The sequence below is a fragment of the Malania oleifera genome, chromosome 13, assembly GCF_029873635.1.
Source record: "Malania oleifera isolate guangnan ecotype guangnan chromosome 13, ASM2987363v1, whole genome shotgun sequence".
NCBI lineage: Eukaryota > Viridiplantae > Streptophyta > Magnoliopsida > Santalales > Ximeniaceae > Malania > Malania oleifera.
In genome coordinates, this window is record NC_080429.1 from 73,945,674 (window position 1) to 74,089,852 (window position 144,179).

Consider the following 144,179-nt stretch of genomic DNA (forward strand, 5'->3'; position numbering starts at 1 on the left):
TAGGTGCACATTAAGATGTGCATAATAGAATCTCAGTAGTTAGTTTAAGCTGAGTTTGAGAAATAAATAATCAAATTATGTGCAATAGTAATGTTTGGTCTTGTAGCAGGAAGATAATTTTGGTTCCCAACTAACCTCCCATAAGGTGGTAATATAATAAGGTATAAACTCAAATAACGTAGCATTAGCATGAGAAAAAAAAAATTCAACTTAATATAGGACTACAGATAACCTTTTTTAGTTTAAAAATATCCTAATAAAATTACATTTGACTACAGGAGGATCCAATATATCTACCATTGAAACAAGTCTATTTGTGGACGAAATGAAAGAGGTGTTCGTGAGAAAAAAGAATAATGTTAAGTAAATTGAATGTAGTTTTTAAGGTTGACTATTTAAATTTTTTTAATTAGTTAGAGAATGTTATTAATAATATTTTACAGATTATATTAGTAAAATAGTATTTTAGTAACTATTATTTTTATTTATTATTAGATAAATATATTATTTTCAATAGTTACAAAATTTACTGGTATAATTATTATTATTGATTACTACCAAACTTTTAGAAAGTTTTCAATACTAATCAATTTATTTATGCAACGTTTTAAAAATATTAATTACTATGCTTATTAATATTTTTAGTATATTTTTCATAAATTAGTTCATTTATTAATAGTGATTATGTAAATTATCATGTCGGTTATTGTTGATTGATTAAAATATAAATATAAACTATAGAAAGTATAATTTAACTATAAGTGGTTATTAGACTTGGTAAAACAGATAAAAATATGTTAATTCGAACCAAATCCAACCCACTTAAACTGACTCATAACCAATCGATATATAAAATGAGTTGAATATGATTTTAAATTTTTTTATCCACCCCTAAACGAGTCTGTTGGTAGATTTTGAGTTTTATTTGATGGATATTCGCCTATCCTATCCGTTAACAACTAATGTTCAAATACATAGATAATTTCATATGTTCATTCTCATTAGGAATCAATTCGACCAGCATGGGCCCAGTTGACCAAGGCTTGATTGCACACTCCCAATTTTTGTGTTATTATATGTGCTTTTGAGTTTGTCCCATGCCCACATTCAAACTCAAGCCTAGCTCTAAATTTATTATCAAAAAATTAAAGAAAAATATAATTTTGTGACAGGTTATTTAATGTTTAACAATTTACCAAATTACAATTTTGAAAATAACTTCAGTTATTATGTAATGAGATAAATTGTTCGTCATAAAAAAAATTATATAAGTGATGGAAATGATAGATTATCCGTCATCCATCACAAATTATATAATCCAAATTTTCTTAAATCCACCACTTAATTGAGTCAGATACGGATTGTAATTTCCTCATGCGATAATCCACCTAATTTGCCACAGATCATTCAACTTGATCTGCTTTACGAAGTCTAGTAGTTACTAAATTATTAATTCATTATTAATAGTAATTCAATTGCTACTAATGATTAGAAAAAATTATTAATTCCATTAATAAAAGTGGTTACAAAGATATCAATCCATTATTATTAACAACTGCGAAAATATTCAATTATTATCAATAACTACATATATTATTAATTCAGTTATTGTTATTGTTATAAAGATACTGGAAAATGTTCATTTATTATCAATAACTACATATATTATTAATTCAGTTATTGTTATTGTTATAAAGATACTGATTCAATTAATATTAGTAAATACAAAAATATTAATTCAATTATAATTTAAAAATATAAAAATTAGATTATAAATTAATTTGAAGGTTTCAAAATACTACTCATTTTAGTTTTTGAGATGTTCTAAAATATTAATTTTTTCAAATATTATTCCATAAATTAGTTTTTTCATTAACAATGATTGTAGAAATTGTCAACTTAATTATTATTACTTAATTCAATTATTATAAATTTAAATAAAAAATACAAAAAGTTAATTTCAACTATTAATGGTTTCTAAAATTATCAGTCCAGCTATTAATTGTAATTTAATTGTTATTAATGAATATGAAAATTGTTAATTTAATTATTCTTAGTACGGAGACATTAATCAATTATTATTAGTAGTTAAAAAATTAATTATAAATAAATGGAAATTTTTCAAAATATTAATAATTTTATTTATGAGAGTTTCAAAATATTAATTATTTTATTAATTTTTTGTAAATTAATTACTTTATTAACAAAAATTATAGATTATTAATTTAATTATTTAATTCAATAGTATATAACAATTTGTTGATCCTATGGGTCATACCTTGTTTTGATTATGATAAATACTTCGGTATTTAATGTCTATCAAGTTTGTGTGCAGGATAATACTAGTAAGATCATATTGATGGCATGCAGCAACTTGAAGAAGAACGAAGACCCCATCATATTTACTTGTTGTATTTTCATATTCGGGTCTACAATATTTAAATTAAAAAAGTCTGTAATAATCTGCATATCATGCATGTAAGACTATAAGCTCAAAACCTTAGAAAGACCTTAGGGAGGTCAACCGATGCCGAATTTTTTTGGTTGACTTTCAAAAGGCCTTAGATTGGGCTTAGGACACACAACTCCACATGAAAAAGTTCCCTATTGACTTAGAACTGATTATCATGTGATTAGGGACTTTGCATAAGAGGAATAAGATTGAAATGCCCAAAGTTGGCATGTTCAGTCGACTGAACTCTAATACATAGAGGACTTCGATCGACCGACCACAGAATGTGCTGCACCGCCCCAGTCAACCGAACCGACACATGGGAAGTCCCAATGCCATGGTCGACTGAACCTCCAAGTTCAAAATGACTTGGTTGACCGAAGTATATGAAGTTCGGTCAACCGAACTAAGTCCAGTCGACCGAACCTCGAAGGGTTCAAAATCGCCCTTGGACGGTTGACCAAACATGTAGTTCAAAAATCCCTCGGTCGACCGAACATAGTAATCTGGTTGACTTGAAAACAAAGGTATAGTTCTAAGAGGGGGGTTGAATTGGGTTATTAAAATTCCTTTTAAAACTTTTTATGAATTCTTTAACTTAATTTAATCCTTTCAATGAATTCTTGATTTCTTGTTGATTTATCAATCACACAATAAAAGTTTAATTCTTTTTATACAATCCACAACCACACAAAACAAAAACTCAATCAATCAAATCCACAAAATATTTAATCAAGATATAATATGCAATTTTTTAATCTTTTCCAAGAACTCAAGATGGTTAGTTTGTTTGCAGCCCTGCGTATATGAATTTGTAAGCCCTGTAGAGAATGTAATTTGTTTCTTAATTTGATATTCAACAAAACGTCCACGCTCTTCCTAAAATTCCGAATTCAAATAAACTCTTAGTTAATTTATCTTTGAGTAACACCAATCAACATACTCCCTTTGAGGTTTCCGCAAAGTATTAATCAACTAACGTACTCCCTTTCGGTTTTCGCAATCCCAGATCAAAATTTAATTTTAAGTTTACCTAATTTCCAAATTTACGTAGTATATATGATTTAAGAATTTAAAACATCTACGCAGTTAATGTATGTGCTGAAAATAAAAAGTAAGGGAAAAAGAGAGTGAGACCACGATTTTTACGAGGTTCTGCTTATCCATAGCCTACGTCCTCGCCTTTGGCAAACCACCAAAGGATTCCACTAAATCAGTTCCTTTGTTGGGCGAAACAACACCGTTACACACTCCTTTAGTAGGCTAGAGCCCGCTCTCCATGTTGTTAGAATTGGTGTGATCCCTAGAGTGGGGATGAATTGAGTTTTAAAATATTTTTCACTAATTTGAAAAATTATGTCGATTCCCCACATATCATATCCCTTTCAATGTGCACGTGCGTATGTAAAATAATTTTAACAGTGAAAGCAAACATACACGTGTGCAGTATATTATTTAAATCAAATGTGTGTATGAAAATAACTTTAACATTAAATAAACATTCATACACATGATGAAATTAAAGTGCAGAAATTTAAATAAGATAGAGAGAGCGACACCAGATTTGTTATCGAGGTTCGGCCAAACCAGCCTACATCCCCGCCTTGGGCATACCCCCCAAGGATTCCACTAAACCTGCTCACTTAACCAGGTGGAACAAAAGCCTTTTACATCCTCTCCTTACGGAACGAGAAAAACCCCAGCTTAATTACTAGGTCGAGCCGAACTAGTTTCACTTATGGGGCTGAGACTCCCCAGTTCAATTCCAGGTTAAACTGAATCGGTCTCACTTGCGAGGCTGAGACTCCCTAGTTCAATTTACGGGCTAAACCCAACCGTTACAATAAAATCATTTTTGTACATTAAAATGCTTCTGAAAAATACAAGCATAAATGTACACATTAAAGCTCTAATATGTACGCACTCTCTTATGATATGATTTGAACTCAGTAGAGTAAAGGGTGCTTATCTAAATAATATTTGTACAAATGAAATATATATGAAAAATGAGTATTATTGTTCTCCTATAAATATTTTTGCAAGTAAATAATATTTGGAGAAACTAGGGATTTTAAGCTCAAAAGCATTTGTGCAATAAATAATTTTTCTCCCAAAAATATTTATCAAAGAAATAACCGGGAGGAATGCAAGCTATACTCTTAAATATTGATTTTCAAAAAGTAAATAACAAGTAAGAGTATATGCATGAAAATGCAAATAAAGTGCCCAAAATAAAATATTCTCTTTAAAAATGATTTTTAGATAAAACTAGTGAAAGAGAGTTGGAGAGATTTGTTAAAAATATTTTTCCCCAAAAGAATGATTTAAACAACAAAAACCTTTATGGGGGAACTTTGATTAACAATAAATTAGAGAAAAGATTTAGGTTAATCAAAGTTGCTAATTTGGAGTAATGAGAGGGTATTTATAGTGTTGGTGAAAAATATAACCGTTGGGGACATGGAGGTCATTTTAGAAAAAGATTAATGATGTTTAATTTAAATTAATCTCATTTTAAAAAGTCAATGGGGGTAAAAAATTTGGACCAACCCGAGAGCACTGGTTGACTAGGACAAGTTCGATCGACCCAAGTTCTAGGGGTTCGGTTGACCGGGCTTAAAATGAACTCGGTCGACCGGACATGTATGTATGAGGGCAATTTTTCATATTTGCGAGCTTCAGTTGACCAGGGTCAATATGAACTGAACTGGTCGGTCGACCAGACCGTTGAGTTCCCACACGTGGGAACTTGGTTGACCAGGTTGGTGGTGTACAAAATGTTCTCGGTCGACTGGGAGGTCAAATAGTTGACTTGGATGGAGTTCGGTCGATCGGGAGATATATACTTAGCTAGGCTCAGTTGACTGGGGCATTTTGTACATAGGAGTTCGGTCGACCGAATGTGCACATTTTGTGCATTTCGGTCCTATTAAAGCCACCAGTCACCCTATTTCAAATAACCAAACATGTATATGCATGAGTGAGTGTCCTGGGGTCATTTCTAAGTCTTTTTGAAGACACCGAAAAAATTCGGTGTTGGTCGACAAAACTTTGTTTAGCCTTGATTTTAACCCTAAAGCTATTTCAAAAACTTTGTATGATTTTAGTCTATTTAGAAATAGGTTTTTGGTGAAATATCCTAGTCCCTAGGGTCTATCTACGGTCGTTCTGAGCATTTAAACACATGATGCAGATGTATGCATTATTACAGACCAAAGATATAAAAAACTAAATGCAATTACATAAAATAAACATCTTCTTCGTATTTTGCTCTTTTGACTTCATGGAATGCACTTGATCGTATAATCTTTAAGTCCCGCAAGCTTCCATCGCCGTTTCATTATGTGTGTGTTAAATAAATGGACTTGTTCACATGCTAAATACACACATAAGAAACATGTGCTTTGTCAGCATAAAAAACAGGGATCGGACTCAAAAAGTCAACACAAGTGATATTCCCTTACTCGGTCACTCCTTTAATTAGGCTAGAGCAGCACCTCTTTAAGAGATCCCCCACGCTTAGCCAACGATCCAATAATCCTGGAATCGTTAAAAACACTACAAGAATACAAAGTGATAGTTGTGTACAAGAACACTCTCTTAAAGAGCAGATTAGTACAAATTTATAGCTATACACTTCAAAGCAAATCAAATATGAAATTCATACTAAAGCTCAAAAAGTACATCACCGAATGGTTCTTTCATTGGATGAAAGAATTTAAAATTGTAGCACAAATTGGTGATTTAGAATCAGCAAAACCTCAGTAAATTTTGTGCAAGATGAGAGTGAGAGAGCTTTTGAGAGTTTGAGAACAATTGAAAGAGAGTTTGAATGCTAAATTTGATTCTTGGTTGTTAAATTATTTGATCTTGAGGGGTATTTATAGATTTAAAAAAGTTTCTAACTTGTTCCCTAAGTTTACTGGAGTAGTGTTCAAGTTTTGAACAAGTTTGAGCCCCAAGCAATCTATTTTTCAAAAATATGTCTGTTATAAAATCTAAAATTTGCCACATGGTAGTAGCATGAGAGCTTCTAGTTAGTCTCCTGTTAATGAATTACACGACTTATTTTCACAGGTAGTCGCCAGTCACCTTGTGGTCAGGCGCCTGTCACTGAATTTATCAGTTTTAATAAACAGGCAAAAGGGTGACAGTAGCCTGATGAAACCTGAATATGCTTCTCAAAAAATCTCGTCAGGCGCCTGTCAAGGTCTAGGCAATAGCCTAACAACCTTCTGTCTGTGTATTTTAAAAACACTTAATTGGTCAGCCTACTGACTATTTTCAGTTAGGCTCCTATCAAGACAAAATTTTGGTTTTAAAAATATTTTTGTACTAACTCTCTTTGCTTTTTAATTCTTGGAATATCAATTTTTTCTCTTTGAAAAATGTGTTCCAAGTTTTAAAATTAAGGTCTCTAAGTCTCTTTTCCCTAATGAGTTTCAAAATGAAATTTCTTACATGAGATACACTTGAAGTACTTACAAAGTGTGTCCTATTAGACTCTCTTCATTTCTTTTGAACTCTTTGAAAAAACTTCATCAAGTTGTTGCTTTGAGTTCTTGTATTCAATATTGGTCACTTGAGTTAATATGAGCTTTCAATGTTCTTATGATCTTTGAGTCTTTCATGTTGGTCTCTTGAGCTTTCAGAATTGAAGTTGTTGTCTTCATGAAGTATGCTTTTGTTTCATTATTTGAAATATCACAACTTTGAAAAACATTAGATGACCTTACTTTGTTATCACCAAAATCAAGAGTCGTAAGCCTTGTTTAGGCCAACACGACCGATCCTCTCGGGTTGTCAAAATTTTTACCGAGTTAAATGGGGTTAATTTTCTTAAATGGTTTTAAAACATTTTTAATAATGACCCCTATGTCCTCAACGGTCATAATTTAGCCCTTTCTATATATAGGGGCTCATTTGCAAGGATTAGCATAAAAATAATATAGATTAAGAAAAATCCTCTAAAAAATCTTAAGCCTTATTTTGCTATACAAACCTCATACACTTATACTATACTACTTCCTTTGATAAATCTAGCATTGCGAGTGCTCTATTCATTGATTATTATTGCTAGAAACCCTTATATATTTCGTGTATACTTGATTTTTGATTAAGGGTTAAGCAAAGGTTTTTCCCCCGATTTTCTTTGATAAATCTTTGTGTGGGAAAAATCTTGGAGCTAGTGAGTCTTTGCATCTTCATTGCAAGACTCATTGAACTTGTGTTTTTTGAGTGTGTAAAATCTTTTTCACAAACTTAGTTTTCAAATATCTCTTGTACTTGAATCTTGAGAAAATATTTTTAGAGACATTTTAATTACCTTGGTGAAAATCTTTGAAACCTTTAATCGTTATTGAGATTTGCATCTATATATTGGTTCAAAGATTATCTTGTTGATACACTCTTTGTGTTTGATTGAATATAGACATTACTTTGAGTGTTAGCACACAAACTACACTGAGCTTATAGTTCCTCTCTGTTTGAGGTGCATTGATTAGTGTTTGTGCGTAGTGGTACATATCTGCTTGTGTAAGAAACATTGTGTACGTAAATTTTTATATTTGTTGTATTTTAGGTGTGGGTTTGAAGAGAGAGACTAGCCCTATTGAATTGTTCCTGATTGGCTTAGACCCGGTTAGGAAAGTTAGGTGTACCATTCTAGTAAGGTGTAGTTATAGGTTAAGGTCAACTCTGTTAATTGACTTGATTGTAAACGGTGCCGCTCCACCCATTAAGTGAGTATTAGTGGAATCCTTGGGCTTACAAGCTAGAGGCAGGGACATAGGCACAGTTGGTTGAACCCCGATAACATATCGTGTGTACACTTTACATTTCCGCAATTTACATTCTTACACATGTATGTTATTCTGTGAATGCTGCATATGATTTAATTTCTGCACATTTTATTTATATGCGCATTTGGGATTCTATAAACAGACCCTAGGTTGAGTGTTACTGCTTGTGAAATAGAAATCAACTTAGGAAGTTTTAAATACCCAATTCACCCCCCTCTTGGGAATACACCAATTCCAATAATTGGTATCAGAGTCTCGTAGCATAGACTTAAACGTTTTTTTTCAAAAGATCACAATGGCTCATGTTGGTGCATCCCCTTCGTGTGAGGGAAGGTTAGTCACGAATCCTCCAGTATTTTGTGGTGAAAATTTCATTGTATGAAAATTTAGGATGACCGTATTTGTTAAAGAGTTAAATTGGAGGTTCTAGAAGGTTATTGCTCAAGGAGATAGTATTCTAGTAAAAGTCATTAAGTGTGTTGATGTTCCTAATTCTGAATTTGAGCTAAATGATAATGATAGGAACTTAATGCAAATAAATTTTGATGCCATGAACACCTTGCTGCATGCTTTAGATTCTAATATTCTTTGTGAGGTTATGGCATGTAACATTGCTAAAGAGATATGGGAGGAACTTGAAAAGAGATATGAAGAAACTATGCAAGAAAATACAATTATTCCTTGTGACTCAAGCTCTATGAATCTTGAAGGAGGTAAACGGTGCTTTATAGCTCTAACCGACAATGAGGTAAATTTGTCTCCCACTACTTTGTTAGATAAACTTGGTAATGATTCATGTGATGATTTGAATGATGCATTTGATACTGAATCATGTGATAGTTTTGATAGTGAAAGCATGCCTACTTATGAAAAATTGCAAATTGAATATGTTATAATTCATAAGTCTCTTGTTAAAGTTAACAAAAGATATACTGATTTGAAAAACAAGCATGAGGCATCTGTGAAAGAATGTGAGTTAAAAGTTCTCGTTGAAAGGGAAAATGAGTTAAAGATCAAATAGTTAGTAAACAAGAGTGAAAAATTGGAAAAAGAATTGAATGCAGTAAGATCTCAAACTTCGAGTGATAATAATAAAGATCATCTTATTGTAGAACTTGAATGTAAAGCAAACAAAATGACTAAAGAGTTTGTTAAATTATAAGATGTTTGCAAAGGTCCTAAGAACTTAAAACGCAAGATTTAGAAAAGAAAGTAAAAGACCAAGCTAAGATCATCTATACGTTCATTGGAGGTAAGGACAACTTAATAAGTTGTTAGGATCATAAAATATGACCTTAGATAAAGAAGGTATATGTTATAATGGAATTGAAAACAAGAAAAGAAAGAACCTATACATGAGGTACTTTGTAAAAGAATAGAAACATTATGCTAGTACCTCCTCTGGTCGATATACTCACACCACATGTGTCTTGTGTAAAAAGAAGGGGCACACAAAATTTGATTGCCCGTTTAAAAGAAAAGGTGTGAAACCCAAACGAGTATGGAAAGTAAAAGAATCATCGACTCCTAACCCATTGAGAATCAAAGATCGAAAAATGGTATGGGTTGTTAAGAAAGCAAACACCTTGAAATTCACGGAAGAATTTACTCAAACAGGAATTACATGAACACATAATTCTTCCTTAGCATTTAGAATTAACAATAGGGGTTAGTGATGACAATAAGCTTGGGAAGTGGTTTGGGCTTCAAATATCAAATCTTAGTATATGCACTCACTACTATTATTATACTAAGATTCATAGGGAAGCAAGCCAATACAAAAATTTAAGTGTCTTATCCAATCGGAATTTATCATATTGATGGGGGTAAAACATAAAAATATTGGCTACAGCATGTTAGAGTAAAATCCACTTCCAAATGGACAAAGCATTATTTGCTTGATAAATAAGTCAAATTGCTTAACTCACACTTAAATATGATCATATAAAGTATTGTAATGCCTCGAACCCTTAAATCCGGTCTGGTGCGTTATACCTAATAAAATTCATAAATAAATACCATGTACGCAGCGTAAAACATAACTATGTTCATCAATTATAATAATAAATACTAGAGTTTACTACTTTTATCCATAATCCATAATAACCATTCATCACTTGAATTCTCATATATACATATCTCCAAAACATTTCAGTATTCACAAACATCAGTATGTTCCACAACCATCCATATCACAGAAGACTTAAAACATAAAAACATAAAACAAAACTTATATACATCCCAAAATATCATAAAAAATATTTATACCCCTTTCTCTATCTAGAACCCAAAAATGCTATATCCAACTCGAGTTCTCTAAGCTCGATCACGTGGAGGTGTTGAAAAAGATAAATTCATATTCGGGTGAGACACATTTTAGTATGGGAAGAAAAAATATATATTAAAATAGCGCGTGGTCAACATGAGATTATAATCAACATTTTATTATCATTTGCAAATCATTAACATAAGTTCTTGAAAACATTTTTTGATCCTATTCAATCACATGCAAAGTATTTACCATGAGATACCAAGGATAGGAGTGATTACTCACTCATACAAGTAGCATCCCTCTGCTCTGATACATTAGGCAACCCAAAGGTCACAACTGAAGCATACCAGGGCACTTACCTTACTTAGTAAGCCCTTAAGTGTTAGATTAATCTCGCACTCACATAATTCATACAAAAGTTCACCAGCGAAGGCCCCCGAGAATAAGAAAATCTACCCGCCCATACAAATAGTTTCCCTCTACCCTAGTGCATTATGCAGCCTATTGCTACATCTGATACTATTAGTGCACTCACCTTTCTCAACAAGCCCTCAGGCGAAGATTTTGCCCCGTCCTAACGTAACATGTTCTACAAATATAAATACTTTATAATACCATAATACATTATTCTATCTGTCGTTATTCAATCATCCATAACTATTCATGTCCATAACTTAAGCATTTCATAATATTTCACTTTACATAACCTTTCACCTTTTACATCGTTCACATTTCATTTACATTTCCATTACATTTCATTTACATTTCATTCATTCGTACTACAACTCTTTTTAGCTGTATATTAGTTAGTCCACATAGATATACGCTAGAATCTACTAACAGAGCTCTTTTTAGCTGTCATCAATTAGTCTATAACTCCTTTTACATGTCATTGTATACATGATTGCATTATCAAACACAAGCAACATGGTCCTTATAACATTTCATTATCAATGCGTTTCTTACATAGCCTGCATCTCATACATATAACATACGTTTACACTACATTATCATCTATTCATGCCACACAATTTTGCAGTAAAATTCATACATTACCTGTAAAATAAGTCAACTAACATTTAATGTTTATATACTGAAAATATACCTTCATTTCTTACATAATTATCCTGAAAATGTTATTCACTTTCGTCAATTCATTTTCACATATCATAGCTAAATAAGCAACTCTAAACTCAGAAAAACATTATTTACACGGTTGGCATTTTATACCCACATGAAAATATATATACATACACACACACACACACACACACACACACACACATATATCATAATCCATTTCCATTTAATACATGAAAACCTAATTTAATATATAAATTTCCCCTTTACTTGAATCTTTAAACTACACCAATTGGTACCCCAAACTGATGTCTGTGATGCTCACCTTGACCCTAGTTCAAAATCCTTAATTTAATTAAATAAACCCCAAATAAACCATTATTTTTGCATTTTATAAATTTATAAAATTCAAATAAACTTTTAAAAACCCAAAACTGAGAATCCCAACCCTTACCTCAACTTAGGAGTGTTTCCCAAAAAAGCCCAGTTTTGAAAACTAATCCACTAGATGTGTAGAGAATCTTCCCTAGAACACCGTAGCGACTTCCGATCGTTGATTCAGGCTGAATCTGGGCCGGATTCTTAAAGAGAACGGAGAGAGACGAGTTTAGAGAGAGAAAAATGGAGAAGAACTGAATTTCCTCACCAAGAAGCTTCCTTATTCCCTTATATACCCATCTTTGCCACGTGGACTCGTCGACGAGAAGATAGGACTCATCAACGAACCACTGAAGAACACTCGTCGACAAGACCGTAAGCTCGTTGACAAGTTTCAGAACAACCCAAACCCCCTTGGTTAATCCTCATCGACAAGACATTCATACTCGGCGACGAGGCTCACAAGATCTCTCATTGACGAGAAAATCCTGCTCGTCGATGAGCACCTATTTATTACCCTTTTTAAAATTTCGTTTTCCTTTCTTCTTTTTCCCTTTTTCCTTTTATTTTCTTTCTTATTATTTTAAATAGTTAAAATTATCTAGGTCATTACAAGCATACTTTGTCCATTGCACAAGCTTGATTTTTAGGAAATGAATCCTTCTAGTTAAACATCTTTATCCTAAACTCATCTTGAAAGCCTAAAATGCCTAATAAAATGCTTAGCCATCACTCTAGGCTTGAAGCACTATTGATCATAATTGACTAATATATATTGAGTGCTAATAATAAGATATCCCTTCTACGCACCAGTTGTATCCTTGCTTCATAATTATAATTATATCTAAAGGATACATACCACTGTCCAAAGAGTTGTATTCAAAAATTCATACTCTCCTAGACACTCTTTGCTCATAGCTGGACATGATTACTATCACGAAAATATTTTGAAAAATGTCCTGTCTATCCTAAATAGTCTTTTGTATCCATCAGTGATCTAAATTTTTAAAGAGTATTTATTTATCTTCCCTTCACAAGCTCTCAAATCATTAAGTCATATCTTTTAGAGCTTTAAATACTTAGAGATGAGTTGAATGACTAATATGATCGCCTAGGTCTCAATCTAGAAGAAGAAACATATTTTTAAGGAAACCTATGCACAGTCACTAAAAGTTCAAAGCCATTCAAATTTGTATCTCTCACATGTATTGAGATTCATAAGAAAAGAGGCAAGATAGGCTTAGCACACAGAAAAGAAATTCATTGCTACTTTTTGGTCCATTAAGCCTATAATCAAAATGCTAAGTTTATATCATTAAATACCCTTAAGTCACTTGGCCAAAAAACTTAAAGCATATGATGACATAAAATGAGTAGAGTACATAATTGAGGGGGAGCATGTATTTTTCATGGTCATATAAATTAAAATGCTTTCATATTCTTATATCGTTTATGCCTTTATGCTTATATGTGTATAGCATTGCAACCCTATCCATGATTCAATAAATGGTTAAAATTTCTTTGATGGATAGTTTATGTCTTTTCCTAGCACGAACTACTATTAAGCTATGTTGAATATCTTGAGTTGATTATACTACTGGATTGCATGCCTGTATTGAAAGCCTCATGCATGACAGATGTAGTTGATGTGAATTGCATGCTGATAATGGAATTTAGGTTGTTACATGCTTTATATGAATATTTTGTTGAAAATAACCATCTATCAGGTACATGTTTTATGGGAAAAAGTCCGATTTACAGACGACATGCTGCCAAAATTTCGACAAGAATTTTTCGAAAGTAAAACCTTGTACAAAGATGATTATAATAAAATGAAAGTTAAAATATTTTTGAAAGGATGAGTGAAAATCAATTAAATAATTAAATTTCATCCTAACATAATCATCAAATAGTTGGAGAAGCTCAGCTCCATCCCTAGAGAAATAACATAAAGAACTCATATGCATCATACTTTACTTTTTAAATATTGAGGCTCTTCTAAGAACCCTGAACATCATATCCAGTGCTTAAAGCCTATGAGTATTAATTCATGACTTAATATATTTTTTAAGATGCATATGTGGCCTATAGGGATGACCATACTAATCATAATATAGTTGATAAATCATTAGTATGGTTAGGTTAAAGGATTTAAGATGAATGACTTATACTATAGGCATAATGAAATAATCCTCTATCTAGTATAAGTAGTTTATTGCATCTACACTAGGACTCCAAACGATAGGGGGAGCATCTAAAATTAAAATATTCATCTCATTATGCTCTCAAATACTTTTAGCTTAGATCTATTTTGAATCAGGTGTGGCATGTGCTTAAATGAAACGATCTTTGTGAAAATCTTACGTTGATATATATTGCCTTGCCACATGTTGTTTGTCTTTGCCATATGATTTTGCATTTGACTGTTAAGATTTTCTTTAGATTAATATGGTTATGATTCTGATTATATTATGAGTATGCTTAAAATGCGAAACAAAAAAAATTGTGCTTGCTTTATTTATTAAAGCTTCTTTTTCAGCAAAACACACCCTCAGTACTTTTTGCAAATATCATAGAGGGATATATATATATATACACACACACACACACACACATATTTATTTACATGTACTTTTGGCAAGAAATTATTTCAAATAAAAAACTCTTTATCTCTTACCTTATTAATATTGTATACTATATGGTTTTAACTTGCATAGCTGGTTCGATAATTTCTCATATGAATGCATGCGAACTTGTTAGATTGTGTTTGTGCTCAAACCAACTATTTGCTATCATATGTCATGTACTTTAAACTCCAATCTTCCACGAGTCTTATGATATGTTTCAATTGCAATGGTTAGTTATATTGTTTGTGTGCTTAATTGCTATATCTCATACTTTATGAGGTTATCTTTGTCATTAATTTTGCACTATATGACTATTCTATCTTTTGGATGATTGAAAGTTATACTCATATTTATTGTTTTTGAACATATTGGACTGTTTGAGTTGATTGTTGTGAATAATTGCTATTTAAAACTCAAACAGGTCATTTCTATACATATACTTATGGGAAATGCTCTATTTTCAAATGGCATGCTGCCGAATTTTCTAAAAATCTTCTCAAACCATATCTTGTATATGAATAATAATTATCTTTTATTTGCCTATATACTTAAATATTTATTTAGACCCTTTTTACTGTTTCCAAAAGGGGGAGAAGTAGGCAAGTATTTGTCATCATCAAAAAGGGGGAGATTGATGACCCTATGGGTCATACCCTGTTTTGATTATGACAAAATACTTCGGTATTTAATGTCTATCAAGTTTGTGTGCAGGATAATACTAGCAAGATCATATTGATGGCATGTGGCAACTTGAAAAAGAATGAAGACCCCGACATATTTACTTGTTGTATTTTCATATTTGGGTCTGTAATAATTAAATTCTAAAAGGTCTGTAATAATCTACATATCATGCATATAGGACTATAAGCTCAAGACCTTAGAAAGACCTTAGGGAGGTCGACCGACGCCAAATTTTTTTGGTCGGCTCTTAAAAGGCCTTAGACCGACCTTAGGACACACAACTTTACATGAAAAAAGTTCGCTAATAACTTAGAACTGATTATTATGTGATTAGGGACTTTGCATAAGAGGAATAGGACTGAAATGCCCAAAGTTGGTGTGTTCGGTCGACCGAACTCTAATACATAGAGGACTTTGGTCGACCAAACTTCCCTAGGATCAATAGTTTGACCCTTCAGTCGACCGACCACAGAATGTGCTGCAATGCCCTAGTCGACAAAACCGACACGTGGGAAGTTCCAACGCCCTAGTCGACCAAACCTCCAAGTTCAAAATGACTTGGTTGAATGAAGTATATGAAGTTCGGTCAACCGAACTAAGTCTGGACGACCAAACCTCGGAGGGTTCAAAATCGCCTTTGGATGGTCGACCAAACCTTTAGTTCAAAAATCCCCCAATTAACTGAACTTGGCAATCTAGTCAACTGAACCTTAGATCTGATTAACCAATTCTCTCGGGCTGTCAAAATTTTCACCGAGTTAAATGGGGTTATTTTTCTTAAATGGTTTTAAAACATTTTAATAATGACCCCTATGTCCTCAACGATCATAATTTAGCCCTCTTCTATATATAGGCGTTCATTTGCAAGGATTAGCATAAGATTAGCAAAAATCGTCTAAAAATCCTAAGCCTTATTGTGCTATACAAACCTCATACACTCATACTACTTCCTTTGATAAATCTAGCATTGTGAGTGTTCTATTCATTGATTATTATTGCTAGAAACCCTCATATATTTCTTGTATACTTGATTTTTGATTGAGGGTTAAGCAAAGGTTTTTCCCCTGATTTTATTTGATAAATCTTTGTGTGGGAAAAATCTTGGAGCTAGTGAGTCTTTGCATTTTCATTACAAGACTCATTGAGTTTGTGATTTTTGAGTGTGTAAAATTTTTTTCACAGACTCAGTTTTCAAATATCTCTTATGCTTGAATCTTGAGAAAATATTTTTAGAGACATTTTAATTACCTTGGTGAAAATCTTTGAAACCCTAAATTGTTATTGAGATTTGCATCTATATATTGGTTTAAAGATTATCTTGTTGATACACTCTTTGTGCATGATTGAATATAAACATTACTTTGAGTGTTAGTACACAAACTGCACTGAGCTTATAGTTCCTATTTGTTTGAGGTGCATTGATTAGTGTTTGTGCATAGTGGTACATATCTGCTTTTGCGTGTACGTAAATTTTTATATCTGTCTTATTCTAGGCATGGGTTTGAAGAAGGAGACTAGCCCTATTGAATAGTCCCGGATTGGCATAAACCTGGTTAGGAAAGCTAAGTGCACTATCTTGGTAAGGTGCGGTTGTAGGTTAAGGCCAGCCCCGTTAATTGACCTAGTTGTAAACGCTGCTGCTTCGCCCGTTAAATGAGCATTTGTGGAATCCTCAGGCTTGCGAGCTAAAGGCGGGGACGTAGGCAGAGTTGGCCGAACCTCGATAACATATCGTGTGTGCACTTTACATTTTCGCAATTTACATTCTTGCACATGTATGTTATTTTGTGAATGCTGCGTATGATTTAATTTCCACATATTTATTTATCTGCGAATTTGGGATTCTATAGACAAACCCTAGGTTGAGTATTACTACTTGTGAAATAGAAATCAACTTAGGAAGTTTTAAATACTCAATTCACCCCCCTCTTAGGAATACACCAATTCCAACACAATTAAAAAAATTAAATTACAAAAAAAATTAGTTCATAATGAAATTATTGTGTTGTCCCTAAGGAATGTCACCATGAACAAATATTTCCTTACAACTGGATTCTTTCACATAAATTTTAGTCGACAAATCACTTATAATGCAACAAATATATTAATAATTTCAAAGATCATGCATTAATTTCAAAAACAAATCCACAATGAAATTAATCACAAATTAACACAAACTGCATCAATATACTTATATATGTAAACTAGTAGACCCCAATCATAATATATATATATATACATTTAAAAAAATGAAATTACTCATATTCAGACTTTATAACACAACATGTTTTCAAGGAAACCAAAATTAGTCTTTTGCCATTGTTATCTGTTGAAATTGGTGTATTCCCAAGAGGGGGTGAATTGGGGATTTAAAAATTTATCCTTCTAAGTTTATCCAAATCAGTAGTATTATGCAACCTAGGGTCCGTCTATACAATTATAAACCCAATCATTCACAATACTAAATCACAAACATTCAAGTGTTGAAATTTAAATTGTGGAAATTAAAAGCAGACACAAGAAATGTTATCGGGATTTGGCCAATACTGCTTACGTCCCCCTCTCAGCTTGCAAGCCTGAGAATTACCACTATTGCTCACTTAACGGGTAGAGCGGCACCGTTTACAACTAGGTCGAATTCTCAAGGCTGACCTCAACCTTTACAAACTCTCCTTACGGGGCAGGCGGAGAAGGCCCTACCGATCCTTACGGGCTATATCAACACCCCCTTAGGCCACGTCTGGAATACGATCAGATAATATAAAATTTATGTACAATCAAGATGCTTCTTACACTAAGCAGATATGTATCAATACACACATGCAATAATCAATGCAACAATGTGTGCAACAACACTCAATCTAATGTCAATAATCAATCAATAACAAGATTGTATATCCAAGCAATCTTTGAAACAATATGTCAATATCTAACAACCACAATAAGGGTTTCAATGATTTTCAACAAGAGTAATCAAAATATCTCTAAAAATATTTTCACAAAATTCTAGCACAAGAGATATTTGAAAAATAAGCTTGTGAAAATAATTTTTGCACAATCATAATGCAAGCTTTACAAGTCTTGCAACCCAAGTGCCAAGACTCACAAGTTACAAAGTTCTCCCCACACAAATATTATTAATTAAACCTGGGCGGAAACTTTAGGGCTAAACTCTCAATCAAAAATCAATCACACAATCGCAACAATGAGAGTTATAGCAAAGCGGGAAGTGTAGAGTGCCTCACAATACTCTCACCCAATAAGATTTTTCAAATGAATGAGCAAAGGATGAGTATTTGGCTTTGAGTGTGAAAAAAGGCTCTCAAAAAATTCAGAGGAATTTTTCCTAATCAAAATCACTAATCCCCTATTAATCTTACAAATGAGCCTATATTTATAGACATGACACAAATTATGACCGTTGGGGACACCAAGGAAATTATTAAAATTATTTTAATTGAGTTTTAAAAAATTAGCCCTATTTAACCTTTATTAATCTCAGTAAAACTTAGGCCAACCCGAGAGTTTCGGTCAACCAAGCCATAGGTTCGGTTGCCCAAATAGACACATAAGCAAAAAGGCATTTTTGAAGTTCGGGTGCCCATGGACAGGTTCGTGTAGCTGAACTAGGTGATTTTCCAAAATGCTCGAGGTTTGGTCGCCTGATTAGAAGTTCGGTCTGCCAAACTTTAACATTCGATTGCCTGAGGTGAATTTGAACGTGAAGTTTGGGCACCCGAGGAAGGTGGCAAAAGTCAAGATAACAGTTCGATCGATTGTGGACACTCAAGTCTTTTGAGTTCGGTCAGCTGAAGTCAGGTCAACTATTTGACCAGTCAATAGTTCGGTCGACTGAGACAATTTGACTTGCCTGGTTCGGTCGCCCAAAGTCCTTATCATTTTAAGCCTAAGGTCCATACTTTAATTTAAATTTACCCTTGATGACATGTGAACTTACTAGGGTCTTGTGCACTACGTGTGTAGGAACTTAAAGGTCATTCTAAGGTCTTTTCAAGTCTTTTCTAAAGTCATTTGAGTTTTATAGATCCTACTATGCATAACATGCATAAGATATTACAGACCGATATAAATTATTACAGACCAAATGAATTGAATATGAATTACAAAGAAATTGGACACTTTGGGTCTTCTTTTTCTTTAAGCCACTGTGTGCCACCATATGATTTTGCCAATTTGATCTTACACACAAACTCGACAAACATTATATACCTTATATTTGTCATTATAAAAAACGAGATAGGACTCAAAAAGTCAACAATCTCCCACTTTTTGATGATGACAAATACCAATGCAAAAATGGGTAAAGCCAAATAAAGCTCCCCCTAATAATATGCATACCAATTTTTGCAAGTGTATTTCTCCTCCTTTTGGCATCAACAAAAAGGGTATAAAAAATAAATATAATTATTTATGAAAAATATGGCAATTAAGCACACAAACAGTGTAACTGGTCATTTAAAGATTTAAATGATATGAAAACATAATCAAACCAGAAATATCCTCAAACCATTGCAATTTAAGCATTTCATAAGACCCACAGAAATTTGGAATTTGAAGACATGTGGCATATAAAAAAATAAGTTTGAGTATAAACATGAACTAGTTTGCATGCATTTTCTTGAGTAGTTACCGAACCACTTATGCAATTTAAAAAAAAAACATATATATGACTAATAATAAGGCAAGATATAAAGGATTTTTGATTTGAAAGAATTTCTTGCCAAATAATAAAAGTATATGTAAATAGATATATATATATGTATATATATATATATACATATATATATATATATATATCTATTTACATATACTTTTATTATTTGGCAAGAAATTCTTTCATCTATTTATATATATCACTCTTAGGATGATGTCAAGAGATACTAGGGGTGTGTTTGTTGAAAAAAAAAACTTTAAAGATCAAGCAAGCACAAATTTTTTGGTTTGTCAATTAAGCATATACTAGAATATAACTAGAAAACCACAACCATAATAATGCTAAAGATTTAACAATCATATGCAAGATCATATGGAAAATCAAATGACTGTGACAAAGCAATATATATCATTTAAACATATTCAATAAGACATTACAATTAAGCACATGCCTCAGTGAGTTCAAAACAAATCTAAGCTAAACAAATTGGTGAGCATAATAAGATAGAAAGTTAGTTTTGTATGCTTCCCCTATCGATTTGAATTATAGCTTAGATGAAATGAACCACTTATACTCATCAAGATTGATTTCACAGAGTATGTCAAGAGTATAATCTATTCATTTTAAATCCTTTTAAAATAAATATACTGGTAAAGATTTATTCATTTTACCATTCAACCAGTATAATCATCCTTATAGGTCACACATGCATAAGAAAATATATATTAAGGCATGAAATAAAGCACATAACCGAGAACAATCTACAAAAAAAACATAGAGGTTTAAAAGCGGGATATGATATTTAGGGTTCTTAGAAGAGCCTCAATATTCAAAAAGTGAAGCATGATGCATATGAGTTCTTTATGCTCTTTCTCTAGGAATGGAGCTTAGCTCCTTTAACTATTCGAAGATTATGTTAGGATGAAATTTAATATTCAATTAGTTTTCACTCATCATTTCAAAAATATTTTATCATTTATTTTAACATAATCATCTTTGTACAAGGTTTTACTTTAGGAAAAATCTATTAATGTAAATTGGACATTTTCCCATAAAACTTATACCAGATAGCTGGCATGTCTCAATAGAATATTCATATAAATCATGCAACAACCTAAAATCCATTACCAGCATGCAATTCACATCAACTGCATCTGCCATACAGAAGGCATTCTAAACTAAGCATGCAATCGGGTAGTGTTGGCCTAATAAGGCTTACAATTCTTATTTTGATGATAACAAATCAATGATGTGTTTAATATGGCTCAAGTGAAAGTTTTTCAGGAAAAGCTTAAAGGAAGTGACAAAGCTCAAGAGCATAAGGAAGCCTATGGATTAAAAAGAAAATTTGAAGAGCATAATAAAGATTATGGATTACAAAAAGATCTTAAAGAGCATGAGGATTAAAGATATATTGGTGAAAGCTCAAAGAAAAGATTGAAGACTCAAAGATGATGGAAGAACAAGATTGAAGAACAAATGATCATTTTTGTAGATATTCTAAATGTAAGTACTTCAAGTCAATTTCAAATATAAATTGGATTAAAGCTCTCAAGAATATTTTAAGAAATTTTTTTTTTTTAAAGAAGGGCCAAGCGACTGCCAAATTAAGAAAAGGGTTTTTCAAAAAGTTAGTAGCAAGACAAGTGACTGCCTAAACATGTCAGGCGCCTGCGTGAACAAGACAGGCGACTGCCTTGGTTCTAGTAGGCGACTGCCAGTATTCTGAGTTGAGAGTTTGTTCTGTGATAGGCGACTGCCACTCGAACGTTGGGTTAAAAAAACTCAATAGGAAGATTTTTTAAATAAATATTTTTAGACACTATTATTTTAAAAAATATGGAAACTATTTCAAGGAAACTTTGGGGGTATGGAATTACTTCTAAACATCTACAAATAGCCCCAATCTTCAAAGGTTTGATACACCAAGCAATTTTCAAGAAATCAAAAGTTCTCAAAGGCACTCAAACTCTCTTGTGTTCAAATACTGAATTGCTACTGATTCAACCTTCGAAGCAAAGCTTTCAAAGTCAGAATCTTTCATATTTTGAAAGATATTTGGTGATTCATACTAAGTATTGAGCTTCAAATTCTTTTATATTTGAATTACTTTGAAGTATTATTGTGCTGAATTGTTGTACTAACCTATTCTGCTATGAGAGTGTTTTCTTGTACACAAAATCTCTTCATCTTGATTCTTATTCATAGACGATTCAGGGCTCTAGAATCGTTGGACCAAACGAGGGAATATCGTTTGGAGAGGCAAGCTCTAGCCTAACAGAAGGAGTGTTTTGTAATCGGTATTGTTCCACTCGTCAACAGAACTAAACTAGTAAATCCTTTGGTGGTTTGCCAATGGCGAGGACGTAGGCTGGGTATAAGCCGAACCTTGTAAAATCTTGTGTCTCTTTTTTTTTTATTCTTTACTTTTTCAGCAAAGACTTATAATCTACGTGTATGCTTTTAATTGATTAATTCTAAGTGTTTAGTTGTTAAATAGACCGGAGGATAATTTGTTTTTGGTTTGATCAACATTGATTGCGGAAACCGAAAGGGACTACGTTGGTTGATCAACCTAAACTTATTAATCTAAAAGTTTGTTTAAAAGCTAAACATAAGGAAAACTTGTGAGTTTGGAATAAATACAGGGCTTATACAAATTCAGCAATTCATTACAAGGCTATTGTGATAAAGATTGAGTTTTTGATTATCTTGATTGGTTGTGGTTGAATTGTTTATATATTTAATTGTTGTGATTGATTGATAATTAAGAAGTAAAATTAAAATAATTTTAAAAATACCAATTCACCCCCCCCCTTCTTGGAAGCTATTCTAATTTCATGTAGCAATCAACAAATGATACAAAATATAAACTATCCATGAGAAGATATACTCATTTAACACAAAATGAATAGTAGGAATTCGGTGCTTTTCATATAAGGGCATATGGGCATAAAAGATAAAATCATGAGAGCATATGATATAAATAATCATGAAAGATAAATGCTCCCCCTGAGTTAAGCAATTAGCCGAATTTTACCTTTTCTAATTTTCAAATTCTTTAGTCAAGTGTTCTAAAATTTTTAATGATTTAATCTTGGCATGAATGCTTTAGGCTTACCAGACCAAAAAGTCACAATGAATATTTCTTTGAGTGTTCTAAGCCTATAATGTCTCTTCTCTTTTGAATCTCTATTAGTGTGAGAGGCATAGGATTAAATACTCTTAAGGATTAAAATTTCTATTAAGTTCGAAGAGTATTCATTATGAGTAGACATGATTTAGGATATTTGCGTGGAATTGAATATATCCAACCGCTTAGGCAAAGAGCATTTATGAGTATATGAATTTTCTTGAACAATGCTCTTCGAAAAATGGAAAGTATCCTATAGATATGATCATGATTTGTAACAAGGATACAAATCGATGGATAGGTATAATCTCTACCAGATATGATTGCGATTTGGTAAAAAGTCCTATAGATGGGATGGTGAACCAAAATAGAGGATTTTTATATTTTAAGGTTCAAAGTGAATGTTTTGATTCAATGATAAAACTTTAATCCCTAAAGGGATGCCTCAATTTGATTCAGGAAGGATCTCTTTTAATAAGCATTTATAAAATGGGAATTTTTGATGATCAGTGTTTATCACTTGTGTGATGACTATTATATTTTTATTTTGGACTTTATGTTCAAGGTGAGTTTGGGGAAAAATAATATATATCATGAGATGAATCCCTAAAGCTCACATTTGATTAATGGGCAAAATATGCTTAACTAAAGATTTATAATTAAGTGAGATTTAAGAAATAGGAATTATTTACCAGGCAGATGCGCCTTGTCCATTTGGAAGTGGATTTTCTTTGCCATGCTTCTAAGAGTTTATTCAGGATATGATTTATGTTTTCCATCTCAGTTTTTTAAGGTTCTAGAATTTTAACTTTAGCCACAAACCACTTCCCAAGCCTTTTAGACATCATTACCCCTAACCCTAAAATTTAAGGATGGATTAAATGATATGTAATTTAAATCTGAATCCATTCATCTTTTGGTTCTGAAAGGTTTGCCTTTAGCATTACCCACGTCATTTTCTTATTTAATCCTCTGACACTTCTACATTTACAAGAAGATTTGATGTGCCTTTTCTTTTTGTAATATAAGCAAGTATTATATGCATGTGAAGAATTTTGGTTACATCTCCTATTTTCATTTGATGAGGCAATTGAATGACTATGGGCATTATGAATCAAGCCTGAACCCTTTTTAAAGTGATTTTTCTTTTTGATTCCTAAGGGTTTATTATGAATCTTCTTTTCACATCCTTCCAAGTAGACAATTTTCATTATGTTCTTAATCTTTTTCTTTTCATGGATGGCATGATACTCTTTTAAATTTTCTAATTGCTTTACCAGCCTTTTAATTTCATTTTTCAAAAAGATTTTCTGCTTAGACATTCTATCTAGATACTTATGCATTTTAAATAAAGTCTTTTCCATTTGTTTGCAAGAAGGCATGCTTTCATTTTCATTGCATGATTCGTCACAAGATATATTATGATAACTGTTATATGAATCAATGCATGCATCATTAGTAGTATTATCACAATATTTAGTAGATGATTCAACATATGATGTAAAGCAGTTTTCAACATATGAATCATCCATAAATATAGCGTGAGAATCATATACCTCTTCATCTGCTGAATCTATTTACCTATGATTTGCCACTACCTGCTCATTTGAGCTTGGAGCTTCTAGAGTAGCGATCTCTTTTACTTGGGTCTCTCCATATCTCCTACCCAGATCAACCCAGATCTCTTGTGCACTTCTACATGCCATAATCTTATGAAAAATATCAGTCTCTAAAGCACAATATAATAACTCCATGGCATGTGAATTTGCATGCATTAAACTATTATCATTTTCAACTACTAGCATTCAAATTCCTTTATCAATCACTTGCCAGACCCTTCAATTTATAGATTTTATGAAATTGCTCATTCTGATTTTCCAGTGGGTGAAATTTGCACCACAAAATACAAGAGGACTGGTAGATGACCATCCCTCTCCGAATGGGAATACACCAAAGTGAGCCATTACGATGTTTTGCAAAAACGTTTAAGTCTAGTGCAATGAGGCTCTGATACCAATTGTTGGAATTGGTGTATTCCCAAAAGGGGGGATGAATTAGGTATTTAAAAATTTCTCCTCCTAGGATTATCCAAATCAGCAGTATTATGCAACCTAGGGTCTGTCTATGCAATTATAAACCCAATCATTCACAATACTAAATCACAAAATTCAAGTGTTGAAATTTAAATTGCGAAAATTAAAAGCAGGAAAAAGAAATGTTAGCGAGGTTTGGCCAATACTGCCTACGTCCCCGCCTAAGCTCACAAGCCCGATGATTACCACTATTGCTCACTTAACGGGTGGAGCGGCACCGTTTACAACCAGGTCAAATTTCCAGGGCTGACCTCAACCTTTACAAACTCTCCTTACGGGAAGGAGAAGGCCTTACCGATCCTTACGGGCTGGGTCAACACCTCCTTAGGCCATGCCTAGAATACGATCAGATAATATAAAATTTGTGTACAATTAAGATGCTTCTTACACTAAGCAGATATGTACCAATACTGTAACGACTTGCTTATTTTTTTTGACATTTATCATTATTTTTCCACATAATAACATTTATAATAATTCTAATAACCTGCTAAACTGCTAAAGTCATGATCAACCTGAACCCTTGGGTACAAGGGATATACCTGTCATACATCTTTAATACTTAAGTAGCGAAAAACATAAACTACATACATGTCATACCACATCAAACAAAATACCAGAGTTCTACTAAATCTGTTATCTATGCAAATGTCCTAAAAAGACCATCAAGGTATCCTAGGATCTTAACCAAAAACCAAGTTGACCCTAGCTCAACAACTTACCCTTCTGACAGGGCAACTCAGTCAACCTCTATTGCTATGGGGCTCTATCCTCCCTTCTACCAGGATTTCCTGAAATATAGTAATATTGGGGGTGAGACACCTCTCAGTAAGGGAGATAAACTAATATCAGTGTGTGGCAACATGAGTATTTTCGTGTTATACATATAAACAGTATATAATTCATATCTAGTAAAAACAGTTTGTATCATATATGAATAAAACATGATTTGTCATAACATAGTTTAACATACTAAATTTTTGTATAGGAAAATCATCTTATATAACTATACCATACTGAAATATTACTCAGGATAGATAGCTAGTTGTTATCATGTCTTGCCCCTGCCACATGACAGGGTTGTGCGGCCCGTAGGCAGGACCTAGCAGTGGCTGGTTGACCATGCTAAGTCAAACATAGGTGTGTAAGTACGATGGGTCTGTTCCACCTATGACAGACTACCAGGGAACTACAACACTCTCATAAAGCCAAATCGACTGTTATCTCCCACACTCTATTTGAGATGTGTGGTAGCACTAACATAAACATAATTGTGAACATATAGCTACGATATCGTGCTTCGTAAAACTAAACTAAGCCATCCAGGTTTTGATAACATATAATACATTTCATAATATTAAAACATTGTTGTTTCGTATTTCAGAGTAATATTTGACATAATCATATTTCATGATTTCTTACATATCAGACATAATCACGGCGTCTACGCCGACATAGATCATAATGTAAAAATCATGACATTTATGCCAACATAATTCATAACGTAAAAATCATGACATCTACGTTGGCATAATTCATAACATAATAAACATGAAATTCTTGCACTGTTTAACATAATATTCTAAAACCATAGTTCCTATACTGTTTTAATGGTTTTTCCTGAAAATTGTTATAACATGCTTATCTTGGAAAAATCATAATATTTTAATATAACATAATTTTAATGAAAATTATACTCATGCCACACAAATGTAAGTAGCCTTCTAAACTCATAATCTGTTCTAAAATCATATTTCTTATAAAATGTGTTAAAACCATTTCCCTGTTCAACAGTAGTATTCTCAAACATAATTCTATAATATACGTATTTTTTTGAAAATAAATGTTGTATGACAATAAATAATTTCATGCAAAATGCTGACTTAATTTATCCCCTTACCTGACTTACAGAAAAGCTCACAAAATTAACCAAACTTGCTCCTATGGTGTTCCCACCTCAACACCCTGAAATTCATATTTTCCCCACAAAACTCTAGTATTATCTCACCTAATACATTTTCCTTAGTCTAAAAATACCAAATACCTTATAGAACTTAAAACAACCAACTTACCCAAATTTTGGGATGGTGCCCAATTTGACCTAACCAACAATTTACTCTAACAGGCTTGTAAAGAATCTTCCCAGGAGTAACGTGGTGGCTTCCGATCATCGAACCGGAGAAGAATGAAGCTGGAAATCCAAAGAGAAGGTAGAGTAGACGAAATTATAGAGAGAGAGAGAGAGAGAGAGAGAGAGAGAGAGAGGAGTTTTGCATGAAAATTTCTAGCTGAAATCCCGAGGTTGGTATATTTATAAGGTGCGGCCTCGTCGATGAGACGTGTCACCTTGTCAATGAGTCCAAGAAGGGAGTTTGTCGACGAACACTTATCCCTTATCAATGAATTCCAGACCCTGAAATCAGCCCTCTCGGTAATTTCTCACTGATGATACACGCGTCCACGTTGACGTCCCCAAGAAGGCTTCTCATCGACGAACACTCTGCACTCATCGAGGAGACCCTACTGAGTCCTCCTTGGAATTTTTCCTTTTCTCTACTTTCTTTATTATTTAATTACTATGATTCTTCTACTCTCTACAAATAAGTACATGCAATAATCAATGCACCTCAAATAGATAAGAACTGTAAGCTCAGTGCAACGATGTGTGAAACAACAGTCAATTTAATGTCAATAATCAATCAATAGCAAGAGTGTATATCCAAGCAATCTTTGAAACAATATGTCAATATCTAAAAACCACAATAAGGGTTTCAAATATTTTCATCAAGAGTAATCAAAATATCTCTAAAAAGATTTTTCACAAAATTCTAGCACAAGAGATATATTGAAAAATAAGCTTGTGAAAATAATTTTTGCACAATCACAATACAAGCTTTGTGAGTCTTGCAACCCAAGTGCCAAGACTCACAAGTTACAAAGTTCTCCCCATAGAAAGATAATTAATTAAACTTGGGGGGAAAATTTAGGGCTAAACTCTCAATCAAAAATCAATCACACGATCGCAACAATGAGAGTTATAGCAATTGGGAAGTGTAGAATGCCTTACAACACTCTCACTTAATAAGATTTTTCAAATGAATGAACAAAGGATGAGTATTTGACTTTGAGTGTGAAAAAGGGCTCTCAAAAAATTTAGAGGAATTTTTCCTAATCAAAATCACAATCCCCTATTAATCTTGTAAATGAGCCTATATTTATAGACATGACACAAATTATGACCGTTGGGGACACCAAGGGAATTGTTAAAATTATTTTAATTAAGTTTTAAAAAATTAACCCTATTTAACCCCAATTAACCTAGGTAAAAATTAGGCCAACCCAAGAGTTTCGGTCGATCGAGCCATAGGTTCGGTCGCCCAAATAGACACATAAGAAAAAAGGCGTTTTTTTAGTTTGGGTGCCCGTGGACAGGTTTGGGTGGCTGAACTAGGTGATTTTACAAAATGCTCGATCGCTTGATCAAAAGTTCAGTCTACTGAACTTCAACATTTGTTCGCTCGAGGTGAATTTGAGCGTGAAGTTTGAGCGCCCGAGAAAGGTGGGAAAAGTCAAGATAATAGTTCGGTTGACCATGGACACTCAAGTCTTTTGAGTTCAGTAGCCCAAAGTCAGGTCAACTATTTGACCAGTCAATAGTTCAGTCGACCGAGGCAATTTGACTTACCTGGTTCGGTAGCCCAAAGTCTTTATGATTTTAAGCCTAAGGTCCATACTTTAATTTAAATTTACCCCTGATGACATGTGATCTTATTGGGGTCTTATGCACTAAGTGTGTAGGAACCTAAGGGTCATTCTAAGGCCTTTTCAAGTCTTGTCTAAAGTCATTTAAGCTTTATAGTTACTACCATGCATGACATGCATTACAAACCGATATAAATTATTACAGACCAAATGAATTGAATATGAATTACAAAGAAATTGGACACTAAGAGTCTTCTTTTTCTTCAAGCCACTGTGTACCGCCATATGATTTTTCCAATTTAATCCTGCACACAAACTCTAAAAACATTAAATACCTTGTATTTGTCATTATAAAAAACGACATAGGACTCAAAAAGTCAACATCATCTTCATGTTCTCCTCCACAAAGATCAAATGAAATGCCATACACATACCAAAATAAGCTTGGACCTTCACTCACTATTGAAGCTTAAAATTTTGTTGATCTAAGTGGAAGAATTATGCATGCAACTATCATGGTGTTAAATCTCTCAACCTCTAGGGTTATGGTTTTCCCCTTGAGGTCTTGATGAAGATATGCATACCACCATGGAGCTTAAGCAAGAGATGAAGGCTGGACTCTTAGATGTAATCTATAAGGGTCATGCCATTCTTGATTGTATTTTTGAAAAGATCAAACATTGCTAATTCAAAAGTCAAGTGAACGAACAAGGTGGAGAGGCAGAAAAGGAGTCCATGTAGTTGGTCCCATGTTTGATGAAATGAAGAGAAACTAATAAAGGAGGAGTGAGATTTTGAGGCGTTTATGAAAAGAAAACTTAGAAAGGGCACAAATCATGTAGTTGTATTCATATTTGAGCAAATAGAAATTACAGAGTTAAAAAATAATCATATAACTAACAAATTCAAAAAAATTGAGAAAATTAGAATTAGATTTTGCAGGCTAAAGAGGGCATTATGATGTCTTTTAAAATATAGTATTGTAAATGAGATTTTCTTACTTTTGGTCAAAATAAAAAGAAAAAAATTTCTTGGGATTTGCAAAAGATAGTGAGATCCACGTGAAGAGAGAAGATATTGGTTTCTTTTAGTCTTGCTAATATAATACATACATATACACACATATGTATGTATGCATTATTTTTTTCCCCTATTATTTCATTCATCATTTTTTGGTTTTTTTTTTCCATGTTCAATGCATATATCAATTTGACAATACCATCTCTATTCTATTGCCTACATTTTCGCTAGATATTGAGGTGGAATATTGTTGCTTTCTCATTAGTTTCCTTTATATGTATGCTTTTTGATAGAAATTACATGCACTTTTGTGACTTGATGACTACAATTCTTTTTTCATTTTCCTTTCAATACATGATATTGCACAATGAAATGATTTATAAAGATCATTGAAAACATGCATTGTTTTCTTTTTCAATAATCCAACTCATAGATACTTTTATCCACTTGCAATAATCCTTCCTAGTGGCCATACTTATAATGACTCTTTCTGGACTTACCATGCAATATTCTTATCCCATGGATCAACTTGTAGGACTTTGACCATGCATGATATTCTTACCCCTTGGTCGAACTTGTAATAACTTCTTTTGAAACTCATTGTGTGAAGTTCTTACCCCATGGTTTGGCTAAGTTTGACTCATTTAAGACATTTTGTGATACTTCTGTCTAGCAATGCGATTTAAAAATGAGTCTCTTCAGTTATTGAAAAATGTTTAAGCCAGTGGTTTGATTTGGAGGTCCTTTTGGCCTCCTTGTAGTGATCCTACCCAATAGTACAACCACAATAACTCCTTTTATGTAACGCCTCATCCCGTCATGTGGGGCCTAGAGTGCTACTTTAGTGACGTCTATGTACCTGATACCATATTTATCATATTAAAGTAGCGGAAATAAATGATACATTCTCCCAAAACATTACCAGAGTTCTAAACTGCTAACATACATAGAAGTCTCCCAATATCCATATTACATCCCAGCTAAAAGAAAGAAACCTCACTCAGTCCATATGCCTATATTACATATCTAGGGATTTCAAACATAACTTAAATACATTAGATTTCTTGTAGACACTCACAAAAACTAAACTAGCTTTCACCCCACCCCAGAGTTCACTAAGCTCGATCTCGAGATGGTTCTAAAAAATAATTTACATATTGGGGGGAGACACATCTCAATAAGGCAGATTAAGTTAACATTAGTGTGTGGCCAACGTGAGTTTTAATGTAATGACCTGAAAATTAAAATAATTAGGAAATATACTAAATGAAATGGATTAATGGGTAATAAGGGAAAAAGGAAGGATTTTAGAAGGAATAGCAGACATCGTCAACGAATGTCCTATCTTCGTCAACGAGTGTCTTTCTAGCGATCGTCGACGAAATCCTGCCCTCATTGACAAAGGAATCCCGAGAGAGTAATTTTGAAACTCTGAATTTCATCGACGAAGGTATGTTCTCGTCAACGAAGTTTCTTCAGTGGCCCGTTGACGAACCCATGTGTCTCGTCAATGAAGCCCTGCATATAAATAGAGTTTTCTTCATTTCAACAAGAAAATTCGAGATCCCTTTTTCTCTCTCTCTCTCTCTCTCTAAAAAAGGTTTTCCAGCCTTCTCTCTTCAATTTCAGGTTAGATTTGACCCAGTTTGACGATCTGGAACCACCACGAGGTTCGTAGGATCGTTCTCTGCAAGGCTGTATGAGCTAATAGTTTGTTTGAGAGGTTTGAGACATCCCAAAATCAGGGTAAGTGAGTTATTTTGGGAATTTCTTAACGAATATTGTTATTTGGAGCCTAAGAAGTAGTAAATAAGTATTTTTCTTAAGATTTGAGTCACTTGGGATTTATTTTAATTAAACTAGGATTTTTTATTTAGGGTCCAAGTGAATGCTATGAGTATCAGTTCAAGGATCGTACCAGCGCAGTTCAGAAGTTAGGTAAGGGGAAATTATATATTAAATCAGGTTTTCATGAATTAAAATAGATTACGTTTTATTTATTTATATATGATTTCATATAGGTATAAAATGCCAACCATGCAAATTATGTTTTCTAAGCCTAGGACCATTTATCTTGCTAAGTATATGTGGAAATGAACTGATGAAAGTGAAAGGTATTTTTTGGGAAGTTATGTAAGAAATGGAAATTATATTTTTCAGTATTTAAATGCTAAATATGGGTTGGCCTATTTTATAGGAATATGTATGAATTTTACTGTTAAATTGTGTGGCATGAGTGAATGTAAGTTCTGTGCAAATATACATTAAATGTATGAGATGTAGGCTAAGTAAGTAAAGCATTGAGAATAAAAATATGATATGAACCATGCTGCTTGTGTATGTTAAATGCAACCATGTAAATGTATTACAATTGAAAGCCGTGTTTGCAGATTCTAGCGCATTTCTATGTGGATTAACTGATGAAAATTAAAAGGAGTTGTGTTAGCATATTCTAGTGCATTTCTATGTGGATAAATTAATGAAGGCTAAAGAGCGGCTGTAGTACGAATGCATGAAATGAAATGACAAATGTGAATGATGTAATGCTGAAGGTTACATAAAGTGAAAATGCAATGCAATATTTAAGTTAAGAACATGAACTGATGTGAATGCTTGAGTAATGACAGAAAGAATAATGTATTATAATATTAGAAGTATCTATGCACGTAGAACATATTATGATTGGGTGGGGCGTACTCTTCGCTTGAGGGCTTGTTGAGAAAGGTGAGTGCACTAGTAACTTCAGATGTGGCAATAGCTGTATAATGTACTAAGGCAGAGGGAACCTACTTGTATGGGCAAGTAGATTTTCCTATCCGTGGGGCCTTCACTGGTAAACCTTTATTGAACTATATGAGTACAAGATCAATCTAATACTTGAGGGCTTACTGAGTAAGTTGAGTGCCTTGGTATGCTTTAGTTGTGACCCTAAATATCAGAGCAGAGGGGTGTTACTTGTGTGGGCAGGTAATCCTCCCTATCATTGGGTAATCTCATGGGTTAAATCTTTACATGTGATTAACTAGATTCAAAGAATGATTTCAGTATTTATGATAACGTTTTGCAAATGTTATTAAAATGATATTTTTAATCTCATGTTAGCCACACACTATTTTTAATATATTGTTTCTTCCCTTACTGAGATGTGTCTCACTTGAATATGATTATTTCTTTTTCAGGACATCCTCGAGGTCGTGCTTAGAGAGCTCGAGGGTTTTTAACCTTTTTAAGGATTATAAAGAGAAAGGGTATATTTTGATAATATTTTGGGGATGTAAATATTTTATATTTTATGTCTTTATGTTTTAAATCTGTTGAGGAAAGAATGATTGTGAAAATACTGAAATGTTTTGGGAGTTATGTAGATTTATGAATATAGGTGATGGATGGATAATATGGATTTTAGATAGGAGTAGTAAACTCTGGTATTATAGTATTATATTTATGGAGATCATGTTTATGTTTTCCGCTGCGTATATAATGGATTATGGATTATCAAGATTTTATCAGGTATAACGCATCGGACCCGGGTTTAAGGTTTCCAGGCGTTACATTTTGGTATTAGAGCAATGCTTTTGGGATTTTGAGAACTTAGGAAATGATTTAAAGTAGAGTATAGGAATGAGTTAGGATGAAAAATAAGAGATGGGTAGGTTAGGTGTTGAGAAGTAGGTATGGTGTAGGGAAGTATAGGATTTTATCTTATAGCTTGGAGGCAGAAATCCCTTGGCGGACTTCTGTGATTTTTTGATTCAGTCAATGGTCTTAGAAAACCATGGTAAATCCATTGACGATGATGTTTCTTAGCCGTGAGATTGGTCCTTATATGGAGATTTTGGATTTGTATTGGATTTAATTTAATGATTATGTTGTTTGGAGTTATAATATGGAATTCTTATCTCTTTTGTACCCTATTTTTCAAGATGGATTCTGAAGATGAGAATGTAGAGGTTGAAGGAAGAGAGGATTTAGTGAATTCTAGTGATGAAGAAATAGATACCTCTAAGGTGCTGCGGGGTATCATCCGTCAAGTTAAGGCAGAAATGAAGAAGGAACCTAAGGAACAAAATTGTCCAGCTATAAGATAGGTCTGCAGCATTAAAGAATTTATGAGGATGAACCCTCCGGCCTTTACAAGAGAACCTAATCCAATGGCTACAAAGAATTGGGTACAAGAAATAGAGGAGATCATGGCTGTACTCGACTGCACGGACGAGCAGAAGGTCTGTTATGCTTCATTTAAAATGACTTGAGAGGTGAAGCGCTAGTGGCTTTCTACGAAGCTACTAGAGGATCAAAGGGTGGTAAAGATAGCTCTTACCTAGGAGAGATTCAAGGAACTATTCTTTGACAGGTATTTTCCTTCATTTATCAGATAGGGAAAGATTGAGGAGTTCACTAATCTGACCTAGGGGATATGACGGTTGTCAAGTATGCGGCTAAATTTGTGGAATTGTCGCGTTTCACTCCATTTTTTATCCCAAATGAGGTGAGGAAAGCCAAGAAATTTAAGAAAGGCCCGAGGTGCAAAATCTATGAGCTGGTGGTTGGGTTTCAAGTCCAGAGTTTTTCAGAACTAGTTGATAAGGTCTCGGTGTTGGAGAAGAGTATCTAGAGCGGCACTGAGCTTTCAGAGTAGAAGAAGAGACCTGCACTGTCTAGTTTTCAGTCTGAGGTTAGTATGGAATCAGGGAAGAAAGGAAAAGAAACAGTGGACTCTGTATGCTCGAAGTGTAATAAAACGCATAGGGGCAAATGCTGATTTGGAACTTCGAATTGTTTTAGGTGCGGTAAGTCAGGGCATATCAATAAAAAACTATCGGGTACCATTGCCTATGGTATCTGTTCAGAATCAGCATCAGGGAAAACAATAGGTACCATTAGGAAGAGGTGCTCCACCCCGACTGTATGCACTTCAAGCTGAAGAGGATGCCATTAGGGATGTAGGTATGAGATTATATTTAAGATAATGATGATTTAATTTAATGAAGAATGATTGCATGATTTATATGATGATATATATGTTGAGTTCTTATAATTGTAGTTAGCAAATGAATTCAAGTAATATGGAAGGATGATTAGTTAGTAAAATTAAATTTCTTAAGGAGGGGAGAATGTAATGACTTAGAAATTAAAATAATTAAGAAATATAATAAATGAAATGGATTAATGGGTAATAAGGGAAAAATGAAGGATTTTAGAAGGAATAGTAGGCCTTGTCGACGAATGTCCTGTCTTCGTCGATGAGTGTCCTTCTAGAGATCGTCGATGAACTCCAGTCCCTCATCCATGAAGGAATCCCGAGAGAGTAATTTTGAAACTCTGAATTTCATCGACAAAGGTATCTTCTCATCGACGAAGTCTCTTCAGTGACTCGTCGACGAGGACGAACCCACGTGTCTCGTCGACGAAGCCCTGCCTATTAATAGAGTTTTCTTTATTTCAATGAGAAAATTCGAGATCCCTCTCTCTCTCTCTCTCTCTCTCTCTCTCTCTAAAAATGATTTTCCAGCCTTCTCTCTTTGATTTCAGGCCAGATTTGACCCTGTTTGACGATCCGAAACCACCATGAGGTTCATAGGATCATTCTCTGCAAGGCTGTAGGAGATGATCGTTGGTTTGAGAGGTTTGGGAAACATCCCAAAATCAGGGTAAGTGAGTTATTTTGGGAATTTCTTAATGAATATTGTTATTTGGAGCCTAAGAAGCAGTAAATAAATATTTTTCTTAAGATTTGAGTCACTTGGGATTTATTTTAATTAAATTAGGATTTTTGATTTAGGGTCCAAGTGAACGCTATGGGTATCGGTTCAGGGATCCTACCAGCGTAGTTCATAAGTCAGGTAAGGGGAAATTATATATTAAATCAGGTTTCCATGAATTAAAATGGATTACGTTTTATTTATATACATATATAATTTCATATGGGTATAAAACGCCAACCATGTAAATTATGTTTTCTGAGCCTAGGACCATTTATCTAGCTAAGTATATGTGGAAATGAACTGATGAAAGTGAAAGGTATTTTTTGGGAAATTATGTAAGAAATGGAAATTATATTTTTCAGTATTTAAATGCTAAATGTGGGTTGGCCTATTTTACAGGAATATGTATGAATTTTATTGTTAAATTGTGTGGCATGAGTGAATGTAAGTTCTATACAAATATACGTTAAATGTATGAGATGCCGGTTAAGTAAGTAAAGATTTGAGAATAAAAATATAATATGAACCATGCTGCTTGTGTATGTTAAATGCAACCATATAAATGTATTACAACTGAAAGTCGTGTTAGCAGATTCTAGCGCATTTCTATGTGGACTAACTGATGACAGCTAAAAGGAGTTGTGTTAGCAGATTCTAGCGCATTTCTATGTGGACAAATTGATGACGGCTAAAGAGCGGTTGTAGTACGAATGAATGAAATGAAAATGAAATGAAATGACAAATGTGAACGATGTAATGTTGAAGGTTACTTAAAGTGAAAATGCAATGCAATGTTTAAGTTAAGAACATGAACTGATGTGAATGTTTGAGTAATGATAGAAAGAATAATGTATTATGATATTAGAAGTATCTATGCACGTAGAACATATTATGATTGAGTGGGGCACACTCTTTGCTTGAGGGTTTGCTGGAAAAGGCGAGTGCATTAGTAACTTCAGGTGTGGCAGTAGTTGCATAACGTACTAGGGCAGAGGGAACCTACTTGTATGGGCAGGTAGATTTTCCTATCCTTGGGGCCTTCGCTGGTAAACCTTTGTTGAACTGTGTGAGTATGAGATCAATCTAATACTTGAGGGCTTACTAAGTAAGTTGAGTGCCCTAGTATGCTTTAGTTGTGACTTTAGAGTTGCCTAAGTATCGGAACAGAGGGGTGCTACTTGTATGGGCGGGTAATCGCCCCTATCCTTGGGTAATCTTGTGGGTTAAATCTTTTCATGTGATTGATTAGTTTCAGAAAATGATTTTAGTGTTTATGATAATGTTTTGCAAATGTTATTAAAATGATATTTTTATTCTCATGTTAGCCACACATTATTTTTTATATATTGTTTCTTCCCTTACTAAGATGTGTCATGTTAGAGAAATGTTTTGGGAGTTATGTAGATTTGTGAATACAGGTGATGGATGGATAATATGGATTTTGGATAGGAGTAGTAAACTCATGTATCATAGTATTATATTTTTGGAGATCATGTTTATGTTTTCTGCTGCGTATATAATGGCTTATGGATTATTAGGATTTTATCAGGTATAACGCACTGGACTCAGGTTTAAGGGTTCGGAGCATTGCATTTAATGTATACAGAATATTATTAACAGTTATAAAATCATTCTCTGACCATACTTACACACACACACACACACACACACAAAATTATTTATTAGCGTAAGTTCCCGAGGATATGGAAGATTACACACCCATACATATAGCTCCCTTATGCTTTAATACATTATGGAACCTGGTATAGCTACAACTAATACTTATCAGGGTACTCGCCTTTCTCAGCAAGCCCTCAGACGAAGAGTTTACTTCGCTATAAATGTTCATGCATTTTAGTTCATATACAAATACTCACACCTTTAAAGTTGAAAAATATGCATTTGTTTCTCGAGTATAAACAGTTCAATAAATAATAACACCATTTACATAAATTAATAGATATGCATAAAAGACACTCCCTAGGACTAAACACTATTTACTTGCCTCATGGTACAGGTTGTGCGGCCCGAAGGCTGGACTTATGCCCTGGGGGATCAACCTAGACTCTAATGACTTGATTTCTATAGCCTGAATTTTTTTGCTCAAAAATACTTTGAAATTCCACTGCTTTGATACCTTTTAATTTAAATCAAACCATCAACCAAAGCAGCAGGAAGCTATATACATAAAAACATATTCACATATATATTTACAATACCAGAGTGTCAGAATATTCCCCAAACTGTACATACACAACTATTCCCCAAAATACTCTCAACTGAAACTAAGGCTATACAAAATAACTTCCCAAAATACTCACCCTCATATAGGGTAGTACTATAGCCCCCTCTACCCGCGAGCCTGATCTACTCGCCTAGCTGGATCACCTAAAAAATATTAAATCACTGGAATGAGACAACGCTCAATAAGACAAAATATGCTATTGCTAGTGTGTGACAAATGAGTTACATTTCTGTAAAAATATGATTTAAAAATGTCATGAATAACTAAATCTGAGAATACAGGTATAAATAACATATAATTTAGCTTCTATCTAAGTTGCTTAACATATCTGTCTTCATAAATTTTCTATTCATAATGCTTCTAATATTCATAGATACATCTACTGTTTTTGTAAATTTGTATATACATATAATAACTGAGAAAACTTCTTGGATGGACAACTGTATGTCATGATTTAACCTCTCATGATAGGGTTGTGCGGCCCATGGGTGGGATTCATCACTGGTTGGCCTACCAAGATAAATCACTATTCTACAAAAGTCAGATCGGCCTCCTCAACCCTAATTGACGGGGAGCCTGTCCACTTCATAGGCACAATCGACTACTATAAATCCACATACTATCTGAGTTATGTGGTTGATCTCTGTACTATAAATAGCTACAGTACCGTGCTCTGTAAATTGATCTGTAATGGTCCATCAGGGTCTGTTACTATATAATACATTTCTATATACAATCTATTTATTTTACCATGATTTTGTATTAACTGTATTAACCATGATGCTATAACAAACTGTATCTATATCAACTGTATTTCTATAATAAACTGTATATCTGTATGTCATGGTTCTGTAAAACTGTATAATCATGGCACTATGAAAGCTGTAAAAACATTTTCTTGTCTATATACACTGTAAAACATGATCCTAGAAATACTGTAAAACATGCTTCTGTAAGTATTATGTAACCATAACTTTGTAATAACTTTGTAATTTATATATAACATGATATTGTAGAAACTAGATAATCATAACTCTATAAAAAGCTGTGTAATATCCTGTACTATAACAATATTCTCATGCCACACAAACTAAAATTCATTAAACATAATTTATAAAACTGTCTAAAGTCCTTCTCTAAAAAACCCATGAATATATACTATATTTTACTTGTAAAATTTCTATTTAAACTAACATAGCATATTTTCCTTACTTGATTACTGGAAAGGCCCTAATATGACTGGTCCTATACCCGCAGGGTTCCCTGTTAAACACCCTGAAAACAACATCTCCCAGGAAAAACCTTCAGTATTTCTTCGAGTTCTACAATTTCTACAACTGCAAGAAAGCCAATTCCCAAATAAAACCCTTACCTTGAATTTAGGACGAGATTCAAGTTAATCCTACCAACGATCCACTCCAGCAGAATTGAAGAGAACTTCTCTAAGAGTGTCGTGTCGGTTTCAGATCGTTGATTCAGCGAAGAATGGGCCCAGAATCTTAGAGAGAAGAGGGGAAAACCATATAGGAGAGAGAGAGAGAGAGAGAGAGAGAGAGAGAGAGAGAGAGAGAGAGAGAGAGAGAGAGAGAGAGAGAGAGAGAGGATTTTGTTGAATAATTTTGCGTAAAAATTCTAGTTTAGGACTATTTATACTCTGGGCTTCATCAACGAGGCCACGAAGGAAGTTCGTTGACGAATACCTACTCCTCGTCGACGAAGTTCAGAAACTAACATATAGTCTCTCGGTATCATCTCGTCGACGAGCCCCTCATGTGTGCTCATCGACGAATCCCCTATGTTCGTTGATGAGACCCTATTATATTCTTTATTTAATTCTTCTTTCTACTCTTCCTTTTTTTTATTAAATTATGATAATTATTCGAGTCTCTACATAAACACAATCAAAGTAACCATCTGCAAGTATGTCTATAGGCATCCAAAACTAAGTTGCAAGTCCGCTAGCCTTACCACTTCCTGGCTCGGGTCCCCAAGAAAGGTAACTCATCCTTACGCAGGCTAAATGGCAGAGACCACCCTACACCTCTCAGTATAGTGTGGTCGCACATGGTTTCAATAATTCCCTAGCAACGGTATCGTGTTACAATACAACTGGTCATCGGGGTTCTTAAACCATATCATGCAATTTAAGTAATAAAAACTGTAGTATAAATCTCATTTCATTTTCAAATTGCATTTTATTAAAACCTCCCCCCCCCCCTTGCCATCAAACAAAACCTGGCTCACAGCTGTTAAATAAAACCCAGCCCTTGGCCGTTAAATATAACCCGACCCTTGGTCGTTAAGTAAAACTCGGCCTGCAACTGTTAAATAAAATCCAATATTTTACAAAGGCAGTTCTAGTATATTTCCCAAAAAATTTAGTATTTTTCACAACCATACCCAAATTCAGTAATACCATAACCTATATCGATTATTCATGTAATAACCTGAACTTAGAAAAATAAAAGAAAATAAATAAAAGGTAAAAGGAGGAAAATAAAAGAAAGGGGAAAAGAAATTTAAAAAAGGTATCAAAAGCAGGGACTCGTCAATGAATTTGTTCTCTTTGTCGACGAACATCCTTCTAAATTTCGTTGACGAGTACATGTGTCTCGTCGACTAGGAATTACCGAGAGTAGGAAAAATTCAGGTTTTTAAATGCTTCGTTGACGAACATTTTAACCTCGTCGACTAATGTTCTTCTTAACCTTGTCGACTAATACAGGCAAAGTAGATTTTCAGTTTAGAATACTTGAGCACCACTCCAAAACCAGGGTAAGTAAGGTATTTTAATATTAAATTAAGTATTGAGAGTGCACGGGCCTAGGAGATGATAAATGTTAAATATCCTGGGGTTAAACTAATTAAGTTAGGATTTTTGGAATACAGGGTCTCGTTTCTTGTTCGATTTTAGGAAGAATCCTGAGGAGCAAGTAAGGGGAAAATGTTATAGCAACTTTTTAATTAATTTTTAAACCGGTTAAAGTTGAGTATATAAACTTATATATATATTTAGGTATAATTTTTTGAATGGTTATACTTTTGGATCAAAAGATGATTTTAATTAAATATATCTTATTTGGAAAAAAACCATGTGGTATAAAAATAACATTCATAATTAAATGGTTGTGAGTACTGCTTGATTTTAATCATTGTACACTTATGGCTACTGTTTGGGTTGTAAATTCTGATTGGTTGTGAATATTACTCAACAGTGATTATTGTTTGATTGTGAATACTGTGGTGAATGTGTTTATGTGCCTGGATGATGGGTTATGCAATGGATGTGTATTGTTTTATGGTTCATGTAAATTGCGATATAGTGTTAGTAGTGGTATGAGGAGGTCGTTATATTATATTTGATATAATCGCCATATAACGTTGGCAATGGTATTAGGAGGTCGTTATATGGATGTTTATATTAAGAGGGTAAAACATTGGTAGTGGAATGAGGAGTTTGTTTTACAAATTTACTATGAATGGGATTGTGTGTGTGAATTTGTAACCTGTGTGGTTGAGAGCTTGTGTAGTAACCTGTGTGGATGTGAGTCCTGTGTGGACGTTAAATTCTGTGTGAATATGGACCCTGTGTGGGTGTGAATGAAGAATGTGTATAACTTGTGTGTATTGGTTGTGATATGAGTATACATGTGGATCTCTTTGAAATAATTAGCATTGGATGTGTGTAAATTTAATTACATAAGTATTTATGGTAAAGTAAAATTCTCCATCGAGGGCTTGCTGAGAAGGCTAGTGCCCTGATAATTTTCTGTTGGAACCAGAGCAGAGGGAAAATACTTGTATGGGCAGGTAAGCTTTCCTGTTCTCAGAGACTTAACTTGGATACATAACCCGAGGGCTTACTAAATAAGATGAGTGCCCTGGTGTTAGTACTAAAACATAGGGAAGCTACTTGTATGGGCGGGTAGTCTTCCCTATTCTCAGGAATTATTAGTAAAAATAATTATGAATGTGTGTATGAAATTAGATGTCAGTTATGTTATTAATGATGTGTTTTGTTAGCTTTTATTGATGATCAATAATAAATGATTATATCTTGAGTATATTAAACTTTCTACCACACACTGTTATAGCTTTTTCTTCCTTACTGAGTGGTGTCTCACTCCAGTGATTTATTATTCTTTTCAGGTCCTTTAGGTAATCGAGTTTAGAAAGCTCCAGGGCGGGGTTAGTTTTGTGAGTGGTTAAGGAATGGATATATATATATATATATATATATATAGCTCTATGTTTAATTTTTTTTTTTTTCTGGTTATGTAATATGAAGAATTTGGTTAAACTCTTTAATGGACTTGTAAACATATATATATATATATATATATATATATATATATATATAAAGCAGTTTAATTGGTTCAAACTTAATAAAAACTTGATTTAACTTAATCCCCTTACCTGTTTCCCCGAAGCTACTCTTGTAGGGATCCCAAAATTGTACCTGCGGCGCTCACACGAACCCTAAATTCATAAATCCTAGTTTAATCAACTCAATCCCACGTAAAATACTATTTTAACATTCCCTATGCCCACAAATTCCAAATAAATGATTAAACTCCCAAAAACATCAAATTTTCTTAATTCCCTAAATCTTACCCTAGCTTTGAGGTGGTGTCTAGAAATTTCAGTTCAAAAATCTACTCTGTTAGACTTGTAGAGAAATGCTCCTAGATCATCGTGGTGGTTTCTAATCGTCAGTTTGACTAAAAATTGGGGAGAAATTAAAAAGAAAGAGTGGGTTTACCTTATCCCAGGAGTGGTGCCTACGATGCTCCTACAACAAATCCACTTCGATTAAAATGTCGGTGGCGGAGAATGAAACCTAAACGTATTTTTCATTTTTTGATCGGTACACGTTTGGCTAAGGAAATTGAGGAGAGAGAGAGAGGGAAGGCGGAGGAGAGAGACAAGAGAGAGAGAAAGGAACGAAATTGAAAGGGAGGGAGCATCCTCTGTTACCTTTGCTTTCTCATGAAGTTTTGAAACTTCCTAAGAACATATATACATATATATGTTTAAGTTATAATATCATTACTTTAAAATATTAAATTACTTACATATATATATATATATATATCTTATTCCAATTAGTCTCCAATAAGATTTTTTTTTTTTTTTTGGGTCATTACGTTCTCCCCTCCTTATAAAAATTCCGCCCTCGAAATTTTCTAAATATCACTTCAAATAAAATCCTTCATTAACCCAACAATTTTAAGTTAAACTCGCAAACAACCCTTTTTAAAACTACCGCTGCCAACTCCAAGTCGTGTGTAGGATAATTTTTCTCATACTCCTTGAGTTGGCGAGAAGCGTACGTAATAACCTTTCTGTGCCGCATTAAGACACACCCGAGTCCTTTCTGAGATACGTCACTGTAGATCACAAATCCACACTCTTCTAATGGAATGGTCAACACTAGGGCAGTGACTAGTCGTTGCTTCAACTCCTGGAAGCTCTGCTCGCATTCAATTTTCCACTCAAACTTCCTTTTCTTTCTCGTAAGCTGCGTTAGAGGACTTGATAGCCTCAAAAACCCCTTAATGAACTGACGATAGTATCCTGCCAGACCTAAGAAACTTCTAATCTCGTGCACGTTCTTCAGCCTCGCCCAATCCACTATCGCCTTTACTTTACCTGGGTCCACTGAAATTTCCTCCCTGGACACTAGATGTTCTAAAAGTGCAACTTGTTCCAGCCAAAACTCGCATTTTTTAAATTTAACATACAAATTTCCTTCTCTCAACACCTGAAGTACTATCCTTAGATGTTCCTCATGTTCCTATGGGCTCTTTGAATACACCAGTATATCGTCAATAAACATTACCATGAACAGGTCTAAATACTGGTGGAAGACCCTGTTCATCAGATCCATGAATATTGCAGGAGCATTTGTCAATCCAAATGGCAAAACCAGGAATTCATAATGGTCATACCGAGTCTTGAATGCTTTCTTCAAAACATTTTCAGCCCTAACCCTCACCTGATGATACCCAGATCGCAGATCGATCTTAAAGAAAACCCGCGTCCCCTTTAGCTGGTCAAACATATCATCAATACGGGGTAACGGGTACTTGTTCTTCACTGTCATCTTATTAATTTCCCTGTAGTCAATGCACATCCTCATTGACCCATCCTTCTTCTTCACAAACAACACCGGTGCTCCCCAGTGTAATACACTTGGTTTGATAAACCCCTTGTCAAGAAGTTCCTGCAACTAATCCTTTAACTCCTTTAATTCAACCGAAGCCATTCTGTATGGAGCCTTAGAAATGGATTTTGTCCCTAGATTTAATTCAATGGCAAACTCCACTTTGCAATCAAAAGGCAATCCCAGTAAGTCCTCTAAAAAGACATCCGAGAACTCCCTTATCACTGGGATATCCTCCAGTTTAAGTCCCTCCTTCGGTGCTTCTTTTACAAATGCAAGGTATCCCTGGCCACCTTCTAGAAGTAACCTCTTTTCCTGAATTACCGAAAGGATTGTGGTGTAGAGTGCACACACGACCTGATGAATTTAAACTCCTGCTCCCTAGGAGGTCTGAACACTGCCTCCTTCCTGTGGCAGTCAATGCTCACATAACTGGATGCTAGCGAATCCATCCCCAAAATGACGTTGAACCCATGCATGTCAAAGACAATTAAGCTAGCAGACAGCATTCTCCCTTGAATCTCCACTGGGTAGTCTCTGATCACCTTACTACACACCACCACTGACCCTGCTGGCGTGACCACACCTAACTCGGCATCTAACAACTGAATCTCTATCTCATACAATTTAACCAATCCCCGAGATACAAAAGAGTGTGTCACACATGAATAAAATAACACTACAACACTATTTGAAAAAATGGAAACAGTACTTGTCACCACATCACCGGCGTTCTCCGCATCTCCCGGCTAAGCAAGTACACCCGTGCCTGGGCGGTGCCCCTCTAGTGACTACCTCGGGTGCTTGGTTATGTACCCAATACTATTGTTGTGGAGGAGTGTGAGTCAACGTCACGCAACAGTCTCACACTATATGTCCGGCCCCACCACACCGATAGCAGCCAACTGGTCCACCCCTGCACTCGCCCTAATGCCTCTAATGGCATCTGAGACAGGTAGAATGTGGTGGACTCCATTGATGGGCTCGATATCCCATATCCTGCTGTTGGCCCGTGAAATTACCAAGCCTCCTCCATGTACCTTAGCTAGTACTAGTATGAAATCCCTAAGGCAAAGGCCTCTTCTTCTGGTTTATTGTTAGTTTCTCACATTCCTGAATGCTGGCCTCAACTGCCATGGCCTTATCCACCAACTCATAAAAACTCTAAGTCAATAACGCCACCACCTATTCGCGTATTTCTTGCCTCAAACCCTTCTCAAACCTTCGGGCCTTCTTCGGCTCGTCCAGGATCATATATGGAGTGAAGTAGGATAACTCCATAAACTTGGCCGCATATTGATATATGGTTATGTAACACCCCAACCTAGGTCTGCCAGGGAGCACTGCGTCTCTCCTTTTCCACCTAGACCAGACAACAGGGGGCGGGCCTCATCAGACTAATGACTGGCCCCATAGATAAACACGTGTCCTTTTCAGTGTGTTTTGTCTTCACTCACACACTTCTTGAAAAAACTTCCTAGGTGGTTACCCATCCCAAGATTGCTCCAAGCCAAGCATGCTTAACTATGAAGTTCTTATGAGAAGGCTCCTAAAAAGAAAGGTGCACCTTGTTGATATGGGTAGTAACATCTAGTCTTTTAATCCTTTCATCCATAGGGTATCACATTCTCCCCCACTTATAGAATGCAACGTCCTCGTTGCGAACCCACATTTCCAAACCTAGGCGATGTGAATCTCATCACACTTCCGACTAGGTGTTGGCTCTGATACCATTCGTAATGCCTTAACCTGGGTTTTCCAGGGAGCACTGGGTCTCTCCTCCTCCACCTGGACTAGACAACAGGGGGCGCAGGCCTTATTGGACTAATGACTAGCCCCACAAATTAACACGTGTCCTTTTCAGTGTGTTTTGCCCTCACTCACACACTTCTTAAGAAAACTTCTCAGGTGGTCACCCATCCCAAGATTGTTCCAAGCCAAGCACGCTTAACTATGAAGTTCTTATGGGAAGACTCCCGAAAAGAAAGGTGCACCTTGTTGATATGGGTAATAACATCTAATCTTTTAAGCCTTTGATCCATGGGGTATCACAGGTTAAGTTCCCCTGAGTCAAATTCAGGAACTCCTCTGCCTTAACCTCTCGGGTAGCAATAGGGAAGTACCTGTCAAAGAAAACCTCCCTAAAATGGCTCCAAGCAATAGCCGCAGGTTCTGGTCACTGTTCCTCCACCAATTTTGCCGAACTCCACCAACTTTTTCACTTCCCCCACTAATTTAAAAGTGGCATACCGCACCTTCTGCTCCTCTGTGCACTCCAACACATCCAGCAGTTCCTCTATTTCTTGAACCCAATCCTCAACTGCGTCCGAGTTCGCTCCTCCTACAAAAGCCGACGGATTTGTCTGGGTAAACTATTGAAATGTGCAGCCCCGACTAACCAGTGGTTGATCTTGCTCTCTAGAGTCCCTCCAAGTTTCCTTCCTAACTTGTCGCACTATACTTTGTAGCACTGCTGAGGCATCGACATCATCCTCACTAGAAGTATCCACGTGATTATTCCCTCCAACTATGATGTCTTTTCCCTTGGAATCCAACCTTAAGATAGGATAGAAACCGATTTAGAAATTCCACATTTATCACGGTTGATGCAAGTATGGAACGACAAAATAATATAACATTTGAGTTTGCAGTTAAAGGAATCATTTACACAATTCTGCTACAAAACCAACAAGGTACCGACCTCTAACCATAACACCAACACTATGCATATACTCAACTGACCTAACGTTCCCACTTAAATTTCCAAGTTCCAGCCTCTTAACCTAGAAACGAAACCATCAATGGATTTACCATGGTTTTATTGAAATCGTCATTCTAGGAAAAACACAGAAGACCGTCAAAGGACCACCATCTCTAAGCTTCCAGACCAAAACTCGCCTAATCTACCCATTCCTATCAATAACCTATCTCAACCTATACTCTGTTAATTATTAACCATCGAAGTCTGCAAAACCTAGCAAACCTAGGCTCTAATACAACCAGTAATGCCCCGACCCGCCATGTGGGGCCCGAGGTGCTACTTTAGTGACGTCTGTGTACTTGATACCATATTTATCATATAAAGGCAGCGGAAATAAATGATACATTCTCTCAAAACATTACCAAAGTTCTAAACTGCTAACATGCATATAAGTCTCTCAATGTCCATATTATATCCTTGCCAAAAGAAAGAAACCTAACTCAGTCCATACGCCCATATTACATATCTAGGGATTTCAAACATAACTTAAATACATTAGAGTTCTTACAGACACTAACAAAAACTAAACTAGCTTTCACCCCACCCTGGAGTTCACTAAGCTTGATCTTAAGATGGTCCTGAAAAATTATTTGCATATTGGTGTGAGACACATCTCAGTAAGGCAGATTAAGTTAATATTAGTGTGTGGCCAACGTGAGTTTTAATGTATAAAAAATATCATCAGTTGTTAATTAACCATAGTTATAAAATCATTCTCTGACCATACTCACTCACACACACACATACAATTATTTAATAGCGAAAGTTTCTGAGGATAAGGGAGATTACACGCCCATACATATAGCTCCCCTCTGCTCTAATACGTCATGCAATCTGGTATGGCTACAACTGATACTTATTAGGGTACTCATCTTTCTCAGTAAGCCCTTGGGCAGAGAGTTTACTTCGCTATAAACATTCATGCATTTTAATTCATATACAAATACTCACACCTTTACAGTTGAAAAATATGCATTTGCTTCCTAAATATAAACCAATTCAATAAATAATAACACCATTTACATAAATTAACAGATATGCATAAAAGACACTTCCTGGGACTAAACACCATTTACTTCCCCCATGGTACGGGTTGTGTAGCCTGAAGGTTGGACTTATGCTCTGGGGGATCAGCCCAGACACAGTCAAAGTAACCATCTGCAAGTACATCTGCAGATATCCACAACTAAGTTACAGGTCCGCTAGCCTTACCACTTCCTAACCTAGGTCCCCAAGAAAGGTACTTCATCCTTACGCAGGCTAAATAGCGGAGACCACCCTACACCTCTCAGTATAGTTTGGGTGCACATGGTCTCAATAATTCCTCAGCAACAGTACCGTGCTCACAATACAAATGGTCTTTAGGGTTCTTGTAATAAAAACTATAGTATAAATCCCATTTCATTTACAGCCTACCTTTTAATAAAACCCAACCCCTGGCCGTTAAACAAAACTTGGCTCACAATCGTTAAATAAAACTTGGCCCTCGGCCATTAAATATAACCCAGCCCCTGGCTATCAAGTAAAACCTGACCTGCAGCCGTTAAATAAAATCTAGTATTTTACAAAGGCAATTCTAGTATATTTCACAAATAATTCAGTATTTTTCACAACCATACCCAAATTCAGTTATACCATAACCCATACTGATTGCTCACCTACCACACAATTTCAATATTTGAATATAGCCATTAAAACTACTAAGAAAACACAATATAAAGTTTGTAAGATAAAACCCAATTTTCCATCGTTCATTTTATCCAAAAATAGCATATCATATATCCTAAATTTATAAAGTCCACTTTGAACAGTCGATTTTTGAAATAACCCTTGAGATCAAGTATATATATATAAAGCAGTTTATCGGTTCAAACTTAATAAAAACCTGACTTAACTTAATCCCCTTACCTATTTTCCCGAAGCTACGCCTGCAGGGATCCCAAAACTGTGCTCGCAGCGCTCACACGAATCCTAAATTCATAAATCCTAATTTAATCAACTCAATCCTAGGTAAAATACTATTTTAACATTCCCCATACCCAAAAATTCCAAATAAATGATTAAACTCCAAAAAACATCAAATTTTCTTAATTCCCTAAATCTTACCCTAACCTTGGAGTGGTGGTTTGAAAGCCTAATCCAAAAATCTATTCCTCTAGACTTATAGAGAAACGTTCCTAGATCATCGTGGTAGTTTCTGATCTTCAGTTTGGCTAAAGATTAGGGAGAAATTGAAGAGAGAGAGAGAGAGAGAGAGAGAGAGAGAGAGTGGATTTACCTTATCCTAGAAGTGGTGCCTATGACCCTCCTACGATAAATCCATTCCGATTAAAATGTCGGTGGTGGAGAATGGAACCCAAGAGTATTTTCTATTTTTTGAACGGCGCACGTTTGGCTAAGGAAATTGAGGAGAGATAGAGAGAGAGAGGGAAGGCGGAGGAGAGAGATGAGAGAGAGAGAGAGAGAGAGAGAGAGAGAGAGAGAGAGAGAGAGAGAGAGAGAGAGAGAGAGAGGAACGAAATTGAAGGGGGGCATCCTCTGTAAACTTTGCTTTCTCAGGAAGTTTCAAAACTTCCTGAGAACACACACACACACACACACACACACATATATATATATATATATATATATATATATATCTCCAATAATATTTTTTTTTTTGGATCGTTACATTTTAGACTTATCATGTGATGTTCCCATACCATAGCTTGATTCGAAGGACTTTTTGGCCACCTTTACAATGATCCTATTTTGTGATGTGACTCACAATGATTCCTTTTGGACTTACAGCGCAATGTTCCCATCCTACGATCTGCCTCAAAAGTCCTTTTGGTCACCCTGTAGCGATCTTATCTAGTGGTGTAATTGGCAACAACTCTTTTTGGACTTACTGTTCGATGTTCCCATTTTGTGGTTTGATGTCCTACCACCCTACAACGATTCTACATAGAGATATAACTTGCAACAACTCATTTTGGACTCATCGTGCCATGTTCCCTCCCCTTTGGTTCAATTCACAAATGATGGCGTAAGTATTTGTGACTTTCTTTATTTTGGTAATGATTCCACCCCCCTCGCCCCGCATTTGATTTGCATGCACAAGGTTAAAATCATTGTTGAACCCCACCTTACTATTTTAGGCTTTCCAAATCACTTATTATAGTAAAAAATTCCAAAAACAAAGTAGAAAAGCCAAAATAGAAAGAACTAAGAGCACATCAGGGTTTCGACCCCCTAGCTCCTAAGTGGAAAGCCTGCTTAGGAAAAAAAGCATTGACAATGACCCTGCTTAGGAAAAAAAGTGTTGGGCAAAGAAAGAAATGTCCATTTTGGCAGAGAGAAAATGAAATAAAGGGGAAGAAACAATCAACTAAAGGTCAACAAAGCGCTCATGTACCAAAGCTCGGCCTCGGTTTTAGGGGATAGCAACCTTGATTTACCTTATCTAGAAAAACATACTCAGCCTCAAGTAATTGTGACCTTGAAATACCTCTTCTCACACAACAAAGACTTGTCTCGAGGGATTGCAACCCTAGCCTACCTTGTCTAGAAAAACAATGATTTGGCCCCAAGGAATTGTGACATTGAAATACATCCTCTCACATAGCCAAAATTCAATCTCAGGGGATAGTAACCCTAACCTACGTCATCTAGAAAAACAAAGATTCAACTTGAGGGAATTGTGACCCCGAAATGCCTCCTCTTACACAACAAAGAGTTAATCTTTGGGGCTAGTAACCCTCACGTACCTTGTTTAGAAAAACATCGACTTGGCCTTAAGGAATTGTAACCCTAAAATACCTTCTCTCATACCACAAAAACTTGATCTCATGGGATAGTAATCTTGACCTACCTCATTTAGAATAACAAAGATTCGGTCTCAAGGAATTGTGATCCTGAAATATCTCCTTTAACACAACAAATACTTGGTCTCTGGGGCTAGTAACCCTCACCTATTTCGTCTAAAAAAATAAAGATTCAGTCTCAGTGAATTGCATTCCTGAAATACCTCTTCTAACACAATAAAGACTTGATTTCAAGGAATAGTAACCCTAACCTACCTCATCTAGAAAAATAAGGATTCAGCCTTAAGGAGTTGTGACATTGAAATACCTCATCTCACACAACAAAAACTCAGTCTTAAGGGATAATAACCTTGACCTACCTTGTCTAAAAAAACAAGATTCAGCTTCAAGGAATTATGACCCTAAAACACCTTCTCTAACATATCAAAGACTTGGTCTCAAGGATAGTAACCTTGACTTAACTCATTTAGAAAAACAAAGATTCGGCCTCAGGTAATTATGACCCTAAAATACCTCCTTTCACATAGTAAAGGCTCAATCTTAGGGGATAGTAACCCTAACCTACCTTGTCTATAAAAACATAGATTCCACTTTAGGGAATTATGACCCTAAAATGCCTCTTCTCTAGAATCTAGAATCATAACAATTTAAATCAAGTTTATCCATTATCTAACATATCAATCAGTAGGGCAGTTGATAAAAGAGAGAAATGTTGTGTTTGAATTACTCACATATTCTTTTGAATTATATGCATATACAAGATTAATTTGAAAAGCTAATAGAGATATACAAGAACAAACAATTTTTATTCGAAACGCTCCTCTAATGAAATCCTTGGGAACTTTCATAGTAATGATATATATACAATTGTGATCAATATTGCAAAGCCGGAGTATTTATTACTGGCCAAAATTGAACCATAACAAAATTTTGGCTTATATTTGCACAATAATATCATATTGGGAAGAAAGATCAAAATTAGAGATTGATAGAAAATAACGGATATGGGGTGTTGTGAATAGAAAATAGAAAATATCTATTTTTAGTTGTGTCATCAACTAGATTCTAGAACATGTTGCAATACCCTATGTCATCCAAGACAAACAAGTTGTGCTATGGGTGGTCAGCGGCCAAACTAGTTGAGGTTAAAAACTGAGTTTTAATTTTTCACTAGTCAAGAAAAAAATATTTTCAAATGAATTAAATTTCTAGTTCCAACAGCTATAGATTAAATACATGTTAAATATTATGCTATAATTTCTAGAATCTACAATCATAACTATTTAAATCAAGTTTATCCGTTATCTATCCAAGCCATTGATGCATAGAATAGTGCAGTGAGATCTGTTTGCTAGAACTAGAAACATGAATTAGGGCTTCATTTCCTTCTTTATGTGCGTGGCTTTTCAATAGGGGGACCCTCTTTTGAAATACATATAAGAAAGGAGAGAGCATCTAGCCTTTGCAGAGTTAGATGTATAACCCAATTAGAGCCCCAAACCATCATAACTTCTGTATCCACAACCCCGCACCCACACATACAAAATAAAAAATAACAAAATAACAAAATAATAAATAAATAAAGAAAGAAAGAAAAAATAAAAAGGAAGATGCCTATAACTCAATAAACCTTCATGACCACAACTCTATATATTGAGCAAAACAACATTCTCTTTTAATCAAAATTAATCTCAATTTTTCTAAATCAAAATAATAGTAATCAATATAAGCCCAATAAGAAAAGAATACAACAGAAAACCCATATACACTTGGACAAAATGATTAAATGATACAATATGACAACTTAATGATTGGAGAACCAAATTTGTCGTAATTAGTAGCAAATCTTGTCTAAATAATAGCGAAACCGGATTTGTCCTTAATAACGGTTCGTGCAAGTAAACTATATCAAGTGCTAAAAAAAACAAAGTGAGTCTACACTCATTGTGAAAGGCTGCTCGAACATCTTCTCTTTGATGAAGGTGACGAGTTAAAGATTTCCTGACCAAGCTCATTTATCTTGTTAACTAAGAGCATTTGCTCAGTCTCAAGCTGTACAATGTACTCATCTTGTATATCCTCGAGGCTTTCCAGCTCACTTAAGGTTGTCGAGAGTTCTTCAACGTTGCTATCCTCAATTAAAGATTGAAATTTGATCATCATTTGTTTCATCTAATAAAGTCATTTTGAACAAGATGTGTCAGACATGATAAAGAATTTAAGATGCTCCAATGCAAAAAAATCAGCAGTTCATTGATAGATTGTGAAGAGGAAAAAACATATACATTCCCTTTTCTTAGACAAGCAATATGGTACAAATAAAAGATTACTTGGGGCAAAAATAGTGTATGACTCGGTGATATTGCGGAGATGAGGTTGGTTAGAATGAGTTTTGGGATCATTCAGTGACTTCTAGGGAAGGAAAATCAAGAGAAATGTTTAAACTTGATGCACATTGTTGTCCCAAAACCTAACATCTTAAGCATTTAGGTAAAGTAGTATTCTAATATGGTATCAGAGCTCGTTACCAAGAGGTTGTAGGTTCTAGTCTCGTTGCCTGCATTTATTATGTAGTGTTCAAAAATTTTATTGTATTCCCTAGAATGTTTTTTTTATTGTTTGTTAATCTCTCCATGTGCTGTTGGGCTGTACGTGCGGGGGGAGTGTTAAGGTCTGATATGCATTGTTGACCCACATCCTAATAGCTTAAACTTTTAGGTAAAGTGGTATTCTAACAAGAAAAAAGAGTCAAACTCATAAAGAGCATTAGTTCAAAGAAATGTCAGAAGGGAAAAGATAAGACTAGTCATCTCGTCAGGTCTTCAAGTGCTTTTTTTTTTTTTAAATCTGCACTTAACTTTTAGAGCTTTTCTAATCACTGATCTTTATAAAAATAAAGGCATGTCAGAGAGAATGAAAAAGAAAAATATTTTGGGATGCCTTAAGAGTTATGTCACAAGCAAGACGGGAGATAAATTTCCAAAACAGACAAGACTCTCTCACCTGGCTGGAAATCTGACGTGCCTTAGTTAACGATGATTCTGAATCCAAACTAGATCTCTTCAGTGTTTCTGGAACTTTTCTCGTAACTTGAATATGAATCTCCCCCCTTTTCACACCTTGTAGGGGTATCCACTTGTCGGACATATGGTTTGGGGGCAATCTCTGATATTCTACAACACAATCACCAATGCTTGAAGTGGGTAATACAGCATTGTGGTCTTTCACGTGCAGCAACAAGGGACTGCCATCATCAGGGAACTCTAAGGTCTGATTCCACTGTGGATTCAGTGTTTTATACATTACCTAGGATGAAGGTTAAAACACAGAAATAAAATAATTAGATTAGTAAATAACATAGCAAAAGAAAATGGAACATATAATTTGCTTACATTTGTTAAAAATATTTACTTTCAGGTTAACTGTGGGCATAATATCGATAGTCAATAGCAACTAATGGGCCCTACGATAATATTGGTTATATTTCCCGCATGTCGTGCATATAATGGAAGGTAAGAAGCCAGTCCTACCATTGGTATGCTGTATGCACACAATGCCATATCAGGAAGGGCAAAAACAAAAATATTACTCAAATCTAATGGTTCAACATCATTCAAGTGGTGACATTTGGCACTGAAAATCGACAAAGTGCAACCAATTCCATAGTGGTTCTACAACGTTATACAATGTGCCAAATATGACTGCTTGTGCACGGCAAGAGCCTGATACCCAATTTGTTTCCAATAAATCAAAGAACAATTGGTAATAAACTAATGATTAAGATGGCATATATAATCTCAACACGTTTTAACAGTACCAATTACTAAACTATAGAATAAATTTGACCATGGCATGCTGAAAAGAACCATGAAACTACAAAAAAGAATACTCTAGGTCAGAGCAATTAACATGTTACATTAAACGCAATGTATCTAACCTTTGTTCTTCTTTTCAAATTTCCATATTGTACCCTCACATATGGATCACTAGTTCCCCTGAGATCAGCAGCAATAAGGTCTCTTGCCTCAATGAGAACAAGTTCAATCCAACCATTACCTGAGCCTGCAGCTGAACCCTGCAGAACCACCAAAATTTGGAAACTGTGAAATTTTAAGGTTATGCTATTGAACAAGATCATCATCAACAATCACAAGCAAACAATTAGGAGGTATTTGGTTTGCAAATAGGGTCGCTTGCCAGGGTACTCAATAGTAGGGCGGGCATGGTTCCGTTAACTAATGCTAATCAAACCGAATTTTCAGTTCAGCAAAAAGATTGAACCAAACTGAATCAATTAGCTCAAAAATTACATTTTTCATGCCCAAAAAAAAAAGAATTAAATGTAAATATTTCAAAAAAAATCGATATATATATACATATATATAATCTGTATTTATAGAATAAATATTTAAAATATTTATAAGAAATTGTTTTGGTTTGCTTAACCGTGGTTATTGAGATTGTTGAAACCAAACTGATAATGAAAAAAACAAAAAATTAAAAATTGAATCAAACAAATGGTTAACCAATTTTTTGATTCAGTTCAGTTTGGTTTAATTTTACAGTTCAGATGGGCCTTTTGGTTTTCCTTGCCAACCCCTATTTAATGCAGGCCTCGTCCAGTTCCATTCAAAGATTGAACGCTCAAAATGAAGCTCAGACCAGGTTCTTTCAAGTTTAGAAGGGGCCATCAAAAAAGAGGGTTTGTTTTAGTTATGATACCATTTGCCTTCAAGACCAAGCTCAGCTAGGCTAAAACCTAAATCCATTCTACATTGGAAGGCTGGGCCTAAAATGTCACAGCAAGGGCGTGGATATGTATGCATACAAAAGCACAGACCACAAACTTAATGCTTCAAAATTATAGGCTGGGACTTAATTTTGTGCTTTCTTTTATTAGTTCTCTGTTGTAGACTTTCTGATCAGGAATCGAAAACATACCCTTGATACATCATGGTCGTCAATTTTCACTGCCTCTATTTGCAGCCTCAGTTCTCCAGTATTCACTTTTTCAAGGGGGACGCAAACATCCCTTGCTAACCCTTCAACCAGTCCTTCCAGATTTACTCTAGCAGAGCCAGCATTGTCATCTCCAAAAGTCTCTTCACTATAGCATTTTATCTTTAGATATTCACCACCCCCTACCTCATCAAATTCAAACTTCTGATTCCAGAAAGGATTTGAAGCATTAGAGACAGTCCTCGTTCTCTGAAGAGTCTGAAAATAAAATATCAGCATTATCAGGATAATGCAGAAACTTAACCCAATGAACAAGTAACAAAGTTTTTTAATACTGAAAACCAAAAGTTAAATGTATCACTGGGTGAATTCAGAATAAATATTTTGTCCAGAAAAGGTTGCAACTGGAAGCTGAAAAGTAATACAATTTTTGTATCGTGAAAGAAAAAGGACCTACCTTCCCATACTGTAGTTTGACATAGTGGTTGCACTTTCCTGCCTTTTCTCTTGGGATAAGATCCTTGCCTTCTACAATGATTACGTTAATCCTCCTTCCGGTTTTTGCCACAATGTTTGATGATCCATTGAGTGGATTCCGTGAGCGCAAATGAGAGTTGTTCAAGCTATGTGAACCATCGGAGAACTGCCATTCTTTCAACACAAGTTTCACTTTCAACTGCAAAATTTATTTGAAATAAAATAAAAAATTAATATTGAAGGTGCACCTTCTAGTAATGCAAAATACATGAAACTATCATGGAACTGCTATCTGTTCTAGAAAAAATGTGAAGATAAACACTTGAACCTCATTGAGTATGCATGATTTTTTCAGATTGAGAAAACCAAGAAAAGAGAATTCTTCATCTTTGTTATTAGTAAGCAATTCTGAAAAATGATCTATATCTCTTCTTGATGACACTGTTCAAAGTCAAGACCAATCAAATCTGTGCTACTGTGATGCAGAAGTATAATGAATGCTTTCCTTCAAGATGGTACATTTAGGACACTTGAGCCTCATCAGCTATTGATTTCTCAATTTCAGTTTTTTTTTTTTCAGTTGCAGATATCTTTGGCTATTTTCCCAACAAATAGAATGTTTTTTTTTTCTTTTAATTTTTATAATGGGCCAAAACCAAAACATCCTAGATCAACTTGAGCTCACAACCAATAGCAAAAAACAACAACGAGTCTTAAGTCCCAATAGGAGGGGTCGGCTACATGAATCCTTTTTTGCCAATTCACCCAATCAAAGGCATTGTCCTCTGCTAGCTTAAGAGCAATTAAGGCCTTCCTCACTACCTCAATGTAGGTTATTTTAGGTCCAACCCTACCTTTTTTACTATTAGAAACAATAACCACCTCACTCCTCCTTACATGTGCACTGCTCGGCTTGCGTTTCAAATGCCATAATCATCTAAGCTGCCCCTCCCTATCACGTCTTCAACCACTGCCTATACCTAGTTTATTACGTGTATGTTCATTTCTTAATTTATCTTTTAATATTATACCACTCATCCACCTTAACATTCGCATTTTGGCAACTTTAAATTTTTGTATATGTTGTTTCTTAGTTGGCCAATATCCTAATTTATAAAGCATGGCTGGCCTTGTAGTCATCTTATAGAACTTTTTCTTTTAATTTTAAGGGTATTTTACAATACACAACACGCCTAAAGCACTCTTCTATTTTATCCATCCTTTAACTCTATGTATTACATCCTCTTCGACTTCTCCTTCTGCTTGCATAATGGATCCAAGATATTGAAATCTATTGGTGCAATTAATTCCTTGATTATCAAGTTTAATCTTTATCTCCAATATGCATTATTGAAATTACACTTCATATATTTTTTCTTATTTCTACTTATCCTAAAACCTTTAAACTCTAACGTGGTTCTCAAAAGTTCTAACTTAGATTCTAATCTAGTCCTACTTTAATCAATCAAGACGATATATTTTGCAAACAACATACACCAAGGAATCTCGTTTTGGATATTCCTAGCGAGCTCATCACCAAGGAATCTCGTTTTGGATATTCCTAGTGAATTTATCAATCACTAAAGCAAAAAAATAAGGGCTCAAAGCTCACAACCATGATCAAGAAATAGTTTCATGAAATGGCATGCTATGTTGCATCAGATAAAGCAAATACATTGATGCAAGTATAAATTGTTAGGATTATATAAATTGCACGTCCATTCGCTAGTAGCTTTAAGGCGCCCCCCCCCACCACCCTTTTTTTTTTTTTTCAAGTGGTAGCTCAGAGGCATTGGAGGGTGTTCGAATGACCCACATTGTTGGTCCATTCCGTAACAGCTTATGCTTTTGGGGTCAAGTTGGTAGCTTATCACACATATATGTAAGGGAACAGTGAAGATTGTACCTCTCCTAAACCAAGTCCTTCAAATGGAAGAACCAGTTCAATTTCTTTTCCACAAAACTCTGCATGCTTGGCTATTACACTGGATTCAGGTCCTATTGCCCAAAACATTGTGGAATCATCTGCTACATATTTCATCTGCTCAGGAGGAATACAAATTCACATTAGCAGATGCAAAGCGAGATTAAGAACTAAGAAAAGTAAATTGTGAGACACATTGCTAAAAAAAAAAAAATTGTCTTTTAAGTGTCATTAATCTGGCTTTTTACATGAACTTGATGACACCACATTCCCACGGAATGTGAAATTTATGAAGTGATACATTTCTAATAAAATTGACAATTTCAGAATTAAAATGATAAAAGTGATGGCAAGCAATAGTTATATTACGATATATAAAGGATGGGCTTCACCGGAGTTAAACTTGTACTATTTTGATCATTTATGATGACACATCTTAGCACATTTTTGGCCAAATCGCATTCTAATCCAGACTGCCAAACATAAAAAAGAATAAATTTATCTGCCACAATTTGTGGTGACAGTTGACACATAAAACATAAAAAGCATTTTAATTGCACCACCTAGAAATGGTTACACATACATAACCATGGCATTGGCTATCAAGTTACCTTAATTTCACAACTTGCTAGGTAGTCATACTTTACACTGCCTGGGGTACATTCATAAAGGTGGAATCGAAGAGTTCCTGTATCTTCATGTAAAACCATATTAAATGTCGAGTCCCATCTGGGGCTTGATCCTGGTTTGACATCCGTTCTCCTTGTTAGTTCTTCAAGTTCAACCTCCACAAATGTCTGTAGATCTCTACCATTAAGGTGTTCTGAAGAACCATCTGTAGTATAACTTTGTTGCTTTCTAGGAGGGCTTCCTCTCAAGCTGCTCCTTGAAAGTCTGTTTGCTGAAAAAACTGTCACATAAATAATACCTCCAACAGCCTTTTTTCTTAACTCCACAGATGGCAAAGAATAGCAACGGCGGCGAGGTTCCACCATTGTCTTAACTAAGGTTTCAGTGAAAAGTTTAACCTGTGTGAATAAAAAGAAGATATTATCAATATAAAGTATTGGCTTTCACAAGCTAATAAAATATTGATGAGGGTCTAAATGTGCAACAAGACAACTGAAAACTTGTTTCTTTTGCAGGAAGTAAGATAAGGAAAATGAGCACATCAGCAAACAGGCATGCATAACTATGGGTGTAGAGCATAGTATGAAATGAATAAAGATTCCTCAATCAGCCTTGTTTTTCCACATTTTCAAAAGATATCCTTCCATGAAAATAAAGGAAATAAGTTCCATCAAGATGAACAATTATTAAATGTCTTGCATTGCTACAAAAACAAAACCCATCTTTATTAAATTTTTATGTGTTTTTTACAACTTTCAAATATGATCAGCTTGCAAACGCACCAGCCAAGAAGAAACACCTGGCAGTTCTGTTGCAGGAAGTGTCTGGCTTCCACCACTCCCAAATGCCACACCAATTCTTACCTCGGGAGCAGACACAAATGAGTACAAAATTGCTTTCCCATCCAGAATTGGCATTAAGAGAAGCTGTAAAACGCAAAACATAGATAAATAACAGTTCGAAAAGAAGTGATGCGTTACTATCAGAAATCTCATCTGCAAAAATGACACATGAGAGGCACTGCTGCTGAAAATGAAGACTTCAAAGTTCAAACTTCTAAGATAGGAGAAATCACGTATAACATAAGAGAGTATCATTTCATTAGTCGAAAGTTTTCACAAGCAATCAACACCAATGAAACATAGGAATAAAAAACAAAAAGCACCACATTTCAAAATCAATCTTCACCTTCAGGCCTCTATTTATGGTAAATAAGAGAATAATGAAGAGGATACTACACCCCTGACTAACATCCCACCCTTAACTGTAATATCAATGTTTACTTTGGACATTTTCTTGCAAAAATAGAGCCTTGCAAACTTTAAAACACCAAATATTACAAGGTATAAAGTTCTAGTTTAGTCTGGCTGCATACTTCCTGGCTATTTGATGGTTTTAAACTAGTTTCCATTAACACCTTTGCTTGATAAAATATACTTGCAGTACTGGCGAGTTTTATTGAGCTTAAAGCTATAATTTACATATCAATGCAAACTCATTTCTGTAATGTCCCCCAATAAAATCCAATATAAACACACGCCTTCCCCACTGCTATCCAACCTCGTCACTTGCTAGGCTCAAAATTGCTTGAGAGCATAGCATTATAATCACTTGTAAATATTCCTAAAGACAATCATAGTTGGTCTGTTCATGTTAGACAATAAAATCTATTCTTGGGCTCTCACCTAGCAGCCAAAGCTTTTAGGTTGAGTAATTCCTCTATATGGTATCATGGGTTTATTGACCTTAAAGGTCCTAAGGTTGAATCTTGGTCGTCTCCATTTTTACAAACAAATTTTAGCATAAGCTAAGTAGTGGGATTCAGTTTTCTCCACAGTTCCAACGTCAAATAATCTCATGTGCCTCTAAAAGGATAAAAATTAAATTAGGGAACTTATTGACCTGCTTAAGCTTTTAGATTGACTGGCTCTTCAATAGTTCACTTCTCCACAAAGACACATGTACAGGAATATGGTGTTAATTTGATGGACATTGTTACTCACTTCCTAACAGCTTAAGTGATAGCTTAACAGCTACTAAAAAACATCATTTGTGTTGATATGACATTGTAGTTAGGAGAGGGATAAGAGATTCAAGAATCAGAATACATTTAGGAAAAAAAAAACAATATCCAAGAAAATTGGGTCAAATATCCTGAAGTGACATAAGGAATCTTAAATGATTAAGCCATCTGAGAAGTCACATAAACATGCTCGGACACAGAGACAAAGACAGAGAGAAGAAAACGAAGAAATAGATGGTAAATTGGTGAAATGAAAAATTCACTTAAAAGAATAAGATCCTAAGAAGCTTCAGTTTCCTAAGGCCTTAGCATTAGAGCAATAAATACATCACAACAAAATCTAGAGCAAAGAATTGAAATTACTTCATAAAAACCAATCCCATACATGTAGTTATATACCAGTAAGGTTGACCTTTACAACTTTTCTATTCCTAATAGGATTAAACTTCTAGGTACTTAAATGAACTCAATTACCTACTTCTAGTTTAATTTAGTACTTAAATGAACTCAATTACATACTTCTAGTTTAATTTATCTTTTAAATCTCTCCCTTTTGTTCAACTCTCTAGACTACATACTCTTCCGCAACTCAGTGAATGCATCTGCCTGCAGTGGCTTCAGCACTTTTGTGATGCTCAAGTTCAATGACGTCCTTTAGCAGATCACATAGGAAGTCATTAACTCTTCAGTGCTTGCTGCTTAGACATACAGCAAGATATCATGTGCTACAGCTGCAGTATTGTCACAAAAAAATTCTTGTTGGATAGGCTTGTTGAAAGTTCAATTCTTCCAAAATGTTTCGAAGCCAAACTGCTTGACAATCACATGATGTTGCAGCAACATACTTGGTTTCTGCTATAGAGAATGTCACAATGGGCTGTTTTTTACAACCATGAAATCACATAAGATCCCAAAACGAATACATAGCCCAGTGGTGCAGGCACATACATGGACAAATGGGTAAAACCCAAACTCAAATTCAACAATTTCAATTAAAAAAACCAAACCCTATGTGTTTACAACTCTTACAAATATGGCAAATACATTCCTAAATTTAAGAAGGCATACTTGCCTAAAATAAATAAAATGAAACAAAAATAAATCAAATAAACTATAATTAAGATGTTTGTGTAAATGAAGGGGCTTCTAGACTAGGCTATTCCATCCGCCATCATTCTCTCCCACCTTTGAGAAGTTCAGCCAATAATGCTGGTTAACTGGAGGGCTTTGTAAAAGGAACACAAACTCAACATTCTCAAGGGGTCTTGGCTTCTGTGGTAATGGTTGAGAGGGTAACTCATAACAGGAGGACCCAACCTTGATGTTCACTGTAGTTTCATGACCATCATAAATTAAACAACACTAGAACTGCCATGATCTCCATATAATAAATATGCAAGTCACAACCATAACAATGTAATTGGAAGATAACTTCTCTCAACATTACATTCCTCCACATAGGATCCCCACAAATCCTATGCAGTGATCAGATACCAGTATCATGTGGGTCCCAAAGGGCTGTAAACCTAACTAGCAAGAAATATGATTTGAGATCAAATTAATTTCGCCCTTGGTGAACGCAAGAGCATGCACAGATTACTAAACTTCCTGGTAGCACACTAGAACTTGTTCAGCTTAAAAGACGGCCTCGGGTCAGGTTTCCTTGCACCCTGGCGAAGAATAGTGCAAAACTAGTACAGTAGGTGGCTGCTCATCATCTGATGCCTCCTCATTGCTAACACAATCCAGTCACTTGTATACATAATAAGTCTGTTTCTTGCTCAGGTTTCTTCTGTTCCACTGCATTAATGTACTTCTTCTGTGGCCTGATGATGCTGTTTGTTCATGATTGATTGCTGCAATCTTGTATCAGTTGCTGGTGGTTTTGACTGGTTCTCAATGACTTTTTTCTCTGTTCTTGCTGGCTATCGCTTCTAGTTGCTGCCAGCCATCATACCTGTAGCTGTTGTGCTGCCAGGTTGTTTATCAAGTGCCAACGATGCTTGTTATGGTCTGCCTACTTCCATATGGTCAAGTACTTCCTCATAGCATACTATATCTTAGTTCCATGGTCAGAGCAACCCTCTTTGAAGTTTTGAAGTTCTATCTGTGCTTGTGTGAGCTGCCTGATTTTGCAGTGTTGCTGTGTTGTTCATTCCCAACACTGGTGTGCATTTTATTGTAGCATATTGTGGGTGGATTTGACAGTATCTACAGAGAGAGCTTCAACTGATACCATTAATGTACAGATCAAAGCCATCAAATTGGTTGGATCCTCCAACTACCTTTTGTGGTCTCAGGCAGTGAGCGTATGTACATTTAACACAAAAGAGAAGTCCAAATATTTGCTGCATTCTCCTCCATCTCCAGATTGGATGAAAAAGAATGGCATACTGCTTGTGTGGTGGTGAAATAGCATGGATCCATGAATTGCTGCAAATATGATGTTTTATAGAACATCCAAGGCTGAAATGAGATGATCTAAACCTTCTACGAGATAAAAACCAAACTCGTAGTTTTGACCTACATGAGAAGGTTTTCAAATATGGCCAAGAAGGTGGGTACATTAGTGAGTATTATAGCACTCTGAAGGATATGTGGGAGGAACTCAACATCTACCTAACCAATTAGTTATGACATTGAGATGATTAAGTGGCAAGGGCAGAGTTCTTAACTACCAAGTTTTTGGTTGGGTTGAGTCCAGAGCTTCAACCCATCTGCAATTAGATTATTGCCTGTGAATCCATATCATCTAAGAATCAAGCATATGCTAGAATCCAAAGGATCACCAAGGATGGCTCTTAATATTCTTCTCAGGCTTCTTCACATGATAGTTCAGCCATGGTTAGCACTATATTTAACCATAGTTGCCGAAGTGTTCTGTCTGATCCACTGATGAATTGCTGATAATACTTTCGCGTCAAGGGGGTGCGCATAGGAAGTTTCAGATAATGATAGGGGCAGCTTTGAACCTTCGGCTCAGGCTAATATAACAATCAAGGATGATGAAACTACACAATACAAGGGAAAAGTAAAGGATGTGATAGTCGTAAAAGGAAAGGAGGTGGTGTTCACAGATGATGAGCTTAATTCTCCTTCATCCCAGGAATAAGGTGAGTAAGATAAGTATGATAATATGAGAGTCTAAAATTGGTGGAATGTGAATTATTTATTGAATAAGCGCAGGGGAGGGGGGTGGAGGGAGATAGATGGAGACTGGGTGACATTGGACTCTCTGAGGAAATCTGAGAATGTACATACTAGCGTTTTCCATTTGAATGAAGCTGCAGATCTTAAAACTGTTGTAGTTGAGGAAGTTTGGCAATTATTCCTATTAATTCAGATTCTTCTTATGCTGTCTTGAGGTTAGTCCTGAGTGTCTTGGGTAAATCTCAAGTCATCTCCTTGAGGACATGTCAAAAAGGGTTTCTAAGCCTTTGAAAGGCATTCTTCCCATTCTAGGTAGTGTGCCTAATTTATCATATATTTCTTTCTGCCAGCAGCAGGGAGCTATGGGGAAAGGAAATTGCCATTTTGTCCTTTAGGGGGTGAAAAAACAATCGAGATCCAAATCGTGAGCACTTTAGGGAAGGAGGTTAAAATTACTGTTTCACCTAAAACCCATGACAGAAAGAAAAAGAGTCCAGGAAATGTTGAAAAATTAAGCATTCTCAATAAACTATTGGTGGGCTCCTTGGGGAGGGGTGTTGAAGGGAAGAAATCAGTAAATGGGGTATGATTGTTAAAATATGAGGTTAATGAGTTCTAATGTTAGAGGGCTATGAGATTGTAGAAAAAGGGGGGTTTGGTCCAGGAATTGGTGTCTGAAGGCTCTTATGAGATTTATATTTTACTTTTACAGGAAACAAGGTCAGAATGTGTTGATGGTGTTATTATTAGAGAAATCTGGCCATACGGAGATAAAGATTGGGCTACTCTAAGCATTTCAAGGCTTTAACTCCAGAATTTTGTTCTTTATGTTTCAATATTTCAGAATCTGTCTCTCAATTGTTTCTTCATTGTTCCTTCCATGGAGGGTGTGGAATAAATTATTTGGAACTTTTGGAGAGAATTCGGTGTGTCCAGATGTTTGCTCTTATGTTTTTATGATGAAGATTTCTTATGCTCCTTTTTTGTACTTACTCTTCTCTTTAATAAAATTTATTCTTTTCTTATCACAAAAAAAGAAGGGGCATCTGGACATATTTTGGTCATTTTGGAATGAGTGGCAAATAGGGTGGACTGTATTAGGGGCTTTTTTCCCTTCCCAATGTTGTTGGGGGTGGGGGAAAGGGGACAGTGGTGGTTTACTTCGGCTTATGGTCCTTCCAGACCTACAATTAGATCCCAGTTTTGGGAGAAATTGGTGTTGTGTATGGATTCTGCTATCCTAGAATGGTGACTGGGAGTGACTTTAATATGGTAATATTCGCAATGGAAAAAGAGGTAGTGGGAGTTCTCATCTAGCATGCAGTTTTTTTACAGCTTCGTTATGGAGTGTGCCGGTGTGGTCTAAGAGAGACACGTTGCAGAATTCTTTGTTTACTTGATCAGCTGGGGGAAAAGAGCGGTAGCTAGTTAGTTAGATCACTTTCTTTTTTGGCTGATGAATGGGAGGATCAGTTTCCTCATCTTACTCGAGATTCTAGCTAGACATATTTTTGATCATTTTCTTGTTGGGTTGGAGACTAGAAAGGTTAGATGGAGCCCTACTTTTTTTTTTTTTTGAGAATACATTGATGAATTGTCATGGTTTTTATAATTTAGCGGAGGAGACTTGGGAGTAATTGTGATGTTGTTGTTCAAGAAGGTTTTAGGTTTACGAAGAAGCTAAGAGGAATTAAATAGGTGTTAAAGGAAGAATAAAGGTGTTTGGAGATGTTAATAGAAAAAAAGCAAGTATTTGAGCAAATTGAGTTTGCTAGATTTTAAGATTTGATTAAAATGAATGACCTAACTTGAAGATAGGTCTCTCCCTGTAATTATAATAAATATTATATACATTCTAATGACAATAATACCATTACTAACTCTCGCTAATTAACATACTAACACACTTAATAATAATAATAATAATAATAATAATAATAATAATAAACGACATAAATAACCTCTAAGGCTCCCTCCCAAGCTGGAGCATAAATGTCATATGCTCCCACATTGTTACAAATGAATTTTACAACAAGCACCCCACAATGCTTTGGTAAACAAATCAGCAAGCTGCATATCCGACTTCACATAAGCGGTAGTAATGAGCTTCTACACAAGTTTCTTCTAAACAAAGTGGCAATCAACTTAAATGTGCTTTGTCCGCTCATGAAAGACCGGGTTGGAGGCAATATGAAGAGCAACTTGATTGTCACACATCAACTTCATAGGCTGAGAAATACCCAATTCTTCCAACATGTTTTTCAGCTAGAATCGTTCTCAAGCAGTGTGAGTCATAGCTCTATATTCTAATTCAGCACTTGACCTTGCCACCATAATTTGTTTCTTACTCTTCCAAGAAACCAAATTACCACCAACCAAGATATAGTACCCGGTTGTGGATCTCTGGTCGGAAGGAGATCCATCCCAATCTGCATCTGTATATCCATGTATATAAGTGTGACCCTAATTACAATATAAAAGACCTCTCCCGAGTGCACCTTTGACATATCTCAAGATGTGAATTACTACATCCCAATGACTTTCCTTGGAGAATATAGAAATTGACTCACAACACTTGTTGCAAAAGTAATTCAACTTTCCTACAAGTCTCCGGTGTTGTCTAGGATTAGGTAGCAAATCACCCACATCAGGTACTAACTTGTTGTTATGATCCATGGGTGTCAACCGATTTAGATCCCAACAATCTATTTTCATCCAACAGATCAAAAATATACTTCCTCTATGACAAATCAGTTCCAATATGAGATCTAGATACTTCTATACCCAATAAGTATTTCAATGGTCCCAAATCTTTGGTCTGAAACTTAGTTTGTGGAAAAAGTTTGAGACTTTAAATACCTTTATCATCATCACCTGTAATAACAATATCATCCACATAAACAACAAGAAGAATCCTATCCGATGAAGTATGAGGATAAAACATAGAATGATCCACAACACACCGTAAAATACCAAACTCAAGTACTACAACACTGAAACTACCAAACCATGCTCTGGGAGACTACTTTAAACCATATAGAGCCTTTTTGAGCTGACACACTAACCCTAACTCCCCCTGAGCAACAAACCCAGGTGGATGCTCCATACAGACCTCCTCCCTCAACGTCACCATGCAAGGAGACATTTATCATTTCTAATTGATGCAGAGCTGCTAAAGGGGACTCTCCACTACCCAAATATCTTCCTTTGGACTCATCTAAAACCTCTTTTGTTATCCTTACAATAGAATTTGCCATTTTATTCCAAATAGTATTTGCATCAACCTTATCCCCTACTATCCAATCACACTCTTTGTTCATTTTATCTTTGAATTTACTACATTATCTCTCTTCAAGTTCCACCTTCTAGTCCTCGCGTGTTGATTTATGCTACTCCTCCTCTTCCATTTTTTAATATGTATATCTAATACTAAGACTCTATGTTGTGTAGCCAAACTTTCACCTGGAATAACTTTACAATCCTTACAAGATAGACGGTCCCCATTCTTAGTTAAGAAGAAATCTATTCGGCTTTTATTGTACCCACTCTTAAAAGTTATTAAGTGTTCTTATCTTCTTATAAAGCAAGTATTTAGTATAACCAAATCGTAAGACATGACAAAATCTAAGATTGTATCACTGGCCTCATTTTTATCTCCATATCCATGGCCTCCATGTATCTTCTTATATCCTATATTATCCTTGCCAATGTGACCATTCAAATTAGCTCCTATGAATGTCTTTTCAAACATTGGTATCCCTTGTAAAATACCATCCATGTCTTCCCAAAAGTGTCTTTTTAGATTTTTTACTGAACCTATTTGGGGAGCATACGCGCACTAATAGGCCTAAAACTATCTTGATTTTAATGATCCTATCCCCTCTTCTTTTAACATCTACTATATTATCTTTTAGGTCTCTATCTACAATAATACAAACTCTGTTTTTATGTTTCTCTTTACAACTGTACCAAAATTTAAATCCTGATTTTTCAATTTCTCTAGCTTTCTCTCCTACCCATTTCATCTCTTGAAGGTAGAATAAGTTAATTTTCCTTCTAAACATTATTTCCACTATTTCCATACTTTTTCCCCTAAGAGTCCCTATATTCCAAGTTGTTAATCTTATCTTAATTTCTTGTGCTAACTTATTAACCCTCTCCTTTTTATATTGACCTAGTCTGTTACCTTAATCTAGGTGAATTGGTAAGAATTCATGATTATAAGATCTAACAAAGTTTTACGTTAGCGGTCAGCTACCTAACACAACCCTCTCTTTTATCCGGGCTTGGGATCAACTGTGTATACAAAGAATTTGTGTTACACAGGTGCAGTACACGTTTGCGTTTTGTTTTTTTTTTTTTTTTTTCAGCAAACTTATTTCACATAGGCAATTTTCTAAGTCACACCCTACAATTAGTAGAAACCACACACAAAATATAATGCATTAAAATTTTTTAAAGCATACAATTTTGGGTGTGAATCCAAGGTAGACTCAAAATCATGCAATAGCACTTTATGAAAAAAATTTTATTTTCCAAGACTTGCAAATGAAAACACAAAAATGCATATATTAAGCCTACAAATCCTAAACACAAAATCACCACAGCTAACCAACTATCAAAAAAATTATTAATAATAGTAATAATAAAAGAAATAACAAGAGAGGAGAAGATTTCATTGGTGGTTGGGTACATTAGGCATGACTGCAGTAATAAAATAAAAAAACAAACTGGAGAAAGAAAGCTGCTTTACATACATCACCCTTGACATGGAGGCTGTTTATCACAATCCGAGCAGTTCCCATCAGTGGCTTTGCCAACTTTGCAAGTAACATAATGCTCATGTCAGTGGTGTCCCAGTCAAAACCCAAATGCATGACTTGCTGTCCAAATGCACAGAGATATGCTTTATGAAAACCTCAAAGACAGATAAACCACTTAACTAATCATTCAGAAAAATACAAGAGAAACAAACCCAACAGAGAAGTAAGGTAATTCCGAACATGAAGACAACTGTTAACAGAAAAATATGTATATTTTCAGTTGTTCACTTTTGATAATCTACACCATTTTGCATTTCATGACTTACAAAGCATCTCAAATTTGTATCAGATACTCATTCCTATATGTTACCATAAATAAATGACTTTCAGTTGATTTGGGCGGTTGCAACTCTGCTGTGTCCTAGGCCAAACAAGGATAATAAATGTAGATCTTCTCTATTCGTTATTGTCGCGACCAAGGCCTTAAATTTCCACAAAATTGTCAAATTTTCCAATTTCCTTCACCCTCAAGTGGCAGTCGATTTCCGTCTTACATGATTTTCATCGAAATCTCAAAGAATCATCCGAAATTTATCGAAATCTCAAAATTTTAGCAAAACTTTTCAAAATTTTTACTATAGAATGAAATTTCTTTGGAATTCAAATAAAAGATTTAGGAGTGAAGTGAAACTTCTCTCTTAATTTATTTTATCGAAACAAAATATTATTATGAGGGCTTCTAAAGTTATATGAAAAATAAGCTTACAAGTCACAACAACATTTTATTTAACCATTCATGTCTAAATTATCATCATTTGTATATTTAATGATTTATGAATTTCATTTGTATTAACTAAATATGTTTAATGCACATTATCTCAAAAAAATGTTTGATACACATATTATATTACAATTTTTCCACCTCATACACAACATAGATATATTAAACTTGTAGTATATAAGTCCTAGAACTTACATTAATATGTCTATTAATCATTTCCAAGGTTTCATAAAAGAATTCCATGCTTTAATATTGATTTCCTTTATTTTTTCAAATTGAAATTGAAATTAACATTGAAATAAAAATTTGTGTCGAAATTTCTGTATTTTGGAGCTTTAAAATTTGAGTTGAAATCAAAATTTAAGACCTTGGTTGGGGCGGTGGAAGTACATGATCAAGCACACTTGAGAACACACAAAATCTAATGCAGTTCAGCCCTTTCACTTGGCCTACATCCTCGATCTACAGAAAATCGATCTGCTATTATTAACAAAAGTGTTTACAAACTTTCATCGCTCACTCTCAAACTAAATCCCCACATACCAATCTCATACAGCTCACACTACGACCACAAATAACAATTCTGCACTTGCAGTTTAGTATCATGCTGAATTGCCCAAACGAGACCTCTCCAAGTGCAGTTTTACATAATGTCAATCGCACAATGGGAAAACCCCCTTCCAATACCTTGCTCTACACTTGCAATGAGTTAAGAAATTCAAACGCATAAAAAGTTATAAACCAATTTCTTTAATTCCCGACCATTTTGATTAGAGTGTCTTTCACTCCTCAAGTGAGAAATGATTTGAGTATTTGGATAGGGTATATTTATGGTTTTTTTTTTTCCACAAAATCTTTTTTCTATCAGCTCATGAAATTCCCAAATCCTTCTTCTCTCCCCTTGAATAATTTCATCTTGAAGGCAAAGGTTCCTCTCAAATCAGGTCTTTCATGTGGGCTACCGCTCTTAAGAGTCTTCATACCAATGGTTTGTTGTAGGTGTGAAGGCCTTGGCTATCAGTCTGTATATCTGCTTTATGTGTTTCGAGTCCAGTGAAACTACTGACAATTTGTTTCATCACTGTTGGGTGGCTGTGTAGCTTTTAGTCTACCTGTTTTCTGTTTTTTATGAGTTTTTTATGCTTTCTTGGACTGTTCACACTTTCTTGTTAGATCAGTATAGAGATTTTGGGAGTATGAAAGGCTGGTCTTATGGAGATGCACTGTCTTTGCTCTTCTGGGGATCTTTTGGATCGAAAGGAATGCAAGGATTTTAAATGGCAAAACAACCCCTTTGTGTCTTTTACAGGATAGTGTTGGTTTTATAAGCTTGCTCCTTCGGTTTTTTCGTATTCTTTTTTCCCAGGGGTGTTTGTTGTCTGATCTTCAGAGAGATTGGAGGGGATCTTGTTCTAATTATCTTTTGCATTTTTAGGAGGATATCTGATCCCCCGCTCTTTGTAATGTTTTCTTCTTTCTGTCAATGAAGTTCTTCTTCTATTAATCACAAAAAAAAAGTCTTTATTTTTCTCAACATTTTATCAAAACAGCATATTCAAAATAATTTTGTTTTTACCACAAAGTTACAGAAAGATTGAAAGATGCAATATAAACCTATGTAGTGATTCCTAATAGAGTTTATAAGATAAATCTGGATAAAATACTTGTTCAAGTATCAGATTCTAGCCAATTGAAAGGGTACCAGTACCAGAGAAATCTTGATTTGAATCATCACCATTTCTTCGACTCTTGTTCTTTCTTTATCTGAAAATGCTCCCAAATAAATAAACAGGTATGGAACTATAATTGAAAACCACCCTCCTGGCCCAACCCTAGACACTCTAACCTATTTGTACAGATATGGGAAAGGGGTCCTGATGCTCTATATTAAAAATAATCATTATTTAATAGGTTAAAATCACTGGAAGCGAAATGGTGGAAAACAAAACCTTCACCCTCCTCAAATGCACCTATTAATTAAATGTTATGTGATGAAAGTTGTCAATAAAAAATGGCACTCAAACAAGTGTTAAGAGACATTGAAGTTTTATTTAATTTATGTTAGATTACCACTTTACTTAAAAGTTTAAGCTATTAGCAGGCACTGGGCTGCAGACTTCACTTGCTGCAAGTTGCTGCTGTCCCAAATCCTAATATGTTCCAGCTATATCATACTAGCAGCAATGCATGGTACCTGCTAATTTTTTCTGTAAACTCTAACTCTAGAGAGAGAGAGAGAGAGAGAGGGGGGGGGGAGGGAGGAGCCCAGAAGGAGAGAGAAAACTCTGCAGAAAATCAAGAAAATTCAGGAAAAGTCAGGAAAATACAGAAATTCAAAGGAACACCAAAATAAATTGAAAATTTTGATAATCAAGTGTTCTTAATTTTCATTATTCATCTAAGGATTTTGGATAAAAAATGGAATTTCTTATGGAAAAGGATAGAAACATGTATGTAATTGAATCCTAATAGGAACAGATTTGTAAGTTGTTTATCGGTTAATATATATATATATATATATATATAGCAACACATGTTCTCTTTGCTTTTCATAGCTGCATATTACTTTTTAGGTATATGGTAAATTTATTTGCTATGACTATTGGCCTTGTAAGGATGATAAGGTTTGCTTGCTATGATATAGCCTGTGTGTGTGCGCATACATCGAATTTCTGTTGTGTAAACTAGTTGGATGATGCAATACTGCCGCCCCAATAAAAGCATAGCGAAGATTGTTAGTTATCAGTTTACTGTTATTTAGGTGTCATTATGGTCCAATCATGTGTAGTATTTCCTAAGTCCAAGTTTATTATTTACAAAGTTCATTTATGAGTCCAGTTCCAAAGTTATATGAGGTCCTTTTCCAGAGAAGCCAATCCATAGTCAGCAACAGTCACTTGCTAGGCACATTTAATGCCCAAAGTTGTCATGTACTCGTATGTACATTAGCCCAGATAATGAAGAGACAGTACAAAATTGTCCCTTTAATTTTTGCTCATCAATTTTGATCTGCTGAGAGTTTTCCTCAGATCTGGAAGTGTGGGTTGAGGATTTCACCCAATGGCTCCTTCCATAGCCTCCACTGCGGAGTTTCAGCAGGAGACGATCTTTTGTCACCATATCTCCCTGTAGTTATCCAATCCTGAAAGAATCAGCGGTTTCTTTCCTTCACGCACACTGCATCAAATTGGTATCAAAGCAGGCTCTTTTTTGGATAATTTTTAGATAGCTTCAAGGAGCAGAAGAGCAAACCACGGCCTAAGAGCTAGTATTTATGCAATTGTTAAAATCTCTCATGATCTTCAAGAGTAAATTTGAAAATTCGAAACCTTATGGCATTTGTCCTTCAATCTTCACACAAGTAATCAAGCTAATGGAAGGAAACAGGATCATGAACAAGAGAAGTTGACGATGAATCCGACCAGTTTTCTGATGATGGAAGTGACGATTCCAGCAATGGAAGTCATGCTGGACTTAGAAGGCATGTTTAGCTCAATGGAAGGCTTGAAAACTGGGAGAAACGGATTGTATGAGCTCTTCAAAACTCTGAAGAATATGATGTTCAGATCCTCATCACAGAATTTGATGGCGACATGAGATCTGATGCACCCCTAGACTGGGTGGGCATCATATAGAGCTGCTTTGAGTACAAAGACGTTCCAGAAGATTAGAGAATCAAGCTGGTGGCTGAAAATTTGAGAGGATCTGCTTCTACTTAGTGGAGGCATTAGCAAAATTATCATGAATTTAAAGGCAAAAGGTTGGTCAAGCAACAGAATAAAATGAAGGAGAAGCTCGAGGTAGAATTCCTACCATGGGACTATGAGCAAGCTTTGAACTAGAAAATGCAAAATCTTAGGCAGCATGGGAAGAGTGTGAAAGACTAAACACAGGAATTTCATCAATTGATACAAATGAGTAATCTTGCTGAAACAGAAGCTCAGAAGGTAAGCCAATACATCAATGGTCTTCGACTCGCAATTCATGATCAAGTAACTTTGCAGCAACCTTTCATAGTGATGCTCATCATCTTGCTTTGAAGGTTGAAGCTTGTATGACCTGGAATACTTTGAAGATGTTCGGGCATGATCCATGGGTGGCAGTTTCTTCCTGAAGCAGCCTCAAATTAAAACACAAAGGCAGAACCAAGTCCACACAGAGGCTAGTCACAGAAATTAGTCTTATAAGCCACAGGGCCAGAACACTATTAACAGCTACAGGTGTTCAAAACTTAGATATTGATGAAATGAATGCCCAAAAAAGCAAGCACACAGGACAAGTCAGTTTTTCAGAAAACCCAAAAGGTATTGGTGAAAATGAGGCTCAGTATGAGACTTGTACTGGGTATGAAGCTAACTTAGAAGAAGAAGGGATTGATGGTGATGAAGTAGGCAAAATTGTGGTTGTTAAAAGGTCCATGCTTGCTCTTCAAGCCACAAATGGTGAAGATTGGCTACAAAAGAACATTTTTTGCACATGCTGCTCATCAGGGGGGAATCTTTGCAACTTCGTAGTCAATAGCACCATCAGTAAGAATCTAGTAGCACAAGAAATGGTGGACAAGTTGAAACCCAAGACTGAGAAACACCCACGACCCTATCGCATCCTTTGGTTCACAATCAAAATGAGGTGCGTGTGTCTTTAAGATGATTGGTAGGTTTTTCCATTCACAATTCAATTAAAGATTCACTTCAGTATGATGCGAAGCCAATGGATGCTAGCCACATCTTACTTGGTTAGCCATGGCAATATAGACTGCTCATCATTGTGATACGAACACCTATTCTTTCTGTTTTTCGATGGTAAAAAGAAGGTGCTAAAACCAATGAATGAAGATGCTGCAGTCAAAAGGGAGGCTGGATGTTCTGGTTCACTTTGGGCAGGAAGGATTTTATTGAAGGAAGCAAGTAATGTGCAGTTTGTTTATATGCTGCTCAAGTTGCTAGAAATCCATTCTCATTTAACTCCAGAACATGTGAATCAGATGCGGGCAGAATTCCAGGAAGTTATGCTGGTTGGATTGCCAAATGGATTACCAACATTGAGAGAAATACAACACCACATTGACTAGGTACCTGAGAAGTTTTACCAAACTTCCCATATTATTGAATGAGTCAAAAAGAGCATGAAGAGTTGCACAAACAAATCTCGGAGCTGTTAACAAAGTGCTTGGTTCAATAAAGTTTAAGTCCGTATGCTTTACTTAAAACAAAGAAAAATGGAACATGGCGAATGCAGACAGGACAGCAGTCAGCAAACTAACAATCAAGTACAGGTTCTTTACACAGCTATACCTAGAATTGATGATATGCTGGATGTGTTATGAGGCACAAAGGTGTTTTCTAAATTGGATTTGAAAGTGGCTACCACCAATTTCAGATTTGGGAAAGGGATGAATGGAAGACAGCATTCAAAACGAAGGATGGCCCTTTACGAATGGCTTGTAGTGCCATTAGTGCTTTTCAATGCACCTAGCACTTTTATGAGGCCTCTGAACCAGATGCTTGGATCTTTTTTTGGAAAGTTTGTGGCTGTCTAGTTTGATAATATACTAATTTAAAGCAAGGATCCTGAGGCTCATATCAGACACTTGAGGATTGTTTGCAAGCTTTGAAGCAAAATCAGATGTATGCAAATATGAAGAACTGCATATCCAAGGTTGACAGATTGACATTTATTGGATTTTCCATCTCCACCTATGGTCTAGAAGTGAATCCAAGTAAAGTCCAAGCAATTATAAAGTGGCCTACCCCAAATTCATTGATTGAAATTAGAAGCTTTCATAGGTTTGCCACATTTTACAGAAGATTCGTCAACAATTTCAGTACTATCATGGAACCAATTGCAGAGCATCTTAAAAGCAAGACTTATTGCTGTGCTCCCAGGGGAGAAGAGAGCTTACTGGTTAAGGAATTAATGACACGAGCTCCTGTCCTTGCTTTACCAGACTTCAAAAGGACTGTGATGGATCTAAAAATGGGGATTGGAGCTGTTCTGAGTCAAAGGGCATTCAATTTCTTATTTGAGCAAGAAACTTAATGGGACATGACAGAAATACCCCAACTATGATCTGGAATTCCGTGCTATTGTCCAAACCTTAAAATTATGGTGCTGTTACCCAATTCACAGAGTTTGTTTTACATTCATATCATGAAGCTATAAGTCATTTAAACCCTCAAAAGAAACTGAATCATAAATGTGCAAAGTGGATGGTCTTCTCGCAAGAATATACAATCATATTGTGTGTGGGGAATTAAGAAAAATTCCTGAAACTTGTGAGAAACAAAATAGAGAAAGAATACACGCCAAAGAAAAATCAATCACATGCACAAGACAGTATTTACGTGGTTCAGCAATTTTACCTACATCTATGGAGTTGCAGGGATTTCACTATTATCAAGAAGAAAATACAGAGAGTGCGGCGGTACAATGCTCTCTCTCTTGCTCTCTCGCGAAGTGCGACTGCTTAACTCTAATCACCCGAAAATAATGATTTTATATGCTGCAAACAGGGTTCCAAACGGGCTACAAAATGGGCCCAAAAAAATTTTTGCCCCCGGACCACCACGAGTACGACTTGGGACGGCCCAAGCCTTCACTCCATGGACTAAGCCTTAGGATAAAAATCTCTCATTAAAGAAAGGTCGGGTCATTATCCAGATTTAACGTAACTAGGCTCCACAAAAGCCCAACAAATCTCCCACTTGGAGACTAGTTCAATCACCAATATCGACTGCAATCTTCCAAATGAACAATCCCTCATCCCTGCAACTCATCCTCCTGTCCTCAAGCTAGAAGACCAACTGAAACTACACACAGCTTCAACTTCTCAATAGTAACACCCTTTCCTGGCCTACTCAAGAATCTGCTCACAACTCCCACTGCATGTGCAATGTCTGGTCTGGCCTTGTACACACCATAGCATACATCAAGCTGCCAATAGTTGAGGCATAGGGCACCTTGCTCATATTGGTCCCTTTCTTCTTCTGTCTTCAGTGATTGTTCCTTGCTCAGTTTGAAATGACTACCCAAGGGTATGCTCACTAGTTTAGTTTCATTCATGTTGAATCTGTTGAGAATTTTCTTCACATACTCTAACTGTGAAAGCTTCAATGTACCATTAGTCTTGTCTCTAATGATTCTCATTCCAAGGATTTGTTTTGCAGCTCCCAAATCCTTCATTGCAAACTGTTTTGACAATTGCTTCTTCAGATTATTAATCTCCTCAATGCTAGACCCTGCAATAACCATATCATCCACATATAACAGTAAAATGATATAAGAATTGTCAAAGAACTTAACATAACAACAGTGATCAGCTTCACATCTCTTGAACCAAATTTTATGCATAAAACTATCAAATTTCTTATACCACTGTCTTGGAGCTTGTTTTAGACCATACAAGCTCTTTCTAAGTTTGCAAACTAAATTCTCTTGTCCCTGGACAATGAACCCTTCTAGCCGAATTATGTAGATGTCTTCCTCCAAGTCACCATGAAGGAATGCCGTTTTCACATCTAACTGCTCAAGATGTAGATTTTCTGCAGCCACCATTCGCAGGACTAGTCTAATTGTCAACATCTTCACAACTGGAGAAAATATTTCTGTTAAGTCAATGCCTTCCTTTTGCTGAAACCCTTTGACAACTAATCTGGCTTTGTAGCGCTTGCTACCATCATGTTCGTTCTTTATTATATATACCCACTTGTTGTGCAAAGCCTTCTTCCCTACTGGCAATTCAGTTAGTTCCCATGTCAAATTCCCCAACAAGGAGTTCATCTCATCCTTCATGGATAACTCCCACTTGCTTGAACTTTTATCCTGTAAGGTTTCATCATAACACTCTGGCTCACCACCATCAGTTAGCAGAAGATAATTTAAAGCAAGTGAATAATGCTGTGGAGGTCTAATGGTCCTGAAAGATCTACGGACCGCAACTACAGGTGTATTATGATTTGCCTGTGATTCTACATTCTCCTTATCATCTTCACCCCTTTCCTGAATAGTACTTTCAGTCAACTCATCTAAGTTAACAAACTCAGATCTCTTCTGATCTATCGCTGTGATGTCTGACACTATAGTTGACCTGTCCTTGTACATAACTTGTTCATTAAATATCACATTTCTACTTCTAATGATTTTCCTGTTTTGTTCATCCCAAAACCGATGGCCAAATTTTTCATCACCATAGCCAATGAAATAGCATATTTTGGACTTTGCATCAAGTTTACTACGAGCATCAGAATCAATATGAACATAAGAAACACAACCAAAAACTTTTAAGTGAAAAACTTTACCTCTTTATCGCTCCAAACCTCTTCAAGAAGTCTGAACTCCATGGGAACTGAAGGTCCTCGGTTTATCAGATAAGCTACAGTACTAACAACATCAGCCCAGAAAGATTTTGGTAGTCCAGCATGCAACCTCATATTCCTAGCATGCTCATTGAGAGTTATGTTCATGCGCTCAGCCACACCATTCTACTGTGGTGTCCCAGGAATGGTCTTTTCCATTCTAATTCCATGTGCAGCACAATACTCTCTGAACCCTCCATCTATGTACTCTCCTCCATTGTCCGCCCTCAAACACTTTACTTTCAAACCTGTCTCTGTCTCAACCATAGCCTTCCACTTCTTAAAAGTTTCAAATACATCATATTTATTTTTCAGAAAATAAACTCATACCTTTCTGGTTGAGTCATCAATGAAAGTAACGCAGTACCTTGAGCCTCCAAGGGATGCAACGGAAGAAGGCCCCCATAAATCTATGTGCACTAACTCCAATTTTTCAGCCTTCGGTGTTCTGCCACTTTTCAACAAACTCACCCTTTTCTGCTTTCCTAAGATGCAGCTTTCACACAAGTCAAAATCAATTGACTTCAATTCTGGTAGTTTCCCTTTTGACAGCAGCATCTTCATCCCTTTCTCACTCATATGACCAAGTCTGCGGTGCCATGAGCTTGTATCAATACTTGCTTCAGCAACTGCAATTGTATCTCTTGGACTTGAGGTCATGTGTAGAGTACCAGATTTCTTTCCACGAGCCAATACTCTGGCTCCCTTTGTAACCTTCCAAGTGCCACCAGCAAACAACATTGCATGTCCTTCATCATCAAGCTGTCTGACAGAAATCAAATTCCTTCTCAGGTCAGGAATATGTCATACCTTCTCCAGTAACCAAACAGACCCATTAGGCAACGACATCCAGACGTTTCCCATACCCACAACATCCAAGGCTGTACCATCAGCCAAATACACCTTACCAAAATCTCCTGCTACATAGTTCTATATGATTTCATGGTGTAAAGTGGTATGAAATGAAGCTCCTGAGTCCAAAACCCAATCATCAAATGGACTGTCTACTGCAAGAAGTAGTGCATCCTGTACCTCTTCTGTTACAGCATTAGCAGAATCATCCTCATTCTTCTTTTTAAGACTTTTGCATTGTCTCCTAAAAGGACCCATTTTCCCGCAGTTCCAGCATTGTCTCTTTTGGCCAGATCTAGATTTACTTTTGTTTCGATTATAGTTTCTGGATTTTGATCTACCCCAATCTGAATTTCGGTCATTACCTCTGCCTCTTGTCTCAAGGTTTAGGGCAGAACCAGATCCTGAGGTTTCACCCGCATCTCTTCTGCGAATCTCCTCAGCCAGAATTAAATCTCATATATCATTATACTTCAATTTTTCTTTTCCAGTAGAGTTTCTTAATGCCGTCATCATTGCCTCCCAACTATTTAGCAACGAAGCCAAAACGATCAGTGCATGAATCTCATCATCAAAATCAATTTCTACAGACGATAATTGATTTGTGATAGTATTAAACTCATTCAGATGTTGTGCTACAGATGCATTTTCTGCAAACTTCAAATTAAACAATTTCTTCATCAGATGTACTTTGTTATTTGCTAACGGTTTTTCATACATGCCGAACAAAGCCTTCATCAAATCTACTGTAGTCTTTTCCTTCATGACGTTGTGTGCAATAGACTTAGATAGAGTTAATCTTATAACTCCCAGTACCCGTCTGTCAAGGAGAGTCCATTCCTCGTCCTTCATAGTAGCAGGTTTTTCTTAGAAGCGGCAGATGTAACTTCTTCCCATAAAGATAATCCTCGATCTACATCCTCCAGAATCCAAAGTCTGTGCCATCAAACTTTTCTATTCCAGACTCCTTTCCTGCTTCTTCTACCATTGCTCCCACTCGAACCTAACCCTAGGCTCTGATACCAGTTGTTGGGAATTAAGAACAAATTCCCAAAACTTGTGAGAAACAAAATAGACAAAGAATACATGCCAAAGAAAAATCAATCACACGCACAAGACAGTATTTATGTGGTTTGGCAATTTTTCCTACGTCCACGGAGTTGCAGGGATTTCACTATTATCAAGAAGAAAATACAGAGAGTGCGGCAGTACAATGCTCTCCCTCTCGCTCTCTCGCGAAATGCGACCGCTTAACACTAATCACCCGAAAATAATGATTTTATATGCTGTAGACAGGGTTTCGAAAGGGCTACAAAATGAGCCCAAAAAAATTTTCCCGGGAGCGTTCCCCACGAGTACGGCATGGACTAAGCCTTAGGATAGAAATCTCTCATTAAAGAAAGGTCGGGTCATCATTCAAATTTAACGTAACTAGGCTCCACAAAAGCCCAACAATTGTGCTACAAGGCCGGTTCAAGGTCTGAAATTTCAATTTGACTAAATTTCAAAGCTCCAAAAGCATGAAAATTTCAATTTCAATGTCAATTTCGATTTTTATTTTAAAAAAAAAAAAAGATAGATGGAAATTAGTATTCAAGCATGAAATTCTTTTATGAAGCTTTAGAAAATGGTTAATAGACAAGATAATGTAAGTTTTAGGACAAATATATTATAAATTAAACACATCTATGTTGTGTATGAGGTGTAGTAGTCGTAATATAATGTGTATTAAACACATTCGTAATATAGCATATGTATTAAATATATTCTCTTAATATAAATGAAATTCATAAATCAATTATATTATTTATTATACAAATAAAGATAATTTCGATGTGAATGATTAAATAAAATGGTGTTGTTAGCCCTTGTAATAATATTTTGTTTCGGTAACCAAAATATATATATATATATATATATATATACACACACACACACATATAGATCCATAGAAAAATTTCGCTTTGCATCTAAATCTCACATTTGAATTCCAAGGAAATTTCATAATAGTTAAAATTTCAACAAGTTTTGCTAAAATTTTGAGATTTCGATAAATATCGGATGATTCGTTTAAATTTTGATGAAAATATGAGAGTCAGAAATCAAATGCCATTTCAATTTCGAGGGTGATGGAAAGCATAAATTTCAACAGACATTTCAACAATTTTGTGGAAACCATGGGCTGGTTCACCGAATAAGGTGGCAGATGCACAACATAGGAGAGTTTATTCAAGGGAAACAAGCTGTGATCCAACTGATTCTAGAAGAGACTTTCTAATTGCTGAATTGCATAATATTGGGCACTTTGGTTGGGATAAAATGCTGAATTTGTGTTTGAAAGGTATTTCTGTTACGCCAAGATGTTTACAAGTATGTGGAAAGATGTGAAACATGTTAAATTGCCAAAAGCCACCAGCAAAATGTTGGTTTCTACATATCTTTACCAGAGCCTACTGTTTCATTGGTTGACATAAGTATGGATTTGGTGGCAGGATAGCGAGAGGTATCGATTCTGTATTTGGGTTGTGCTTGACCACTTCTTAAAAAAGGCACATTTTGTTGGAAAATAGATTTTGATGTATGACAAAACCAGTGTCAATGATGAATAAGTTCGTTCTCAATCTTCATAACTGAAATATTATGAAGCACTTATACAAAAAATCTTGAGATACACTCATAAGAAGCATTATGAAAAGCATGATAAGATGCACTCATAAGAAGCACCATGAGACATACGCATAAGAAGCACCATAAGACGAATCTATAAGAAGCATCATGAGACGCACTCATAAGTAGCGCCATAAGGTGCATATATAAAAAGCACTACAAGATGCACCTACCATAAACATTATCAGACGCGTCTTATAAGACTCATTGAAAAATTATTATTTGAGTCAAAGAGTTACTTCCATTGCTTTTCAAGAGAATATCATACATGTTGATAATTATATTTGATTAATCTGGAATGGTTATTGCATTTAAGTAAAACTGATCATCATACAATATTATAGTTCTAACATATGTAATTTGAAAATTGAGTATGCTTTACAGCCATGCATAGAATTCTGACTTATTAAGGATTCTTGCCACCTTACTTCATCTTGGAAACAAAATTCCTTGAGAAATTGAGCTTGAGCAGTACATATATTGAGTGCTGCTTCAAAATCTTGTTTGTTGAGCATTTATTGTTGCAGCTAGTTGTTCGGACAAGTGGAGTTACGTGTTCTATATAATATGGACTCATTTTGCATGGATAAGTATCTGAGAATACATACACCAGTGAAAAGAATTCTGAGCTGACTAATCTTGAAGATCTTGTTATCACAAAATTTTCTGATACTTGTATTCTTGATACTGTGCTCATTGTAGTATCTTATTTCTTATTGATAGGTTGAGACAGCGATAGTCTCTCTAGTATCACCAATTTCTTGCTAAAGAATATTTTGTGTGATCTAGAAAGTACTTGAAAAATTTTGTTCATTTTCTATTTGATTATGAAAGTGTAGGTAACCTGAGGAGGCCTGGGGCAGGTTGCCTGGAGTAGAAAGTTGCACTGGAATAGGCTTTTTAGCCTAGAAAGAGAGAATAAATTAAAAAGGGCAGGTTGTCCTACTGAGTGGTGAGCTGCTCAGTGTATTTTATTTATCTAATTTTAGTGAAAAAAACTGAAGCAAGTTTTCTTGAGCGGACGTAGGTCACGGTCAACTGAATCACTATAGAATCTTATGGTTTCATTTTTGTGGTGGCTTGTTATATATCTCAAAATCTGTCACATATTCTTCGATTGCTTGATTATTAAAAAAGGGGTATTTTAATCAAACTACAATTCTAAGGAACTTATTTCTTATTTAAAGACATTAAATGAATTCCTTTTAACACCCAATTCACCCCCCCCCCCCCCTTGGTTCTCTTTCTTGGGTGCCATTATAGGTCCACATTTCACAGCATGCAAAAGCCAACTGATGCTACTCATGTAGCACACCGATATTTCCAAGAGATTGAGAGGTCAAATGGCTTGCCTAAGACAATAAAACCTGATAGAGATTCAAAGTTCCTCAGCCACTTCTGGAGAACTCTTTGGAGATTGCTGACAACTAAGCTGCAGTTCAGAAGTACCTATCATCCCCAGACTAATGGAAAAACAAAAGTTTGAATCGAAGTTTGGGCAATTTGTTGAGGTGTCTTGCCCTAAACAACATTGGGCAGTGGGATTTATCCAACCACAGGCTGAATTATTTACAAAAACACTGTGAACAGGAGAAAATCCCTTATCAAATGTATCGTTGGAGCTCAAACCAGGTTGTGAACTTGGTAGATGTTACCAATCAGTCCCATGTGAGTGACGAAGCTATTGCTGATGCTGAAAATGTAAAGTTAGTCCAGGAAGAGGTTCATCAAAAGCTGAAAGAGATGAATCAACGTTATAAAGAAGCCACCAATTGTCACAAATGGAACAAAGAGCATCAAGAGGGAAACTTGGTCATGGTGTTCCTTAGAAGAGAAAGATTTCCTACTGGTCCCTATCACAAGCTAAAGGGGAAGACTGGAACATGTAGAATTTGATGCAAATTTGGGGCAAATTATGAGGTATAGCTTCCCAATGGGCTCGAAATCTCCCCAATCTTTAATGTTTCTAACATTTATATTTACCATGGTGATATCCAAGATTTGAGGCAGCTTGAAGAGGAAGGAACTGGTACATACTTTTTCAAAGAAGGAGTGGGTGGAGCAAGTAATTAAAGTTAGAAATGTCGAGACCTGAGGAAAGAAATATTACCGATTTCTTGTCAAGTGGGAAGGGTAACCAAATACAGAAAATTCATGGATAAGTGAAAAAGAATTTAAGAAAATAGAGGGTGGCAATATTGCTGCACCAATAAAAGCATAGTTACTATTGTTGGTTATCATATTTAGCACTGTTATTTAGATGTCATTATTATGGTCTAGTGTGTGTCTTTTCCAAAGTCCAAGTTCATTATTTTCAAAGCACATTTATGAGTCTAGTTCCAAAGTTATATATGAGGTCTTTTGAGTCTAGAGAAGTCAATCCAGATCTAATCAGTAATAGTCATTTTCTAGGCACATTTAATGCCCAAAGGTGTCAATACAGAATTTTCCCTTTCCATTTTCCCTATCAATTTTGCTCAACATTTTCCTAAGATCAGGAAATGTGGGTTGAGGATTCACCCAGTTGGTCCTTCCATAGCCTCCACTTCTGACATATTCTGTAGTGTATTTCCTCCACACACACACAGTATCAATGGATGCCTTGTGGCACTGTGTGTTTTCGTGCCTGTGGTTTTGTGAAATTTAAGCAAGTAGGGATTGTGTGCTATTTGAGCGGTGGTTGTCCAAGCTGGAAATTGGCACTTGTTTGAGAAGGTACCAGTATGTTGAAACTTAAATTAATGTTGAATTGTGTGCTATTTTGATATCTTGTTTTCATAACTCTAGATAATGAGACTGCCTAGAATGAGGAACATGTTCATGACAATATGATTATGCATGCATATAAAGAAATCATATCTGAAAATGGTGAAATCCTAGTATGAATAAGGGGGGATGGAGCTTGTGGTTGCTCACCCTACTTCCCTAACAATTTCAGGTTCAGTTGGATGGAAAGAAAACCCTACTTTCAAGAGAATTCTACTTGTTTTGACATGAACTACAGGTTGGCATCAAGACACAAAGCATGTGTTGTTGCTGGTGAACATATTTGGTCCAATAAGTGTGGAATAGGACTGGATAGACATGTGGAAAAAAATGTTGTATACAAAGTAAAGCCCAATGTAAAGAGGCTGTTGGCAAAATAAAGAACTCTATGGTTGTATTATGGAATATTTGTATGCATCTTGTGTTTCAACAAATCCTTTTTCTATTCTAGCTTGTTACTTGTACTTAAACAATGATCTTTGCAAAACTATTTGTTCTCCAGGCCTAGTGCCTCCATTGGATTTTGGACGGAGTCATGGTTGGTCATGCACCAGAAATAGAGATGTGACACCAAAAATGGTGTAACTTGCAAGTATATTTTGATAAAAAACAAACACAAAACTATTCATAGACTTGCAGTCCAGCTCCCCAAGTGTCCCAGTACCACAAAGAGCATGAAATGGTGTCCACTTCTCCAAGCCAACCCTCATCCACATGTTGATCTCATTGCTTTCGAAAACCTACCAAAAACAAACTCAATTCAAAGTAGGAAAGTGAGCCCCGTGACAGACTGGTTGATAGGTCCTACGTTCACTAGTCATCTGGTTCTGCTAAAAATAACGAATGCTAAAAATTTTGATTGATCGGCTGATCTTCTAGGAACCAGTTGTCCAGTTCTGGCAGGAACTCTATCTGCATCGTTGTATTCACTTATCTCCCCACTTTGGGGAATCTTTAATCTTTCGCACACCTTTCCTAGGTGGATTTTAAATCACTCAAATTCCAGTCACATCTCATAGCAGCTTTCCTAAATCATTCCTGGGACAAATCTCTGCTGGATGCAAATTTTTTAACCCTAGTTGATGACGGATATGTTACTTTCCTAATAGGAAACTCAAAAACTCTTAGTTTTTAATGATAGATCAACATACAGATCTATTCCTGATTTCATGTATTGGACACCTAGTCATAACAGGTGTTGTATAGAGAAGCTTGCAGCTCAAACTATTAGGAAAACACATCAAAGTCACACCTTAAATGCTTACTATAACATTACTTCAAGCAAGAAAAAATGAATATGGTAAAAACATAAAACAGAATCAGAACGCATAGAAAGGTATCCGTATCTTATATTAGAACTTTAAAATACCATTAAACCCCACATCAGCAAAAAGAAATAAAATGAAACAGAATAAAATTCTATTATACCAAGACATACTAATGGACCCAGGAGAAGGTAACTTTCTCCTTACGGAATCCATGAAAAGTGGCATAAACTTTAGAAAGCACAACCAGAAACCAAACCTGATCACCTGATGTTGACCAATGAGTTCCATGCAGCCCCAAGCAAGGTGGGCATGAACCTAATGAGAACTCTTGCAGTTCGATCCTTTCCTGAAAAAATAGCTTGTCGTTCATAAATATTGCTACCCATCAATTTATTGATATACGTTCTCTTTCTGGAAATGGTAGAACACTTACAATAAGCCTTGATTTTCGGTGCTTTAATCGCTTCTGAAACAGAGGAATCAATAATACAAGTGGTCAACTCAAGGTACAGGGGGAAACAAGTAGATAAAGAGAGCTATTCTTGCCATATAAAGTGAAATAATGAAATTAAGAAAAAAATTTCTTCCAGCATTATGTCATCAGTATATGGTATCAGAAATTAATTCCTTATCAAGTGATCGCTGGTCAGGCATGGAAATAAACAGAAGAAGCCTGCAGTGGCTGTCCAAAGCATTTTACGCCATTCCAAACCCCAAAAATAGAAGCAGACTTTAGGGACTCAGTTATTCAAGTTTCGCCATAACATGATCTTGCTCAGCTTGTTGTAGAAGATATTAATTAGATTGCCTCTTTACAAGAGTCAGGAGGTTCTTTTTATAACCATTCCTAATGTGGTCATTCATCAACTTTATTAAAGCACATTATTTCATTGATTTAGGGTCTGTCAGTTCATCCTATTTTTGGAAAAATAAGAAAAGTGGTCTAGGAGCAATCAGAGAAAGGTCTGATAAGTGTAGTCACTCCAGTTGGAGACTGTTATTTCTAGGCACTCATGTGCCAAATCTTCTGAGAAGGCGAGTTTTCAAAAATAGGGTGACAGCACGCAAGACAACGTAACAGATGAACTTATCAGTGAGATACTGCACGGATGGACCATTGTCCTTAAAAGCTTATTTTGCACACATTCAATGCAGCTGGCTAGTGAGCATATGAGCTCTATGAAGACTCAGTTAGTTCTGAAATGCATGCACCCACAAATTTAGAACAGTCAGAGCAACTCATCCAAAACACAAAAACCCAGCAACGGATATCAGAAAAGGGGGCAGGGGAAAAGTAAGCAAGCAGTGCGGCAGTGTGCTCTGAAGTACCCAAGTGACTACTATTTATAGAACAAAATTTGCAACAGAAAGAAGAAAGAAGAAAATAAATTAAAACAAATAATTTGGTTGTAGACAGTTTTGCATTCTTGAATTAAACATAAAAACTATTATGTAAACCAGCCTTAAATCCTGCAACAGCTAGTAAAAAGCCTAACGGATATACGGCTAAAACATGTATCGTTTTACTGTAATATAAGGAGAGAATAAAATTTAAAATTTAAAAAGAGAAAATTTTGGTCAAGTTCCCACGCACACGAACGGAGGCAAGGTCGGGCAGGGCAGCATGCATGAGTGATATCGGCTGGCCCACCGAATGGAGTGTAAAACTATTATTTCCTATGTTGGACAAAAGAGAAAACCCAAAAGCAACCAAGGATACAAAAGCTAAACCTTCAATTTGAATCACACCAAATTATGCAAACCAACAATCCCCCATGCGATTCAAATTGGAAAGTAAAGAAAAAAAAAATTTGCTATGCAATCATGAGATAAATTGCGATAGGTGACGCTACCTTATGGCTTAAATTGCACTTATATAAATCTATTATGATTTGTATGCAACTTGATAAATATCAAATTCTTGAACAAAGAGCTGTCACAAAAATCAAGAAACACATCACACAGATCACCCCTAAATCATTACATTCTCGCAGATTGGCCATGCACTATACCTTGATTTCCATGAGTGATTTAGGGAATCTCAGTCCACAAACTCCCATAGAAAGCAGCCCACTTCCATACTCACATGAGAAAATCCATCACATGTGTAATTGCAACTAGACACGCCAAATAACAGGCTATGGATTCATCAAAGGATAAACTAAACCTCACTTTTGTTGCAATTGCATAATTTACACTGAGGATGAACAAAAATAATATGCTAAACAAACCAATCAAAACTTCTTATTGCTCCTTTTCAATAGATCTCCAATCACATGGGTCAGATTCCATCATTAGTGATTTATGAAAGAGGCACCTCTTTCATGTACTAGATTTTCAGCTAGTCCTTGATTAAAAGGATCTCCTAAATTCCTATTTGACCTCACAAAACTTAAAAAGTTGTAGTTCCATGAATTATGTTTTGTTATGGGAACTTGCTCATCTGCTTGATTTACACAGCAACTTGACCTAAAAGCTTAAGCCATTACAGCTTGGTCATCCATGTTTGTGAGCCACTCCTTGTGGTCACCATTCTTCTTCTTCTTCTTCTTCTTTTTTCTGTGGAACAACTCATGAGCAGAATTTCCAAAAATATCCCCCTCAACTGCGTCACTCCCCATTCGAGCAGAAGCCATCTTTTTCCTTAGGGTAAGTCTAATTTTCTAAATGTTGACCAAGTCAACCTTATACCATACGGTATGTGCATCGAATTGCATTCCAGATGCCTTTCAAATCAATCAGCTTGACCAATCCAGATCCATCTATTCAACCCAGATGATTTTTATTGGCCTCAATCACTCCGCTGGCACATTCAGGAAAATTAGCTTTTGCACCTCCATTTACATTGCTACTCATTATAGTCATGAGCCATCAACTCTAATGCTCCTCCTTGGGCAAGGAAGTCCATGCACATGGGCTTGATGTGAATGGATGAATACCAACCATGCCCAAGGGCTTAAGTCATTAGGTCTTGGGCCCACCCATGTACATAAGTCACCCCTTGACTCTTTTTTCTGATGTGTCACAACTCACAAGTGGAATTCCAACAAGCAGCTTCACAATTTTATGTCTTAGGTGACTGTTTACCCTTGACAATTGACATTATAGTTGTTATCATCTGCGCAAGATATGGTAGCCAAACAATCACAATGAATTGAAATTGGTGATACTAGTCACACCTATGTACATAATGTCATAATGACAAATTTCTTTTTGAGTTCCAGCATCATTAATTTTTTTCTCAAGGACTACAAATTCAACCTTTAAGCTTAGTCCAAAAAAAAAATCAACCTCCACAATAGACCTAATAAACAAGTTTCTTTTTGCGATTTCCACCAAAATCCACTAATCAATTTAATATGTTTGTATCTAATATCCAGTTGACATCATAATAACCTTTAACAACAATGTGGTACCTAAAAATAAACCAAAATGAACAATAAGATATTTTAATATTCAATATAAAGAACTTATAAGTTGCACTATTTTGAGTTGAGCATATCCAATAAAAACACAATTATTTATTTTACATTTTTCTATTCTTAATTTTGGTAATCCCGTTTGGGCCAAACATCCTATATTTCAAATAACTCAAATTATTCCATAACTCATACGGTGCTTTACTATTTTCCTTGTCTGGGAGTCTATTAAGTTTATGACAGACAAAACTTGCTTCCCCCCACATGTTAGTTGGCAGCACTGAACTAACTACAATTAAAATTGCATTCCTCATATCTTTTAATGTTCTAATTTTTCCTTTTTTTATGCCATTTTTTAAGTGTATAAGGGGCTGTTATCTCATTTGTCATCCCATTTTGGTCACAAAAATCACTCAGTAATTTAGAAACATATTCCTGCTTCTATTTGAGCTCATTCTTTTGGGGTTTTCGGGGGTCTTCTGCTGCTCGATATTCACAGGGACTGGAAGGCAGCTTTTATGTAATTTTAAAGTTTTTTATTCTTTGGTTTTTTCGCACTTTTTCTTGGACTATTTCTTATACTCAATTCAACTATAATTATGTCTTCAATTTAATACATTTGCTTCTTTTTTTTTTTTATCAAAAAATAAAAAAAGCATGTTCTCCAACTAGAAAGTATTCTTCACATCAAACTGATATAGAGGTCAATGATAGGTTGTCGCTAAAGAGCCAATAAAGACTGTGTTAGAATAATCGAAACCATACACTCGAGTATATCCTTTTGAAACAAGACCAATTAGCCATGGAACCATTAGGCTTGACCTTCACAATATACACCTAGTGACAACAAAACAAAGACTTATTAGCAAGAAGAGGTATCAGTTCCAAAGTGTTGTTATTGTGTAACCCATGCATGTCTTTAAACATAGCATTCCTCCACCCATAATAAGATAAGACCTTGGAGGTTGACTCTGGAAGAACAACCATCAAAAGAATACTAATAAAACAATAATATGAGTGACAAGAAATCATAGAAAACGAAATTAGAAATTGGATGTTGGGTAAAAGCATGTTTACCTTTCCAAATGGTAATAGGAAGATAATGTTGGAAAGTTTCAAATTTGTTCAGTCAACTTTGCTATTTTTTTAAGAGAATCTCGGTTGTAAATGTGTGAAAATCCTAGAATATTTAGTTTCCTTAGAAGTTAGCATCTTTGGTTCTTTCCTTCTATTCTTCTGCTGTACATCTATTTATACAGACCTGTACCTATGTTACGATTAATGAGAATTATTTCCACAAGAAGCTATCTCATTCTAGATGGTATCAGAGCTAGGTCCAGCTCTTGACCTTGTGTAAACCCTAGTTTCCCTTGGCAGCTCCAATTTGACCCAAATCTCTATAGGGTTCTCTTCCTTGTTCAACTCTACCCCAATCTCTTCTGTTGATGGGATGCAGAATATTCCATGGTGATGGCATGGCTCGTGAATGCTATGGATGAAGAGATTAGTGTTAATTACATGTGCTATTCTACTGCAAAGGAACTTTGGGACAATGTGAGTCAGATGTACTCTGACCTTGGGAATTACTCTCAAATTTATGGACTGCAGCAGAAGATCAGCAATACTTATCAAGGAGACGGCAGTGTAACAAGGTATTTCAATGTTCTTAAGGGCCTATGGCAAGATCTGAATTTATTCAATGATTATGAATGGAAAAATCCTGCTGATTGCAATCACAATAAGAAGATGGTGGAGAATGCAAGAATTTTTAAATTCTTGGCTGGACTTAATGATGAGTTTGATGAAGTAAGGGGAAGAATCCTAGGGAGACAGCCTCTACCCCCACTCGGGGAAGTATTTTCTTAAGTACAATGAGAAGATTGTCAAAGGAGTATGATGATGAAGAAAAAAGAGGATGAGGCTAGAAAATTATGCTCTATATGCTGCCAATAATCTTGCTCCTCATGCTGCTGGTAACACAGATTTGGCTACTGCCAATATTTTTGCACAACGGCACGCCACACTCTAATCAAAGGAGGTTGGAAGAAAACCCTCGAGTATGGTGTGACTATTGCAATAAGCCACGCCACACTCGAGAAAATTGCTGGAAACTCCATGGAAAGCCAGCAAACTAGAAGAGCAACAAATTTGGACCCTCTGGCAACAATCATGCAGTCCCTAAAGCCAATGAAGCTAATTTCCTAAGTGCTGAGCAGGTGGATCATCTTCTTCAACTGCTGAAATCTACTTCTGCCTCTGGTCTTCCTACTGGTTCATTAGCCCAAACAAGTGATAACTCTAGTGCCTACCCTTGTTGCTAAAATCTTGCACCATGGATTATTGATTCTGGTGCATCTGATCACATGACCAGTACCTCACAATTGTTTCAATCTTATTCTCCTTGTTCTGGTAAGAAAAATATTAGAATTGCAGATGGAAGTTTTTCATCCATTTCTGGAACAGGTTCTGTCCAAATCTCTGAAAAAATAGAACTCAAATATGTCCTTCACGTCCCTAAACTTGTTTGTAACTTGCTATTTGTTAGTAAACTCTCACGGTATTCTAATTGTTGTGTCATTTTCATTGATTTCCCTGGTGAATTTCAGGACCAACTCTTGGGAAGGATGATTGGCAGTGCTAGGATGATTGATGGACTCTACTACTTCAATGAGAGTTTATTCAACGATAAACAAGCTCAAGGTTTGAGTAGTAGTACTAGTTTTGTTTCTATATGTGAACAAATAATGCTTTGGCATCTTAGACTAGGACATCCTAGTTTTCTCTATTTAAGACATTTGTTTCCTAACTTATTTAAAAAAGTGGATTGCAATTCTCTTCATTGTGATGTTTGCCACATATCCAAAAGTCACTGAAGCACCTATCAATCAAAAGATTATCATTCTTCCAAACCTTTTTATTTAATTCATCGTGATGTTTGGGGTCCCTCAAAAATCACTACTACTTCTGGTAAGAAATGGTTTGTAACGTTTATTGATGATCATACATGTTTGTGTTGGGTGTACTTATTGAGTGACGAATCTGAGGTTGAAAATTTTTTTCAGGATTTTTATAATATGGTTGAAACCCAGTTCCAAACGAAAGTCAGTATCATTAGAACAGATAATGGTACTGAATATTTTAACAAATGTTTAGGAATATTTCTTTCAACAAAGGGTATTCAACATCAATCTACTTGTCGTGATACCCCACAACAAAATGGCATTGCTGAGAGAAAAAATCGCCATTTGTTAGAGGTTGCGCGGGCCCTAATGTTTTCAATGCAAGTTCCTAAATATTTATGGGGTGATGCTATTTTAACTGCATGTTATCTCATTAATAGGATGCCTACTCGAGTGCTAAAATACATCACTCCCTTAGATTACCTAAAAAAGTTGTTTCCTACATGTCGGATAACATCAAACATGCCACTAAAAGTGTCTGGATGCACTGTTTTTGTTCACATACCTACCAATCTTCGATCCAAGCTTGATCCTAGAGCAGAAAAATGTGTTTTCCTTGGATATGCTCCTAATAAAAAAGGGTACAAATGTGTTAACCCTCTGACCAGAAAAATTCATATTAATATGGATGTTGTTTTATTGAAAACCAGCCCTTTTTTGGTTAGAACTATCTTCAGGGGGAGAAAAAGGAAATTGAAGATGAGTTCTAGCAAACCTCTAAGCCTCCTCCAAATGTTTTCCTTGACATTGACATCCACTCTTTAAAGGGTCAAGAAACCGATACTTTAGCTAGTGAAAATAATGGAAATCCTAGTCTACCTATACAAGGCATACCTGATTCACAAATAGGAGGAGAAGTACTATCAAATATTCCCTCATCTGAGCTTTGTGTTTATACCAGAAGAAGAAATCATCATAATAATAGAGCTCTTTCTTCAAATCCAGAGCAAGGCCAATCATCATCACCTACACAAGTTGGTCCTCCTTCACATACTCAAGGTACTTTTTCTTCTCCAGGTCCTTGTTTTGATAATTCTTCTAATCTTGACCTGCCCATTGCCCTTAGGAAAGGAGTTAGAACCTGTACCACACATCCTATTTCCAACCATCTATCCTATCATAGACTCTCCGATTCTCATAAGGCCTTTACTTCAAATGTTTCTCATCTGTTTATTCCAAGAACCATTCACGAAGCACTAGATCACCCAGAATGGAGATTGGTTGTTCAAGAAGAGATGGATGCACTAATTGCTAACGATACTTGGGAAATTGGTGACCTACTAGAAGGGAAGAAGAATGTTGGCTATAAATGGGTATTTACAATAAAATTCAAGGCTGACGGGAGTATAGAAAGGTACAAAGCAAGACTTGTGGCAAAGGGGTTCACTCAAACATATGGAATTGACTACCAGGAAACATTTTCTCTTGCAGCCAAGATGAACTCAATCTGTGTGTTGCTCTCTCTAGAAGCTCACTCTAACTGGCCCTTATATCAACTAGATGTGAAGAATGCCTTCGTAAGTGGAGAGTTAGAGGAGGAAGTCTTTATGGATCTATCGCCAGGATTTGAAGGGAAAGGTGGCAAAGGCAAGGTGTGCAAATTGAGAAAATCATTGCATGGACTCAAACAATCTCCTAGAGCTTGGTTTGAACGCTTTGGGAAGGTAGTAAAGAGTCATGGCTACAGCCAAGGTCAAGCCAATCTTACTATGTTCCATAGACACACGAGTGAAGGTAAATTGGCTATCCTTATTCTCTAAGTAGATGATATAATTCTGACAGGTGATGATAGCAATGAGCTAGAGAGGTTAAAGAAGATCCTTGCTCAGGAATTTGAGATCAAAGACTTAGGCAACTTGAAGTACTTCCTTGGTATGGAATTTGCAAAGTCAAACAAAGGAATTTTTGTTCCCCAACGCAAGCATGTGCTTGATTTACTTGGAGAAATAGATCTGCTAGGGTGCAAAGCAGCAGAAACACCTATAGAGCTGAACATAAAACTCCAACCAGCTAAGGCTGAAGAAGTGATCAACAAAGAGCAATACCAAAGATTGGTAGGGAAACTCCTTTATCTCTCTCGTACACGTCTTGACATAGCCTTTGCAAGAAGCGTGGTAAGTCAATTTATGCACTCACCAAGATTCGAACATTTTGATGCTGTGTACAGGATTCTAAGGTACCTAAAAGGGACTCAAGGTAAAGGTTTATTATTTGAAGGAGGTGGGAATTTACAAGTTGAAGTATACACTGATGCAAATTTAGCTAGAAGTATCACTGATAAAAAATCAACTTCTGGCTATTGCACCTTTGTTGGAGCAAACCTAGTAACATGGCGCAGCAAGAAACAAAATGTGGTGGCAAGGAGTAGTGCAGAGGCAGACTTTAGGGCTGTTGCTCATGGAATTTGTGAAGCACTATGGATCAAAAGATTGCTGAAAGAATTAAAATTACTAATTCACTACCAATGAAACTGTATTGTGACAATAAAGCTACAATAGCTATCACTCACAATCCAGTTCTTCATGATAGAACTAAACATGTGGAGATAGACAAGCATTTTATCAAGAAGAAAATAGATGAGGGAGTAATCTGTCTGCCATATATCTCGACAACTGAGCAAGTAGCAGACATACTGACAAAGGAACTGCCGAAGAAACAGTTTGAAAACTTCATTAGCAAGCTAGCCATGGAAGATATCTTCAAGCCAACTTGAGGGGGAGTGTTGGAAAGTTTCAAATCTGTTTAGTCAACTTTCCTATTTTTCTAAGAGAATCTCGGCTGTAAATATGTGAATATCCTAGAGTATTTAGTTTCCTTAGAAGTTAGCATCTTTGGTTCTTTTCTTCTTGGTTCTTTCCTGCTATTCTTCTACTATACATCTATTTATACAAACATGTACCTATGTTTCGATTAATGAGAATTATTTTCACAAGAAGCTATCTCATTCTAGAAATCATTTTAGGGAAATAGGACACCATCAGGAAAAAAAACTACAAGCGTAGAAGCTAGAGAGGAGGCTCTCCTCCCTTGAGTCGTTGTCATGTGTGCACATGCAAATTTGGATGATCCAAGGTGAGAAGGACTCAAATAGGATGAAGATGCAAAAGGACTAGATAAAGATAATATGTTCATGCTAAGCAGAGGAAAAGACTCACCAAGGTCCACACAACTCAAAGAATTAGAAAAGTATGCTGTAAACTCAAAGAGCGTTACATCAATCAATGTGAAGGAACCCTAGCATTTTCTCTAAAGGTCTCAAGAGAGGAGCATTCGTCAATGGAGGCTTTGTACTCTAAAGAATCTAAACGATTGACCAAGGCATATGCCTTTGGGGATTAAAAAATATTTTCTCTTATATTTCTGAGATTTAAAAATAAATAAAATACAAGAGGACCTATAATGCATAGGCTTCTCCAGTAAAAACATAAAAGGTGTGTTTTCTTGCTGGTGTGTGAGAAGGCATACACTAATGGCCATTTTCACATTTGCAGTTGCGCCCTTGCTGTATTTTGGGTGAGAAAGCAATGAGGCATGCCCCAATAATGCCTTTTAAAACATTGTTTCTGGCAATTAGTTTGTGTAACGTGCACCCCAGAATTATGTCTAAGGTAGCTGTTGGCACAATTCAGTCATTTATGGAAGTATATTATTGCTCCTACCCATTGCAGTTTCAATCTAGATAGGCAAGGGTCTGATAATATCATTGTGATGTGAGAAATCCTTCACTTTGTGAAGATGAAGAAACAATGTGATGTTGGATAGCAATGACAATAGACCTTGAGAAAGCTAGTGACCAGATTTGCTGGAGCTTCCTCCACAAGACATAAATGAATGGTGGATTTTTGAGAACATATGTTGACCTCATGCTAGTTAATGTTTCCATGACCACGATACAGGTTGTTTTGGAATGCAGATTACAGACGCATTCAAACCATCCAGGGGCTGCAGCAGGGAGACCCTTTTTCTCCCAATGATACAGATGGTGAACCATGTTCTTCCATCCAAAGTTTGGAAGCCTATTCATAGCTGCAGGGGGATTCAGAAGTCTCCCATATCCTTTTGTGGATGACCTCATGAAATTCAGTGTCTTTGCAAGTATTTGCCACTAAACAAGAGAACCCTTGGTTAGAATGTGCGCAATTCCATTAATCTTCAGCAATAGGAAATATCATGGGACCTGCCTTGTTCATCAAAGAGTTACCAGGGCTACCAGGGCCAGTCACTACTCACTACAGTATTGGATGAAGTAAAAACATGTTTGGCAGGATAGAAATCTGACTAGCCTTCTTTCAGAGGGAAGACTACTCTGGTTGAAATAGTCTCTTCCTCCCCTATATACATAATGCAAGCAACATAGATTCCAGAATGTGCTTGTGAGGAAATAGACAAGCTTAATCAAAGCTTTTTTTTTTTTTTTTGGGGGGGGGGGGGGGGTGGGGGGGGGGGAAGGAAGGGAATGGGGAAAACTCACTTCGTTAATTGGAATCCGATTCACTGACCAAAAGTGGAAGAGGGCTGGTGGTAATTTAGTGCTGATGGTAAAACTAGGTTGGAAAATCAGTAATGATTCTCCCATCTTATTGACTGAAATCATGAAGAGTGAGTGTCTTAATGTTGTCAATGTTTTTCGAAATGGAGCCTTCGACATCTAGTTTGCATCAGATAAGCTTCTTCAAAGGTACTGTTAGATTACCACTTTACTTAAAACCTTAAGCTGTTAGGTTGTGGAGCAATAATTTATATCAAGCCTTAACACTCCTCCACACATGCATCTGGGTTGCATGTGGAGAGATAAACAAACAATAAACAATACCCATTACACTGAATAAAATCATTCTTAACAAACAACAATAAACACGAGCAGCGAGACTAGGACCTAGGACCTCCTGGCAATCATAGGTCTAATACGATGTTAGATTACCACTTCACCTAAAAGCTTAAGCTGTTAGGTTGTGGACAAACAATGTATATCAAGCCTTAACAGGTACAAAATTCCTTGAATGAGGCACAGATCGGGTGATTAGCAGTGGTAAAAATAATCAATTCGGGAATGATCAAAGCCCACTGTACCATTTTGTGGTTACCTCCATTCCAAATGCTGAGAAGAAAAAATTTGGGCTACTGCAGAAATGCAAGAGAAAGGAATGAAGCTAGCTTCTTCCCAGAGGACGTGTGTCCGAGATTAGAAGCTGTTTTCCATCTGAACCTTTCTTTGGAAGCGATGCAGCTATGCATTCGGGGAGCTCCTTGTTGTGGATAGCTTGCTGAAGAAACAGCCTGTAGGCTAGCAAATGCTGAAAAAGAATGATGTAGGATTGATTGGTGGCAGAGAATCATTGAGAAAATAGAATATTACCAGAAAACCAAAAAAAGGTAACAGAACAGAAGATCAAGGACTCAATTTCGCGCTCAATTCTTAATATTCAGATCTGCCTCTCATGGTTACACCTCAAGCCTTTACATGGGCTTTCTCCTTATGCTAAACAAGGAAACAATCTCTAGAAAATAATATCGACTCCAATAACAAAAAATCTCTGGAAATAATGTCAAATCCCTAAAAACTAAACAGTACATAATTGTAAAATTTTTAAATCATAAGAGCCCTAGATAATCCACTAGATTCTCACCTTAAAAAATCCTACTATTAAAATGCTGCTAAACTAGGAAAAATCCTGAAAATAATAAACCACAAGATTGCCCAATATTCTGAAAATGCCAAATATGATGAATTTGGGTCGCAAGCTTTGAAGCTTATATTGCAACCTTCTCCCCGGTTGGAAAAAATTCAACCTCAATTTCAAAACATTTGAAGGATGAACAATTGACCAACCAAACAAACTTGCAATGGAAAAATATAATCCTCATACTTCAAAATAAACACGAATGCAAGTAGGCAGAGGCATTGAAGATAAACTTATGAACATCTGTCATTTCTGCAATTTCCTCCTCAAGTTCCCCCACGGAGTCTTTGGTCTTAGATGTCAACTTTAGCACGCCCCTTATGCCCTCAGATACTGTTGCTAATAAAATAGTCACAACTTGGTTTTGACACAGACCTCTCCTCCTCCTCTTCTTCTCCAATAGTAAACTCATTTAGATCGACCCTGTTGTGAGTGAATTGATTGCTTGGCTAGTTAATTCGATAACTAATGGAGTAGTTTGCTCCGTAATGACTATTGTTGGGCCAGTGATACCATATGCATTCTCAATACCCTTCTTCTCTATCAATTTATAGTGGGCCATAACAACTGTTAGTTCAATGTTCTTGTCTGCAACTTCCTTGTTGCACCATTGCAAGTATAGATCAATCTTTTCAAGGACATAAGTATTCCTCCGAACCTTCAATTCAAGCACACACAATTGGTCTATGGTTACCATAGTTTTTTTCTTGCTCTCTTTTATTTCTATGAAAACTAAACTGGGTCAATGCAAAGGCGCTGGATCAGTCCAGATTGGTACAACCTGAGTTGGGCTGGACAACAGAGTTAGCTTGGCTAAAACAAAATGAACTGGAAGAACGTAGGTTTTAACAGGCGCTCGTAGGTTCAGCCTGGGCTTGTATTACACTGGGTCCAAGAAATTTGGTTTATGAACTGGACTGAAGGTTGCCTGATGGCTAGGCAGGAAAAGGTGGATGGTGGTTAGACGTTGGTAGCAAGGGAGGATTGAAAACAGGCTCTGAGATCAAATTGATGCAGGACTGATTGGCAGCAGAGAATCAGCAAGAAAAGAATGATAGAAAATTAAGGGAAAACCAAACGAAGGTAACAGAAAATAAATGGGAAAATAAACAGAGAGCAAGAGTCAATTTAGGGCTTATTTCTCCATAAATCTGCCTCTGATGGTTACACATCAAGCCTTAATACAGGCTTTATTCTAATACTAAATAAGGAAACAATCTCTAGGAAACAATATCAAGTCCCAAAGGAAACAATCTCTAGGAAATCATGTCAAATCCCTGAAAATTAAAACAGCACATAATTGTTAAATCATAAAGACTCTAAATTTTACCTTATAAGACAATCCTCTACAAAAAATTTCTGCGAGAATAGAAAAAAAAAATCCTGAAAAAAGAAAAATACTACATTACCCAAAAATCTTTAAAATTCCAAACATGATGAATTTGGGTCACAGCCTCAAAACACCATTGCATAACAGAAGGACCACTCAGACTGCAAAATGGGACAAGAACTGGAGAGTGAAGTTCCAGCAGAAAATCAGGTACTTCCTCTGGCTGGCCATGCATAACAGCCTCCTGACTGACAAAGCAAGATCTAATAGAAACTTATATCATCTGTGATCAGTGTGGGAATATTTGTAAGGATCCCTTCCAAGCCCTCCAATATTGTTCGATGGCCAAAGTTATATGGTGGGACAGTCTGAGGTGTAGAATGATCCCAGAATTATTTTCTTTGAATTTTGAGGACTACATGCTCACAAATCTTGGTAATAGAAGCTCTAGATTCAGCAGTGATACACCTGCCCTCTGTTTTTGCATATGCTGGTTTGGACATCTGGAAATATAAAAATTGAACTGACCTCTAATGATCAAGCTAGCCTCCCAACTAACTAAGCTCAAGTTATCATGCTTCAAGTTCAAGAATCTCTAAGATAACTCAAAACAAACATAAGAGCTTCCTCCTAGAAATGAAGTACATTTCCTCAACTCTTTCCTACAGAACTTTGTCAAAATCAATATAGACCAGAGCCCTATTGGCAACCCAAGAGGAGCAATAGACAACAGCAGGAGGCCTCATCAGGGATATGGAAATAAGATGGGTCTTAGGCTTCCATTATAGTGTTGAAATCATGCTGTTCTAATGGCTGAGGTTTTGAGTGCATTACAAGGACTGGAGCCGACCTGGGACTCAGGCTTTAGGATGTTATCCAGAGATGGATTCCCACCTTAATATTAACATTCTGAAACAACTGAGGGTAGACAACACGCCCAGTTTGATGCAGTCATGGCATACAAAGAGATGATAAGCAGATGTCTGGGCATCTAACCTGAAACATGTTCATGGGGTAGGGCAAGCAGCTGCAGACTAGCTGGCAGACTTTTCTACTTACATTTCTGCACAGGAAAATGCTATTCATACTCTAAAGTTTCACTCCAAATCCATTTATACTCCCTGATTTGGCACTTGATGTGTTATGTTATAGGTCTCATAATTTAGAAAAACTATCAAATTTTAGAATTGATCGCCCATGATAAAATGTGACATCAAGGAATATAAAAATTCTGTAGACATTTTCTGCTTGTAAAGCATGACTCGTCTGAGGGTCTAATGATGCAGCATGTGTTGCGGAAATACACTATAGGACTGCCACATTAGAAACATGAAAGATTAGGATTAGTTCCAATTATATTTAGCAGCCAAGAGATCCTCTCATGGAGAAATGCAGCAATGGAGGGTATGGAAGGTGCCACTGGATGAATACTCAACCCAAACTTCAAAATCTTATCAATAATTCTGAGCAGATCAAAATTGATATGCAAATTGGAAAGGAAAAACTCTGTTCTGCCTCTTCATTATTTCAGATGAGATAAATATAAGTACATAAAAGACTCGAACATTAAAAGGGGAGCTTAGGCGCAACGGTAAGGTTATTGCCGTGTGATTTGGAGGTAACAGGTTAGAGGCGTGGAAAGAGCCTCTTGCAAAAATGTAAGGTAAGGCTGCGTACTATAGACCCATTGTGGTCTGTCCCTTCCCCAAACCCTGCATACGCGGGAGTTTTGTGCACGGGGCTGCCCTTTTTTTAAAAGACTCGAACATTAAATGTTCCTAGGAATACGACTATTCTTGACAACAACTATTTCATGTTTCTCTAGACTCAAAGGGCGCGTTTGTTTTGATGGCTAAGATTTATAGGACTAGACTGGACTGTATAGTAGGTTCTCACATTTGGATTGTCGTCTATAAAGGAAAAAGCAATAATTTAAAAGACCAAACACCCTTAATGAAAAGAACAAATATAACAAGAAAAGAAAAAGAATAAAGAAAAGCAAAAGGCAGTCTAGTCCTTTTATTGCTTAGCCATTCCTAACCCATGATGAGCGACCAAAACAGCCTTATACAATGCAAATGAGCTGACGCCTTCCTTCTTGGCAAGTCCTATCTTACACCTTTGTTGCACCAAAGGTAGGTGAAGGGTGCTAGTTGAGCCACCAAAACAAACACACCCTAAGACCAATAAATGAAATTTGGAACTTGACTTGTAAATTAACTTTGTAATAAAGTTGGACTTAGGAAATGACCCACTTTGACTAGACCATAATAATGGCACTTAGTTGACAAGAATTAACAATTATTATTGCAACTAACAAGGCAAAAATTTGCCCAACTTCTACATTTACCTCCCCTGAGGTTTCAAAAATTTCATTGACCTCCCCTAAGGTTTCAAGAATTCCAGAGACCTCCCCTGAAGTTTGCCAAAAAGAAACAAATCTCCCCTTATATTTTGCAAAAAGATAAGTCCTTTGAGGGGAATTTTGTGTCTTTTTGTCAAATCTTAAGGGAGGTATGTGACATTTTTTAAACCTTAGGAGAGGTGTCTAGAATTTTTAAAATCTTAGGGGAGGTCAATATTTTTCTGCCAAGTCTCAAGGGAGGTCAATGTCTTTTGCCCTAATATTAACTAATGCTCTAGTAGTTCATAACTGCATCATTCCCCCTCATTACTGTTGGCCTAACAAAGCTTAATCTCATTTTGATAATGACAAACCAAGGCATCTAATTGTACCGTTAAGTGTGTATACAGGTATTACTGTATAAAAGCACAATGGAAGATGCAAAATGGAAAGCCATGAAGCATACACGACAATCATGTATGCATGATAACATGAAGCTTGGACGAAGACCAAGCTTAAGGTCATGAAGACCTAATTAGTTTGTTATGTGTATTATAAAATAGGATTCATGTAAGTACATCTTACTTGATATTTGTTACAAAACTCTTAGGTTACTTAATTGGACCTTAGATACCTTTTAAATTTTTGAAAAATATTTTTATTAGTCCAAAAATTATTTCAAAAGGTTAAAATCATTTTTGGAATAAAAAATGTAAATGAATTTGAATTTCAGGAAGTTTGGGCACCTAAGACTTAGTGCTTAGTCAGCCGAATGCAAAGTCGACAACTGGTCTGGCATCAGGGAGTTCGGGCGACCGAATGGCTATTGTCATTTTTAAGTTCCAAACACAATTGGTTCGGGCGACCAAACCTCAGGGTTCAGTTGACCGAAGGCTCAATTGAAGCGACCGAACCTTAGAGTTCAGTCGACTGAATGGCTACTAGCACTTTGAAAATTCTTGATTTAAATTGGTTCGAGCGATCGAGCATTCAATTTAGTCAACCAAAGCACTGCGATAAGTTTCGCAACAGCAGAAAATCTCTCAGATTCTTGAAGATTAAGTCATTAAAACACGCACAACGGCTATAATTCAAAGTTACGTATAAATAGCTAACCCTAAACGTGTTTTAGACACCAATTACACATTATTAACTGAGATTAGCGCCGTTCTTGCGAAAAGCTTTTGTGTGTTCATCTTTTCAAGCTTATTGCTTTTCAAAACCAGAAAGCCTTAGCCTAACTCTTCGAGCTTCGTTGCAACCATCTTCTGAGAGTGTATTAGAGTGTTTATTGTGTATGTATCTACTCTTTTCAGAGAGTTAAACTTGTACAAATCTGTTCTTGATTACTTCGTGTATACTAACAACTCTGGGATTGAGTTATTGACAAGCAAAAGGGTGTTTTCGCTTGAGAGGCTTCTCCGCCTATTGAAGGTGAGAGGTTTCTCCATCTATTGAAGGAGGGTATAGTCAATCCTCATAGCGGGTTGCTTGGGGGCAAGGACGCAGACACAGAACGCCGAACCTTGTAAAAAATCTAGTGTCACTCTCTACCTTAACTCTTTCATATTTCTAAGCATATTGACATTGATTTTATCTGCTGGGAATTTTATTGTGTTAGTTTATCACTTATTCAAGTTATAGCATAAACTATCTTGTGGTTAAGCATACTTTTATTGATTTTGATCAACTGTGAATATTGTTAATATTGTGTAGTTTGGTCACATATTGAGAAGTTAGAGTACTTGTGAAATCATAATATTTAAAATTGATTAAGCTTCCGCATAAAATTTTAAAATACCCAATTCACCCCCCTCTTGAGATCACACCTCGACTTTCAATTAGAAGAAACTTGCCACCATGAGACTTGCCATCTTTAACTATTCACACATTTTGGCATCACTCAAGATACGCTCCTGTGTGCTCATCCAAGAGTTGGTCAAGCTTTCCTTTCCACAATACCAAAAATAAAAAATTAGTATATTTTTTCCTTTAATAGCATGCCCCTTGATTTCTTGTTCTGCCACATCTTCTCCCTTTTAGGCAATCATTCTGGAGGTTTTCCCTATTAGGAACTCATCTTTTTGACTGCATTTAACAGACCAACTTCTCACTTAACCCTTTTTAAATTTGCAATGGTGATTAGCATATTCTTTTTGGGTCATGCTTGTAGATTTCCCTTGAGCTTGTTCAAAATCCTGCATATTTCCAGCATTCTAGGCCTTCAAAACTCATTTTGTTGCTATTGCACTCTTGATTCGGCTTTGGTAGCAAAAACTACTTCGAAAATTTATTATCTAAAGGCTCATTGTCAAAAGCCTTCTTGTTTTGCAACCTTTCATGGGAATGGGTTCAACAACATTCGTGTCATAGCTTGATTCTGTTGTAGCACCGCTCGCATCTTTAGATTAATTGAATGTACCAAGAGCTTCATTTTTCATAGAGATCTACAGTTGAGGAAGACCTTGATAGCTCCATCAAAGCCTTCTCTTAAGTGACATATTGGCCCGTTTTATCAAAACTGTCGGTATGCATTTCATCCTTTATGTTTGCCCCATGAACATCCTTCATGGGCTTTAAAACTAGCTTCTTCTTCTCACTTTTTTAACATAGAAAGTGTAGGTATTGTTATGCATATCATGGATAAAACTTCAATCATTTTATCAAGGACAAAAAAGTAGAATATGGCATATGATCAATATTACGTCACACCAAACAGACTCTTTATAGGATATCCCAATTGAAAAAACCAATCATGCACCTCATTGTCTTCAGTACTTCCTTCCTTTTATTGGACCAAAAATGCAATATGGTTGCGGGAGCTCCACTACTTCAAGCTTCAATTTCTCCACTAAGCAGAGTTTTGCAACTTTCAAAGTCAATTACTAACCTAAAAGCTTTCACATCTTATTCTAATCTGAGTCTTTTACAACCAATCATCCTGCATCTGAACCATTTCATAAACTGTCCTTTGCTCTTCTCTAGAGATTGCAAGTGTCATATCACCCATTTCATCAACCAAGGACTGATACCAATTCGATGCAGCATGCAAGGTGGAAATACATTGCACCTTGTAGGATCCCTCAATTAGAAATCTGAAAGGTTAGGATTAATTCCAGTGATATTTAGTGGCAAAGAGATCCTCTCACATGAAAACATTTTAGTAGAGGGTATGGAAGATGCCCAGTTAGTGAATCCTCAACCCACACTTCCAGCTCAGGAAAATTCAGAGCAGATTGATAAGAACCATGGAAAGGGAAAATTCTGTACTGTCCCTTCATTATCTAGTAGTAAAAGGGTAGCATGTACATTCTTTGAAACCTCAAGAAGGTAAGCACAAATATCAAAAACCTCAAAGGATTACTATACAATTTTCCCAATTATATATCACATGCATTTCTATTTCTTGAAATCCAAGAAAACCAGGTCAAATAACTTGTATTTCCTATTCTTTCTCTTCTAATTTTATTTTATTTTCTTTTGTGATGGGGTTGGGGGAGAGGCTAGGAAGGCATGGTACCACAGGGACATCTAATTATTTTCACCAACCAAAACCACTGGAATTAAATGTCAATACAAAATATTGAGCAGTAAAATAAACAAATAAAAGTATACGGACTGGTTTATGCATGGCCTGCCAATAGATTGCTCAGGATAGAAATGCAATTGAACAAAGATCTAAGAGTTTGCTTTTTTTTTCCTCTATGGTTTGATTATGATACAAATATAATCTGATTAAATTTTTTACAAGCTTGGATTCACATGCTCTCATCACGTCAAACTATACATTAGAGTTATTCTGGATTTGGTCCACTCAAGACAATCTTGTGTAATTGCAAGGGAGTAAACACATCTTAATATCTAATATAGTTATTCAAGTGGCATGCCATTACAATTCCTTTCACAGAGTTTAGGCTCAAAACCTTGTGAGTCATTAGCAATTTAAGCATCTAACCCACCAGAATGTACGAATTTGAAAAGCAAGGAGATATTGAACCAAAGATATATGGAATGAAAAAACACAAAATAAAACCTAGTCCTCAAGGAAACTTAAGTGAAGGAAACACACCTCAACAATAGATGAGAACCTAATTGAAAGCTTCGGACTAAGGTAGTTAGGCCAAATGCCTATCAACAATTTATTCAGCCACTCGCAGTGTTCTATCGGCGTTATTTGCTGTATAAATGCAAAAATAAATACACTTAATATCAACACTTTATGCAGCCACTCAGAGAATTATATATATATATATATCACAATCTAACTCAATATATGGTGCTCAAATTTCAGAAAAGAAATAAGTAAAGGAAAGAAAGAGGTACCGATGTATTTAATAAGATTTGCTTCCACTTTTTATTCAAGTCCTCTACAAGGATTCGTTTTTGATAACTACCATACTGCAGACAAGATAAACGGATATATCATGCCAAAGATGCAAATTAAATTCCTAAACTGGTCATAATCTCATCATTGCTCCATGTGCAGAGCAGCGAGGAGGGGGAAAATATCGATTAATATCTTACATTCTAACAACAGATAAATTAAATCAAATGGGTTTTTGATTACGCAGAAACCACTTGTCAAGGTCATTGTCTTTGTGGGAAAAAAACACTTATTACAGTCAGCTTAAAACCTAAGTTCGCAAAAAGACAACTTGCAAGGTTACACTTAAACCCAGGAACCCCAAAAGAAAGAAAAAAAAAAAAAAACACACACACACACACACACAAAAAGAGGGTACATACAGCGACATCTTAAACCCAGGAACAACATAACTCCAGGAGAAAATAGAAAAGATACGAGCTAAGAAATGAAGTCACCTGGATGGTTGCCCACACGGCGACTACGATTGGTAGCCAATTGGAGAAGGAAAAAACCCATTTTTCAATTGCCCAAAGAAGTATAATTAGAGAGATCCCAAAGGGGAGAAGGGGTCTCTCCACCCTAAGCTGCTTCAAGAACTCCGCAACCTCTGTAAAATCAAAATCCCTCCTCTTCCTCCTACTACCACTACCCATTTAAATTAATCAAAGAGAAAAACCAAATGGAAATTTCAATTTCCCAGAAACAGTTTTCTCAGAACACTTCACTTTCCCAGAAACAGCTTAAACTCCTCCCCATCCATGGCTTCTGGGATTCCCAGAAAAAATTTGGAAATTTCAAATTCTGCGACAGAAAACAGAAAACCCATTGTCCAATTTTCAGAGAAGGCAAGGAATTAATAGGATGTGAAGAGATGCATCAGTTATATGAAGTGGGAGAGACAGAGAGGAAAAGTCTCATTTTTGAGATAGCTGGTCAGCTAAACCAGCTTAGACAGTTAAAAACAAAGTTTCATTTTTGGTTGGTCCGCATAGGAATTTTATTACAGAATGAAATTACTCGGTAGCCTGGTATGCGGGTCCTTCCCTCGCCGCTGGATCTCGCTTTATCTCAATTCAACGGTTGTGATCAATAACCTTCGTCGGGTTAGATGAAGAACGTGGGCAAGGGCCCACTAAATCAACGACGATATAGCGCTCTCGCTTGACCTTCGAGAAAAAACTTTGACATGATTGGACGGCTCAGAGTCCATCAAAACTCGTCAAAATTTGTTGGCCGTTGGAATTCCAAGGGTTGGCTCAGCCCAAGTGCGTGCAATCGCCGTAGTGAACGTACCATAGTGCTCCTTTCCAGAAGTGGGATTGTTAAGGTGCGTGTGTGCCTCGGGTGGGGCCCATCCCCACCTCGTTTCCCGCAGAAGTTGGAGGGATCGGCCGTGGTCCGAGCTGGTCTCGTCCGAACCCATGGGTCGAGAATTATGTCTCCGAGTCTGGCTGCAACGTCGGCCTTAGCTAGCCGAGCCTGTATATTTTACTATTTTAACCCCAATTTTCTCCAAATTTCAGCGCCTGCCATTTTCACCTTCACATGTGATGTGTCATAAATAAAATCATCGAAATTCTAGCTTGAATTAATTTTTAATTTTCAAAAGCTTCTTCGGGTAAAGTATTTAGAAGGGATAAAACCCTTTTACGCCCACTCGATTTTTTTGAAAATAACAATATACTTTCTATGAAAAATAATTAGAGACTTTTTTATTTATAAATTAATACTAAGAATCTCATGTCACTAGTTAATTGTTAAATTTATAGGGTAATTTTAATTGAAATATTTTTTTGTCATTTATTCACATTTGATCATAAATTTACAATTTTTAATTGAGATATTTTGTTGTTTAATTTATTTTGCATATCAAGGTATAACCTGTGTATGTAAGCATGTGCATATGTTAATGTAAATGTTGATATATTTTTATAGGCATAGCTACATAGTCTTTAACGTTTTGCATAAGGAAATGAGTGTTTTCTATTAAAATATAAAGAATGATCTCTCGTTCTTGGTACTCTTGCCACAAGCTACCAAATAGTATCCCTGCACTTAAATGGTAGTTTTCCATCCTTCTATTCTCATATCATTTTACAATATACTATAATATAATGCTAGTGACTTAATTAAGAACTTGTAAAAAAAAATTATTACATTGTTCATATTACATTAATATAAGAGCTAAATATGCAATACTATGTTATTTTAATATATACATATATATAATACATGTTAGCTTTAGTGGCTACATGAGTTCAATTGTCTTGTTTTGATAATAGTAACTCATTAGTGATTCTAAGTGAACTTATCTTTACATATCAAGTTATGGTAAGTATAAACTCAAATGCAAAGATCAAGTAAATTCTTAATAGGTTAGACATTATCAAAAATGAGAAGATTGTTAGCTTTGGTGGTTACATCATCATGTTTAATATGTTTTGATGATACAAACCTATATGTTGTTCCTACTGCATTCCATCTTTGCAGATCATGTTTAGTATAGGTTCAAGTGTCAAATACATAAAGTATTGGTCAAAAGGCAAAGATCGAACCAAGTTGACGTTCGAATAAGAAAATCAAATGGACACGTGCTTGGAAGAACTCCAGCACGACCAAAGGAAGCTTTAATGTAGTCTTATATGTATTTGGGGAGTGTTTGAGGTAGTATATTTTGTAACTCTTGCGATTTTGTTTCATACATAATTTATGAGCAAGAGTTGAGCAATTTGCACATGTATATTAGGACACATGAGTTTATAAGATTTCACTTAAGTCACAAACTCAACATTCATGGTTTTCAAAGTTAATTCAAGGAGTTTATCAAAAGAATCCTAAACTCAAAATATGTTTTCCAAAGGGACAAGTTTTCAATATCTTAGTTTTATAAATTTTTTCATACTTAGTCCCGATTTTAACAAAATGAGTTTTATGTCCTAAAGATTCAAGAAAGTCAAGTATATTTTCTACAAAGGACATCCAAGTTTATAAGATATCAAAACAAGCTTCAAATGTATTTTCATAATCAAGATATCTTATATTTAAGGGAAAACTCACTGGGACAAGTTTTAGTCTTCACTAGACTTTATATATTTTATATACTTTTGTCCAAGAATGTTTTAAGTGATTAAAAGGCTTTTGGGTTGGGTTTAAAACATCAGTTATGCACCTATCAAATTTTCTGAACATCCTTCAGTATTTGGGCATAACTTTTACTAGAAGAATCCAAAAAACACAATCTTGGTGTCCTTGGAAAGTTAAGAAAAAATCTCATAACTTTTATGTTGATAACGTTTTTTGATTCAAGGCACTAGTCGACCAATGGGTGCAACTAGTTGACCAGTTCAGGCAGACTGTTAACGATTGCAGAATGCTGTTAGTCAACTAGTGGGTCTGCCTAGTCGACTAGTGAGTGTGACTAGTCGACTAGTGGCCTCGAACCCAACACAGCAATGGGAAGAAACGGCTAGAACTTGAGCCAAATGAATGAGATTTGAGAATTTAGGTATATTCCCAAAAGGGGTGATGAATTGGGTTTTTAAAATTTCTTTATAACTTTGTTTTACAAAATTTTTTGTTGAGTATTAACCCAACAAATTGATATTTAGCAATCACACAAACAAAATAATATTGATCAACAATCCTTTGAAGTTTAGTCAATAATCAATCTAAGTTCGATCTTTTATGGTGTTAAAGACCAAGTTGATTAAAATCTTAGAGTTTCAATTATTCAAAATCATATTTTTCTTAAACAATGGATAGTTATAATTCAAAGATTTGATTTTGTAAAGCCTTAAACTTTCCTTTGATTAATTTAACAAAAATCAACTTCATCTTGTGATATTCAAAATCAGTATTCAATGTTACTTTTCAATTTAAACCAACCAACAATCAATAAGATAATGTGTTGATTTCAAATATGAACCACACTTAGCATTTCAGCAGCTTCCAATATACAACAAGTATTTAATAATCTTACACGTAGGTTATATACTTGCAATAAATTAAAGAGAGTAGAGAGGAGTTGTAGACCATATTTTTACAAGGTTCAACCAACAACCTACATCCAACATCCCTAAATCGTAAAAAAAAACAAGACATGAGAACAATTTTGTTTGTACAAAAGAAACTCTCAATTAGAGCAGATTTGTACAATTGAAATACAAGATACTTCAACAATAAACAATATAAATGAATGAAGCTCAAATAAATAGCACCATGGTTTTGATTTGATTTGAAAATTTTAGTTGAAACGATCAGAAACCGTGAGTTGAATCAACACAAGCACAGCAAGAACTTCAAAAAATATTTCAGTAGGGAATTTCGAATTCTCAAGATGTGTATGCTTGATTGTTGTGATTATTGTATTTGATTTGTGAAAATAACATGTAATTTGTGAAAATAACATGTATTTATAGAGTAATGAAGCATTCATCCATGTTCCCTAAGTTTCTTGTAGTGTTTCCTAAGTTTTCTCCATATTTGGAGTCCAAGAAATCAATTTTAGAAACTTTCCCTCACTGTTTAAATTTTAAAATATGAAGATCAGTCGCCTATAACCTAAGGGTTAGTCGCCTGAGCCTTTACAGTTCAGCAAATTTTTGAAACACAGTACTGAGTCATTCGCATGAGCCTAAGTGGTCAATCGTCTATCTCGATTCTGTTTTCTTAACTTTGTCAGCATAAAAAGGTTAGTCGTTTGATCAAGCTACATCAGTCGTCAGAGCTTACAACTTTTATGAATTTTCAAAAACTTTGATTTCAACACTTTAACTTTTGATCTTGGAAAACTTAAATGAGACTTTTAAATATATATATTCCATGGTTTTCAAAAATAGGTCTCTAAGTCAAAATATAGGTCCTAAGAGTTTCAAACATTTGTATTGAAATCGTGAAATACTTACCTAAGACTTCTTATAAGCTAACACTTTCTAAGCACTAGGTCTTCATGCATTTTTCTTCCATTCTTTGTGTCTATTTTGACTTCTTTCTTCAATAAACTATAGTTTCATCAGATCTTATATCTTTAAGTCCAAGCTTTTAATAAATTCTTCAAATACTTGAGACCTTGGTCCTTTATCAAACTATTTTATCCCTGAAACTTCACTTAACCAAATATGTTAAGTATCATTGATTTGTTGTCATCAAAATAAGATTCTAAGCCTTGTTAGGCCAATAGTATTCACTCCCAACGAATAGTTAACGGCTAGAATGAGTTCTTGGCTGTAAATACAAGTCCTTAGACTTGATTTAACATCATTTTTAAGGTTTTTGATCATTATTAGTGAAAAACATCTTTTTATACAAAACCTAAGCACATTGCATATTAGTTCTTCATTACATGTGCTCATTTCTCTTGCTCACTAATTGTGTTTGATTCATTCCATGAGAGAGCAGTGTGAGATTTTGTTGTAATTATTATCAACACATTGTGAACGACATTACTTTGTAACCATCTTCTTGTTGTAAGGTTCTTTATGAACTGTTTGGTGAAGGTTCTTTGTGAACCGAACTTGTAAGGCATCTTGGTGATCCTTATGGCTCTTGGTGAGCGTGGTAGGAATTTTTTCCCGAGTGTAGGGTTTGGTACCCGAGTTATAAGGCTTGTTCCGTCAGTGAAGGAGTGTTATAGTGGATTGTGGAATCCTTGACTTAGTGTTAAGGCATAGGTGTAGGCTTGGTGCCGAACCACATAAAAATACTGATGTTGATCTTTCTCTACTCTTCTCTTTATTTTACTTGTCTTGAGCATGATTTACACTTGATTTGTTGTGATATAATTGCTTGAATCTTGCCAAGATTTTTATTTGGTAAAGAAAATTAAAATACGCGAAAAGAGTCCATTCACCCCCCCTCTTGACTCTATTGTATAACTCCGCTGCGGGGCACGACATATATACTCCAGGGGCTTAGACAGATTAACAAGTGGTATCAGAGCCAGGCACTTGCTTTTTCGGAGTAAAATCCAGAGCTTAAAAGATCAAATGACGTATTTAATGGACACCTCTTCCCAAGGGCAATATGTGACCAATTCTCCAATGTTCAATGGTTCCAACTACCCGGAATGGAAAATTAGAATGACGACCTTCATCCGGTCATATGATCTTCAAATGTGGAGAGTCATCACAAAGGGAGATTACATCTTCAAAAATGAAGATGGGGAACCAAAAGAAATTGAGGAGATGTCAAGCACAGAAATAAGGTTAGTAGAGTTGAATTTTAAAACAAAACATTTTATTTATTGTGCTTTAAATGAAGTTGAATATAGTTGTGTTTACGGATATGAAATTGAAAAGGAAATGTGGGGTTTGCTTCAAAGCACCCATGAAGAACCTAGGAAAGAAATGGACTTAACCTTAGATACATTTTGTGATATTCACCAAGACACACTAGGAGAAGCACATTGTGGCTTTGTAGCAAATGAACAACTAGAGGAAAGTAGTTCAGATGATGATGAATATATTCCTTCATATGATGAAGTAGTAAGTAATTGTGCTAAATTGTTTGATGAATTGGTTCTAGTAAAAATAAGGAACAAAATTTTTGAGAAAGAGCTTAATTTGTCAAAACAAATGGAATTCTCTTTGAGAGAAGAAAATAATTTTCTTAAAAGGGAAAATAAGGAGTTTTTTGAAAATTCTAAAAAAGAGCATGATATTTTAGAAGTAAAACTAAAAATCTTTGAGAAAAAATTGTTAAAATGCAAAGGAGCCGTTTGGTGAAGGTTCTTTGTGAACCGAACTTGCCAGGCATCTTAACGATCCTTGTGGCTCTTGGTGAGCGTTGTATGGATTTGTTCTCAAGTGTAGGATTTGGTACCTGAGTTGTAAGGCTTGCTCCGCTAGTGAAGGAGTGTTATAGTGGATTGTGGAATCCTTGGCTTGCTGCTAAGGCGTAGACGTAGGCTTGGTGCCGAACCACGTAAATATAGTAGTGTTAATCTTTCTCTACCCTTCTCTTTATTTTACTTGTCTTGTGCTTGATTTATACTTGATTTATTGTGATATAATTGCTTGAATCTTGCCAAGAGTTTTATTTTGTAGAGAAAATCAAAATACACAAAAAGAGTCTGTTCACCCCTCTCCCCCTCTTGACTCTATTGTATAATTCCGCTACGAGGCATGACATATATACTCCAAGGGCTGGGACGGATTAGCAATACATGCAATAAGAAAAATTAATAAGTAAATTAATTATCCTATGTTTCATTTAAGCAACAAAATATATAAGTATATCTGTATGCAAAGAGGCTCTTACAAATCATACTCTATCAAAATGCAAATATCTTGTCTCCATTAAAATAATATTAACAATAGTAAAAAGTTATCTTAACCATTCACGATCATATGGTTATCAATGGTCATGGCCAACTTGCATTTATTGCCTACCATTAGTCATGTTGTGTATTAAGAGAATATATAACGCAAGTAGGAGGCCAAGGTGAATAAGGGATAATGTTGAATTAGTGGTAATTAAGCATCAAATCTCCGTTAAATAGGAATCGATAATAGGATATTAGTTTGGGTCTAATCTAAAGACCTACTTAAGTTGAAGTTCCACTTACACAACAATTGTCTTCACAACCTTGAATTAAGATCTAAGAGTCAATTTACCTACAATTGACCCTATGGCCAACCCAATAAGATTGATTCTAGAACTAAATTGATGGGCCAAAATTATATAATTAGCCCGATATGATCCAAGCCCTCATTTAAGTTATGTGTGTACATGTTAATTAATTAAATGTATTCTTTTATTCCCATTATCGCAACGTTCTAAAGAATGGTCCGAAATAGCGAGGGATAATAATAATATAGGTTCGCTGAAGTCGCTACTAACCTGTTATTTTCCTAAGTGTGGTTAGTTCACCTAATTGCTACTTGTTGATTGATTTCTAGACTAATCGTAAACCAAGGAACCAATAGTATCGATCTTCATTTACCAGAGTTGGGATCGGGAGTTTTACCAAAGTTGAGATCGGGAGTTAATTTATGTGAGGAAAAGTTACCAGCACCCCTACACACCCCATTCTATGAATAATACCTAGTTGACCATAAATTATCCATAAATTGAATCTAGTGGTCTTTAATTGACTCCTTAAAAAGAAAATAAATATTAAAATTTTAAAATAAAATATGAAATAAGGTATCATTTAGGAATGTCTAATAAGACCACCAAAGAAGGGGATTTTGTTAGACAAACTTCCCTCAGAATGTGAGGTTTGAAACACCTCTTTACCTATGTTTAATCATTGGGAAGCATACACACCAATATATATATATAATAATCAAACAAATTCATCAAATTTGAGCAAAAAGAGTCATTAAAACATTCCCAGGCTTCAAAGTTTTTTAAAATTTTTTTTGAAAACTTTCTAACATTTTTCTACAATTCTTTGGATTTTTAAAGATTTTTTGCTCATTTTATTTATTTTTTATATTTGTTTTACTATTTGAGTCAAAATGACTCAAATAAATTTTATTTATTTATTTTCTAATTTTAAATATTTTTTTTATTTTTTCAATTTTTTTCTATTTTCCCATTTTTTAAATTAAAGAAAATGAACATGGCGGTTTAGGCCGAGTCAGACCAATTGAATTGGTTTGAACTGAGTCAACGGTTCAACTTAGGTTGACCTAGGTCAAATCGAGTTAACCCAGTTGGGGAAAGGGCTGCCATGTGTTAGCTAGCGGTGGTGACACACAGGTATTTTATTTTTTCAATTTTTTTTACTGCATCAAGGTGACGTCAGCATAATGTCATTTGTCACGTGACAACATTTAGCGGGTCTTAGGGGTTTGACATAGATCGCTGACGTGGCAACGATTTGGCTGTTTAGAGAAAACACACATTGGATGACCTAAATCACATCACATCACTTTCTAAATGCGCGGTCCTAGATGCACTACGTGTCACCATCCGTATAATGACACATGTCCCACTAATTATATTTTTTTCTTTATTTTTTGAAAATTTAATGTAAAACCTTTTCTTTTCTCTTTTCCTTCTTTTTTTTTTCTTTCCTTTTCTCTTTGTCATTCTATTCACTCTCTCGTTCTCTTCTCTCTCTCTCTCTCTCTCTCTCTCTCTCTCTCTCTCTCTCTCTCTCTCTTTTTCTCTAATTTTGTCATCTCTTTTGCACCTGTGTCATAACCTACCCTACCTGGCGACGACCTCCACCAATTCCCATGAGTTATATTTCAGGTAACCTCTCCTCATTCTCTCTCTAATCTCTTTCTTTTTTATCCCTATCTCACACACACACACACTTTCTCTCTCTCTCTCTCTCTCTCTCTCTCTATCTTTGTTCTCTGAACCTTTTGATCACTTTCTAATCTCTCTAATTTCTCTCCAATCTCTCTAATATTTCTCTATTTTTTTTGTAGGTCTTGATTCACAAACAGGTGTAGAGAGCCTGGAGCTCTTTACTTTGCTTCTAGATCTAGGCTTGCATCTTGGAATGGTAAGCCCTAATTTCTCTGATACATTCTCTTATGGTTTGTTTCTCATTTTCTTTCCTTTTCTTTAACTTTATTTTCTTTTCTTGATTTTTCCTTCGCTTTCTCATGAGCCAAACAAGATCCTAGGCTTCAGTTCATGATAGGGTTAGGTCAGGCTTAGGGCTCTGGTTAGGTTGTTTAGATGTTGGGCTAGGTTAGGTTTTAGGAGATCGGGGTTGAGATTGGTTGTGGGCTTGGATAGGTTTGAGCTAAGCTGGGTCTAATAATTAGGCTCAAGCTTTAGATGTGCTAGCTCAGGTTTTGCATTGAGGGTTTAGTTTTGGGTTGGACTTGCGACTAGGCTCAGACTTGGGCTGGCTGGTTAAAGTTAGGACTTGAATTGGGTTTAAGTTCGAATAGGTTGGGCTAGAGCTTAAGTTGGGCTAGGGCTTTAGTTAAAGTTTAGGCCACAGAGTCTTTGGCTTAAGTGAGTCCAATTGGTTTTGGGTTAAAATTGGAGGTGGGTTTAGGCAACTGGATTAAAGGATCAATTGATCCATGTCAACCCTTGACCTAGGTCTTGAGTAAACAGGTCAATTGACTGGTACCCAGGTCAAACTAACTCGAGTCCCTAGGGTAGGTTCGGGGTATTCAATTTGGATCAGGATTTCGGATCTAGGCTTTCAAACCTGGATTTAGTACCTAGGCTTATTTGGAGTATTTTAGAAGAATTCCTTATAAACCAAAATCGAATTCTGCTAAGAGATTTCGTTCAAATTCAAATTTAAATTACAAAGTTCTGAATCTAAAATTATCAATTTTAAACATGCCAGAAACTAAAATAGGAACAAAAATTGAAAGAATGTATACCAACCTCTATTTTAGAATTCTTGTGTGCAAAATTTCTCTTTTATCCTTGTACAATATCTTCTAGTTCTTTATTGCCAAACCCTTTTTCCAGCTTCTACACTTGAACCTTTTCAATCTTTAATTCTTCCTCACCTCTTCAGTCATCAGCTTTTTTTTTTTTGAATACTCTTAAACTCACAATCTTTTAGTTTTTCTTACACTCTTAGTATCCAATACTTTTCTCTAATCTTTCCCCAATTTGCCTAACAAAATTCCCTTTCTAATATTCTTCCCTCAACTCTTGTTTTAGTGAATAATTCCTCTCTTCAACCCTGTCCCTAACCCCTTCTGAAACTCACTATTTATAAGCCTGATGGATCCATTTAATTAATTCTAATTTGACCAATTAGAATTTAACTAATCAATCAAAATTAAATTGAATTGATCATTTTATGCTTATATTAAACTATGATTTTACCCATATGTTACTTGTGTATATTCCCACATATCCAATTTCCATTACCCACACGTTAATTGTGCAATCCCACATGTCTAATTTATTTTCCTTTTTTTTTCTTTTGTACTTGCAGGTTTAAAGATGGTGGCCCTATTTTCTTGTTTTTTTTATTTTAATTTTTAATGTATTCAATTTTTTATTTTATTTTTCTATATTTTCTTATTTTATTGAATTAATGAATTAACCCAATTATATATGAAATTTAAAAAATAAAATGACTAAGAAAAAGATCTAAATGGGCTATATAAGCCTCGGACAAAATGAGGGTGTCTACACCCATTATTTAAATATTGTGTTTAAATTGATATTATAATTATACCATGTAATAACATCATATTTCTCTATGTGTATGTTTGTAATATATATATACGGGCGCGCACACACACACACATACACACATATCAGTATTATATAAATTAACAATATTACACTATTTCTTTCATTTTAGCAACAAAGCATATAGACACCCCATTAATGGAATATACAAGAAAAAAAAAAGGAAAATAGTTGAATGCATGGAAAAAAATGAAAAATAAATAAAGATTGGAATGCATTAAAAAATTTTAAAAAATAGAAAATGAAGCAAAGTGGGTTAGCATTTTCATCTTTAACTGCAAGCAATGGAAATCAGACATGTGAGAATTTATGTAAGTAACATATGGGCGAAATCATAGTTTAATGCAAACATAAATTGATCAATATAATTTAATTTTGATTGATAAGTTAAATTATGATTTATCAAATCAGAATCGATTGAATTGATCCACCAAGCCTATAAATAGTGGGCTTCATAAGAGTAATGGACACATAGTGACTGAGATCCAAAAAGTAAAAGACGAATTGCCCACTAAGAATTTTTAAGAAAAATTGTGACGAGAAGGTTAAGTGATTTTGATTGAGGAAGTGAAGAAAAGTTGAAGACTAAGAGGCTTGAATTGCAGAAGTGGTGGAGGATTGACAGAAGGGAATTCAAAAGGCTCTTATAAAAGGAAGAAGAAATTGCAGAGTGGAGAATTCAAAATAAGGGTGGGTAATGTTTAATTTTGCATTACTTTTTTTAAAAAAATTTCTAGCAGATGTGATCAGCTAATGTTATTGACTTTCAAGCGCAGAAGCTGTCAAAGTAATACAAGGGTGAGTTCCAAGATCGAATTCATGGGGACAATGGAAAATATGCAAGCATTAAGTTCTTACAAGAAATCAAATTTTCATTTATGGTGACAGGAATTTCCTAAACAAATAATTAGCTACGGGTTGTGGGTTCAGTTGACTGAGTTGGGTCTTTCGGTCGACTAAGTGATTTCAGTCGATTGAAGTAACAATGTCGGTCGCCTGAGTTTTTAGGGAATAAGTTAGAATGGGTTCAGTCGCTCGAACTAAGTCAGAATGGTTTCGGTGGACCGAATTGGTATTTTCAATCGCCCAAGCTAAGTCAAAATCTGAAAGTGATGATGAATCTAAGGATGTAAAATTACCAATGACTAAACAATTCAAAAGGAATGTGTAGAAACTAAATTGCAATTGTAAAAGACAATTAATTAAACACTAGAGATGCAAGTTTCACCCATTTCTGATTTGGTACTAGATATTCCTCTAATTTCCTCTTCTCTCAATTACTTTCTCATTCCGAGAGATTATGACTGGATAATATAACGTCCAGCCTTCAATTTCAGTATAATCCAAAATACTTAATATATTGTATAAAAAATCTAAACAATGAAAGAAAACCATCAAAATCTCGCCACTAGTTCAAGCATCAGTTGTGCCTTAATGTCTACAATTGATCAAGACCAAGAATATAGAATTTTAATCTTTTCTAAATATAAAATGGAATACAATCAAGTAAGTTAAACATTAAAGATCCAGAAAAGGGAGGAAATCCAACCCAAAATGGTCATGGGTTACTCCTTGAATCTCAAGATATAAACCTAGCCTATCATGTTTGTAATCCAAAATTTCCAGAACAAATTAAACCAAAAATAAATCATTGACAACAATAAAAATAAATAAAATAAAATAAAATAAAATAAAAAAGGGAGAGAGAGAGAGAAGGAGAAGATATAAGGGATAAATGAAGGTTATTTTTGTTCTAGCCAAAGCATTGCCTCACGCACACACGGTTGTTGCCTTGAGCTTCCTGCTGTTGTTATGCCTTCACGACTGTTGGCCAGATGGCCTTTTCTTGTTCTTTTGTTTGGGCCCATCTACTGCCTTTATTATGCAGTTGCCAAATACTCCTTTGTTGCTCTCTCCTGCACATAGCCCTAGCTTGTTCTTTTGGGGCTAGCCCACTGCATACATGTTGTATTCCCCCAATTTCATTTATTGTGCTAGGCAAAATTCCCTTTTTTATTTCCAATAATACCCTGCAATAATTAAACATGGGTACTTGTAAAGAATAATGGTCCTAATGTTATTAATTAAGCTTCATTGCTAAAATAATGTGCATAACTAGGCTTTTAATTTAAATTACAATAATCAATAAACACAGTTAAATACCTAATTATATAATTTTTATGCTTAATCACACCCCTCAACTAGTGTTTTGCTAGTCTCAAGCAAATAAAGTGAATGAACTCATACAAGGGAAAATTACCAACTACATTTCCAGTATATTCAAAAATCACATGTCATGAAATAAACTTGTTGAATTTAAGAACAATGGAAATAGATTAATCTGAATTTTAGCATCAACTGAGAGATTTATGCACCATTTAATTAATCAACCAAGGTAATTGACTGTAAAAAAAGTTCGTGTGCCTAGGGATAAAGTTAAAATTTTAAGATTGACTACTAAGAGGCATTAATAGTTTCAATCACAGTAGCTAATATGAGATAACCATATGGTCTTACTCTAATTTAAAACTATTGTGTTAGCGGCTTTCACACTATTACACTTTAGAAGACACCTACTTTCTTATTTTGTAAGGACCCCGGTAATAGGTAGTTATTTCCCGTACAAAAATGTACAATGTTGACTTTCACGCTATTACACTTTAGAAGACACCTACTTGAAAGTATGGTGTAGTCTTAAGAGGGGGGGTGAATTAGGTATTTTAAATTTTATTGTACGGAAGCTTGATTTATTTTAATTCTTATTTATCGGGTCCCTTTAAATAATCTCAATCACCACAAATATCTAATCAGCGAATGACTATACCAATGAAAAATCCTAAATAAATATTTAATTAAAACACAAGGCTTAACAAATTTAAATAGGTGACAATATATACAAATATTGATCTTATGTTTAGGCAATAACTATTTTAATATCAAACAATTCCAACAATTTAACAATCAAGTACCCTTCTTATATTTAACAATTAATTCACAATTTTAGTAGCGTTTGATTCACAATGGAAAGTTAATTCATTCAAAACATCCACAAATCGATCTAAGCACTCGAAGTATCCTCAAGTCAATCTTAGTATTCGAAAATTTCCCAATCAATTTTAATTCGTACACGGTAGCAAATAATCAATTTAAAATTATAGAAAAATAAAGAGACTAAGGAAAGAAGAACAACACCCAAATTTTTTACAAGGTTCGGCGGCTTGCCTGTGTCCTTGCCTTAAGCAACTTGCTGTGAGAATTTTGCTTAACTGAATTTATTTTATATTTTTTAAATAAAAGCACTATTAGTGACGGTTTCAAAACCGTCACTAATACCCTTAATTAAATTTATTTAATATATTTTAAATAAAAAAAACTAGTAGTAACGGTTTCAAAACCGTCACTAATATCCTCTTATTAGTGACGGATCTCCTAATCCGTCACAAATATCCTTAACTAATTTTTTTTATATTTTTTAAATAAAAAACACTAGTAGTGACAAAAATCGTCACTAATATTCTCTTATTAGTGATGGATCTTCCAATCTGTCACTAATACCCTTAACTAAATTTTTTTTAATATTTTTTAAATAAAAAACACTAATAGTGACGGTTTTGAAACCATCACTAATACACCATTATTAGTGACGGATTGAGAGATCCGTCACTAATATCCTTAACTAAATTTTTTTAATATATTCATAAATATTAGTAGTAACAGTTTATTAATCGTCACTAATACCTGAGAATCGTTACTAATATTTTCCCAGAACAATTTTCGTGCAAAAATTGTTTACCCCGCAGTTTTTAGTGACGAAAATATTAGTGACGGTTCTAAACCGTCACTAATAGTGTTGTATTAGTGACAACTGCTAAAACTGTCACTAATGCTTACACTATTAGTGACGGTTCTTAAAAACTGTGACTAATACAACACTATTAGTAACGGTTTTAAAACCGTCACTAATATTTTTGTCACTAAAAACCTATTTTTTTGTAGTGATATCTCATCGACGAGGAATTACCGAAAGGGGTTTTCATATGACTGAAATTCATTGACGAGTTTTCTGTTTCATCACCGAATTGTGTATTAGGACTCGTCGACGAGCCCCTGCCTATAAATAGCGATCTCTTTCATTTCTACATGAAATTTTTCGCATGTACCCGCTCTCTCTCTCTTTCTAGAATTTTGGCCCTACTATCTTCTCTCTTCGATTTCGGGCCGGATTTAGTTCGATTCGACGATGCGAAGCTACCACAAGACTCCTGGGAAGATTCTCTACAATATAGGTGGAGTGGATTTTTGATTTGAAAAGTTTGGGAAACATCTCAAAACCAGGGTAAGTGAAATAATTTAAGGTATTATTATTATTTTGAGGTATTTGGAACCTAAGAAGTATTATAAGGGTATTTTACTAAGATTTGAGGAATTTGGAATTTTCGGATTACAGGGTCTCATTTTGTTGATTTTAGGTCGAATCCCAAGGAGCCGACTTTTTAATAATTTTAAAACGACTAGTTTTGGGTATAATTTCTACATATTCAGGTATTACTTTTCTGAACCATGCTGGTATTGAAAAATGTTGTTTTTAGATAGATATATTAAATTAGGAAAAATCATGTGGCTTGAAACCATTTTTGCTAATTAAATGGTTATAGGTATTATGAAATGATGAATCTTGATGGTTGCGAATATTGTTGGGTTGTGAACTTTGTTTGGTTGAAAATATTAGATGATTGTATATACTATGGTAATTAAGTGTATGTGATTGATGGGTCAGGTTTGTTATTGATTTGTGTTGTGGTTCATGTAAATTACAGTATCGCGTTGGCAGTGATATGAGGAGGTCGTTATATCGTACCTGGTATAACCGTCCTATAACATTGGCAGTGGTATGAGGAAGTCGTTATATGAGCGTTTATACTGGGAAGTAAATATTGATAGTGGTATGAGGAGGTTGTTTACCTATCTACCATGAATGAAGTGTTTGTTTGTAACCTGTGTAGTTTGATTAGTCTTGTGTGGACATATATGCTATGTGATTGGCTAGTCCTCTGTGGACCAGTCCTGTGTGGATAGGTATGTTGTAATTGATAGTCTTTTGTGGATGTGTACGATGTATGTGTTAGAGTTTTGTGTGGATGAATACATATTGTGTGGTTGTAGACCCTGTGTGAGTGTGATTGAAGACTGTATGATTATCCTGTGCAGATTGATTTGGATATGCATATATGCGTAGAGTTCGGTATACAAATATTATTGGCTGCATGTGACTTTAATTAATTAAGTATTTATGGTAAAGTAGATTACTCCACCCGAGGGCTTGCTGAGAAAGGCGAGTACTCTGGTAATTATTTGTGTATACCAGAGTAGAGGGAAGCTATTTATATGGGAGGGTGACCTTCCCTATTCTCAGTGACTTTACTTAGATATATAACCCAAGGGCTTACTGAGAAAGGTGAGTGCCCTGGTGTTATCACTAGAGCAGAGGGAATCTACTTGTTTGGGTGAGTAGACTTCCCTATTCAAGAGAATTATCAGTAAAATATTTATGGTTGTGGGTACGTGATTGGATGATAGAGACGTTGACCATAGTATGATTATGGGTGTGATATTTTGGTTACTGGTGGATTGTGATCGTATTTGCATGGATATTTTAATTATATATTAAACACTTCAGTCACATACTATTATAAATTATTTCTTCCTTATTGAGAGGTGTCTCACCCTGTCGTTGACTTAAACTTTTCAGGTTATCCAGGTGATCAAGCTTAAATAACTCCAGGGCGAGGGTAGTTTGTGAGTGGTACCCAAATAGTTATGTTTTAGTTTTTATGTTTTATATACTTTATTCAAGTTTCTGTAATATGAAGAATTAGGTTGTAATTATTATGGAACTGCATGTGTAAATATAGAACTCTGGTATATTTTTTTTGAGGTTATTTTATTATTTCTACTGCAAGAATGGTATTAGAGACGCGTGTTGATCTCATAACACTCTGGGCCCCACGTGGCGGATTAGGGGCATTACACAAGCAATGATCCACTCCTGCAGAAATGAAGAGAAACTTCCCAGAAATAGTGTGACAGCTTCGGATCGTCAATCCGGCGAAGAATTGAGCCAAAAAGCTAAAGAGAAGGTGGGGAGGATGAAGTTAGAGAGAGAGAAGGAATTTGCATGTCATTTTCTTGCTGAAAATTCGAGTTAGAACTATTTATACACCTGCCTTCATCGATGATACACGTCACTTCATCGACAAACACTTATTCATCATTGACGAATTTAAGGCCCTATAAACAGCCCTCTCAGTAATTTCTCGTCGACAAGACAAGTGTTCTCATTGATGATCCCAATAAGACGCTTTGTCAACAAGTGCTTTGCGTTGGTCAACGAGATCCTGCTGTGACCCCCTTTAAAATTTACTTGTTCTCCCTCTTTTATTATTTAATTTCCTATAATTCTTTGAATCTCTATAGTATGGGTCTAGGGATGTTTGATGAGTATTATTTTGAGGTGGAGTTGTTTGAACTGGGGAAATGTGTTTTCAGAGTTTTGGAGCCCGTGTTGCCATGGGTTGGGCTTTAGGAGCGTCGTAGGAACTCTCTTAGTAAACAGGTAAGGGGATTAAGTTAAGTCAGGATTTTATTAAAGTTGAATCGATATATATTATATATGTATCTATGTATGTATATTTATAATTTCAAGGGTTATTTCGAAAATCGACCATTCAAAGTGGACTTTATAAATTTAGGATATATGATATGGTATTTTGGATAAAACGAACGGTGGAAAACTGGGTTTTATCTTACGAACTTCAAATTGTGTTTTTTTGGTTGTTTAAATGGCTATATTCAAATATTGAAATTGTGTGGCAGGTTAATAATTGGTATAAGTTATGGTATAACTGAATTTGGGTATGGTTGTGAAATACTGAATTGTTTGTGAAAATACTGAAACTGCCTTTGTGAAATACTGGGTTGTATTTGATGGCTATAAGTTGGGTTTTATTTAATGGCCTAGGGCTGGGTTGTATATGATGGCTGGGAGCTAGGTTTATTTGACAACTGGGGGCCGAGTTTTGTGAAATGGTAGATTTTATATAGAATGAAATTTATACTACAGTTTTACTATTTAAATTGCATGATATAGTATAAGAACCCTGAGGACCAATTGTATTGTGAGCACGGTACTGTTGCTAAGGAATTATTATTTGGCCATGTGCGCCCTCACTGGATTGAGAGGTGTAGGGTGGTTTCAACAGATTAGCCTACGTAGAGGTGGTACCTTCCCTGAGGTCTGGACCAGAAGTAGTAAGGCAATCGAACCTGCAACTGGGTTGCGGATGCCTACAGGTGTATTAGCAGATGAATACTTTGACTTTGTCTGAGTTAATCTACCAGGGCTAAGTCCAGCCTTCAGGCTGCACAACTCGTCATGGGGGTTAAGCATGTCGTTAGTCCTAGGGAGTGTCTTTTATGCATATATGTTAATTTATCTAAATGGTGTTATTTTTTATTGAATGAGTTTATACTGTGGAAATGAAAAAGGGTATTTTCAATTGTGCAAGGTGAGTATGATGTATAAATACTATTTTTGGTTAAATGGAGAATGAGATGTTATCTGTATACGCTAAAACTTATGTTGGCCACACACTGATATTAACTTAATCTACCTTACTGAAAGTGTCTCATCCCAATATACAAATCATTTTTCAAGACCACCTCAAGATCGAGTTTAGCAAGCTTCGGGGCGAGGTAATAACTAGTTTAGTTTTTGTGGGTGTTCGTAAGAACTCTACTATATTTAAGTTATGTGTGAAGTTTCATGGAAATGTAATATGAATATCGGGAGACTTTTATATTTGTTAGCAGTTTATAACTCTGGTAATGGATTTTGGAGAATGTTTTATTTACTTCCGTTGCATTTATATAATGAATATGGTATCAGGTACGCAGACTTCACTAAAGTAACACCCCGGGCCCCACGCGGAGGGTTGGGGCGTTACAATGGCAATCAATCTCCATATGCTTTGTTTGCTTGTGGAAAGCTGGATTAGATGCGATGTGAATAGTTGTTTTATTATCACAATACAACTTTATTGGTAGTGGGTAAGCTATTTGGAGATCTGTCAAAAGTTGCTTTAACCAAGTAATTTCACAACAGGTTGATGCCATAGAGCGGTATTCCGCTTCAGCCGAGGACTATGAAATTGTTATTTGTTTCTTGGTTTTCCAAGAGATTGGTGATTTTCCTAGGAAAATACAATACCTAGTAATAAATCGTCGTGTATCTCTGCATTGAGCTCAATCGGCATCACAGAATGCATGTTATTGAATATGACTGGAAGCTGACAAAAGAATTCCTTGCCCAGATGACTGTTTGAGATAGCGCAAAACTCAACGTGCTGCATCGAAGTGGGAAGTTTGAGGCTTATTCATGAATTGGCTCAATGTGTGCAACACATATGCCAAAGCTAGTCTAGTGATAGTCAAATGTATCAGTTTCCCAACCAGTCTTCGATATGAAGATGGATCCGAGATTAGTTCTCCATCCATCTCACTAAGTGCCAGGTTTGGTTCCATTGGTAGATTACATGGTTTAGCCCCAAGGAAATCAGTCTCCTCAAGTATCTCCAAGGCATATTTCCTTTGTGACAGGAAAATTTCAGTTTTGGAGCGAGCCACCTCTATCCCTAGAAAGTATTTCAAGGGACCAAAATCCTTCAGTTTGAAGCATTCTACCAAGTATTTCTTAAGTCCGTTGATCTATTCCAAGTTGTTTCCTTCCATAATAATATCGTCTACATAGACCAAGACGATGGTGAAACTTGTTTTGTGGGATCGGACGAACATAGAGTAATCTGCTTTAGATTGCTTGTAATTGTCATTGATAAGTGTGAAAGATAATTTAGCATACCACTGCGTGGATGCTTGTTTGAGACCGTATAGAGACTTGTTAAGCTTGCAAATTCTGGTCTCCCCTTTTCGTACGAAATCAGGAGGAAGATGCATGTAGACATCTTCATCGAGATCACCATGTGGAAAGGTATTATTAACATCAAGCTGAAAGAGGTGCCAATTGTGGGCAGCAGCAAGAGTGAGGACAGTGTGAACAATGACCATCTTGGCTACAGGGGCAAAAGTTTCAGTGTAATCAATCCCTTCCTTTTGGTTGGACACTTTGGCAATAAGGCATGCCTTGTAACGTTCTACAGATCCATCAGGATTGTGTTTGATTTTGTACACCCATTTGCAGCCAATAGGTTGTTTGTGGGGTGGAAGAGGAGTCAAAGTCCAAGTGTGATTGGCTTCCAAGGCATCAATCTCAGCACGTATGACAACACGCCACTTGGGATCCTGCATGGTTTGCAAAAAAGACTAGGGTTCTTGTGCAATGGAAATAGTAGTGGTGAAAGCATGGTGTGTAGAAGAAAGGGAATCATAAGAAAGAAAAGTAGAAAGAGGATAAGGAGTACCTAAAGAACGGACCACCGCCAAGTTAGATGTTGGGGTAGGGCGAGAAGGGAGTGCTTGTTCAACATGAAAATCCTATAGGTAGGCAGGTGGCTGAACTACACGTGTGGATCGCTGGACAGGGACCATTGGAGTAGGAGAAGGGGAATGAATAGGAGGTAAATGAATGATATATCTACAATCATGAGGGTCAATGCAACTATATTTAGGAAGCCTCGGTGGAATGAGCTATGTGATCCTCAACACCTTTGGCCCCTCTTTGGTTAGTGACAGACCTAGAGTGTCATTGGGTGTCATTTAGATTAGGTTTATTGCTTTCTTTTAATTTCATGTCTGGTTTGTATTCGGATTCTTTGAAGGTCCGTGACAACATTTAGGTTCCGAGTGTTGCCGTGTAGATTAGATTGGTTTCAAGTTGGTTCTTCGAGGGCATGTGACAACCCTAGAGCTCTGATTGGATTCGTAGAGTAGTTGGTTCTCAATTTTATTCCCCAACAACTAATGACATGCCTTCAAGCTTCAATTGATGCCATTTTCAATTACTTGTCATTTACATTGCTTTGATTTAATTTCTGCAATTTCAATACCAAGCATTTAATTTCTTGCACATTTAGTTCTTCGATTGTGATGAAACCCTAGGGGATAAGAAAGCATAGCTAGGGATTCAGTCAATTGTGTGTAACAGGGTCCTATTTCTAAAGAGGAATCTGTGTTCGTTGGATAGGGTATACTCCGGTTCTCGATCGTGCTCTGGACGATTGGTGCACCCTTGCTACCTTATGCCACTCGAGCGGAGTGCTTGACCATTGACCCTACTACATATAATTAACCAGACATAGTTATCGCAAACGACAGCCTAAGCCAAATTCACAACCAGAGGCTTGCTTTCTAAAAGTAAATTCAATTCAATTTCATTGCTTTTGTAGTTTAGAAAATAAACCAAAATCTCATTTTTTTTTTTTTTCCTTTTATGTAAAGCGTGGTAAATTATATTAGAATTGGGGCACTGCTACACTAGAGTCCCTGAGATCGACTCACTCCTTGTTCTACTAAACTTGGGATTAGTTAGACTATAAATATTATTTTTGGTAGTTAAGGACCCAAGCTTTGGCGAGCCTACTAATGGAATTTGGCTTTTCACTTTGAAGGGTCCTCACTAGGCATGATGTTCTTTGAAGAAGGAAAATGTTTCTAACTGTCAAGGATAAGAATCACTCTTCCCCCCCCCCCCTCATGAAACTATAAACAAAAATCCTTACCTAAGAGGCTAGAGAGGTGAGCCCACAAGGTTGTGAAGACAAGCCTCCTCATTCAAGTGGAGGCTAGTTTATGAGGTTGTGAAGACAAGTCCTCACCTAAGAGGCTAGAACCTAAACTATGAAGCTACAAAGACAAGACCTCTCCATGAGGGCAGACGTCAACCCACGAGGTTGCAAAGAGAAGGCCTCCCCTATCAGGTGGAAGCCAACCTATAAGTTTGTGAAATCAAGTCCTCACCCAAAATATTAAAGGATAGCCCATGAGGTGGAGAAGACAAGTCCTCGAGCAAGAGACTAGAGGTAAGCCTTCGAGGCTTCGTAGACAATTCCTCACCTAGGAGGCTTGTGGTGAGCCCACAAAGCTGCGAAGGCAAGCCTTCGTACGAGAGGATAAAGGTTGGCCTACAAATATACTAAAACAAGTCCTCACCCAATATGCTAGTGGCTGGTCTGCAAGGTACAAAAGACATGTCCTCACCTATTAGGATTGAGATTAGATCGATAATACCAAGTGTTTGAAGATGCATATTAGCCCTAAGAGGGTATGTTACATAAATTCTCTATTAGTCCCAAGAAGCAGACTTATATTGGATTTTCTATTAGCTTAAAAGGGCATGCTATATTAGACTTTCTATGTCTCAAAAGGGCACATTATATTGAATTTTCTATTAGCCTCAAAACGGCATATTATTTTAAATTTTCTGTTTGTCCCAAGAGGACATATTATTTCAAGTTTCCATTAGCCCCATCGGGCTATGTATTGGGTCTTCTATTAGCATGAGGAGAGCATATTGTATTAGTTTTCTAGTAGCCACAAAAGAACATATGATTTATGCCAAGAGGGCACGTAATATTCAATTTTGTATTAGCCCCAAGAGGGCATATTATTTCACATTTCTATTAGCCCCCAATGGGCCATATCATTTCAGAATTTGATTAACCCTATTAAACCATGAATTATATATTGACATCGAGCCTTACGAGCCAAATTATATCAAGCTTCTACTATTTCCTTCGAACTGTGCATTGTATATTCTCTGTTGTATGGAGCCACTTGTCATATTATTATCACCACAAAGTTACTTGAGTTCGTTAGCTATTACTTCCTTAATGAAATAACCTTAGTGCTGATGAAGATAAAACTATAAAATAATTAAATAATTAATTAACTAGGAATTATTCTAGATCACTATTTCAAGAATAATTTTTTAGCCTCGGTTATATCATAAATGTACACCCAAATTCGTGCTTTAATTAATAGATAAACAAAGATACTACAAATTTTGTTTTATTTTAATTGAATAAAGAACGGGTACGATTCTCTTTATACTATGTATGCAAAAAGAATAGAGAGATTCAATCTCCATAAATTGATGCTTGAAATAAAGATTTGACATATGTTAGGTGGCACATGAATAATTTCTGTACACGACTATTTGATCATGATGAAACACAATATTCGATTCATGAACACTACAATGTCATTTGAAAAAAATTATAACTTGAGATTTCTCGAGTTTGTTTAATGAAATGTATTTCATTTAGTTGGAGCCTAAACTCTCCTTATAAGTTCAAGAACTTCATATTATAGATTCGATGTGAGATGGAAAGTTGTGACAATGCAACTATTATTTTTCAATATGAATGAAAATAAAAATATAAAAAGTGCTATCAAAACTATCAATAATAAGAAAAGTAATAAAAGGACCAAAAATGGACGGACTCAGATATACTGTTTGGCACAATGGAACGTAGATGTACGCGCTACCAGCGCGTAGGCAAAAAAGATGATACGGTTAACGAAAAAATAAAGAAAAAATGGAGCATACATTCTCCTTGAAACTCAGCCATAATTTTCCGCCACCAACGGTGAGTCGTACACATGGGGCCCACCCCACAACAGCCCCTCCGTCACCCACTCCGGTCTCCAACCGCATACCACGCTGGCACTTCCTTACCCCTCCACCGCTTCACTCACATGCCGAAATGCCAATTCCCGATTTTACCCTTTCCATTTTCCCCTCTCTATATATATGCTCCCCCTCCCGCAGAGTGAAGGGCCCACCTAATGAACGTACCCTTCGAGCTTAGGGGTACACACCAGCACCTGCCCTCTCGTATGGCACCCTGCCCCTCGCCCCGCGTCCTCACCCCTGATTAACGAACCATGAGCCATCCTGAGCTTTCCCACGAGCACGAAAAGCGAGGTGCCAATCACGTTACCGCCACGCGCCCCTCCCTAAAGATCAGTAAAGACTCGCATTCCATTAAAAAGCCGCCGCCGTCGTCCCCTCCGTCATCGTCGTCCTCCGTCGGCGGTGCCGCTGCGGCCTCTAAGCCCCACCAACAGCGCCACCCCGTCATCATCTACACCCACTCGCCCAAAGTCATCCACACCCACCCCCGCGATTTCATGGCACTCGTCCAAAAGCTCACGGGCCTCTCCCACTCTGCCTCCGACGACGATGCCCCGCCGCACGCGGGGGCAGATAAGGAGAGCAGGAATGCCAAGGGCGGTGCCGGCGACGAGAATGACACGTCGTCAGTGATTACAGAGGAGAACGGCTGCGATTTGCGCGTGAATTCTGCAAATTGTATGGTTCCCCCGTTTTTTGAGTCGGCGATGGCGCCGACGATGAATCCTTACCTCTGTAATATGCCGTTTCTGGGAGGGACCTCGACGGATTTCTTGTGCTCAAACCAGCAGCAGCCTTTCTATAATAGCTACAATGAATCATTGATTTTCAGTGGGGCTCCTAACATGAGGATGATGAGCTCCATATCGTCATCTTCTACATTGGACGGACTCAGTGAGTTTCGCGAGTTTTAGGATACATAGCTTCCTTCCATTTTGGCGAATTGATATAAATATTAGAAATGTCATTTTTTGGGTTTTAATTTTTCATTTGTTCTTAATTATTTAATAAATTAATCACTTATTTTGACAACAAATTAATTAATAAAAGCTCACATTTAACTTTACTCAAATTTCAGCTAGAATTTTCATTTTTTCTCGTATGTGACAATTAAGTATTAATTTTCTTTAATTCTTCACATACTCCATTCCCATACATTGATCACATTCAATCCATGTTCTTCATACTCTCACACCTACCTAGAATCCTAATAATTATGTTTCAATTTCTTCTTTAATATATATGATTCATTCAGTTTAATGAATTACAATTTTTTTTTCATCTTTTCGAAGGTGGTGTCATGAGTTAAGCTTGTTCAAGACATTATGCACAACGGTGTAAAAATAGTCGAACCGTGACAAGTGGTTAGTTGATGAGTTGCAGGTATGTGGTGGTGATTTGGGAAAGGAATGCAAGACTTTATAATTTATTTGCCACAAGAAAATAGATAAAAATCTTTTTGCTCTTGTCTAGCATACAACTATTATTTTTCAAAAAACAATGAAGAAGTTTTAATATAAATGGAAGTACAAATATAAAAGAGTCTCGAAGTCAAAACTATCAAAAAGAAAAGTAATAAAAGGACAAACACTTGAAGGACTAAGATGTACATAACGACACACTAAAATGTAGCTCTACGTTCTACTAGTGCGCATAAAACGCCATCGTAAAATAAGATCCTACAATAAATGAAAAAGTAAAAAAAAAAATGGAAGCATACAATCCTTCACTTCTTCTTTGAACTCAACCATACTTTTTCTCCCCACCAATGGTAACTTGTACACATGGGGCCCACCTCATAACAATCCCTTCTCTACTCACTCCACTCTCCAATCGTACACTATGGAAAATTATATAGGAAACCTCCTACTTTACCGGTTTGTGTGTGTGTATTTTATGTGTTAGACATGTAACAAATTGATCTTGCATTCATTAATATCAAACATATAAATAGAGAGACCCATTTTAAATATGTGTATAATTTAGAGAATAAGCACACAGATCCATGGGAGGAGGTCCCCTCTATAATTTTTCGTAAACAAGCAAGCGCTTCCTTATCCCCTCAACTACTTCACTCACATGCCAAAATTTCAATCCCCAGTTTTACCCTTCCTATTTCTCTCTCTCTCTCTCTCTCTCTCTCTCTCTATATATATATATATATATATATATATATATATATATATATATGAATATGAATATTCTATAGCGTGAAGGGCCCACCTTAGCGGTAGCCTCTAGCACTTGTCCTCTAGTATGACACCCTGCTGCTTATCCAATGTCCTGACCCCTGATTAATGAACCACGAGCCCTCCACAGCTCCTCCATGAGTACACAAAGCAAGAACTTAATCATGTTATCGACATGTGCTCGTCTCCTCTGAAGATCAATAAAGATTCACATTCCATTAAAAAGCCATCATCATTTTTCGAAAATGACAAGTTATGAATGATTTAGGAGGAGAACAACTGAGATTTGCACATGCATGAATTCTGCAAATTGTATGGTTCCTATTAACATAAATCAAGAGCTTGAGACCTCCGAGCATGCTACTACGTGGAGAAATAAGGAGATTACGACACTTTGGAGTAATAAGGAAACATATGCTCCTAATTAAGAAGATCCTCACTATTGGCCTTACAAGACTTAATATCTTATTTTGATGCTAACAAATAAGAGAAACTTAATATATTTGGTTGAGTAATAATATTTCAGGACTCACAAGGATCAAGCATGTAAATGTAAGGTCAAGGATCCATTGCAAGCTTATACTTCAAAGAAAGATGATCATATGAAGCTTAAAGCATGAATTTCAAGATGATATTTTAAATCTTGAAGAATATGAGAGTGTGGATGTTAAAGAGAATGTGCTAAAAGCTTAAAGCTTGAAGGCAAGAGAGCCAAAGAAAAGAAAAGAAAGAGAGCCAAATAAAAGCAAAGCGAGAGAGCTCAAAAGACAAGCATGAAGACTTAAGCGCCAAGAATGTACAAAGTTCTAGAAGTCTTTATGTAAGTGCTTCATACTTTAAATATCTTTTGAAATATTTTTGAAACTCTTTTAGGATTAAATATGGACTTAGAGACCATTTGTTTAAAATCTTGGAAAATGTTTTTGAAAAGTCACATTTAAGTCTTTCAAATAACAAAAGATTTAAAAGCTTAAAAAAATAGAAGTTTTGAAAAAAATTGACTAGTTAGCCAACTGATCAGAACACACTAAGATTGGTCAGCCAACTGACAAATACTAAGAATGAATAAATCTGCTAAGCCGACTGATAGTTTGAACTAGAATTAGTCAGCCAACTAACAACCTGGTCTGTCCAGCCGACTGGCCATTTTGAACGTGGTTGAGTCAGTCGACTAACATTTTACAAAATTTAATTTTTGGCAAACAAAAAGGGTTTATCGACAAACCCATTAATTTTTGGCAAAGATTCTGAGAGGGAGGAATTTTAGACCATTAAGGGTTCGTCGACGAACCCATCATCTTCTTCAATGAACACCCTTCTTTGATTCGTTGACGAGATGCTCGTTGACGAGAAGATTCCAAGAGGGGGAATTTCAGACCATTAAGGGTTTGTTGACGAACCCATCGTCTTCGTCGACGAACACCCTTCTTTGATTCTTCGACGAGTACACGTGTCTCATCGATGAGTACACGTGGCCAGCAGCCTATATATAGGCTAAAATTACATTTTCAACAGAAGAAGTCACTCTCCCTCACTTTCTTTCTCTAGGTTCGGCTCCTCACCCCTTCTCTCTTCGATTTCGGCTTCGTTATAGCCCGATTCAACGATCAGAAACCACCATGAGGATCTAGGAATGATTCTCTACAAGTTAATCGGAGCAGATGATTGATTTGGGGTACTTAAGCATCACTCCAAAATCAGGGTAAGGAAGCTATTTTTGAGTTTTGTTAATTATTTAAGGAATATGGGTTAAGGAATGTTAAATATAGAATGTTTTGGGGTTAATGTGGCTGGATTAGGGTTTATAAATATAGGGGGTTTTGAGCATATGCTGTAGGCGCAGATTAGGGTCTTTGTGGGCTTATTTTCAAGAATCAAGTAAGGGAAATATGTTATGTCAGTTGTTTTAAAAATTTTTACTAGTAAAATATAATATATATATTGAAACCTAAGGTGTAGTCCCAAGAGGGGAGGGGGGTGAATTGGGTTATTAAAAATTTCTTAGAGTCTTTTTAAGAGTTCTTGACTTTGTACAATTTTTAAAGACTTATTGTTGACTAGGCAATCCACACAAACACTAACTTCTTCTATTCAATCCAAAACCAAAACAACCAATTGATTAATTGTTCAAACCAAACAACCACAACACAAGTAATTAATATTTGATTTGCAATATTCAGCAGCCCTGTATACGAATGTGTAAGTCATGTAGTTGGCCTTTGAACTTTAAAATAACACCCAAACACTTCTTCAAAAATCAAAATTCAAATAAACTTTCAGCTAATAGGTTTTGGGTTGTTAACCAATCAACGTACTCCCTTACGGTTTTCGTAAAATATCGATTAATCAACGTACTTCCTTTTGGTTTCCGCAAGCCCAAGAACAAATTAGGCTTTGGTTTATTTAACTTCCAATATGCGTTGTTTTTATGATTGAAAGAATTACAACATCCACTAGTTTATATTTTTTCGAAAATTTAAAGAGAGTAAGGGAAAGAGAGTGACACTGCTGTTTTTTACGAGGTTTGGCTTACCCCGGCCTACGTCCTTGCCTTAAGTCAACCACTTAAGTATTTCACTATAACTTGTTCCTTCCGGGTGGAACAAAAACCTTTACAATAACCAACCTATTTTTTAGGAAGAGAAACCTCTCCAAGCAACAACCTATGCTTGGTCCAACGATCTAACTATACCTTGAACCGTCAAAGATCTAGTAGAAAGGAGTGGATATCTGCATACAAAAACATTCTCAAACACAGAGCAAGTTGTACAAGTTAAATCTCTAATCGTACTTCAAAACCAAAATTAAATAGAAAATGTGAAGCTCAAGGTTTAAAAGTCACCAATGGTTCTTTCTTATTGATGTAAAGATTTTAAATGCAACTCAGAACCAAACCTTTTTTTTTTTTTTTAATCCGAAAATTTTGTAGAGTTTTCCCCCAGCAAGAGTGTGAGCAAGTATGTTCTTTTAGGAAAACTTTAGCGTTAAAATCATGTATTAGTTGAGTATCTTTTTTCATTGAGCAAGGGAGGTATTTATAGTCTTTTTAAAGAAAAGTTTCTTCATTTAACATGAAGCATTTAGGTAACTTTTCAGAAGATATTAAATCATAGAATCAATTTTGAAAATCTTCCTGTAAGTTTAAAATTCAAAAATCCTCCGCAGAGTCAGTCGGCTGACTCACTCAATTGGGTCACTTTTTGTACTGGTCAGTCGGCTGGACAGGCGGTGAACACCATTTAGTCTTTTCAAAAGTAATTGTCAGTTGGATGACTAAACCACATTCAAAATAGTCAATAGGCTGGACAGTTAACATTGTTGTAGGTTTCTTGTCAGTCAGCTGACTGAACCACGTTAAAAAAAGGTCTGTCGGCTGGGCACTATCAGTCGGCTGGGTGATTTTAGTTCATCTAGTTAGTCAATTGGGCAATCCACTCTTTTTAATTTTTTTTTATTTCTAATTCTTTAAAATCTCGTTTTCTTGAAAAACTGAAATACAACTTTTCAAAAACATTTTCAAGGGTTTTTCAAGTGTTGGTCTCTAAGTCGTTGTATCTTAAGGAGCTTCACATATCTAAATAGCAATGACTTGAAGTACTTAAAAATATCTTTCTAAGAATGATCTCCCTAATCACTAAGCCTTGCAGCCTTTTGAGGTTCAGTCTTTACTTTAAGATCTGCTTGGCCTTTAAGCTCTTCATTTGTAGTTCATTGCTTCAATATACTAAGAAATTTTCACTTGATTGACTTTGAGTGTCCTTTTAAGCTTACTTTCATAATTAACCATGAGTGTCCTTTTACTTAAACCTAAAATAAAACCACTCAACAACACATATTAAAACATCATTCGTTTTGTTATCATTAAAACATGATTGAAAAGCCCAGTTAGGCCAACATATATATATATATATATATATATATATATATATAATTATGTGCTTTCAAAATATGATTTTTTTTGGATAATTTAGAAGTAAGACATTGTGGGTTATTATGTATTTTCAAAAAAATTCAGAAATCTAGATTTCAAAAAAAATTCTATAGATTATATATATATATATATATATATATATATTTCTTATATAGCAAAAAAATACAGATGATAGTATATGAGTTTTATTTAATTGTGTGGCATGAGAAATATCAGTTTAGTACGGAGTTTTACACAACTTTTATAGTACCATGATTATACAGTTTTTACAAAACCATGATTATATAGTTTTTACAGAACCATGATTATATAGTTTCTACAGAATCATGATAATACATATATTATGGAATCATGATATTTTAGCTTATATAAAATCATGGTTATTTCAGTTTATATTGAATCATGGTAAAAAAATAATATACAAACATAGTATTATATAGTATCAGATCCTTGATGGACCAGAACAGATTATAGCGCATGATACTTTAGCTAATACATTATAGATAATGTAATCACATATCTCAGATAGAGTATGGAATAATAGTCGATTGTGTCCCAGAGGAGAGACAAAGAGCTCCCTAGTAGTTAGGACCAGGTTGAGCAGGCCAATCGTACTATAGAGGTTTATATTTTGACTTAGCCTGGTAGATCAGTCAGAATTAAGTCCAACCCACGGGTCGCACTACCCGAATCATGTGGGGTTAATTCATGATATACAGTTATCCATCCAGGGAAATTCGTACGGTTATATATGTATGTAGATTTACAGAAAATAGATTAAATAGAAAATTCAGAAACACTTGTATTTTAAGTGACATAGGTGTGAAATATGATATGTCTTACCCAAAAATGTTATCTTAGTTACAACTTGATTAGTAAATGTATTATTCATGTAAACTTATTTTCCACACATTGATAATAACATATTTCGTCTTACTGAGAGGTGTCTCACCCCAAAAATTCAAACATTTTAGGAAATCAAGACCAACATGTGGAGCGAGCTCCAAGATAGAGGGGTCTTTAGTACTGCCCTAGCTGCAGGGTAAGTATTTTATTAGGAGATGCATTTTAAGTAGTTCCTAGGAGTTCTTATGGATTTTTGGGAGATGTATATGAGTATTTCTGGGAAATACTGAAACTCTGGTATTGTAAATAAGGTTTAAGTATTTTATGTTTTCCTTTGCATAGATGTTATGATTTATGAACAGGCATCTTTGGTACCACTTTGGGTCCGGGATGTTATAGTGAACATCATTATGGGCATCAGAATAATAAATTGTGTTGCAAAAAGAATAAAAAAATGGTAGTAATTTTGGGTTGTCACAAGTTTGGTATCAGAGCCTAGGTTGCTAGGTTCTGTAAACTTTAGTGTTGTGACACCCCAATTATCATATTATTTTAAAAAAAAAATAATAAATCAACAATACTCAAACATCACATCGGCCATGTCATAAACTCTGTTACCATTTACGCATAACCTTACCCGAAGTGAGTATCAGGTAATCAATCCGTCATAAAAATACATACCTAATAGCAGAAGACCATATATACATACTATCTAGAATAAAAATAACCAGAGTACTAAACATCCATAAACATATGTATACATATCTAACACATCCCCAATAATCAACCAAAAACACTAGGGGAATCACATGTCCCTAAATCAACACACTCACCCTATCTATCAGGGTACCAACTCCCTTCTATTGCGGAGCCCTATCTCCTGGTCCATCACAGTTCCCTGAAATATTTAGATATTTGGGTGAGACACATCTCAGTAAGACGGAATAAATTATTTATAGTGTGTGGAAATATAAGTTTCATTATAACATAATATTCTCATTTCAGTGATATTACCACTTGAGAAAAATACCATTTACCCTTATAATCAAATAGATATAAAACACAAGCTTTTATAAGCTTTAATTCCATTTCCAACTCATTCATATGCAACTCATATTTACCAGCGAAAGTTTCGAGGATAGGGGAGATTACACGCACATACATGTAGCTCCCCTCTGTGCTGATATCGTTTGTAACCTTGCATGATTAATTCAGGTACGAATACAACTGATACTTATCAGGGCACTCACCTTACTCAGTAAGCTCTCAGGTGGAGAATTTTACTTCACTCTATTTATTTATGTTATTAAACTTAAACTCTTTCTTTATTTTCATTTCCATTCCATCATCTAGCATATGAGTGTCCTCGGTAACCAATATATCTACGTTTGTAACTCATGGCTTCCCTGAGGATATTCTCTCTACGCCATGCTTCCCCCCATGGTCGAGGTTGTGTGGCCTAAAGGTTAGATTTAAACCGCGGTTGGTCTACTCGGTTAGATCAAAATAGGAAATCCATCCATACGTCTGTAGTACGATTGACTTTTCATATCCCTAGTCCGAACCTAGGGGGCAAAACTACCCTTCTCACTAGCTCAATCAACTGCCCACACCACACTTACCACAAGACCATGTGGTTGCACTAACACCCTACTAGTAATGGTACCATGCTCAATATCAACAATCATCCATCAGGGTTCTCATTTCCACATTTCATTATTCACATTTCACATTCACATTTTAGTATTCATATTGTAGCATTCATATTGCAATATTCATATTTTCATATTCTCATTCCAGAATTCACATTTCAACTTTTACATTGCAGTATTCTTATTACAATATTAACATTTCCAGTATTCACATTACAGAATTCTTATTGCAATTTTCACATTTCAAGTATTTACATTTCAACATTCACATTCCCATATTCACATTTTCATATTCATATCCCAGTATTCTCATTTCAACATTTACATTCCCATATTCACATTTTCATATTCATATTTAATCTCATAATGGTATATATCACATTTCAATATTCTCCTCATTTTCTATTTCTTTCCCATCCTTTCAATACACATTTCATTCTCATAATAACATATATCTCATTTTGAAAATTTCCACATTTCATCATAAAACATATCATATTCTCAAATTTCCCTATTTATCATAGAAAACATTTCTATAGTCACATTTCATATTTCAAAACATCACAATTCAATATTACTCATATGCCACACAATTTCATCTGTTATTCATATCAATATATATATATATATATATACAGTTAAAATATCATATCACCATTTCACATATTTATTCAATCCATAATTTCTAAAATACAACTATTATTTATTCCTTTTGCCTGACTTACTGAGAAGTCCATTAAAAGCCCAAATCCTACGCCCACGGCGTCTAAAACTCAAAATCCTAAAAATCACATTTTTTTTCTCAAATTAATAAACTCATCTCCCACAATAATTCTTATTTAACGCTTACTAAGTTTTGAATGCTCCAAATAACCCATTAAACCCTAAAATAACTTTCTTACCCTGATTTTGGGATGGTGCCTTAGAACTCCAAATTAAAAATCTGCTCCGGCTAAGTTGTAGAGAACTTCTCCACGAACCTCGTGGCTGTTCCTGATCGTTAATTCGGGCTTTAACAACGCCGAAATCAAAGAGAGTGAGAGAGTGAAAATCGTAGGGTAGAGAGGGAGAGAGAGAGAGAGAGAGAGTGAGAGAAAATCACGCTAAAAATGAGGTTTTCACTATTTATATGTCGGTATTCGTCGACGAGTTTAAGTGATTCATCGATGAACCCATGAAGGAACTTCATCGATGAGGAGGCTGGTTCGTTGACGAAGCTAAAATTTCCTGAAATTCCCCAGACTCTTGGTATCTCCTCATTGATGAGACACATGTGCTTCATCGACAAGACCTATAAGGATATTTGTCGACGAGAACCCTAGATTCGTTGATGAATCCCTGCTGATCCCTTTTTTTCTTTTTCTTTCTCTTTCATTTCTCTTATTTTATCACTTTCATTAATTAAATTTTCCGGGTCTCTACATTCTCTCCTAATAAAATTTGGTTCTCGAAATTGCTATCCATCACCTTTCCATCATTGCAGAAAACATCCCAATTTTATTAATTACCCTCACTTGTGGCGAAGGAATACCGTGGTTACATTTGCGGTCCTAGAAAAAAAACTCTCCCCAAAACCATTCTTATCCTAAAACCAAAAATACCATCTATCCTACTTTACACTGTACAATACCAACATACATACCTTGATATTCACTTTTACTCTGATTGGCTCAGCTCTAAACTCCACTAAAGAGATATGGATATTTCTAGCACATTACTTCCTCTAATTCCCACGAAACTTCCTTAATTGAATGATTGCGCCATAGAACTTTTACTAGTGGAATTCTCTTTGTACGTAGTTCTTGTTCCTTCTAGTCCAATACTTGCACTATCATCTCTTCATAAGATAAGGCATTATCAATCTCTAGTGCCTCATATCTGATCAAGTGGGAGGGATCTGTGACATATTTCCTTAACATAGAAATGTGAAATACGTCGTGGATTCTAGATAAGACTGGTGGTAATGCTAACCTATAGGCAACTGGACCCACTCTTTCAAAAATCTCGAATGGTTCGATATACCTAGGGTTTCGTTTACCTTTCCTCCTAAATTTCATAAATCCTTTTAGTGGTGCCACCTTTAAAAACATATAATCCCCTGCGTCAAACTCTAACTCTCATTGACGAGTATATGCATAGCTTTTCTGCTGATTTTGTGCTGTTATGATCCAGTCTCTAATGAGTCTGACATCTTGAGTCCGTTGTATTAGCTCTGGCTCCAAAATCTGTCTTTCCCCAATCTCTTCCTAATACAATAGGGATCAGCAACTCTTATTATATAACACCTCCTATGGTGCCATCCCAATACTAGACTGATAGCTGTTATTATAAGCAAACTCGACTAGTGACATATACTGTATCCAGCTACCTTTGAAGTCCAACAAACATGCTCGAAGCATATCCTATAGTATATGTATCATCCTTTCTGTATACCCATTTGTCTGAGGATGAAATGTTGTGCTGAACGACAATTGAGAACCCATGGCCTTTTGCAAACTTCTCCAAAACTGAGATGTAAACCGTGGGTCTTGATTCGATACTATGGACACTGGCATGCCATGGAGTCTAACTATCTCCTAAATGTACAACTCTACTAGTGTGTTCAAGGAGTAACAAACTTTAATAGGAAGGAAATGGGTAGTCTTTGAAAGTCGATCTATGACTACCCAAATGGCATCTTGTCCATGTAGTGTCGGCGGTAATCCCATGACCAAATCCATTGCTATATGTTCCCATTTCCACTTAAGCATGTATAGTGGTTGCAATGATCCTACCAGTCTCTAATGCTCAGCTTTCACCTGCTGGCATGTCAAACACTGCGCTACAAACTCAGCGATCTCTTTCTTTATGTTGCTCCACCAAAATGATTCGTGAAGATCCCTATACATTTTAGTGCTACCAAGGTGTACATTATACAGGGATCGGTGTGCTTCCTCCAGAATAATTTTCTTAATCTTAGGGTCGGCAGGTACACATAGCTTGGTACGGAACCTCAAGACTCCATTATCTGAGATATTGAAATTTGCTTCCTAACCTTCCTGTACTTTATCTATAAGGTCTACTAACTTTGCATCACTCCTCTAAGCCATTTTAATTCTTTTCTATAGGGTCGGCTGTAATACTAGATTGACAATAAATTCCTGGTGATCAACTTCTACTAGCTCCACACTGAGCTTTTCTAAATCGATCTGAATCGGATGCTGCATCACCACTGCAGATACTGATGAACCTATTGATTTTTGGCTCGCATTAGCCACCACGTTAGCTTTTCCTGGGTGGTAACTAATGGTGCAATCTTAATCTTTTATCAGCTCCAACCATCTTCTCTACCTCATGTTTAGTTCTTTTTGCATGAAGAAATATTTCAAACTCTTATGGTTAGTGAAAATCTCACACTTACCCCCATAGAGAAAATGTCTATAAATTTTCAGTACATAAACCACCACTGCCAACTCCAGATCATGGGTAGGGTAATTCTTCTCATATTCTTTCAACTTTCGAGAGGCATATACTACCACTATTCTTTGTTGCATTAAAACACAGCCGAGTCCTTTATGTGACACATTACTGTAAATTACGAAACCCTCTTCTCCTGAAGGAATCATCAACATTGGTGCAGTGATGAGCCACTACTTTAACTCCTGGAAACTCCATTAACATTTATCAGTCCACTCAAATTTCACACATTTCCTGGTCAATCTCGTTAGAGGACCCAAAAATTTAGAAAAGCCATCAATAAATCTGCGGTAGTACCTAGCCAATCCCAAGAAACTCCTGATCTCTTGCACATTCTTCGGTCATACCCAATCCACTATCGCCTCAATCTTACTTGGATTTATTGAAATACCACCCCTAGATACAATGTGTCCAAGGAAGGTAACTTGCTCTAGCCAGAACTTGTACTTCTTGAATTTTACATACAATTGTCTTTCCCTCAGCATCTAAAGTACTATCCTTAGATGTTCCTCATGCTTCTCTAGTCTCTTTGAATACACTAGTGTGTTTTCAATGAATACCACCACAAACTGGTCTAAATACTGGTGGAAGACCCGGTTCATCGAATCCATAAATACTGCAGGAGCATTTTTCAGTCCACATAGCATAACCAAGAATTCGTAGTGGCCATACCGGGTCCTAAATGTTGTCTTTAGAACATCCTCTATTTTGACCTTTGCTTGATGATACCCAGATCATAGATCAATCTTTCAGAAAGTCTGTGTCTCCTGTAGCTGGTCAAATAAATCATCGAGGCAGGGAAGCGATTATTTATTCTTGATAGTCACTTTATTTATTTCTCTACAGTCAATGCACATTCTCATTGACCTGTCATTCTTCTTCACAAACAAAATTGGCGCTCCTTAGGGTGACACATTGGGCTGACTAAACCTTTTATCTAATAGTTCTTGCAACTGTTCCTCCAATTCTTTGAGCTCTTCCATTGCCATTCTATATGGCGCTTTCAAAATCAACGCTTTCTCTGGAACTAGATCAATAGTATACTCTACTTCACGATCAGGAGGAAGTTCGGACAAATCCTTGAAAAAAAATCGAGAAAATCCTTCAATATCGGGATATCCTGTAACCTCAGCTCCCCTTCTAATATCTCCTTCACATAAGCCAAATATCCTAGTCAGCCTTTTAGCAATAATCTCCTTGCCTAATTGGAGGATAACAACTGTGGTGGGGTGCGCACACATGACCCCACAAACCTGTGCTCCTATCCTTCTAGAGGTTCGAACACTACCTCTCTCAGATGGCAGTCAATACTGGCGTAGTGGGCAGCTAGCCAGTCCATCCCTAGGATTACCTCGAACCCATGCATCTCTAAAACCACCAAATTAGCTGGTAAAAATCTTCCCTAAATACAGACTGGATAGTTCCTGAGTACTTTTCTACACAACACTACTGCCTCTGTCGGTGTAGCCACTAACAAACTAACATCCAAATGCTGAGTTTCTAATCCACACAACTTAACAAATTCCTAGGTGATAAAAGAATGAGTCGCCTCTGAATCAAATAAAGTAGTAGCATTATATGATAGTATTAAAATAGTACCTGTCATAACATCTCCTACCGCCTCAGCATCTCCTAGAATCAGCGCATAAACCGTGCCAGGGCGGTATTTCTCTACTGTTCACCTTGGGGTGCCTAGTGACTTCCTCTATATGGTCTAGGAACAGGCGTGATAGCTAGTAGTGCTCGGCAATCTCTCACCATATGCCTAGACTGATGGCATTGATAACAAACAGTCTCCCTAACCTATCACTCTCCCGGGTGTCTCTTGTAGCATATAGAACACAGAGGGGGCCATCTACTTGCCCTGTTCTACCTATTCTACCACTCGTTATCTTTGTCCTCCTCTGTTAACCTACCTCTTCCAAGGTCCTCGATTGGACCCTGCTTGAAAATCTGGAGGCACGGGCCTCTTTCCCTAATTATGTGCCACTGTGCCTCTCTGCAAGCTATTCTCAATTACTGTAGCTCTATCCAGTACTTCTGCAAAGGCTTGGGCCCGGAAGCTTGTAACCTGGTCAAATAAAATCCGTCTAAGGCCCTCGTCGAACTTCCTCACCTTCCTTTCCTCATTTGGCACTAAATACAGGGCAAATCGGGACAACTTGATAAATCTAGCTGCATACTATTACACCGTCATCTGCCCCTACATCAAGTGCAAGAACTTTACTGCCTTCGCACTTCTATTAGTAGCGGGAAGTTCCGCTTAAAAAACAACTCCTTGAAGCGGCTCCAGGCCACTGCTACAAGCTCAAGTGTCTACTTCTCTAGTAATCTCGCTGATCTCCACCAGCGTTTAGATTCCCCGGTTAATTTAAAAGTTGCAAATAGTACCTTATGCTCATATATATATGGTAGAATTGCCAACATGTCCTCTATATCGGGGACCCAATTCTCAGCTACTAGTGGGTCAGCTCCTCTATCGAACGATGGGGGTCTCATACCCGTGAACTGCTCAATCGTGCAGCTTTGCTCACTTGAACCTCTAGCCATCTCTACCATCACCTGCTGGTTGACGCTACATAGTGATGCACCAGGGTCTTCGCCACCCATACTAGAAGGCCCTGCATCATGACCTCCAGCTTATGCACTACTACTCCCTAGATCCATCCTGAAAATGATATAAAACAGTCTTAGAAATCTATCATCTCAACATCACTAATACATTTAACAAACTAAACTCATAAAATATTCCTTTATAATCATCCGTCTCCAATATCCTCAATCCTAATTTAAGACTCAGTCCTACCACTCAAAAATAAGAACTGACAATAGTATCTATGGTTTTCTAGAAGTCATCACCCTAAGAAAAATACAGAAACAACCACAGAACCAGTTCGCAAGATAGAACCCTAAATTCCAATCTCATCCTCTAAAAATAACTAACTAATATCTCAGTTTACCCATCTCCTATTCTCCTCACAATCCATTCCTATACTCTGGTATTGT

At 35.8% G+C, this 144,179-nt stretch overlaps 2 protein-coding genes across 2 annotated transcripts; one reads left to right on the top strand and one right to left on the bottom strand.

The window, feature by feature from the left end:
* Positions 1 to 52,250: 52,250 nt before the first annotated feature.
* Positions 52,251 to 106,283, bottom strand: LOC131146688 (synaptotagmin-5). The gene is made up of 14 exons (XM_058096436.1): positions 105,767 to 106,283; positions 105,269 to 105,343; positions 105,015 to 105,122; positions 85,645 to 85,677; positions 85,468 to 85,557; positions 68,518 to 68,643; positions 59,370 to 59,513; positions 58,569 to 58,985; positions 57,940 to 58,074; positions 56,014 to 56,232; positions 55,539 to 55,814; positions 54,535 to 54,672; positions 53,601 to 53,903; positions 52,251 to 52,769 (listed from the first exon to the last, which is right to left on the bottom strand). The coding sequence occupies exons 1-14, from the start codon at positions 105,962 to 105,964 to the stop codon at positions 52,539 to 52,541; spliced, it is 2,493 nt and encodes an 830-aa protein (XP_057952419.1). The 5' UTR covers positions 105,965 to 106,283; the 3' UTR covers positions 52,251 to 52,538.
* Positions 106,284 to 129,246: 22,963 nt separating this feature from the next.
* On the top strand, positions 129,247 to 130,135 carry LOC131146440 (VQ motif-containing protein 20). The gene has a single exon (XM_058096051.1). The coding sequence runs from the start codon at positions 129,351 to 129,353 to the stop codon at positions 130,011 to 130,013; it is 663 nt and encodes a 220-aa protein (XP_057952034.1). The 5' UTR covers positions 129,247 to 129,350; the 3' UTR covers positions 130,014 to 130,135.
* The last annotated feature ends 14,044 nt before the right edge of the window (positions 130,136 to 144,179 follow it).

Excerpts from the sequence above, each read along its gene's own strand:
- LOC131146688 (XM_058096436.1), bottom strand. The coding sequence starts at position 105,964 with ATGGGTAGTGGTAGTAGGAGGAAGAGGAGGGATTTTGATTTTACAGAG. Across the intron at positions 85,558-85,644 it reads ACCGAAAATCAAGGCTTATT|GAAAGGATCGAACTGCAAGA; the intron begins GTAAGTGTTCTA and ends CTATTTTTTCAG. Across the intron at positions 59,514-68,517 it reads GCCTCCATGTCAAGGGTGAT|CTTCTCTTAATGCCAATTCT; the intron begins GTATGTAAAGCA and ends TGCGTTTTACAG.
- LOC131146440 (XM_058096051.1), top strand. The coding sequence starts at position 129,351 with ATGAGCCATCCTGAGCTTTCCCACGAGCACGAAAAGCGAGGTGCCAAT.